General features: G+C 53.2%; 10 protein-coding genes and 1 long non-coding RNA gene across 17 annotated transcripts; 3 read left to right on the top strand and 8 right to left on the bottom strand.

Annotated features, from left to right (window-relative positions):
- The first annotated feature begins 1733 nt into the window (after window positions 1-1733).
- On the top strand, window positions 1734-7190 carry TMPRSS4 (transmembrane serine protease 4). The gene is made up of 13 exons (XM_067310009.1): window positions 1734-1817; window positions 2435-2468; window positions 2550-2663; window positions 2791-2943; window positions 3033-3162; window positions 3375-3476; window positions 3571-3611; window positions 3976-4138; window positions 4243-4409; window positions 4541-4636; window positions 4744-4883; window positions 5255-5432; window positions 7108-7190. The coding sequence occupies exons 1-13, from the start codon at window positions 1734-1736 to the stop codon at window positions 7188-7190; spliced, it is 1485 nt and encodes a 494-aa protein (XP_067166110.1).
- Window positions 7191-9546: 2356 nt separating this feature from the next.
- Window positions 9547-15223, bottom strand: SCN4B (sodium voltage-gated channel beta subunit 4). The gene is made up of 5 exons (XM_067310308.1): window positions 15169-15223; window positions 11067-11227; window positions 10180-10405; window positions 9771-9900; window positions 9547-9640 (listed from the first exon to the last, which is right to left on the bottom strand). The coding sequence occupies exons 1-5, from the start codon at window positions 15221-15223 to the stop codon at window positions 9547-9549; spliced, it is 666 nt and encodes a 221-aa protein (XP_067166409.1).
- Window positions 15224-19935: 4712 nt separating this feature from the next.
- On the bottom strand, window positions 19936-25167 carry SCN2B (sodium voltage-gated channel beta subunit 2). The gene is given in 6 exon segments (XM_013951172.2): window positions 19936-21738; window positions 21818-22028; window positions 22467-22633; window positions 24997-25079; window positions 25081-25148; window positions 25150-25167. Coding segments are annotated over 6 exon segments (747 nt in total). The 3' UTR covers window positions 19936-21538.
- A 2218-nt stretch (window positions 25168-27385) lies between these two features.
- On the bottom strand, window positions 27386-34550 carry JAML (junction adhesion molecule like). 2 transcript variants are annotated; one of them, XM_013951174.2, is made up of 8 exons: window positions 34259-34550; window positions 31764-31809; window positions 30097-30257; window positions 29503-29728; window positions 29192-29318; window positions 28665-28725; window positions 28084-28179; window positions 27386-27861 (listed from the first exon to the last, which is right to left on the bottom strand). In XM_013951174.2, exons 1-8 carry the CDS (start codon window positions 34286-34288, stop codon window positions 27682-27684), a joined length of 927 nt encoding a protein of 308 aa, XP_013806628.2. In that variant the 5' UTR covers window positions 34289-34550; the 3' UTR covers window positions 27386-27681. The 2 variants fall into 2 exon arrangements, with proteins under 2 accessions (XP_013806628.2, XP_013806627.2); XM_013951173.2 differs by having other exon boundaries at window positions 29192-29321.
- Window positions 34551-35788: 1238 nt separating this feature from the next.
- Window positions 35789-43440, bottom strand: MPZL3 (myelin protein zero like 3). The gene is given in 7 exon segments (XM_067310156.1): window positions 35789-36941; window positions 38977-39040; window positions 39925-40090; window positions 40871-41081; window positions 42111-42277; window positions 43285-43317; window positions 43320-43440. Coding segments are annotated over 7 exon segments (789 nt in total). The 3' UTR covers window positions 35789-36914.
- A 268-nt stretch (window positions 43441-43708) lies between these two features.
- On the bottom strand, window positions 43709-49839 carry MPZL2 (myelin protein zero like 2). Of its 4 annotated transcripts, none has more exons than XM_067310158.1 (6): window positions 49765-49839; window positions 47260-47426; window positions 46391-46601; window positions 45973-46117; window positions 45447-45534; window positions 43709-44855 (listed from the first exon to the last, which is right to left on the bottom strand). In XM_067310158.1, exons 1-5 carry the CDS (start codon window positions 49817-49819, stop codon window positions 45474-45476), a joined length of 639 nt encoding a protein of 212 aa, XP_067166259.1. In that variant the 5' UTR covers window positions 49820-49839; the 3' UTR covers window positions 43709-44855; window positions 45447-45473. The 4 variants fall into 4 exon arrangements, 3 of the variants coding, with proteins under 3 accessions (XP_067166259.1, XP_013806630.1, XP_067166258.1); XM_013951176.2 differs by having other exon boundaries at window positions 43709-44893; XM_067310157.1 differs by lacking the exon at window positions 43709-44855 and adding an exon at window positions 45005-45355.
- A 163-nt stretch (window positions 49840-50002) lies between these two features.
- CD3E (CD3 epsilon subunit of T-cell receptor complex) lies at window positions 50003-60900 on the top strand. 2 transcript variants are annotated; one of them, XM_013951175.2, is made up of 8 exons: window positions 50003-50083; window positions 54367-54481; window positions 55972-55992; window positions 56291-56311; window positions 56972-57187; window positions 57827-57979; window positions 59025-59071; window positions 59428-60900. In XM_013951175.2, the coding sequence occupies exons 2-8, from the start codon at window positions 54397-54399 to the stop codon at window positions 59482-59484; spliced, it is 600 nt and encodes a 199-aa protein (XP_013806629.1). In that variant the 5' UTR covers window positions 50003-50083; window positions 54367-54396; the 3' UTR covers window positions 59485-60900. The 2 variants fall into 2 exon arrangements, with proteins under 2 accessions (XP_013806629.1, XP_067166260.1); XM_067310159.1 differs by lacking the exon at window positions 50003-50083 and adding an exon at window positions 54211-54248.
- Window positions 60901-63548: 2648 nt separating this feature from the next.
- On the bottom strand, window positions 63549-65583 carry CD3D (CD3 delta subunit of T-cell receptor complex). Of its 2 annotated transcripts, XM_067310146.1 has the most exons (5): window positions 65468-65583; window positions 65150-65371; window positions 64810-64941; window positions 64197-64240; window positions 63549-63885 (listed from the first exon to the last, which is right to left on the bottom strand). In XM_067310146.1, exons 1-5 carry the CDS (start codon window positions 65544-65546, stop codon window positions 63823-63825), a joined length of 540 nt encoding a protein of 179 aa, XP_067166247.1. In that variant the 5' UTR covers window positions 65547-65583; the 3' UTR covers window positions 63549-63822. The 2 variants fall into 2 exon arrangements, with proteins under 2 accessions (XP_067166247.1, XP_067166248.1); XM_067310147.1 differs by lacking the exon at window positions 64197-64240.
- Window positions 65584-65804: 221 nt separating this feature from the next.
- Window positions 65805-81336, top strand: ZW10 (zw10 kinetochore protein). The gene is made up of 16 exons (XM_067310136.1): window positions 65805-65927; window positions 66079-66213; window positions 67415-67516; window positions 67711-67788; window positions 67928-68087; window positions 68529-68678; window positions 69354-69545; window positions 70206-70369; window positions 71198-71380; window positions 71867-72105; window positions 73561-73632; window positions 74600-74769; window positions 75408-75538; window positions 76045-76176; window positions 77499-77701; window positions 78477-81336. The coding sequence occupies exons 1-16, from the start codon at window positions 65811-65813 to the stop codon at window positions 78595-78597; spliced, it is 2349 nt and encodes a 782-aa protein (XP_067166237.1). The 5' UTR covers window positions 65805-65810; the 3' UTR covers window positions 78598-81336.
- Window positions 81337-81473: 137 nt separating this feature from the next.
- Window positions 81474-84489, bottom strand: TMPRSS5 (transmembrane serine protease 5). Its single transcript, XM_067310010.1, has 9 exons — window positions 84344-84489; window positions 84106-84219; window positions 83921-83964; window positions 83628-83790; window positions 83364-83539; window positions 83180-83278; window positions 82759-82901; window positions 82128-82280; window positions 81474-81482 (listed from the first exon to the last, which is right to left on the bottom strand). The coding sequence occupies exons 1-9, from the start codon at window positions 84487-84489 to the stop codon at window positions 81474-81476; spliced, it is 1047 nt and encodes a 348-aa protein (XP_067166111.1).
- Window positions 84490-131271: 46782 nt separating this feature from the next.
- Window positions 131272-133618, bottom strand: LOC136994042 (uncharacterized). The gene is made up of 3 exons (XR_010886272.1): window positions 132358-133618; window positions 131878-132018; window positions 131272-131555 (listed from the first exon to the last, which is right to left on the bottom strand). It is a non-coding gene; the product is annotated as an uncharacterized lncRNA (long non-coding RNA).
- Window positions 133619-136188: the final 2570 nt, after the last annotated feature.

The raw sequence follows: 136188 nt of genomic DNA on the forward strand, positions 1-136188 counted from the left end.
TGGCAGGCAGGGTGCTGCCTCCCGCGGGGCCGCGCACCAAGGGCGACGCGCCCTTCCGCAGCATCTTATCCCCCCAGAGAGGCGCGGGGGACCCGAAACTCGCCTCCTGCGTGCCCCATGGGATGAATCGCCAGGGGCCGAGGAGTTAGCCCGGGGACGGAGCGCCCCGCTGCAGCGCGGCCCGTTAGCCAGGGGCTCGCTGCACCCCGGTGAGGCCGGGCTTTGTGCAGGAACATCTCACCCACCCGCGCCCCTTGCTGCCCTGCGCCCGCTCGCGCACCGCGGGCTTGGCGTTTGCTGCGGAGGCCAGGGCTTTCGCACGGTCCGAGGGCTGGCTCACCAGGGCTCTGATCCTGCTTCCCGAGGCTCAGGCAAGAGGGCCTAATTAGTTACGGTAGCTCGGAGTTTCCAAGGAAATGGTGCTTGTGCCGGCACGGAGGTTGGCATGGCCACGGCCATGGTTGAGTTAACCTGTGCAGCCCTTGCTTTGAGAGCACGTGGGCGGTCACCAAGAGGCAGCCCCTGGGGCAGCTCCAAGCTGCGGATTCATTGCAAATCGAGGATGTTTGCAGGCAGAAGGAACGGCAAAAAAAAAAAAAAAAAATCAGCAATGACCCGTAGCTGCTGGAGGCAGGAGCTAGGGGAAGAGCCAGCCGGCAGGGCACGGCACGGCACGAGCCTGGCTGCAGCCCGTGGAGGTGCCCACCGCAGCGATGGTGGGCGGCACTGTTCCCGCAGGGAACCGTTAGGATCCCATTAGCTGTGTCATGCCCAGCCCCAGCCCGCGGTGACACGAGGTCAGCATGAGGAAGGACCAGCCCGCGCGCCCTCGGCCTGCTGCGCCGGCAGACGTGGGTGGCATTTGGGAGCGAGCGGGGCCGGCGTTGCAAAACTCCCGGGGCTCCTGCAGGCACCACGCGGCTAGATAAGCAGCTGGCTCCGGGAAGCGACTTGGGAAGGGCAGCAGAGACGAGAGGCTGTGGACCTGGAAACGTGCTCCCATCCCACCCTGCCCGCCCGTTCCCAGCACTTTCTGGCTCATCAGACCCAGGCTGTCTTTGTGCGTTAACCAATAAATAATCGCTTGGCACTTGCCCTTAAAATCCTGCGGGCTGAGCCTTCGTGCATGGCTAAACATGCCCAAACAGAGTGACCTGCGCAGGGAGGCAGGGAGGCAGGCAGGGAGGCAGGGAGGCAGGGCTGCACCGCTCCCTCCTGCCCGCCGGGGCTGGGGCACGGCCCGTGGCAGCCGCGCCGTGCTGCCAGCCCTGCCGCGCTGCTGCTCCCCTTCAAAGCCCAGCCTCCGAGCCCTGCGATCGCACACGGGGCTCGGCTCTCACTTGAAACGGCAGTGCAAACATTTCCAGCCCTCTGCTGCCAAGGGAAAAAAAACAGGCTGCTCCTAACAGCTCAGAAAGTAAAGCATAAAGAGCACAGGCTCCTTAAACCCCAAACCCTCTTGATTTTCGCTCCTGGATCTGTGGGTTTACGGTAGTGTTTTCAGTCTCCCTTACCTCTGTTCACGCGGGATAGAGGCCCTGCAAAAAAGCAAAGCCTTACCTGTCACGGTAGAGCCCAGAAACGACAGCAAAGGCAATGATCTTGCTCAGGGCTGGAGGGAGGGTTACAGCGATACGTAAACGTGCTGCTTTCCATGGCCTCAGAAGGGCAGGAGCGCGCTGCAAAGTGCAGACAGCCAGGGAGCAGCTTTCAGCAGCACGGCACAGGCAAGGATGCAAAACGGGCAGCGTCCCCCCCCCGAAACCCGAGTGAACGGCCACCAACGGCCTCGCCGTCCTGTCCCACTGCAACCTGCCGTGAGCAGAGCAGCTACAGGAAGCGTGAAGGGAGCAGGAGGGAGCAGCGCCTTGTTCCCGCTCGCTCCGGCGGCGGCGGCGGCGGCTGTCGCGGGGGCTCTGTTTGCCGCGTCTCCTAGCAGCGGCACGGCTCGGCCCTCCCTCCGCCCCGCGCTCCCCTGGGCTGGGCTGCTTTCTCCCGCGGCTCCGGCGGTGCTAGGGCGACCGCCAGCAGCGGTGCTCCCGTCGGAGCGCACCGGCTGTGCCGGGGCTGGGCCAGCCAGGGGGCACAAGCCCGGCCGTGGCGTGCCGGGGGGGACACAGCGCCGGAGGCACAAGTATTTTGACTCAGGGTTTTGTGGCACATCAGCAAGGGCCTCTTTCATAAACCCTGCGAATCTTTAAGCCTCGGTTGCATTAAAAAAGCAGTAAGTCTGTAACGCGAAGAGCCAGTTAGGTGAATGGAGCAGGCGGCGTCCTTGGGAATGGCACGGCCGGGCTCAGCCTGGGCGAGGGCCACGACGTGGTGTGGCACGGGTTGGCCACGTAGCTTGACACCCTCCCCCCCCCCCCCCCCCGCCAGCTGCTCTCTCCCTGTGGTTCCTGCTCCTTAGCCAGTTTTCCCCTCTGGTTTGCAGGACGAAGCCTCCGAGCGGCCGCTGAGCAGCGGAGGTAATGCCTGCCGGCGCCGGGGCGGGAGCGCGGCCAGGCTGAGCCCCGTGCCTCTCGGTCACGCTCTGCGCTGCGTTGCAGGTGCCAGGGCAGGTCCCAAGGCCTCCGCGGCGCTGCAGTCCTTCAAGCGCTTCGGCATCCCCATCCTGGCGGCCGCGCTCGGCCTCGCCAGCATCATAGCCATCGGGTTCTTCGGTACGGCTCCCGCTCTCCTCCCGCCGCTGCCGGGCTCGGCACAGGCAGCTGCAGAGCCAGGGCTCGGCGGGGACCGGCTCTGCTCCCTCCCTGCCGAGCCGCAGTGCTGAGCCCTGTTTCCCTCCAGTCAAGATCTACCTGGACTACTACTACTTCTTCTGCAAGCAGCCGCTGCGGCTGGTGCCGCTGCAGCAGGTGTGCGACGGCCAGGCCGACTGCGCGCAGGGCGAGGACGAGGCCAGCTGCGCCCAGCGGGTCCCCGACGGGCCGCGGGTGGGCGGTGAGTCCGGGACGCCGTGCCGCAGCGCCGCGCTGCCGCAGGGAGCCTCTGCCGGCCCCCAGCAAGGCTGAGCCCCCGTTTCTCTCTAGTCCGCCTCTCCAGGGACAGATCCACCCTGCAGGTGCTGGACACCGTCACCGGAGCCTGGTCCGGGGTCTGCCACGACCACTTCGACCTGCCGCTGGCAAAAGCAGCCTGCGAGCAAATGGGCTACAGCAGGTGCGAGGCGGCTTTCTCCTCCGCGCGTCGTTCCCCCGCGGATCTACCCTGCTCCCCCAGAAGCCCTTCGGGGCCGAGCCTCCGCTCGGCTCCCCGCGGCGCCCCCGCGCCAGAGCTGCCCCGCATCTCCCAGCGTGGCCGTGGCCAAGCTTCCCGCTGTGGGCAGGTGGGGAGCCGCGCTGAGCCCCGTGCCTCCGCTCGGTGTCTTGCAGCCTCCCCGCTTTCCGGGCGGTGAATGCGGGCGGCGGGCAGGCCCTGCCGCTGCGCGAGGTTGCGTTGCGTGACGGCGGCCTGCAGCTGCGGCAGGCGGGCAGGTGAGTGCTCCACAGCCGCCCTGCCGGCAGGACGCCGGGCCCCGTGCCCGCGGCGCCGCTCTCCTCTCACGCAGCCCCTCGCTCCCTCTCGCAGGAAGTGCCTCTCGGGCTCCGCGGTCTCGCTCATTTGCTCCCGTAAGTACGACTGCGCCTCCCGGCCACCCGCCCCGGGTGCAGCCGGCGCCGCGGCTATGACACCGCCGGCTCCGGGTGCGAGTCGCGGCGGCAGCCCCAGCCCTGGCCCTTGCACGCACGCAGCAGCCCTTTGCATGCGGAAAGTTGGATTTAACTGGTGCTCACCCCCTCGTTAAGCCGGCACGAACCGCCCAGAACCGAAACCCCTAGGAAAGGCTTCCTCTTGCTGATGAATTACCCTAACGAAGCTAACGCAGCCGGTGCTCAGGCCTCCCCCCGGGCGGCAGGGGAGGGCGGCGCGCGCGCTCGCCTCCCCTCTCCTGCCGCCGGCGCTAACGTGCTGCTCCGCGGCGTCGGGCGGCAGAGGAGTGCGGCGAGAGCACCAGGGCCCTGCGGGTGCTCGGCGGGCGCCCGGCGGCCATCGAGGCTTGGCCCTGGCAGGTGAGCCTGCAGTACAGGAAGGAGCACATCTGCGGCGGCAGCATCCTCGATGCCAGCTGGATCCTCACCGCCGCGCACTGCTTCAAGTGAGCCAGTGGGCGCCCGCGGCACCGCCGCCCCCGTGCAGCGCCCCGGCTCTTGGCCGGCGGCGGGGCGAGGCGAGGGCGGTAACGGAGGGGTCCGTGCACAGGAACAACCCCGTCGTGCAGAGCTGGCGCGTGAAGGCCGGCTCCCGCCTGCTCTCAGGCACCGCCACCCTCGCCGTGGAGAAGGTCTTCCTGGCCAAGGCGGCGCCCGCCTCTCCCAAGGACGACGACATCGCCCTGGTGAAGCTGCGCTCCCCGCTGCGCCTCTCAGGTGAGATGCGGCTCGACCCTCCCGGGGGCCGGCGTGCCTCCCGGCGGTGGCGCCGAGAAGAGGCCGGGCAGCCCGCGGGGCCCCGCGCCCCGGCCTCACCGGCAGCCCGCCGGCGCCACTCTCGCCTGCAGCCAGCAGCAAACCCATCTGCCTGCCCTACTTCGACGAGGAGCTGCACCCGGGCACCCTGCTCTGGGTGACGGGCTGGGGCTACACGCGGGAGCACGGTGAGCAACGCCGCCTGCGCGCAGCCTGGGCGCCCCTCGCAGCCCTCCTGCTCGGCGCCGCACCGCGCGGCTCGGTGCTCCCCCCTGAGCGGGCGCCTCCTGTGCAGGCAAGCTGTCGGAGACCCTGCGGGAGGCGGAGGTGAAGCTGATCGACACCCGGAGCTGCAACCTGGCTGCCTACCACGGGGACGTCACGGAGAAGATGCTGTGCGCGGGCCTGCCGCAAGGCGGGGTGGACACCTGCCAGGTGGGGGGCTGCGCTCGGCCGCCCGCCGTCCCTGCGCTGCCGCGGGGCTCGCTGCGCCCCGTGGGCTTGCTGCTGCAGGAAGGGGTGGCAGCCTGGTCCCGCGTCCCTTACCAGTGAAATGTCCCTTTAACGGGAGAGCTCCAGCCACCGCAGTCCTGGGAAACAGCTGCAGACGCGAAGCGTTTCAGGCACGGTGTAACGGTGCTGGGCTCTCCCGAGTGCTCGCCCCTCCTTGGGGCTGGACCCCGGGAGTGGTGGGTCGGGCAGCGCGTGCAGCCCCCTGCCCACGTTGGCACCCGCTCCCGGCCCCAGGGAGGCTCGAGGCCGGGCCGACAGAATGCATCCCCCTCAGGCCGGCTTGTCCTTCGCAGGGGGACAGCGGCGGGCCCCTGCTGTATTTTCACGACCGCTGGCAGGTGGTGGGCATCGTCAGCTGGGGCCAGGGCTGCGGCACCCCCAGCACCCCCGGCGTCTACACCAGCGTCCAGGCCTACCTCAACTGGATCTACACCGTCCGCAGGGTCAGTGCCCTTCCCGATGCGTGGCGCCGTGGGATGGCTGGCGGGATGGGGGGAAATGGGCGCCTCCGGGGCAGGCGCAGCTCCCCGACGGCTCTGCACGGGGAGCAGCCGCGCAGCATCCAACACGGGCATCTTCTCCTCTGCCTCTCTGCCCTTCCAGTCGGAGCTGTGAGACCTGCGGGATGGGTCCCCTCCGTCCCCGACCTCCTGTCCCTTACGCGCTTGGCTCTCCTGGCCCTGGCAGCAGATGGGAAACAGATATCGAGCCGCTGAGGGCGAGCGAAGCCTCCCGACCTCGCATGGGCAGGCCGCGGCTTAGCATGCCGGAGGGCGGCCAAGGAGATGCAGGGCAGCTCGGAGCAGCAGCCACCGACACCGCCGAGGAATTCGACCGGCTCAAGCTGCCTTCCGGAGAGAGATTAATTTATTGCCCTGTGCCGATCCTGCTGCGTCAGGCAGGTTCCCACGCGTCGAAGCTGCTGCTTGCTCAGATTAGTCCCCCTTTCTTAGCTGACAGAGAGAAACGATGTTTGTGCTGTTGAGTATTCGCCTTAAAAGAAAGGATTTGTTTTTTCACGCAGCCTGTGAAGGGTTTGTCCCTCTTATTCACGAGGCCTCTTTCTCACCAAGCCCCGTGCTAGCCTGCGTTAAGCTCCAGCCTGGCGCTGCAGCCGGGGCCCTGCCCTGCCTTCGCCCGCCGTTCGGGGCCTGCCGGGCTCCAGCAGCCCCGCGCCGCCTTACTCCTTTGCATTTTTCATTCCCTCTTAAGCAAAACAAGGGGTGAGGGCGCGTGACAGCAATGAAGGCCCCCACGCACCCAGACGCCGGTGAGCCCCACGGCCAAGCGCCGGGGAAGCAGCCTGCGGGTGCACGCTGCCGCCCTGAGCCCCGGAGCGGGAGGCTGCTGTGCCCAGCGGAGCTCCAGCGCGGCCCCAGGAGCTGCCCTCCCTTTCGGCAGCGCTGCGCCCACGAGTCACAAGGAGGAAGAGCGACTTTTCTAAGAAACAGAAGCGGGCGCAAGTGTTTCCAGGAAGACGGAGACTCTGGAACAAAGAATCACTTCTGAGATGCCCTTTTTCTTTAGAAATGCGCCAGTGGTTTCATGCCGCAATGCCAGGCCCCTCGGCGGCGATTGCGCTGGAAAGCCACGATTCTCCGTGTCTGCGGCCGTCTCCCGTGCCGTGGGAACAAGGCAGGGTTTATTTCCCGGCGCTCGGGAACAAGCCTCTATTGTGCGCGGGTAACAAAGGAAGGGCCCGGGGGGCGGAATCACCGTAAACAAACAGGGGCTTTAGGAGCTTTTTTAAATCAGCTTTTTGGACTGTAGCTTCAGCCCCAGCAGAAATTGGGGCCGTTCTTGCGCAGCGGGGCGGGGAGGGATCTTGCTTTCTAGCTAGCTGCACCCGGAGAGCCCTTGGCCGCGGGGAAGCCCGTGCAGCGCGCTGCAAACGCTCGCTCCCGCGGGCTGCGGGCAGGGGGACGGCCCCGCTCCGCCTGCGGCCCCGCTGCCGCCTCGGGGCGCCAGCAGTACCGCGAGCAGCCCCAGCCCCAGCAAGCACCCCCAAAAAGCCACGCTACAGAGAGTTTCTCTAGTAAACATAAAGTTTATTTCATTCAAGGCAAAGCTAGCTAAAACTCTACAGTGCAAAATGTGTTGCAAGTCATAACACAGCGTGTTGCACGCACCCTGTGTGTACTCGCAGGTATCTCCTACATCTATTTCCACACGCCTACACGCACCTGTGCCGGTCACACCACACCACACCACACCACACACTTCCAGTAGTGCCGTCCCCCGGCACGCCGCGGGAAGCCCCGGGGATGGCAGGGACCCCGCCGGAGCGGCACGAGCTCCCGAGCCAGCCCCTTCCCCACAGCACTGCCTGCAACACCCGCTCACACATGCCTACGGACAGTTACATTTCCAAAACTGGTTATGCTGACTTTTCTTCCTTCAAGCCAGAGGAATAACCCATGCATAGTACAGCATTGCATATCCTGTGGTAAGTGGAGCTGGGTCCAGATACCGTCTAGAAAAGGCTGGCAGGTTAGGACAGCTAAAAATAGTTCTTGGAAAAAAAAAATCCCTTCCTCCCCTCACTGCCCTCTCCCCTGGGAGGTCTTCTCCAAGGATGGGCTGGCGGTCTCACTGGGGGGGCTCGCGTCTTCCTGCCCAGACTCTCGTGAGCGATGATGGACGTTAATGATACCTGGCATTTACAGAGCGCCTTTCACCCAAGGAGCGCGGAGCACTTCGCGCAGCCATGCCGGGAGCCTCACAGCTCCTGCGAGGTAGCTCAGGTTTGCTGTCCCCATGCGACAGATGGGGAAACCAAAGCACAGAGGAGTCGAGTGATTTGCCCGAGGGTCCCACAGGTCCCTAGGGCAGAGACAAGACCGGGATCCCGGGGGCCTGACTCCCACCTTCCTGTTTACCCAGCAGCCAAGGAAACCTGCCGGGCGCCTTGCAGCCTGTCCCGTGGCGGCACTGGCACATACCCACAACACAGGCGAAACAGGGAACAAATCACCTCCTAGAGCACAGTGGCACCTTCAGCTGCAAAATCAACTCCTTCCCTTCGCGCCCCGCACAGCCCGTGGAAACAGGGTGGTTTGTGCTTTACGTCTCCAGTTCCTCAAAAGCCCCGCGAGGCTTTGCGCGGCCCTCGGCGCGGGGGCGGCACGCACACAGGCGGGCAGACACGCTTGCACGCCCGGCCTCCCGCCAGCGTGCTCCATGCCGAGCCCGCCCTTCGAAATACGGCGGCCAACTTACCCCGAGAAACCCGGCTCAGGCGGTTCCCCACACGGCTCTGGCGCTCCCGAATCCCAGCAGCGCGTGCCCTCAGTAAAGACCCTCCGGCTTTGCACCTGCAGCGCCCTCGTCCAAGGATCTCAAAGCACTGTACAAATGTTAGCCAAGGAAGCCTCACAACACCCCCTGCGAGGTAGAGCAGTATTATTATCCCCATTTTACAGGTGGGGAAACTGAGGCACAGAGAGGCAAAGCGACTTGCCCAGGGTCACCCAGCCGGTCGGTGGCAGGACCAGGAGCAGGCTGGGGCCGCCCTGACCCCGCTCCTCTCGCCGGGGCACGACTGTGCTCCCTCCCTGCCTTGTGGACGGAGTGCCGCAGTTTTCCTCGGGTGAAAGGGAAACACAATCAGCCTTCTTCCCGTGGGAGTCTAACATTTAAAAAAAATCTGCTTAACGAGTTAAAGCCTTGGCAGATCAGCTTTGAAAGCATCACTGCTTTAAGTACCTCGCTTTAAAAAGAGGGGAGCGGCAGTGAGACCAGAACCAACATAAGACCAGGGGAGCATCTCCCGAGGAGGCTGGGCCGGAGCCGGGAGAGGCAGAGGCCGGGACGGCGGCAGCGCATGGGGGATGTGGGTTCCCGCGCCCCACGCCAGCCGCCCCGGCGCCGATGAGGACCCCGCTCCCTGCCAGAGGGGTCTGCGCGGTGCAAAGCCAGTGTGAAGGGTGGCGCTTCCCCCCCCCCTCCTCCTCCCCGGCCGGGGACGGGGGAGCCGGGTCCCCAGCGGGAAGCGGCTGGGCGCGCGGGGCCAGCAGCGATGCCGGGACACGGCAAACCCCTCGCGATGGGAGGCAGCGGCCCCAGGAGCAGCTCTCCCCCCGGCCCTGCCGCGGGAGCCCCGAGCCCCGTCCCCGCGGGGCAGAGACCGCAGCCAGCGCTGGCAGTGCTTGCTCTGCTCCGGGGCAGCGGCAGGCTCCCTCCTGCGCGCCGAGGCTCAGCATCGCTGCGGCGAAACACGCCAGCCCGAGCACATCACGCCGGGACGCCCGGCCGCCGCCCCAGCCTTGCACGCCCGCGTGCCGCGCCGCCGCCCGGCGCCCCGCTTCCCTCCCTGCTCGGCACCCTCTCGCCCTCGCTCAGGGCAGGGCAGGGCGGGCGGCTGCTGCCGCCGTCCCGGCGGGTCCCAGGCCAGCTCCGCAAGAAGCTCCCAGTCCCCACAGCAGCTGAGGTTGTTTCCGAGAAGCAGCGCAGGTTGCAGGCACGTGTGTAATAGAAACATGTCTCAAGCGTCGGTAGTTTAAAAAGAAAACAAAAGGGGAAGGCTCGCCCCCCCCGCCCACCCTCCCCGCTCCGCCGTGGGCCAGGGCCGCCGGGCGCCTCGGCTTCATGCCTTTGGTGCTGCTTTTTGATCCGCTTTGGAGCCCGCCAGGCCGTTCTCGGTGTTGTCGTTCCCCGACGAGCTGACGAGGCACTCCTTCCTGGGGAGAGCGCGCAGCTGCCGAGGGCCTGCGGCATGGCCCGCTCGCCCGCAGCCGGCCGCCCCGCCGGCGGCTCCCCGCGCCCCGCCGAGCCCGGCACCCGGCGCCAGCGGCACGCGTCCATACTCACTTCCTGTCCTGCATCTTCTTGATGATGAAGAGGATAACTTTCTTGACCAGCATGAAGAAGACGAGAAAGCCGATGACGCCCCCCACGACGCTTACGATGATGAGCGTCAAGGTGTTGTCCGTCTCCACCACTGCCGGGGAAAGGGGCCGGAGAGGGCTCAGCAGGGGCGAGCGGGGGGCTCCCGGCAGGGCAGCCCCTCCGCTCCCCGCCCTCTGTATGGCTCCCGCGGCAGAGCGGCGGGATGAGAGGGACGAGGCCGGCCCTGCTCCCTAGGGATGCAACCGCCCCCGGGAAGCCAGCTGTCTCCCAGCACCCTGCCGCGACCATGCACGAGGTCAGATGCATTTGGGTTCACGTCCCCATTGCCCCGTTGCCCCTCGCGGCGTGCTGGGGCCCCGGCGGCACTTACTTTTGTGGACGACGGTGAGGAAGATGGAGGCGCTGTGCTGCGCGTTCTTCTCCTTGGGGTTCTTGACATGGCACGTGTATTTCCCGGCATCGCTGAAATCCACTTCACTCAGCACTATGGAGATGTTGTTGTCCTTCCCGGTGGTCGAGCCGACGAACTCGACCCGGGGGTTGCGTCCCACGAGGGAGGGCTCCGAGGCCTTGCTCTTGATCTTGCCGTGGTAAATCTGCAGAGGCAGGGAGGCGGCGGGGCGGCGTCAGCGCCTGGACTCCGGGCGAGGAAAGGGCTCGAGCCGCTGCCTGGTTGCCCTGCCCCACTTGTGCACGCACAGACAAGACTGGCCACATGTCCCAGCACGGAGGGGATCAGAGCCACAGCCCACCAGGCAAGTGACAGATCAGCGCAGCCATGGTGAGGACCACAGCAAAGAGCAGAGCATAGGCTGAAGAGCAGAGTATTCCCCAGGGGAAGCCAAACCATAGAGCATTTCAGAGCAAGCTCCAGAGGAGAAAATGAACCATATATTGCCCAAAGTGCAGACCTGCTCCTGAACAGCCAATTTATGAGCAAAAGGAATGAAACTGGTTCTCAAGTTGGTACCAAGGAATTTCACAGAAACGACTGAACTCATGAGCAGCAAAACATCCAGAGCAGCTTTGCGCCCCAAAGCAGAAGCGTGCGTGGGGACAGGAATCGCCCAGTTTGCGCAGCCCTGTCCCCCCAGAGCTGGACATGCCGGGAGCGAATGCAGCCCCAGCCGCTCCTGGCTGGCAGGGCTCCCGCATGCGGAGGAAGGGAACTGTGGGTGAGCCGCAGTGCTGCTCTGCGCTGGGCAAATCTGCAAGGACTTGCCAGGAAGCAGAGGCAAAGCCGGGAGAGCCACCCACCATCTCTGTCGAGTTGAAATACCATGTGAAGACCAGGTCCTGGAAGCCTATGCAGGTGGTGAAGATGCAGGGCAGCAGGACATTGGAGCCATTCAGAGCCATCACAGTGTTGGTCTTCCCCACTGATACCTCCAAGGCGAAGGCGATGGAGATGTGCAAACCTGGCGGGGAGGGGGGAGGAGAGAGTGAGGACACCGTGCTGGCAGGCGGTCCAGCTCGCTGCAACCTGTCCTTCCCCAGGCCGCGATGCAGCCAGGCCTGCTGCCTGGCTCGGGCCCATGCGAATAAGAGCACGTGCTTTGCTATCGGGGGGGACATGCGGCCAAGGACCCCAGCCTTCTCCATGCGCCCAGCCTCCTGGGAGCTGGCAGGGGAGCCGGCACAGCCTGCGCCTGGCTGCCAGGGCAGCCCAGCGGACGCAGGGGTCCCTGCTCCGAGAGAGCGCAGCGGGCTGCGTCCAGCACCCTGCAGAGGCAGAGCGGATTCAAGGGGAGCCATCCTCTCACCAAGGAGAAGGCATGCAAATGAAAGCCCGATTTGCATGTTATCCACAACGCCTTCAGCTAAACCTTAAAAGGGGGAAAAAAGCCCAAAGCAAAGCGGAGCTCTCTGTTCTTAAAGCGACGAGTTCAAACACTAATTATCATTTCCATGCTGGCTGGCTGCCACTTGGACGTTCCCCCCAGCGAAGGGCTCAGGGTGAGCCGGTGCAGCAGGCTCCTTACAGAGCCTGTGCAGCGCTCGGGAGCAGCATCCCAGCAAGTCCGCCTTGCAGAAAGCTTCGCCTCCCGCTGTAGCCGACGGATGACCTTCAAACTGCAGAAGGCAGCTCTGCTGCTCCTCTCCTCCCCGTTAGCAGAGCAGGAAGAAATACATGGAAGGAGCAGATGCAAGCCCAGCTACGAGAGCCAAGGGCACGTCTGAAAGCTGCCGGGGTCCTGCACAGGGGAACGGCACTGCCCTGCTGTGCACCAGGCTGGGGCCAGCGGCGTCTGCACGAACCCCCTCCTGCGGGCACAGAGATGCTTCGCTTTGGACCAGGGGAGCAGCCCCACACCGCGGCCCTGCCCTGCTTGCACCACGCGACACAAGCCAGCAGAGCATCATCCTCCCCCTTCCCAGACCTCAGCGGCAGCGGGGACCCCCTCGTCCTTGCAAAGCCTTGCCCCGGCGCTCTGCCTTCCCAGGGCAGCCGGGGCTGCACCTCCGGAGAAGGCAGAAGACAGCCCACCTCCCTGCCTCCCCCGTCGGCTGGGGGGCACCCGGGCTGGCTTCGCCTGGGGCTGCCTGCCCCTTTGGCCAGAGAGGTCTTCCTCGGGGCTGTCCCTGAGCTGTGCCCCGGGACGGCACTCGCAGAGACCCGTGGCTGTCCCTGCCGTGGGAGCAGAGCCTCATGCCCGCGGTCAGGGCAAGGGCGCGGGGCTCGGACTGCTCTGCCCTGCCTGGCGCACGGCGCGAGTCGCTCTCCTCGCCCTCCCCACCCTAGCTCCAGGCTACCAAAGAGAAGGCTGTAAGCCTGTTTTCCGAGGGAAAACCTTAGACAGCCAAAAACACAGGGGTCACAGCTCCTGCCGTGCCTTCAAGCCAGTCCGCAGCTCCACTGACACCTGCACTTAGAGGAACTGCCCTCAGCTTCAGAACAGGTCATCTCCGCAAGCGCTTCAGCTGCTTAGTTATTCTCCTGCACGTGCAGCGCTAACGCCTCCCCGGGCACGGCTCGCCCCGGCTGAGCCTGGCGGCCTCGCGCGCCGGCCTTCCGCCCCTGCTGCAGTGCTGCATTCAAGCACTGCAGCGAAACAGTTATTTAACTTTACAAAGAAGCAGCTTGCGTTCTGCTTGAGAGGCTCGATCTGACGTGGGGGAGCCATCCCCACCGCACGGAGGTTTCTCGCAGCGGCCAGGCTCCCACGCCGTGACCGTGCTGTGGAGGGGACTTCGGGGCCCGGAGGGTCCCAGGGCAATCAGAGCTGCTCCCTGGGGGACGCCTGGCTTTGCAGGTATGTCTGAGCAGGAAGGTCCCTCCAAGGGGACAGTTACTTACAGGAAAGATGACTCCTTGCAGCTTGTAACATTTTTAATCCTGTCTGCCACCATTATAACATCATGAGCGTAATCTGAATTGAATGTGTGGGGCAAATGGAGGCTGATCTTGTTCCTGTCATGCTGTGGTCTCAGGAAGACAGAAGCGATATGTTACCACTAAATAAAGCACAGAGGAAAACACGTCGGGAGGCTGGTGGATTACTTACTGAACCTGCTACCTCAGCCGCCCCCCTTGCTTTGCCTTACACCCATAGCTGCTGCACTTTGCACCCCCAGCGCCCCGCTTGGAGCTTCTCCATGCCAACGTTCGCTTCAAAGGAAAAGTCCTGCCCCGGGGGGGCTCCAGGCTACCGCCCACGCCTGCAGGCACAGTTCTCCCCCAAAAGGCAGAGGAAGGAGACCCGGGGAGCAGCCGCTCCTGCTAACGCTGGAGCGCTGGCTGCCTGCTCTTTGCTCCTGCAGGGAGGGCGAGTGCGCGGGGCAAGTCCCCCCACGCGGGGTCCCAGAGCCACCGAGCTGCACGCACTAGTGCTGGGCACGGGACGCAGCCTCCGAGAGAGCAGCAGCAGCCCTCCAACCCGGGCCAGGGCCCAGAGCAGGAATTTCACTTCAGGGCTGCTGCCGACCCTCCGGTTTTCCTGTAGCCCACCAGGGACCTTGTCTGGGAAGCACTGGCCTCACGGGAAGAGGATGCGGGATTCGTCTGAACAGCCACTGGCTGTGGAAACGGTGCCCCATAAAAACTTCTGCTGCCTGTAAAAACCAGCATGAGCTCCTGGCACAGAGAGCAAGCAGCGCTGGTGGGCTGGCCGGGCTCCTCTCCACCGAGGCCCCCGAGCCTGCTCGCGGCAGGACACCCAGGTCTCTTCCCACGAGTGCCAGCGGGGAAAGCCGTGCTGCCCACCACTACTCCCTGGAGAGCAAAGGCATCTCCGAAACACTCGGCCACAGAGATCTGCACAGAAACTCTCCCCTCCCACCTCCAGGCTCCCAGCCCACAAGAGCAACCAGTGTGACAAAGTTCCCATTTCCACCCCCAGCATCCTGCTGTCCAGTGTCTCCGAGTCTCTCCTAGCACCACATTCTCAGCCCCCCTGCTGAAAGCAGCTTGCACTGCATTTATCCGAGCAGGGACTTTCAAAAGAGAGCAGGGAATAGAATCCAGATGCTGCAGGGAGTCAGGTACTTACCTGCCTTTGGTGTCTCCAGCTCATTTAAAATACACTTAAGAACCATGCCCTGCAAAATGCCTCTCAAGGGAGTTTCCCAGCAGTGAGGGCTGCAAATGCAGCCCTTGCTTTTAGGCCCTCTACACCCATTAGCAAGAGGATGACCTACAGGAGCAGGAGTGCGGCCGGCGGGTGCTGGCAGATGCAGGTGGCTTGGAAGCAGCCCCAGCGGGGCCTGCGGCAGGGAGGGGAACGGCTGCAAACCTCCTTCCTTCTCCAGGCAGCCGGGGGATTTCGGGTGTCCCCAGGCACGGGTCTGGGTGTCATGCTCCAAGCGGCGGCCCTGCGGTATGGGTTCGTCCCCGAGCTGGGGAGAAGCGCATGCAAATGGTTGTTTCCCAAATAGACTGTAAAAAGAACGACCTGTCGGCGGGCGTGCTGGCGGCTGTGTTCAAGCAGCGCATTGCTTCCCTACGGCTATTCCCCCGGTTCACGTTAGCAGGCAGGTAGCAGCGGTCCCTGCTCGCAGAGCAGCCGAGCGGAGCAGGGCAAAGCGCGATGCAGCCGCAGCGCTCGCAGGAGGAAGCTCTGGTGATGTTAGCGACCGATGCAGGCAGGGCAGGGGGCTGGAGGCAGGACTTCAGAGTCCTCTCCCGGACTCGGCTGCGAAGTCACCTTGGACAAGTCACTTATCCTCAGTGCTTCGGACTCTCCGTCTGCAGAGCAGAGATAACCGTATCAGCGCTCACGGGTGGGAAATTCATCCGAGCAGCGGCGTCCGATCCCCGCGCCGCGGGCGGGCCGGATGCAAAGCAGCGGCGAGCAAAGCGGGGGCGATGCCGATGCCCCCCGCGGCGGGGGAGGCTGCGGCGGGGGGCGCCCGGCCTTACCGAGGAGCGCGGCGAGCGCGGCGCGGCGGCGGGCGGCGGGCGAGCGCGGGGCCATGGCTGCGGGCGGCGCGGTCCGTGCTGGCCCCCGGCGGCCCGGCTCTGGCCGCCCCCTCCCTCCCCTGCCCTCCCCTGCCCTCCCCGCCGCACCGCACCGCGCCGCGCCGGGCGGAGCCGCGCCGGGAGGAGGCGGCACCGCGCCGCCCCCGAGCCCCGCGGTTCCCTGCGCCGAGCGGGCTGCCGGCACCGCGCTCCGCGCCCCGCCGCCCCCTCCATTAGGCGGCACCTTTGGCAGACCGCACGCAGAGGGGCGGGGGGGGAGGGACCCTCCTAATGCACTTCGCCTCGTCTCCCAGGCCCATTAGCGGGCAGGACCCCTGTGCAGCCGCCGCCGCCTTGCTGGAGGCGAGGCGTCTGGAGCACGGGCACGGCGGGGGGGGGACGCTCCCAGCCCCGTTCCCGCTCCCAGCCCCGTTCCCGCTCCCGGGGTGGGCGTCTCTGCTGGCGCAGGGGCACGCACTGGCCCCCCGAACCGGGCGAGGCTGCGGCTCCCTGCCTGGGCGCAGCACCGCGGCGCGGTGCACCTGCAAGGGATCGCACCTTTCCTGGCAGGCCCGTGCAAGAGCAGCTCGCCCTGGGATGCTGCCCAGGGCCCTGCCTGCGTGGCCGGGCTGCCGTTGCCGGCTGCATGCATGCGCAGGTGAGGAAAAGCCGCAGGCTTTGCCGGGCACTGGGGCATCCCGGGGGACTCAGGGAGGATCGCTGGCAAGTTGAAGAGCTGGAGCTGCAGAGCTGGCAAGCGAGACAGGAAAAGTACAGGCAGCGGGAGCCAGGCAGCGCTGGCAGCCGGCGCTGCAGGAGCAGCAAGGAGCGCACTGCTGATGCAGCAAAGGCAGCTCGCAGGGAGCCTGAGCGATGGCTACGGCTAGGTGAGGGGAGCCGCAGGCCCTGGGAGCGAGGCAGGAGATGTGCCGAGACGGGAGGGGGAGCCCTGGATCTGCTGGAGCCTTGCTAATTGGGCTGGGGGGGACACCCTGGCGCAGCAGCTAGGCAGAGAGGCGCGCAGGGGTGGAGGGAGGCCTGTCACCATTGCAGCGGTGCGTGAGGGCTGCCCAGGGCGAAGAGCCTGTGCGGGGGCTCTGCGGGGCACGGTCCCAGGTGCCGAAGCCAGAGTGGCAGGTAAGGCCGAGGCCAGAGCCTCCGGGATGCAGCGAGCAGGAGCACAGGGACGTGTACTGCTAGAGAGCTGCAACGGTAGCAGCCATACCCTGGTGCAGGGAAGGGCCGTGGTATGAGGAAGAGTCATTCCTGGGATGCTCAGGAGTCTGTGAAGTTTGCTTCCAAAAAGATGGGGAAAATTGGGACGAGTTTGTCCAAAGTGCCATGGTGAATCACACCAGCAGAGCCCCAAATAGTTATGGGCGGGGGGAGGCTGTGACTAGCAGCACCACCCAGCTGGGAGGGCCTGCCGGTAAGTGCAGAGGCGTTGCTGCCGGCACAGGCACGGGCACGGGCATGGGCATGGACAGAAAGTGCTCTGCGAGCTCACACCCACCTTGTCCTGCGGCGACGCGCCCGGGCAGCCGAGCCCCAGGCAGCGCCGGCGGGAAGCAGCGTGCCAGACCGCAGGGAGATGTGCTGCACTGACGCAGCAGGCCCCTGCGAAGGGACGGCAGCTCCCGCGCTGGCTGGAGAGGGGACGAGGGCTTCGTGCTGCCCAAGGTGCCGCCTGCGCCCTCCATCAGCCCCCCAGCCACAGCCCAAAGACCGGGGGCAGCCTCTCCGGGCCGAATACCTGCGGAGGGGCTGGGCTCCTTGCAGGCTGCCAGCCTGGTGTCCTGCTTGCAGCTCCCACCACAGTGCCCGGGGTGAGCCGTGCCCTCCGGACTCGGAGCCGCAGGTCGCCGGCCATGGCAGCCTAATAGAGCTGTCACACTCGGCGGCCCGCGCTGGTCCTCGGCAGGCTGCTCTCGGGAGACATCTGCTGCTGCCGCGGGCCTGGAAAGGCTGCGCTCTCCCGCGGCCTGGCTGCCGCGAGCGCCACGCCGGGGTCCCCCCTCCCCTCCCTCAGCCGTGTGCCAAGGGCATCCCGCAGCAGCTGGCCCTGGCATCTTGGCAAGACGGCTGAGCCGTCTGGCCCCGGGAGGGGCGCGGGGCCCGGGATGCTGTGGCTCGGCGGGGCGCCTTTTGCTGAGACCAGCACGAAACCGCTGTGTCCAATTTCAAGCACCCTCTGCTCGGCCGGTGTCACCTCCCAGTGTGACGGGAAGCAAGGGCTCAAGGACTCCATCGGGCTGGCCGGCTGTCACCGGAGCTATTTTCAGGGAGACAGGAACCACCGCATGTCCCCCCATGCCCCTTGCTCCCTGCTCTCTGTGTGGGCACAGGCCCCCCCGTTGCATCCCTGGGAATGACTGACCTGTGAAACACCAGCGGTCTCCGGCGTGCTCGGGCAGCCTTGCACCCTCCCGGGGTGTCCCGGGGCCGGCGCACCCCCAGCTCCCACGTTCCCCTGCCGGGTGAGCACCCTGCCTGAGCGGAGCTCGGAGGGTTAAGCTGCTGCTCCCCGCGGTGGGCTCCCGCTTGCCTCCACGTGGATGCGGAGCGGGGCAGGGCTGAGCGGAGCCCGCAGGGCTGCAGCGCCCGGCACAGCGCTGCTGGCACTGCTCCGGCCCGGCTGCCCCGCAGCGCCCACGGGAGCAGCCCCGTCCTGGCTCTGCGCCCTGTCCCAGCTCTGCGCCGGGGCAGACCTGTCCCCTCCCCAGCCCCTTCCTGGCCCCCTCCCAAGCCGCCCGGAGCCAGGTGGTGCCGGGAAGCAGGGGAAGGCAGAGCCTCCTGCTGATGGAGGAGGTGGTGACGCTGGAGCAGAGCTTCCCATCAGCACCTTAGATTTACTGCAAGGTCCTCTGGCTGTGACCTTTAAAAGACAAGGCGGCCCGGCAGCCCGGGAGCTGGCAGTGGGCAGGAGGCGGCGGAAGCGATCCGACACTCTGCAGGACAGCCCGGGCCGGGCGCCCCGTGCCGGGCTGGGAGCTGAGCGAGGTGCCGGGCACGCGGTCTGCGGGTGAGTGCATGGCTGCCTTTACCATTCTGCAGCACCCTTGCCTGCACCGCTGTCCCTCGGAGCGATGCTTTCCCGCCCGCCTGCCCCCCTCTCCCTGCGCGGAGCCGTGCTCCCGCTCCCTCAGCCGGCAGGGCTGCGGCACCCGCCGGCAGAGCGGGCTGCTCTCCGGGCAGCCGGGCTCCTCGCCCCCCTCGCGGCCCGGTAGAGCAGGCAGGAGAGGAGGAGCAGCCTGCGGAGGCAGCCGCTGCGGAGGCAGCCGCGAGAAGCTCAGAGCAGCGCCGGTGTGTCCCAGCAGAAAGTTTCTTCCCGAGCCAGCACAGCCTGAGGCAGGCTCCGCCGGGCCCTCCGCCGCTCCCCCGGGGTTCAGCGCCCCGCGCTCTGCCCTTTCCCACCGCCTGCCTCTTCCCAGCTTCCTCTCTCTGCCCTCACCGGCCGGGTGGCCAGGCCGTACGCAGGCTCCCGCAGAGCGCGCCTCGGGGCGCCCTGCAGCCTCCTTCGCTCCCACCGAGCCGAGGTGTGCCCGGCGCTGGGCCTGCCCGCGGCCACTTGCTGAGCTGCTCTCTTGCTCAGCAGAGTCTCCAGTCCCACCTAGCCTGAGCACGTTCACGTAATCCGTGGAAGCGGCTGCTCCGCTGCTCCCGGCTCCTGTGCTAGAAGCTGCGTTACGCCCCGGACTGCTCAGGCCGTCCCGCGGGGAGCTGCTCGCTCCCGGTGTAGCGCCGGCATGGGATACAGCCTCGCCAGCTGCGCGCCGCCGGGCCCCTCCGGAGCTGGGAGGGCTGCGCGTGCGGCGTCACCCCGCTGTTAGAGATGATTCGCACCCGCTCCGTCCCGAGGAAGAGGTGCCTGCGAGAAGTGGTGGTTTTTGGCTGAGTTAGCCCTGCTGGCACACGGCGAGGTGTGCGGGGAGCCAGGGAGCCTGGGCTAGGCCAGGAGGAGCTGGAAGAGCGAGCCTGTATGCCGTTGTTAATTACTATTACCGGGGTGCTCCGGGCGGCTGTAGCACGTGTGAAGCAGGGGCTCTAGGGAGCAGGTGAAGTGGGGCACGTGCTCAGTTTTACCCAGGAAAAGGGGAGTTTCAGCGGGTGCAGGGGGATGCAACCGGTGGACCCACTTGTGCGCACATTTGGGATGCAAATCCAGAGGCGTCTGCCAGCCCCCGCTGATGGGCAGCTGGCGGGGGCACCCTGGAGGCAGCTGCCTGAGCTCCCGCACCGCTGCGTTTCCACTCCAGGCAGATTGACGGATGCGCTCGTTAGCGGCGCCCCAGCTGTGCCGCGCTGCTCTGGCACAGTCGCGGGCCATGGCTGGGTGCTGGGTCACACAGCAGCCCGGTGATGGGTGCCAAGCGCCCTGCCTGCGCACTGGGCGAGCTCCCGGGACAGGGCCGCGGGAACATGGACAGCACGGCACGGCACGGCACACTCCCATCACGCAAAGCCGGCCCAAAGCGGGGTTGAGCCCCGGGCTCCCAGGGGCATCGGCCTTTCATTCCTCTGGACAGGCGCAAAGGCAGAGCGGGGATGTGGTAGCCCGTCCTGTCCCCCCCAGCACAAAAGCATCACAGGCAAAGTCAGTGTTTTGTTGTTCTTTGCTTTGTTTGTTTTTAACTGTACAAAGAGCAATAAAAACATCCTACACTGAGGCTTTGGTGAAAACAATACTAGCAGTGTTTAGCAAACAAAACTCACCAGAAGGCGCCAGCCCAAAACTGCAGTCGTGCCCAGCAACAGCGCCTCCTGTCAATACATACGTGTATATGCAGAGATTCTCTCTGCTGTGTACAGCTATGTACATACGGCTGCATTGGCAACTTGCAATCCAAGGATAGTGCATGACAGCAATGAAAGGCAGATGCAGGACTGGTCACGGGTGCAACAGTCAGAGACCTTTGGCCACAAAATTGTCACGCTCGGGCCCATGTAGAGCCGCTCGCGACCCAGCTACGAGCAGGAGACGATCGCGGAAAACCGGCCGTGCAGCTGGATCTCCACCGGCGCTGTTGGGGGGAAGCGGTCGGACGTGTGCGTGCGGGTGCAGACGACGGGGTGAGAGGGAGCCGGCAGCCCCCGTGGGGCAGACAGGGCGCTCCCACCGCGGGCGCGGGTGGCAGCAGGGCGGCGAGCCCCAGCGGGGCAGGGGCGCGTGCAGGGCCCCGTCGGGGAGCGATGGGGGCAGAGCCCGGGGCTTGCCCGGGACCAGGCGGCAAGCCCGAGGCAGGCCAGCAGGCTGATTCCCGGCCCTTGGGATCGCGAGGAGCACCGCTCCCTTCCCACGCTGCCCCTCCAACCCGGGGCCATGCTCGCACCTAACTGCGGAGCACGCGGGCAGCTCCCGCGGCGGCACTGGGGAGCTGCCGCGAGCAGGGCGGGAGCGAGACCCGGGCTTGAGGGGCCCGAGGCGGCCGGCACCCAGCACTGCGGCCGGGCTGGCTGGCAGTGCGTTGCCATGGCAGTTAGGAATCGGACTGGGTGTGCTCCGAAGAGAGGTCGGGAGAGGCAGTTTGGGCATCATGGGGGTTGCTTGGGGGTGCAGGGAGCCCAAGCCCTGTGGCTGCGCCCCGGCCTTCCCAGCAGGCGCCCTGAAGCTCCTCTTCCTCCCAGCGCCCTCCCCTCTCCACTCCCCACCAGCGTGCCTTGGCGCATCAGCAAAACACTTGGCATTAGAATTACCCACCCCAAAGAGCAAACAAGCACAAAAAGTCGACCCAGCACCTTTGGCTGAGACACTCAGGCCCAAACATAGCCCGAGACGCAGAAGGATACACCCGCCACGCGCTGGGAGCCATTAGTGGCTCCAGAAAGCAGCCGAGTTCAGGAGCGACGCGGGGGCTAATGGTCATTTCTGGCCCCCGGCTGCTGAGCGGGCTGGGACAGCCCCAAGGAGCACGGGCTGCTTGTTGCAGCACCCTCAGTGCACGGAGGAGCCAGGCAGCCAGCGTCCGTGCCGGGGCGCAGCGGGAGCGCCGTGGGATCGAGGAGCAGCGCGGAGGGCAAGCGGCTGCAGGCTGCAGAGCCCCGCTCTCTCTTGCTAGCGGGGCACCTAGACGCGGGGCGCCCACTGCTCCAGCCCCTCCACGCGCGGGGACGCCGCCTCCCTCCCTGCCCCGTGCCACCCTCGCCAGCCCTGTGCATCGCCCGCTGCCGCGGCCCGGCTCGGGGGACCTGCTCTCCGCGCCCTGCTCCAGGCGGGGTTGGTTACTTAGATGGAGGGAGGGATGCTCTGGGGAGACGGCAATCCTTGCTCTGGGAAGCACATCGAGGGGGACACGCTGTACAGGGGTGGAGAGGGAAGGGCAGCCCGGGGGGGTTACTTGGTGCCCTCGTCTGGGTTGCCTTCGCCGTCCGTCTTCCCCTCCTCCTCCGTCTTCTGGTCGTCGGTGTTCAGCCTCTGCTGCTTTTTCCGGCGCACGCATTTCACCACCATCAGCACCAGGATCACCACGGCCAGGAAGCCGCCGACGGAGGCGCCCACGATGACGGCCACTGTCGAGTCGCGCTTGGGGGGCTCTGGGGAGACAGGGCACAGGGTCAGGGCAGGCGGTCCCTGGCCGTGGCAGCGGGGGACAGGGGACCGCTCCGCACTGACCTTCAGTGAGCACCTTGAGGCTGATGCTGGCGTGGCCCCGCTGCCGGTCCGGGGGGTTCAGGACGTAGCAGTTGTAGGTGCCCTCATCTTCCAGCTGCACATTGTTGAGGGTGAAGGACACGTCGTACTTGGTGGGGTTCCCGGTGAACTCCACCCGGTTCCCAAAGCGGTCCAGCTGCTTGTTCATGATCTTCATCCGGAACTGCAGGAACTGGGCAGTCCAGGCGGGAGAGGAGGTGGAACAGCGTTCGGCACCCAGAGCGCTCGCCTTCCCCAGCCAGGCACCCGTCCTGTCCTGTGCGGACCGAACTGCGCCTCGCCCCAGGGCAGCGTGGCTCCCCGTCTATCGCCGGGGCCAGGGTCCTGCTCACCCCTGCCCGTGCCGGGGACAGGGTCTCCTCGTGGCACAGCACTGCTGGGCGCCTCTCCCCATTCAGGCCTGTCCGTCCTGCCCTGCTGCTGCGGCCACCTTGGCCGCTAGCTCTTTACACAGCTGGTTGCTAATTTTCCTCGTGGCAGAGGAGGGCCGGGTAACAGGACCATGCGTAAGGAGAGGGCTCAGGACCCAGAGGAACCCACGCGACTGTTTCAAGCCAGTTAAGGTGGTCCCGTAACCTCCCAACAGTGCCCCAGGCCCGGAGAGACTCACCAGCTCCTCCGAGCAGTTCTTGCACTCCTGGTACGTCCAGTTCAGGGAGAACTGCTTGTTCTCCACTTTGTAGCAGGAGTTGAAGGTGCAGGAGAGCTTCACGGAGGTGCCGTTCAAGGCGTTGATGGTGGTGGGAGCCATGACCTCCATGCCCAGCCCTGTGGGCGCTGCCGCAAGCGTGGAGAGCAAGAGCAGAGATGCGGAGAAGTTAGAAAGGGAGCACCTGCGGCCATCCCGCAGGCTGAGCTGGTCTCTCGCTCTCGTCCTGCACCCAGACGGCTGAGCAGAGCTCCCACCGGGGCCTGGGATCGCCCTTCAGGCACGTCCACGCACAGACCATGCTGGCCGCCTGGCCACAACGGCACGACGGCAGCAAGGCCACGGCCCGGCCAGGACCGTGGATCCCCTGCACGGCAGCAACTGGAGACACGTGGGGAGCAGCCCCAGCGCTGGCACTGTCCCTGCGCCGGACAGAGAGCCCGGGCAGAGAGCCCAGCTGCTCCTCAAGGGCTGGTGACCCCTCTCTGCCCGGCCTGGCCTGATCTTGCCCGGTGCTAAATTCTGCTGACTCCAGGCACAGCCTGCTCCTTGCCACTTAAACCAGGCTTTCCTGATGCAGAATCAATACCACTATGCGAAGGGCTGAATGCAGCATCAGCGTGCAGGGCTCAGCGCCACGTCCGCCAGGAAATTTATGGCTGCGTTCATCAGATTTCATTCCAGGCAGGATGCGCTACAGCAGCAAGGGATGGGTCCTGCCAGGCCAGCCTCTGGGGGCTGCGGGGGGACTGCAGATGCACCCTCCCCCCCACACACACCCCTGCTCCAAAATGGGACTCAAGCAAAAATCAAGGGGGCTTGGAGCCCGCAGCCGGGCTTGCCATCTGCTGGGAACAGCCCCGAGAGCACCTAACCCAGCGCCCACGCGCAGCCGGTCCTCCCCAGCCGGCGGAGGGGAGAGCACACGCCAGAGACGGGTCTCCTGTGCAAGCAGCTGGCTGCAAACCCACGCCTGCAGGATAACCCGGAGGCGCGCAGGGACCGAGCGCCCTGGCGGCACTGCTGGGAAGGGCAGCCCTGCAAAGGTGGACTGTGGGACCCGCGGGGACATGGACAGGGACACCGGGAGCAGGTGCTTTTCAGGCCACCTCTCCTCTCCTGCTTGGCTGCTGCTCCTTCCTCTCATCCCTTCTCCCTGACATGCTCCTGACTCCAGCCCTGTGGCCAGGTTTGATGCCTGTGAAGGCAGGGGCTGCCCTGCTGGCCAATTTGCTCAGGTGCAAACACGGTAGGAATGGGGCCAAGCTCTGCAGCCAGGGAAAAGAGTCTTTTCCCAGGGGCAGAACTGGCTGGTTGGAGCCGCAGGTCTTGCAGCAAGGTGAGAAGCAGCAGCACCCCTGCGCTGCCTCTCTGGGAGAGGAGAGTGGTGCCCTCCAGGCGCGTCCAAGCCTCTGGAGACAGCTTCCCACTCATGCACGCAGCTGGGTGCCCACAGGGAGCAGCAGTGTGGCCTTGCGCAGTGTCCCCTGCGTGCCCAGGGGCTCTGCAGAGGGCTGAGAGGCCACCAGGTGCTCTCTGGGCGTCCCCAGCTCTGCAGTGGCAGGCCAGCCCTGGCCGGGGTTTGCAGACACCTGGTACCATGGGACCACACCGCAGCAGAGGGTCCAGCACACATGACGGGCACATGCCCTGGGAGCATCCGCGGCCCTGGGCATTGCCCCCAGGTGCCTCAAGAGCAGTGGGCAAAGCCGTGGCGAAAGAAACCCTTGGAGTCCCTGGGACCGGCTGTCCCCGGCTGTGCCGTTGGTCTCTCTGCATGCTCCCAAATGCTCTGTCACACTACACCCTGCAGCCGAGGGCTCGGGAGGTAAAATTACAGGCAGTCTCTGAAAGAAACCATGCTGGGCTTTTCCTCCTCCACTGTGCGACCTCTCGCCAAAGCACCAGCAGCCCACCAGGAGCTCCGGCACCGTGTGAGCAGCGCTTCAGCACGGCAACACAGACCCAAACCTGCTGACACACGCTCCCCGCTACAGGGCAGGGCAGAAACGCAGGCACCGCGGCTCCCGCACACCCCATGCACCGCCGCCAGCCCGAGCTCCCCCTGCCCCAGCAGCAAGCCCGGGAGAGCCGCAGCCCAGCCGGGCGCCGCGGCGCAGCAACCCAGCAGCAGAGCTGCCCGGTCCCCGCTGCAGCCACCTCACCTGCCCGGCACGCAGGCGGCCCCGCGCTCGGGGACAGCCCAGCGAGCGGGATGCGCAGCCTGCCTTAAGGGAAGATGCAGGTGCACCGGATCCCCGTCCCATCTCAGAGCAGGTCGCCCCGGCTGGCAGAGCGCGGCCAGCGCACCGCGGACCACCGCCATCCCCCATCCCTGCAGCACAGCGTCGCTCGCCCCTGCCCCCGGGGACAGGAGGGGCTTCGCGGGCCGGGGTGGGCAGGGGGCTCCTGGCCCGAGAGGCGGCTGCTCCCCAGCCGGGCGCTCTCCCCTGGCAGCCGTGTGCATGCAAGGGGGCGAGTCGGCACTTACCCAGCGAGAGGAGCAAGCTGAGGCCAGTGAGGCACAAGGTGGGCTGCGGGAGCCAAGCTTCCGGGCTCATTTTCAAGGACTTTTGTGTGTGGAGAGGACTTGGTGTTGGTGTGGATTTTGGTGGTGGTGGTTTGCTTTTTTCGAACGCCCGGGGTTATTTCCAGGTGACATATAACATTAGAGCTGCCTTATTTCCACAGCCCAATATGGCCGGCTGGAGCGGTGCTGGATTAAAAAAATCAGTAAATGCTATGGTTGGTGGATTTCATCAGAGGAAGTGGGAGGGCAGAAAAATTTCCCTTGAACAGAAGGCAAACACTCCTGGCTTCATCCTGCTCTGGGGGCTGGTTGCGGGCCGGGGCAGAGTGCGGTGCCACACCGCTCACTGGGGCTGAGCAGCTCCTGCAACACTCAGGCAAGCTGAGGAGCACCTTCCTGCCAGGATTTGCTCCAGGAGGCCAAACTTGCTTCTGGACCAAGCAGCGTGCCAGGCTCCACTTGGCCCTGGCAGCCTAGGGCCCCGTCACACACCTGCAGCACGTGCCCAGCCACGACGGCTCGCCCGCGCCCCTGCAGCCTCCTTATGTCATTGGGGCTGCGCTGATGTGACAGCTCTGCACTGCCGGAGGCTGGCGAGCATTGGGTCGAGAGCCTGGTTGAGCGCAAGGACCCCGGACACGCTCTCCCAGCAGCCTGGCAGACTGATGGGGCCTGCAAAGAGCGCAGGGTCCTGGCCCTGTCCCCAGGCTGCATCACGGTTCCCGGCAGCAGCATGGCCAACCAGGCCCGCAGGGTTTCTGCAAGTCTCCGATGCCGTTAGACCTGTGGGGGACCCTGGTCTCCTGCCCGCAGCAAAGGGGCGGCCCGGGAGCACTGCTCGGGGCAGGGAGCCGACTGCGCAGCACGGTGCGGCAACAGCGAGGAGCCTGGGGCAGGGAGAAGCACTCCCAGCAAGCCTGCCTGCCCGCCGGCGCAAGGGCAGCCAGCCCCGTTGCTGGGGCGCCAGACTCCACCGGCACCGCCAACCCTTCCCCAGCAGCACGTTGTCCAAAGAACCAACCAGCCCTGCTCTTCATCTGGCCCGCGGGAAGCGGAGGCTCTGTCTGACCCTAACAGAGTTGGGGAGGTCTTTGGTCCCCTTCACACCTTGGGTGTCTTACACCAGCCAAGGAAAGCTTGGGGCCACAGTCCCCAAACTTGGACCCAGGCTGCAGAGGCTAGAGCAGGAAGGACATTACGTGCAACCCCATGCAGATGAGAAAGCTGTTGACTTCAGCCACTTGGCCAGCTAGTTCCAGTCCCATGAACCACAGGCAGCAGGGTGGCACAGTTCTCCTCGGCAGCATCAGCAAGGGGCATCCTGGAGCCAGAGCACATTCAGGTCCCCGTGCAAAAGAGTCCTGGGGAGCAAGCGACAGGGCGAGGGGGAGGCAGGAGGAGTGCAGAAGTGCTCCACTCCCTGAGCCGCTCCAGGAGGTGAAGCCACGCAGCTGCGAGCAAAGGCATCAGGGAGGTGCCAGGGCATGCCGGGGTGCAATGAGCACAGGCAACCCCCCCAGCGGATGCACTAAGCGCACAGCATGGGGGCTCCCAGCTGCCCCGGGCAGGCAGAGCCCGGTCTGCTCTGCTGGGGCGGCCCCCCGTCACTGCTAAGGCACCAGCAGTCGCACGCAATCCCCCTGCAGCCCTCGGACGGCTCCGTTTGCTGCATCCCCCTGTAATCCCTGTATTTCACCTCGCTGAGGAAAAGGGAGTGGGGTGTCAACGTGAAACCAAGGACTGCAGCCCGGAGCCGCCTGTGCTGCAGTCTCCCACGAGCAGAGGCAGCCGGTGGGAGGTGGTCCCTGGCGGCTCCGCTCTCTGCACCTGCAAGTGTCAAACATCTATATATAGTGCCAGAAGGGGGGCCAGCACATGCCAAGGCGGCAGCGCCGGAGGCCCGGCGGGGTGCTGGGCTCCCCCAGCCACGGCGGCGAGTCCCAGGTAGGGGCTGCAGGCAGGGGCGAGCGCCCACCCAGGGCAGCTGGTGCAGGAGACACGTGTGAGCCTGCACACATGCAGGGACCCAGCAGGTGGGCTCGGTGCAGCCCAGGGGGCCCGTTCTTGCTGCAGAGGGACCCCCATCACGGCCCGTTTGGCTTGGCTGCTTGCTGGAGCCAGTAGGGCAGGCAGGGGCTGTGTGCAAGGGTGGCACATGGGTGCAGGTGCTCCCAGGCCCTGGGCCAGGCAGTTTTTGGCACACTTGAGCTTCACATATTTAAGCAGCAAGTAAAAGGAAGGCAGGAACAGGGCAGGCTCCCTGGGCCTCACGGGAGTTTTATTATCGTCAGAAGATACCTCTGGCACATCTGCATTGCTCCCACAGCATCTCCCCCTCCCTCCCCTCCCAGGCTCTCCTTGGAGATGGTTTTCACAGGACCCGGAGCTGCATGGACCAGGGTCAAAGCTAAAGAGCAGAGGCTGTGCCCTGCTGTGTCACCGCTCCAGGGACCAGGAGAGGAAAGCCAGAGACATCTCCCTTGGTCCCCCTGCAGATAACTGGGATGGGACATGCCCCAGCAGCAGCTCTGGCATGGAGCAAACAGCGAAGTGACACCAGTTCTTAGGGGAAGGGCTGGCTGCAGCATGGTGCTGGCCTGCCCATAGGAACAAGGATGTCTTGCATACACCTACTGGTTAAAGGGTTTACACGCTGCGGCAGGGCTGGTTGCCCCCTCCTGGAGCACAGGGGGGTTCCTCTGGTGGTCTGTCATCAGGCTGCTTGCTTTCCCCACCATCCTGTCTCTTCCCTTCCATCCATTCTGCCGGGATCCCCCTCCTCATCAGCTCCACATAAATGCCGTTCTCACGGAAGAAAGAGGGGTGCTGCAAGGAGCAAGGGACAGGCTGTGATGCTCGCGGCAGGCAGCAGGGCCCGGCTGGAGCGGGCAGGCCTGAGGGTGCTGCCGTCTGGCCTGGGAAGTGAGGGGTCAGGCCCTGCACGCCAGCACCCTGGGGGAGGCGATGCAGGGGGGTTGCAGCAGCCCTACAGTTGCAGGCAGCCTGCCCACGCCTGCCCCAGCTTGGGGCGGCTGCTCGGCTCCTCACCATGGTTATGTAGGTCTCCTCAGCTCTACTCTTCTTCCCTGTGTCCTGCTCGGCCTTGGGTGCTCCAGCTCCAGGGATTGAGGAGTAAAATCCTTCCTGTCAGGGGGAGATCAGGACGCTTGGGACCAAGCAGTTGCCAAACGCACAGGGGCCTTCCCGTCCAGTCGCAGTCCTGCCTGCAGCCCCAGGACCCCACCTCCCTCCGGCAGGTCTCTCGGCTCCTGGGCACTCGGCAGCGGCGGGTGCGTTAGCTCACTGCTCCATCAATATCTCCTATTAACTGTGAGCCAAGTGCGACAGCAGGACTGGGGCTCATTCCAACCACCACCTACGCACAGCCGGCAGCGCGGCGAGAAGCCCGCAGCTCTGCTGCATGCGCCAGGGCCCTTGCTGGGGTGGCTGGCCACACACAGGCATGGCCCGGTGCACGCACAGGTGTGCGCACTCAGTGCCTGCCTTGTGCTCCAGCGCTTCCCATCCCTCCCTTTCTCCTGCCCCCCCTCCCGCCCTTCGTTCCTGGCTGCCACGGAGGTGCCCCGGGCACCTCCACTCGGCTCAGCCTGCTCTGCCTGAGCTCTTACCTCCGCTTTGCTCTTGCTGCCACCATCTCTAGTCCTCTCTAGGGCAGTGTGGGCTGCAGACCTGGAGGGAAGGCAGCAGTGGTGTCAGCTCCAGCAAGAGGTGTCACCTGCTCCTCCTGTCCCTGACTCCCTCTCCTGGGACACCAGAGTGCCTTCACACGCACGCCAGCCAGGCCGTCCCCGCTTTGCCTCTGTCCTGCAGGCCTGCAACACCCAGAGCAGGCCCCCTGGCTTCCCCCAAGCAGGGTGCAGGTCTCCAAAAGCAGCAGGAAGCCCAGGAGATTTGGGAGCAAAGGGGAGACAGGCCAGGCCAGCGTGACACTAGAGGGCAGCAGGAGCCTGAGCCCTGCTTTGCAGAAGCGGGATGAGCTGGCAGAGATGAAGCCTCTGGTTCCCACAGCTCCAGCCCTGACGTGGGGCAGCCAGTGAGGTCAGGGTGACGCTAAGTCAGGGAGAATGGGAGCAGGAGGGACGCAGGGAGATGCTCTGCTCAGCCCTGTAAACTCATTGCTAGCTAGCAGGGGTACCTCTTCCTCAGGCCGAGTCCTGCCAGGAAAGACAGCACAACGGCCACACAGCAACAGCCCACAATCATGCTCCAAAATCCAGTGTTCCCCGGGGCCGCTGAGTCCTGGGCACCCGCTGCTCCTCGTCCTGCTGGGGAGACACAAGGCAGGGAAACACATGGACCGCAGCCCCGCCGTGAGGGAACTGCGGTGGCAGGGCTGAAAGCCTTCCCGAGCCCCTGCAGACACGGCCCCATCCCTCCCCTGCATCGCAGGGCCCGTGGGGGGCTGAGCAGGGAGATGCAAGAGGGGAGCAGTCGCAGGGCACGTACCTCTCTGTGCCACAGGGCTGACGTGCAGGACCGTGTGGTTCTTGAAGATGCTGCTCTGCTGCTCCAGCCGGATCTCACACACGTACGTGCCGCTGTCATTCACCTGTATGTCTCGCAGCTGGATGGAGCCATCCCAGTGGGAGATGTCCCCCTGCCACTGCACCCGGCCCCGGAAATGGCCCACAGGGATGCTACGGTTGCTGTAGTAATAAAACACCATCTCCTCCTGCCAGGAGACAGATGGCATCAGGTGAAAAGAGCCTGGGGGACAGGGTACTGCCAGTGCGTGTTCCTTGCGCAAGAGCCCTCCGATCTGCTCTCACTCCCTCTGCCCTCAGCAAGTGCTCCCCATGCGTGAGAGAGCCCAGATCATTCCCGCATGGTCTGTGGAAAGCCCCAACACACCATGCCAGGTGCTTTAGGGTCATGGAGAGCGTGTGGAAGTACACAGCCACCAGACAGGGGTCTTCTCTGTCTCATGGCCAGGCCAAACGGGCTTCCCCACAGCCTCTCGAGAGCAGCCACGCTGGCTTGCTCACTCGCCCTACCTTGCCACCTGCCCCTGCGTCTGTCCCGCCACTGCTCCTGACTCACCTGCTTGCCAGCTCCTGGCGTGTGCAGCCAGTCCACTTTCACCATGGTCCAGCTCTCGGCCATCGAGTCTAGGAAGCGGCACTCCAGCAGAACAGAGTCCCCAGAGCAGGCTTGGAGCTGAGGCTGCGTGAACACCCAGCCAGCCGACCCGCTGCATCTCTCTGCTAGGGACAAGGAGAGCAGGATGAGCCCAGGGAGGACAACTGGATGCAGCCTGCCCGTCCTCATAGATATCTCTTCTCCAGAAGAGCCTGGGGGTAAGGGGGCTGTCCAGTCCGGAGCACAACGGGGAGGCCCTGCTCCCTGTACGGGCAAAGCCTCTCCCCAAGCCCTGCTCTTGGTGCGTCTGGGATGCGAGGCAGCACATCCTCCCACCGCCTGAGCGCAGCGACTGGGGCTGCTGCGGTCACTGAACAAGCTACGCAGAAGAGAAGCGGAGAAGCCACCTCAGGACTCGTAGCACAGCTCCAGCCCTTTGCGTCTTGGAGCCAAAGGCTGTGGCTCCTACAGGGTTATTCTTGTGAGTCACTGGCTGGGAGAACCAGCGCTGCTGTCATCTCACGAGGCCAGAGGCAATTCAACATGAATTTCAGTTCCTCCTTTCATAACCTGTCCATTTGGCTTCCTTACCTCTTGCTCACAGTCTGCTGACCTGGGCCTGAGACTTGTCTGGCCACATAACTACAGCTGAGGGTTTCTGGAGAAGCCAGTCAGGGGAAACAAACAGAGGAACATCAAAGAGCACGGAGCTGACACAGCCTGTATGAAGCGGCTGCCAAGACGGGGGGCCAGAAAGCACACGGCAGGAAGGGGAAGCAGTGGGGCCAGAAAGGCCCCTGTGGTTCACCAGCACAAACCCTCCATGCCCCAAAGTCTGTGCAGTTAAAATGGCAACAGAGAGATGCAGCTGCTTGCCTGGAAAAGCAGGGCAGAGCAGAGCCCTTGAGAGGAGGAAAACGCTGCAGACTGCAGGGAGGCAGAGAAAGCACTGGCAAAATCTAGCAGGAAGAGCAGTGGCATCTCTGGCGCTTGTTTGTCAAGACTCAGTGAGCTGATTCGGGGGGAGCTGCTCGGGTGGGTAGATGCTTCCTGGTGTCTTAGCCACTCTGTTCAGTTCTTCCACAAGCCACTGAGGCCTGGGCCCTGACAAAGCACCCAGTACTTGTCTGGTGCCCTGTAAATAATAAATGCAAATTGCTACAGCTTCCCAAACTGGTTTCTTTATGCTTGACCATCTGTGGAGCCAAACTGAAGAACATGCCAACGGAGGAGCCTAAGGGAGCCAGCTGCCTTGAGCAGAGCCAAAATCAATACCTTGGAAGTCTTTCCCTGCATTTAGACTTGGCAAAGCAGTTCTAGTCCTTCCTGAGCCTTGGAGCCTGGCAGACCAAGGTCAGGTCTCCACGCAGGGACACTCTTGCAGTTCAAGGCCTACTATGTGAGCTGGGCAGGAAGGGAACACACAGCACACACAGATCAGAGGAGTTGTTGGTCCCCAGGAGCAGGCTTAATGCTCCCAGGCCTGTGTGACTGCAAATCCCCAGTAGTAACTTTTCCACCAGAGAGACTCTCACAGCAGAAAGAGAGGGACTGGACAGGTCTTTCAGCAAAAGCAGGGGGGAAAGCAGGCAAGGTGGATAAAACCACCAGGGTGACTTACAGCTTACCCAGCAACATCAGCAGAGGCAGGGTCAGCAACACCTTCATCTTACTCTAAAAAGAAGAGCAGAGGGGACACATGCATTAGCACTCCCTGGGGAAGGACACCAGCTGCTTGCAACTGAATTGAACCCCAAAGTCAATAATAGACTTTCTTCAGTTCTTTGGAGAGGGATGCAACTGGTGCTTCTCTGGATGTTCGGGCTCTTGAAGTTAGCCCACAAAGCACTGTTCACAGCTGGGAGCCTGAAACCCAGTGAAGCACAAATGTCAGGTACTTCTTTGGTTTGAGAGTGCTCTGAGCCCTAGAAAGGAAGAGAGAGAGGGGAGGGCTCAGCCTGAAACACCTTTGCATTTCCCCCAAGTAATGAAACTTTCCGGTGGTTTGAGGGTCAAGTCTCTGGCTGCTGAACCGAGACATGTAGAGATGTTAATTCTGCTCAGATAGTAATGCAGTGTTTTTTTCTATCACACACTCAGAGAAGTTTGGATACAGACCCTAAAATCACAGACCCCTCCTCCTGGACATAAATTCCCTGCTTCAGGGTGCTGCACATGGTGGAAACTTCTGCTTGAACCCTCCAGGGTCTGTTCAGACAGGGCCATCTTTGGTCACTGTATGCAGTTTGACCTGCTGCACTTTTCTGTGAAAATAAAAGCTGGCATCTTCTTTCTACATATGGTAGAAATGTCCTGAAGCCCAAGGAAGAACTGTCATTACCAGAAATCGGCTAGCCAGTGTTCATGCCTGGATTACAGGAAATGAAAAGCCAGTGCCCTGCTTGCTGGGTCTGTGCTCCATGACTCAAAGCTATGCCTGTTCTAAATTGGTAAACACATTTAAGGACAAAAAGTTATTGAAAGAAATTGTCCAGCTTGGAGAACCTGCACATATTACTGTTGAATCTGAGGCTGGCATTACCAGCACGTATTTTCCAGTACAGGCTTGCCTGCTGCAAGAATAGAAAGACGACAAGAGAAGAATGATTTTTTGGAAACCTTGTTACCTTCTATCATTCTCCTTCCACTATGCAAGCCACAAGCCCTTTAGATCAGCTTCAGTAAAAGCTTGGGATGGAAAAGGTCACAGACATTAATCCCCAAGAAACAGCCATTAAAGAAAAGGAGTTCAGGCAAATATGGAAGGTAAACATTTGACATTTATTCCTACCATTCTCAGAGATCCACTATTCCCTTCAGTGCTGTGCAGCAGAAAGCCACAGTGACAAACCTGTAGCCTTGGGACACCAAGTTTCCCAAAGCAGCACTTGCACCCTTTGTGCTCCATACAGAACGGATGGTGAAAACACCACTGCGTGCAAATGGACAACACGGGCAACAGGGTGTGAGAGGGGACACGCCAGCTCGGTGCACGTGCAATGCAAAAGCTAACGTGGATCAGCCCAGAGCCAGCAGGGAGCGGGGAATGCCTCCTCCCCACCACTGGTGGTGGTGCTTCCATCTCTTTTTGTGGCCAGAGGTGTTTGCTAATTCCTTTTTCTTTCCAGATGCATTTTTCTCAGTGGGGCAAGCTCAGAAACACCCTTGGAGGCTCAAGCAGGGATTCCAGGCCCAGCAGCAGCTGCTGGGGGATGCACAAGTCTGTTCCAGGCTGAGAAACAGTCACAAAGCCTTTCCAGTAAGCACATGGCTTTCTTGCCTACAGTCAATGAAATAAAACCACCTCTACCTTTCATCCTCCTCCCCTTTTCATAAACAAAATCCTGAAAAGTGGCACCAAGCCTGCTGCGACTCTCTCAAATCTGCCTTTCAAAAACAAGAACTGGTTGGGTTTTTTGGAGGTGGAGGGGAAAGAGGCATGTGGTTTGAACATGCTGTTTGCATTTCTGCCATGACACAGTTTACTGTACAAGTGTGCACATGAACTACAAACACAGCAGAATTCATGCTCAGCTCCAAAGCTCTCAGCTGGTGCAGCGTATTGCAGAGCCGTAGCTTTCCAGGAGCACCTCCATTCCAGGTTCAAAATAGGAGCCAACTTAAAAAACAAAAAACCTTCAGTACACAGAAGCCCCCTGGGATGTTTATGCTCAGAACTTGCAAAGCTCTCTACACTCAAGCTATGGAGCTATACAGAGGCTCTGACCCTTACTTCTCATCAAATCCTTTCCGGACTTATTGCCCTATTTCTCAGAATAAATCCTCATTCTGCCTTGGAACACGTTTGCAGCGGCTCCTTTTGCAGCGTGTGCCAGTAAATGAGTGCACTATGTGCATCAGCTGAAGGCAGCACCCACTCACCAAGGCGGTTACGGTTAATACAATACTGACATATCCAAATCCCTCCACAGGATAATTACCTTTACTAAATGGATTGAAAATGAAATATGCAGACATACTGCCCTTGCATTTTCCTACTTTTGCACACAGGATCTGAACTCTGAGCAACTTCTATGTCTCCCTCATTCTCCCTCTATGTCTCCCTCATTCTCTTTTCAGGAAAAGAAAAAAAAAAGTAAACATTATAGCACACAATACTCACCCTGTGCGGCTTGGGGCAGACAGCCTGCATCTTGCATGAAAGGCTCTTCAGTGACTAATTCAGAGACTCTTAATGAAGCAGATACTAAATCTTCTTGAGGTTGTGCGTGCAAGTCATAGCAGCCTTTGGTTTCAGGGCTCTTCTTTCAGGTTCAGTTTGGTGGCCACTTAACTTGGAAGAGGAAGTTGAGAGCTAGATCGGGGTACTGACAAATCAGGAGGCAGAAAGGACTAGTACAGAGAGGTGAGGAGAATTACAGATGCGCACGTATGCCTGAGCACAGATAATAAGTATGCAGCTTCATAACGAGAAGACATTCTTCACAGATGCAAGATGTGGCTCAGTCCCAGTTCACTGATTGCAGCAGACAGATCTTTCAGATCTTTCTTATCAGTCATTATGTAACAACTCACGAATGGAGAGATTCTTGGCAAGCAACCTGTGCTCCCTCCTGGTTTGCTTTTTGGGATCAGAGCAGGTTAAAGAACAACCAGTGCAGGGTCTTGTCAGTCCTGTTGACTGGATCTTCTCCTGACGAGGTACGACCAGCAAGCAATACTGACCAACTTCGCTGAGTGTTACTATTAGTACTATCAGGAGCCACAGCTTAGCAGGCATCTTATGGCCAAAAAGCCCCTGTCAACATCTTTTACACAGAGTAATCTGCTTCTCTATTTTCAAACACAAAGACAGGATACACAGCATAGGTTGTTTTCTGCTGGTACCGCCACCCCCAATCCCCAGTCATTTTGAAAGCATATTTTCATCTTCCCTCTTCCTATGGGGTACCTTCCTGCGGGGTACCACAGCAATCGCTGCACTCTATCCCAGCAAACTGGTTTTAATAGTACACAGAACAACTTCCATGCAGCTAGCAAAGGAAGAGAAAGCTAAGCTTTGCTCATGCTCAAAACCATTCACAAGCCCAAATGCTATTAGCTTCCAGGTGGCAATTTAGCTTTGCACCATAAAAAGATGCGCCCAGGATTTAGCCCACTATTTGCAAAGTGGTCTCAGTTAAAGGCAAACATTTTGTAGACAAGAGCAGTTACTCATTTCCACAAAGAACTGAATGATGTACTGTTTCTGAAAGTTGAACAACAAAGTCACTTCCCTCTGGGCTGCAAATCAGTCCCACCAACATCCTTTCTCAGGATAGTTTTGGTTGGGAGAAGTATTTTGTCATCAGGAAGCACCAACTTTTTAAATATGATTTTATTGCAGGCAGGAGAAAAATATATTTCTTTATCTGGAGGCACAGAACCACAGTTAGCCTGCTTTGCACAGTCAGGAACACAGAAGCAGTTACAACGACTCCAGCACGCGTCAATATTGGCAGCCATCGCAGAGCTGCCAAATGGGGCCAGAATACACGTTCCCTTTCGAATCAAGTCTGTTTCATAAACACCAGTTCCATCACCACAGGACAATTTCTACAGATAAGCAACTGGTCAGAATGGCAGGTTTATGAGTTCCTGTAACTCAACAACATTTATCTATATTAACCCAAATAAAAAAATTTGCAGCCTAGAAGGAAACAAAGCAGTTTATTGGTAATGGCACATCAAAGTTGGCAGTAAACTTGTGACACATAGGTAAAATGAGACTATTTGATCAATGCCACATACAGAAAACAAGCAGATAGGAGCTCTTTAGGTACACAGAGAGGAATTTTACTGCTCATCTCTGACATACATTATTGAATAAGGTTAATGAAAGAGAAAGTACTCTTCTTCTTACAGGGCAGTACCGACACGTTTAGCCATTTCTTTAAAATTGTACCTAGAAGAGATGAACAACATGATTGTTCTCCTGAACATGGAACCTTGCTTTGAACACTGCCTTAAGTCAACAGCTGAGGTAGATGGGGTTTTATGTTATCCCAGGTCCACAGTCCCCACTTCCATTTCTGATTTAAAAAAAAAAAAAAGTTGTATATGAATTGTGCTTCACTTCTACATGCAGTAGGAGGTGCAGCTACTGATGCAGTTATTGGACAAAAAATATTAAATGCAACAATGTAAGATAACAGTACTGTGGCAGATAGCAACTTAAACAAATAAAAATAAAATCAGAAAACAGTAGGAACAAAGTGGTGATCCTGTAATTAAATGGCAGATCACCCCAAGAAACAATTAAAAAGCAGTTGGTTCCCCTTGCTCCAAGACCAAGCATGCCAAATACCAACCTAGTCAGGTTAGTTCAAGTCTTAGGCAAATATGTTCCAAAAGAATTGAGAAGAAAATGTTGCCAATGCACAGTGATCATCACCTTAGAGAGGTGCAGGGCACAGGAAAAGAAGGATATCACCATGACAATAAAGAAAATAGATCAGCATGTAAACGAAGAAATGTGTGTTGTCAGATTGTTGGTAAGCAACAAGCTGTACAGCTGTAGGCACTGAGGTTGCTGTAGGCACTGGAGAAGTGAGGTTTTAAGGAGTTTTCTTTTTTTTTCCAATAAATTAGAAAGATTTCAAAAATCATCATTTCTGTGCTTAAATAAAAATGAATTATCCCATCAGCATTATATTTCCAATCCACCAATATTAGAGCAGCTCCTTCAATCTGTTCTGGTTATCCAGCAGCCTTTGAACCTATCTAGTCAAGATTTTCACTGTTGTAATTTTGCTCTTATCCATAGCTTTGGTCACTCATCAGTATGGGTCTTCCTCATCCATGTCCTAAACAGAGAGTATGGAGAGAGAAATTGAGTCCATGCATGAAGACATGAAGAGATTCATGACTTCAACAAAATTCTGGATCTGCTAGGCTTCTGACAAAAGCTTAAGTGTTTTCCAAAATGTTGGTGTGCTTGAAAAAGCCTTATGTCTTGTAGTTATATAACCACTTGCAGCTAAATCTGCTTGACTTGTCACAGACAAACACAGATGAATTGCCACTGCATAATTAACGTGAAGCGTGTTTTAAGAGAAGCAGCAGCTAAACCTTAAGCACGACACAAACCATACCAAGGGCAGATATCAGTCTTCCTGAAAAGCACCACCAGTCCCTACAGAGTAGGTCCAGAGCAGCCCAAGTTGTTGTGTTTTTCAGCTATGACCAACCAGACTTTCAGATCCCCATCATCTGTTCTTTTAACCACAATAGGCATTTTATGGCATCCTCACGTTCTAGCACTGCAGCTCTCAACTTGAAAGAAGTTCAAATGTAACAGCTCTACCTAGGAAATCTCACCAACTTCGCAGTCCATTTTAAGTCTGAACAGTTTCACTATTTTATAACATATTAAGCACGAAAAAGGTGTGTGACAGGCGCCTCAAGAAGCAGAAATATTAAAATGAGTAAGGCAGGGTGTCCAGAGACTTGCTATGCTAAATATTTTGATATCAGAGAGCAAAGTATCAAACAACTGACAAAATACTCAATAGGAAAGCAACAGAATTATAGCATTCAAATTTGCCTCCACTCAAAGAATGAGGACGATCATCTTTTCCATTTTTTAGATCTCCGACCATCTGACGGCACTTCTTTCACTGAATCTGGGCTCCCAACCTTTCCCATCTCTCCACTTCCAGGGAGGCATGGTGCTTCCCTGCTCCCCAGCATGTGTCACTTGCAACAGCCTTTCCATCTCCCATGGCAACTCTCCCTTTTGCATACAGCATTTTCTGCTTTTTATACCTCTAAAAACTCTCATTCCTGATACTGCTGCTTTGCAACCATTGCATCTGGTGTAGAACTTTAAATATTTCATAGGTAATAGGTAACTTGTATAAATTGCTCATTTTTCATTCTGTATCTATTAAAGCATAGAAACCGTCAGCACACACCAGTCTGAAAGCTCATGCATTTAATACATTTTAAATCACTGGCATTAGAACAGTGAATCAAGCAACATGTATTTAATTCCTCCTTAACATACTCCCTGACTGTGTATTACAAAGGTGCGTCTGTGGTAAGCTTGCTCTGCATGACATAAACAAAAATGAAAACACTCTCAAATTAGGCATATTAGGGAGCTTGCTTACTGCTGGAGTGTGACACACTTTTGGCTGTGGCGGTTAATGCCAGCATGCAGAACTTGGATGCAATTTTTACAAAACAAGTACAGCAAGTGGGAAAAACATTCAGCAATTCCAGTACAACACATACCCAGTAACAGAAGTTAGACGCTATGGTAGCAGGTGAACAGAATTAGAAGACAACCCCCACCTCACAAAAAACAACCCAAACAAACAAAAAACCCTGAGAGTTCAGCAGGATTGTTGTGACCAAAACAGTGCAAGTAAGGAGATCCCCAAGAAAGACGCAAGGTTGCACGCTCCCATCTTTGCAAAAACAAAGCAGATTTAAATATTCCTGCCTCCATTCCCCACCATAGCACTGTCAAACCCAGAACATAACAGTCCAAACCTGGTTTTGCAGAGCCTTTATGGAAACTACACAGCACAACAGCTATCACTTAAAACTCTGAATTTTCATTTCAAGATGTGAGCTTTGATTGCAATACAGTCAAATGACAAATCAATTTGGTGGATCTGAAGATAATTTGCCTCCCCACTAATGCAGTATGACTAGCAGTTCTCACTCCCAACAGCCCGCCTGTGGAAAATACTGAGGACCATAAGCCTAGCCATTTGGGATGCCTCTCTGCGGTCCAGAGGCATTACGACAAGCTCTACCTGCTGCTCTTTGCACCTCCTCTGAGTACTGAGGTTGACAAAACCACTTATGAAAACATCAGCTTTCACTTACCACACACTTCCAACACCAGACTCTGAGCCTCCCCAAGCAGTGGTCTGTCTCTGTATGTTCAGGCCTGCAGAACAAGCACAGGATTAGGTTGGACTCTCCCCTCAACATAGGCACTAGTATCTCATACAGACTGACTTCTAGTTCTGCCACACTGAACTGAAGGCCTTTCATCATCCCTTTGATTCTGCATAGCAAATCCAAAAGGAATAAAAAGGGTTAGATCCCTTATTTCAAAGGCAGGCATTTCATTTAACAAGTGCTGTGAAAGAGAATACCACAAACGTTGCTGTTTGGCTGGAAAAATTTACAATACTAATCAAAACACTGTATTAAACCCCCACTCTGAACTAAATTTTAGTAATGAATTCATTGCAAAAACGGGTACAACTCCAGTAGTAGCAGTGTTGTCTTACTATTCTCACTACAACCACCATGCTGAACCCTGCCAGCAGAGAATCTTCTCCAGTTCAGAAGGGAATTCAGTCTCCTGAGTCCATTCCATCCTTGGCATTTCTGCTCAGGCCATTATCAAAGGAAGCAGTTAACATTATTCAGTCCGCTTTGTTGTTATGGATACTCGATATCGAAACCCAACACATGAGCTACGTGCTATACATCCTATTTTTCTGTTAATGGCATGAGGCGGTGGAACTGAAGCAGGTTATGGTTAGAGAATTTTTCACTTCTGCGTTCAGATTTATTTCAGCCTACATCAGCAAGATATTTTGCTTATGTGGGTTTATGTTCCAGCACAGGGATTTTCCAAAGGCTTTCTGACCACTAGCTAAAGTAGGCTCATGGGAAAGTAGATTTCAGTGGCTGAACTGCAAGCGCTGAGGGTTATGAAACAAAGGACAGCAAAGAAACACTGTCCTGTGCCTACAGGCCAAAGTGGAAATCTACAGGCCAAAGTGGAAATATAGGCTTTAGGTTCCAGCCAGAACTTACTCATCAGACACTTCAATGGAGGATTTCTTACAGCCAGGTTTTTTTTTTTCCTTCAGCACTCCAAATTTCCTTCCCATCCTCACCAACAGCAGAATGACCACAACGATGGAGGGGAGAAATACTAATATGGACAACAGCATTGCTGAAGTTAGCTGGAAGGAAAGACCTGCGAGAGAGAAAGAACAGTCCAGCTGTACCAATAGTAAAATATGGCTTTCTTTAGTCTCTGTGACAAATATCCACCCAGGACACTGGCTGCTAGCCTTGTCATATAAAACACAGAGCTGGCAGAGTTGAAACAGCTTGTGACCAAGTCTGCAGGACTCCTATCCCACATCCTGTCCAGCACAGTGCTTTGTATACAAAATCTGCCATGGAAGGCAGTCACAACACATTTTTATCAGCATGTCCAAATTTGGGGCAGTTCTCACATGCAGGACAGACAAGGAAATGAAGCAATACTAAGATAAGTATTTGTGGTGTGAGAGTATTTTTAGACCAATATTTCTCATACAGTGCAACTTATTCTACTGCTGCTAGATTGGGAAACTGGAATTCCTGAACTATGTACTGAGCATCCACGAAAGCAACTGGTCACCTTTGATCACCTCTGCACACGTGCTAAGCCCTCATGAGGTTCAGGGTGATCCGTGCTTCTATCGTTTATAGGGAGAGTATCCTGATCGTGCTCAGGCTAAACAAATGCACATTTTGTTTTCTGCGTCTTCACCGCAGCTTCCTCCATCACTTCCTCTTCATAGTAAATTAAATGGTTCTCAGTGTATTTAGCTAAGAAAGAAGGGCTGAGGTAACTCTTGCTGAAATTCTTATGTGGAACTCCAGGGAACCAATTTCACGTGTGATGCTCAGACTTTTAAGGTTCTGACAAAGCTGAAATGCAGCTCTATCACACAGATGAGGGCATACTGTTGAAATGGAGGCTTACCCCTCTCCGTAACTATCAGTACTGTCTGGGGAATGTTGTGGTACACGTCCGGAGGATTCTTCACACTGCAGATGAACGTCCCATTATCACTCATCACTAGGCTTTGGATAGCAATGGAAGCATCACCCTTGGCAACATTCCCAATCCAGGATATTCTGTCTTTGAACTTTCCCACCGTTGTTGGGTAGGCAACAGACTGATAATGAAAAATCTAAAAGGAGGTAAAGACAATAATCGCTCCAATAAAACACTCTCCTAAGAAATCAAAGTAAACTCCTCTTTGGGCTTTTAATATAAAGGAACATACATCAAAAAGTCAGAAAGAATACTTCTTATAGAATACTTCTTATACAGGAGACCTCTCTGAGTTCCTATGTGGCAATTCTGAATCAGTTCCATTTTATCAAGTCTCCAGAACTTCTATCTACTGGCCTCAGCCCTCGCATCCATCACTGTCCCCCCTCTGACCAGCTTGTTCCCTTCTGCAGATCTTCAGCTGAGAAACAGAAGCAGGTTCCTTGTCTCGTGCAAGACAAAGTATTGCAGTTCCAGCTTCTGCTTCCTGCAGTTTTCACTTGCTGTCCTGTCAGGGGAGACTTAGCAGACCTCAGGTCATACAAGCAGAAGTTGTTCTAGATACAAGGACACTACTGAGAACTCAAACTCTTCAGGCAGCAGCCATCACTAATAATCCATACAAAGATGCGCATTTTACGTTTCTGCCTTGAATGAGAGATTTCCACTGGGCTTTCAGATTTACATAACAACACTTAGCTTTCACAATGCTGCCAACAAGACAAGGTAACAGTCCATAAACCTTAGAGGCTGTCATCATCACTGCCTTCAGACTGTCACTGCACACATGTTCTTATCACTCCAAGACAAGATATACAACAGCAGACTGCATGACAGGACCGCAAGGGTACAGCTTCCTTCAAGAAAACTCTCAGTCAGTTGCTTTACAGTCATTCTATACATATCTGCAGGATACAATAAAGCACTTGTGTCAAAAGCCAAAGATCTAGTTTATCATCATTATGCTATTATGCATTAACATGGAGTATTTTTTGCCCAAGGGATGCCAAAGCAATTCTGGATGACAGAAGGTAACAATGAGAGTCCCAAATCCCAAAGCGACGGAGAGGCACACCAAGGCAAACAGAAAAAATTACTGTAAGATTTTCAGCATGCCTAGAGGCCTGGTCAGTCTCCCCTAGAAAAGGCTCCCTGCTGTACTTACTGTCTCCATATGACCACTCGTGAGGGGCCGGTACGTCCAGTCTACTGTCAGACTCTCAGTGATGGGAGAACTGGATGTGAATGAGCATTTCAGCGATACTTGTTCACCAATGAAAGCTCGCACTTTAGAACTGGCTTTAATTTCCAGGGAAAGAGCATTGCAGACACCTGATGGAGGAACAAGCCCAAAAACCAAAGATTAGATTCTTCTTGTTTGCAAGGTACAGGAGTGATGGTGTCCCAGAAGTACTGATGCACGCGCAGCGCAGCCTCAGTCTGGAGACAGAAGCACAGTAGTGGCTACCTCCCCATCACAAAATCTACCAAAAAAACAGACAACTCCCCTAACCTGTTTTCTGCAGGATCGAGATTAGCCCCAGTAAAAGCATTTATCTGGAAAATACCACCAAAAGCCTACAGATACTAGGATATGGAGATACACGTTGTTACCAAAAGGTTACAGAGCTGAGAAACTGAATCAGGGGACTCTCCGAGGAGCTCCCAAGTGCCAGCTTTAGACTACTTCAAGGCAGTTGTGGCCCTGTGTGGCTTGCCCCAAACTGACACAGCCCCCCGACTTGCACACGCCCCGGGGTCAAGACCATTTGGCAGCGGCAAGCGCTCTTACTGCTTGCTTTCGCGCTGTGCAACGACTTCTGCTTCTTTCCTCTCCTAGGGGGAATGCCGCGGCCCAGGAAGGCGGCCTCCTGCATCGTTCACATTTCCCTGCCACCCGCCTCCCGCTCTCGTCTGCGAGGATTTATCCCGGGATACGCTGCTCTCCCTGCAGTTCTGCTCCGGCACAGCTGGCGCCGGCGCCGGGCAGGCTCGGCAGCAGCAGGTTTCTGCGCAGACCTGCCGACTCCTGTGCAAGTCTGGGCAGCTATCGATGTAAAACAGAGGGGCTCGGCACCAAATCCCTTCTCTACCCACTGGGCGCCCCGAGGGCCTCGGGGCGGGCAGCCGAGCCGCAGCAAGGCGGCAGAGGCAGGCTGCGGACACCGGGCGCGCCCGCAGGACGGGCCCGGGACGCCGCGGCCCGCAGCAGCGGCGGCCCCGCGGAGGGCCGGCAGGGGGGGCTCCCGCCGCGACCCCAGCCACGGGCCGCCGGAGCCCACGGACCGCCCTCGGGCCGCGCCGCGCCGGGCCCCCGCCACCCGCAGCGCCCCTCTTACCGAGCAGGAGCAGGACTCCCCGCGGGACGAGGCGGCCGCCGCCGCCGCGCCGCATCCCGGCCGCCGCCTCCGCTCAGCGCCGCAACATGGCGGCTCACCTGCGGGCGCGCAGGTGAGGGCGGGGGCAGGCCCAAGATGGCCGCCGCCGGTCGCCATGGCGACGGGGCCTCGCCTCACACCTGGGGCCGCCGGGCCGGGCCCGGCCTGTGGCTGTGGGGCGCGGGCGGGGGGAAAGGCCGGCCGGCGGGGCACGGGGGACGCCGGCCGGCGGGGGACAGGGGGCACCGGCCCGCCCGGGGGCAGGGACACCGGCCCGCCCGGGGGTGGGGGACGGCGGCCCCGCGCAGCCCGGCTGGCCCGTGCAGACCGGACAAAACGATCGTTTCAAAGGCCGAGGAGGCAGCGGCAGCGCGGCTTCCCCCAGTGCTGCAGCAGTTATGCCATGCTGTCACTGCTATCCGCAAACCAAGTTTATTTATAACACGCATGATAGAAAAAGAAAACATACAAACAGATAATGTGGCCAGCACATCACAGGTAAAGTCGTAAAGTCATAAAGACACTCTTTACACAAACAGGCCGATATTTTGATTTAGTGCTGGTCAAATACAGTAAAAGCTCGGTTGGTTTTAATGACTTGGGGCTTCGTCTCAGTCTGATGAAGTCTGCTGAAGTAGCGAGGATGTGGTAAATGCATCAAAGGCAGCAGTAAGCGGCGCTTTTATGTTATTAGCGTGCGACGCTAAGTAGCACCCGGAGAAAGCGAGATAAGAGTGCCGCTTCGGGAAGCCTGAAGCCGTGCTGCCGGCTGCTGCCTGCTGATCCCCGATTAAACTCCGGCGTGTCGGTGCGCCCAGGGCAGTCTGTGCTCGGACAGCGGCAGCTGCCGACGACTGCCGGCATGGGGCGGCTGCAGTCGTGCACGTGCGCCCGCTCACTAGCGAAAAGCGGCGTTACGTTGCGCCTCCGAGCTCGGCGATTCACGCGAAACGCCTTGGGGAGCAGCGGCGTGAAAAGGAGGTCAGGGGAGAAGGGGAGCGGGAATGAGAGGCAAGCTGCCAAAGCCACGTGCTGCTCCGTAGAAATGCAGTGTTTTCAGCTATCATATTTTACAAAGCTGAGCGGATTAAAAAAAGATCAATATGAAAAATACATCCATTGCGAAACCCTGTTAAACTGCACACATTCCCAAACTGTAGCACTTTCCATTTAAAGCAGCAAAGGAATTTAAAATGCTTTATAGCAACTAGCTGCTCCTCTGATCCCTCATCTACAGTCTTCTTTTTTAGTGACATTAAAGAAGTTTTTGAGGGAGGAACAACAGGGCAACCCAATTGTACCTTTTAATTTTTAAGGTGCAAGAGTGTGTGTTTGCTTGGATACTTTGCAAATCTCCAGCTAGCTATCTTGGCATTTTGTTCAAATCTTTGGGGATTTTTCTTCTTCTTCAGAGCAGATAACACCTTGCAACTTATGTTAATGTCACCCTCTTTTCCTGCAAGAATTTCAGGTTGAGCAGGGATACCACACTTGCAGCATCAGTTGTCTGTAATTCAGCTTTGTCTTAACATCTGAAATTACAAGCATTCACCATCTGCTTTAGAAGTACCTAAGAAGAAAGATTATAAGAAAAACAAAACAGAGGTACATTACTATGGTTTACTGTTGAAAATAAAAATAGCAGATGCAACTGGTGACCTCAGAAATTGAGTGGTAAAAATTATGCTGAAATGTTTCAGCAAAGCCAGCAAATCTGCAAACAGGTTTCAGTCTTCCTGTAGCAATTTAGAACAGTGAAGATTAAATGAAACAAGAAGCCGATTCAAAACTGGTGAAAGGAAATTAGTTCATTCCTCTTTATCCACAAAACAGATAAGCAGTGGAAAGCAGCAATGAAAGCTTTCCTACCAATGATCCTCAACACTAAGGTGGAGAAACTTCTTCCAGGGTTAAGAGGAAGTTCTGTCTCCACTGCCCGTTCAGTTGGCATTCTGTCTCTGAAGGCTCCTCCATGAGCAAAGTTCAACTATGGTCTCAGTAGTTTGTGTTTATGGCCACCATGACCTGTTGACTGTGAACAGAGGTGAAATACCTAAGTAAAACCTTCTTTGGAAGCCTGCAGTAACCCCGGGACATTAATTAGAGAATGTTTGAATAGATACCTGCATTGTATATACTGTTAAAGACCTCTAGTCTTCTAATGGAGTGGCTTCCTTTTCTTCTCTAATCTTCAGCTTCTCCTTTTCGGTACTGTTAATAAAAAAATTTAAAAAGCCAAAATCAGCATCCGATATGCTGAGCAGCAGCATCAGATTCTGAGTTACATATAGCATATATAACATAAGAAGTTATACGATATGGTAATAGGCATTTTACAGGGATGGTGACCACAGTGTCAGGTTTATGGATGAAAGAACAGAGTGATCTTCTGCCAACCACCACTGCCACAGCTGGCTCCTGCTCTGAGTGGGAAGCCACCTTGAAGGGCAAGAGCAAAATGAGGAATCCAAAGACCATTCATCCTGGGGCTCTGTTCTGACTGCAAGCAATCAGCCAATTATTGCTAATTGTGTTAGCAGTTTTGCACTGTAGATGCTTAGTGTAGGATCCAAGCCAATGATTCAGAATGATCATGAAGATATATTTGACCAGGTTTCCCAGCAGCCTTTCTCTTTCCTCTGTCCTTACAGTTCTGTGTCTGCCACCTCAGTCCTCTTCTCTTGCTGTTTCTTCCGATGATGTCGACAGAAAATCACAACTATCACCACAATGATCATCAGAACACAAGCAGACCCAATGGCCACCGCCAGGAAGTGGATTTCTGAGAAATGCACTGCATGGAGAGAAACAGGTAAATGAGCAAGAGAGAAACAGGTCAATGAGCAAGAGGGACAAACTGAGGGGACCGGTTATGAGGCTGGAAACCTGTATCCTCTGAATAACCTTTCCTCACGCGCCTCTCTCCTTGTATCCATTAACTATCCTCCCACGTTCTCTTTGTAATCCCTTTTCTTCCATACATTTTCACAGATGAGGAGGAAGACCTGACAATGCTTTGCAGTGGCTAACTTCACATGACCTCTGGGGGCGGTTCTTGGCCTCTCACCTTTCTGCACAACTTTGAGTCGCACTTCACCTATTGTGCCATCAACGTCTGGTGGGTTCTTCACCTGGCATGTGAATGTCCCGTTGTCAGAGGGCTGCAAATTCCAGATAACGATGGAAACATCGTTACGCTGAATATTCCCATCCCAGGTGACTCGCTCTTTAAACCGCCCAGTGGTCATCTTGTAGGGCTCCTTGAGGTAATAGAATACCTATATGAAAGGAAGGAAACTATCACTCCTATGCAGTGTGCAGCACGTGTGATGGAAGCAATGCATGAAAGTTGAGTGGCACAGGCAGAGGCACATGGCCCAAGCAGAGGAGAGCTGTGACGACTTGGCCCTCTCAATGAGCTCTGAGACCGTTTCGCTCCTCAGAGTGATAGTACCTTTGCTCTGGCAGCCGTGCTACCTCTGTCCTGCTCAGGCCTAAGGCTGTGTTAGGCTGTGTTCAGCTGTTTTTCACTTATCTTACAGTACTCGTTGACCTGCTTACACTGCCACGTTAGCCAACGCAAGCCATTCTGTAAGTCAAGTCAGTGCAGGACCTTAGCTTGGACATAAGGTTCAACTGTGGCATAAGCAGGTATGGTTTCATCAGGCCCAGGATATTTTAACCCTGATTACCCAAAACTAAACATAAAAATTGTTTCTTTAATCAGGGTCTGTAAACAAACTTTTTGCTTAGATTAATTATTTTGAATAGCAGAGAGACGGTCCAAGACGTACATACTTGCGCACAGCTGCTGTGCTTGCCCATACCTACACCTGGAATTGTTACAGTCACTGGGCTTACCCAGTGCTGTGCCTTGGGAGAGATTTGTCTGAGCAAGTCTGCATCAGTGAAATGAAGCATAAAGGTCTCACTCACTGGCTCATGAGAGCTCTGGTCCTCGGGCTGGAAGTTCCAGGTCACTGACAGTCGCTGGCTAATAGGGCTGCTGCTAGAAAAGGTGCATTTTAAGCGTAGGTTAGTTCCATTCACAGCATCCACCTCCTTGGAAGTGTGAACTTCCACAGCTGCCACAGGCCACAGTGCTGCGGGGAAAACAGCAAGGGGTTAGAGCTAAAGAAAACTACTGTCTGGGAGTAAACTCAGTGCTTTTCCTTATCTACTCTCAAGCTATGATGGAGCCTGCCTTATTTGTCCCTGTTAATGTTTAACCTGATGATCACAAGGATACAGATTTAATTACTGAGGGTGCAATCTTACATATGCAAATACCAAGAGATCCCATGTACTTCCTGGCTTTTGTTAATTGATACGCAAGCCATGCAGTGCTGGTTTCAGGGGAAGTTTGCATTCATCTGAGCTGATGGTACAGAGCTTTCTTGGGAGTGTTGTGGCTGTACAGTTAAACATTTACAGATCTGACAACTGTTTGAGTGGAGACCACTGAGAAAGGCTTGCCTGTAGGGGCAATAGATATCATATTGTTTTGGGGGGGAAATGTTTCTCTTCTGCCTTTTTCAGGGATAAACAAGCTTGACACCTAGGAGGTGCAATAAACACTTGGCAATATACACTTGCTGCTGATGGGCGCTAAGGATGCCTCCTAACTTTTCGGGCGCTTGTCCTGGTCACCTTCTTACAGGTGATTACATTCTACTGCGCTCTGTTCCCCAGGCAGTTCCCTTTAGAAAAGCAGTCCTGTCCTTTCAGGTACACTGCTGAGCACCTATAAACAATTGCCAATTCCCATCCCACAGAGGCTAGACAGACTTTCTTTTATACACTTCGTATTATCAGTTTGAGTATCCTGCCCGTCATGGTGAAAGCTGCTCTTACTAATGCAAGAAGTGCCTGTTGAGAAGGTTAACAGCACTGCTGGACAATTACAGTCAAAGCAGGTTGGGGAACTTTGTGCAGGAAATCCTCATGGTAAATCTGTAAGCATTTGTTAAAGAAACATCCTCTGTTAACCAAACCACCACAGCTGCTGCTTTAAAAATAAGTTAGTATCAAGTTAGGCTACCCAGAAAGATAGACAAGCAGTAAAAGAGAGAGCATAAAGACAGAGAAAGAAGAAAAATGGAAAATAAGAAAGCAAAAGGGTTGTTTGTGAAGATGCTGCTCAGGTTCAAGCCCCAGTTGTCCTCTGGCTCGCCCTGCTGTTCCATAAATGGTCCAACCAGTCTAGCAGATTGCTGCTACAAAAACAGTGATGCTGTAGGTTCCCATTTTTTTCCCCATGATCACTGTGTTGCTTGCCTGACTGCCTCAACTCTCTGAACTGGCAAAACCTCGTCCCTCTGGGTTAGTTTCCACAAAACAGCAGAGCTGATCTAATAATCATGCTGCTACTGCATGCAGCAGTCCCCCCTGTTCCTGATCACGTACTCCCATAACTTTCCTTTTACTCACTGGTAGAACTAACCTAGCAAAAGAAGAATCTAGCAATAATTTCTGGTCACTGCAGGAAGATAAATTAACTCACCACAGTGTTGACTCAAGTGAAAAATAGCTTATCTGGGCTAGTAGGGTGTAGTTTTATAACAGAGACAACTAATACATTTTCCTGTATTACCTATATGTTTTCATTTACTAATTCTCAGTAGCTGGATAGGCAGTCCAATCTTTAAATCTGTGGTCTAGTCAGTGTACTTCATAATCTGAAAATGCAATGGATTAATCTTTTTGAAAATAATTTCTTGCCAAAACTTTCTTGCCAAATAATTTCTTTTCTCAAAGAAGAAAATACTTGAAATGCCAAAACATTGAAGGTGTTCACATTTGAACACTTCACTGGCAGAGATCATGTTTCACAACCAAAGATTCAGTGTCAAATCTTCTTTTCATTTTAAACTTCTTAAAAAGAGCAAATGTAGGAATTGAGCATAAAGTATTTTTTCACAACAGAATGCCAAAAGTATCTGTGTGCTGATGTGTTTGGAAAAGGAGGATATGGTGTTCTTAGACCAAATTTTGTTTCCAGTTATATTGATGTAAACCACTGAAAATTCAAGTAAGTTTATTATTGCTCTGGATTCATTGCAGCGTAAAGGATCTAAACCCAGCCCCGTTTAACAAGCTCTGATTGTCAAGTAACAAAGATAGTGAAACAAACATCTAAGAGTAAAGTCCAGAGTCCTGGCGGGAGCAGCGATTGAGGCAGGGGCCAAAAAGAGGTGTAACTGGAGCTCAGAATGAGCTCAGTGTTCTTCTTCCACGTGAACACACCTAAACCTGTTTGTCCAAGAAACTCAATCACTTCATGTCACTCACAGCGAACCCAAGACCGAAAGAATCATAGTGATCGTCCACAACACGTCTGAGACTTCTGCAAAGTCACTGCCTCAATGAGGTTGGTAATTTACTGATCAGAAGAGGAAAGTCAAGATGCAGCTGAGGCCAGACAAAACCAGGTTTCCTTACCTCGGAGCTGTACCCCAAGGAAGAGCACAGCACCCAGCCAGTTGGGGCCATGCATCAGGAAGACAAGTTCGTACTCCAGAGGCTGAGCAGTGCAGGTAAAAAGAACTTCGTTTGGGGCTCCCGATGACCGATTAAAAGATGAATTCCTGAAAGCCTTCCTGGGACACTAGAGCAAATTCCTTCCTTTCAGCTTGGCCTGCAAGGCAATGTGAGCGTTTCCTCCTGCTTGAGTCACAGAGCACTCCCCTGCCCCGGCACTGAAAGGCAAGGTGCGGCCAGCACAGCTCACCTCTGTGGGTAAAACAGGGAGATTTTCAAGGTAAGATTAATTTCTTCTGCTCCCATATTCCTTTGCTCTTTTGTGTTGCAATCATCCCTCCTCCCAGTTTCCACTTGAAACCACTCCCCTCTTGTGGGAGGTAATTTTGGTCCTAAAAGCAAATTTGCCTTAAGGTGTTTATAGCCTAAAGGGATGAGGGCTATTTGTTTGACAGAAACCTGCAAACAATAGAAAAAAAGCAAGCCAAAACAGGTCTGCGGCAGCAATGTGCACACACATCCAGAGGATGGAAATGTCATACTGAAACGCAGATACCGGCAGTAAAATGAAGTCATCATCATCCTGTAAGGTTACTTAGTTGCAGCCATCCCACAGAAGAATTGTGAGACTGAATTAACTGACACTTGAAAACTGCTCGGAAAAGTCAAAAGACAATTACATTGGACATGAGTCCAGCCCAGTGGTAGTCCAGGCACAGCAGGGGAATCCCACTGCTTAACAAGCAGCACAAGGAACTAGAGAAACTCAGTGGGACACAGAACGTTTTGCTGGTGGAGTGTGGCAATTGTCAGAGTGTGGAACCGAGTTGTGCGTGTGTGTTAGCAAGATAAGGATGTTTGCAGGAGAGAACCATAAATCACTTTCCAGCAGAATTTGCTACTGGCTGTGGGTCTGTTTGTGTCTGGTCCTTGGACTGTTTCCAAACAGTCATGCCAGGTTAGAAGCTTGGATTCTCACTGGTGCTAATTGTCCTTGCAGTGGTGCCAAGGCAGGGATGGGGAGGATGGCACTAACTTCTGGGCATTTTGAAAGGTCCCCTTTAGCCGAGGACCAAGGTGCAGAGTGAGGGCGGTCTCGCTGTTCAGCTGCGCGTGCTCCAGTCGGGATGTTTTGGGTTAGCTGGGGCACACTGAGAGGATGTCACAACTGGCCAGAACAAGGCTTTGATGGAAAGAGGACAGCAGCAGGACTCTCAGACTTCCTGGTAATGAGCAACCATGTGGGCATCTCTCTTCCCATTCGCTGTCATAACATCCTTGCAGCAGTTTCCTCGGAAAGTACTGAAGGTATTTTTAACTTTAAAATTTCAAGTTAAAAATTTGGCCATAGGAGAAAGCGCTGAGGCCCTCAGCCACAGAAGCTGTCCACAGAGCAGTACAGGGAACCCTGTCTCTGCTAGCATGTCACTGCTAACTGTTCTAAGACACCATGACCTCTATTTCCATGAAAATAGTTTGGCTGTGTATTAGCCCTTCATCACGGCATCTCCCCAGATTTCCTCTCAGTTACTATTCCAAAACATCATTTCGATTTCTTCCACTGCCACCATAAAAATTTATTATGCTGGGGAGGTTGCAAATGGAGGATATTTTTGCCTTTGGGGGTTTTGTTGGAAATATCTGTAAGGCAGTGCTTCGCAGGCAGTTTGCTGGAGTTGGTTTGTTGTGGAAAAAAAGCATCATTCACACTGAGGGTTAAAAGTTAACTGCTGGAGTAAGGTGGTGAGAGGTTTTTGTGCAAAACTGAGCTGGGAAAACAAGGTTAACGTGAATGATTGTTCTGTGCATGCTCTGGGAAGTATAGAAGGGGACTTCCCAATGTTCCCGTATGACTGAAAAAGTGCTGATTTTTATGATGACCTAAAAAACTTGGGGGAAGAATTGAAGTTACAGAAATGAAAAGGAGTGGGGGAAAAAACATTCCAGAAGAGGAAAAAAGGCAAGAGGAAGGGAAAACAGGGGTCTTCCTCTGGCTTAAGACCATTATGCACACGTGTAAGATTGACACATCTCAGATACGTTGAGCTCTCTGTGCATGCACCATGTATGATCGGAGCATACACACTATATTCAGTGCACGCAGGTGGGACCTGGAAGGGCTAAGTCCTCATTACGACCATTCTGCAGAATCCCACAGCTTGCAGATTCCTAACAGTGCTAGGAATTGCTCTGTAATTGCTACTCAGCAACCTCAGCTCAGGTCTGAACTTGCAGCACTTCAGCACAGGCTCTGATTTTTAGCCATTGTATCCTTTTTCAGGTGAAGGAGACTGGTTCAGTCTTTCCAAGCAACACTTTCTTGTCTTGGGAGAAGCTGATCTGTTGTAATTGCAGTGGTTTTAGAGTGAACATTTGGTCTTGACTGGCTCTCCTCAGAGGAAAGAGGGCTTATTCAGTGCATTGTGCACTGCAGCGAAGCAAGGAAACGTGATCCCAGATAGGGCTCCTAGAGTCTGTTCTTTGGGAAATTGAAGCTGTTGAAATTCTCAGATTTTTCACTCTGAAACAGGATTAAGTAAAAGAAATGTCTGTCAGCTAAAGAGAGCCCCACAACACTGTGATTAGCGATGCCATTAAATGGTGAGCTCTTGGGAAGCAGCAAGAAGCCAGCTCCATCCTCCCAGGCATCTGGAAAGGAATTCAGACATCCATGGAGGAGCAGAACCAGAGCACTCTTGTGGAAGGAGGGAGCCTTGGCTGGCTTTGCAATGGCTCCTTTTGACACATTTCCTAAAATCCCTGCTATTCTCACAGCCACCTGAGCAGCTCTGCCGGCAGAAGTACCTCTGTAGGCTTCAAGCGCAGGGAGACAAAATGACAGTGAGTGTGTTCCCACTTTGTCCATGGCAGCATCCCTGCTGGAAGCGAAGTTTGGAAAGGCCCCTGCCTTAGGTAGAGGTCTGGGAAGAGAAGGTTCCCTTTGCTCCGCTTTACCAAGGCAGGCAGGAGTGACCCATGTGAGAGCAGAGCGCGTTGGAAGGGGTGGGAGCCCCCTCTAGTGGAGTCAGGCCACTTTTACCAGGGTTATTAGACCCAAGGAAACTCAGTGCATAGAAAACTTTCAAAAAAGACAGTGCAAACTCTCCACGTAGGCACAGTGGCAGCGATGTCTGAGCACAAGGTCTGGACTCCTCCTAGCTTTGCATGGAAGGATGTCTCGGCCTTTCGGGTGGGATTTTCCACTCCATGTTCCCTACTGCTTTTGGCAGCTGATAAGGCAAAGGCTTTTTCCAAATGGTCTTAGCCTTTCCTCTTTGCATTTCCCTCTTGTGGGGACTACTTGACCAATGAGTTGACAGAAATAAATGTGAATTAATGGAATAAAGCAGATTTTATTATAAGTGCAATTCATAACATGAGTGTAAGTGCTGCATGAAAATGTGTAATTGTTTTTGCAGTCTCATACTGAAGTTGAAGAGACACAGAGAACAGAACAGTTAAATACATTCCCTCACAAAAGGAAAAAATGTCGTGAAATATCTGTTTGGAGCAGAACTTTAGCTCCAGTTCAGAGGCTTGCAGCACGTGTTGCTGTGCTTAGTCACCCTTCCTTTCACTGTGCTCCTCACTGTCGTGCGTACGCAGAGGAGAGTTTGGGTGAGGAGCAGGCAAGTGGGAGAGCAATGCTGCTCCTGAAGAGGCAGCAGGAACAGATGGGATGTGTTATAGTGAAAGAACAAAGTTAAAATCCAGGTCATGTCATCAGTGACTAAAAACCCCCATTGGGGTCTTGTGTGAACCGAGAAAAAGACAGCAGCAATTGCAAGACAGCATTTGACATAGTGCTGAACCAGTCACACAAGCCCCGTCCCAGCTGGCACTAGGCTTGGCAGCATAAAAACCCAGCTAGTTAACTCAATTATAAATATGATCTGCATCTCTTCCTTACTGGGTTTTCTCTCTCCCTTTTTTGGGTCTTTTTACCCTGTTTTTGTCCATGTCATTACTACTATTAATGTCCTGTGTTCCTGTAGCATCCAGAGAAGGAGTGGCATGGTAGGAGTCAAGCAAATACAATCACTGAAGCTGGTGCTACTTCAAGGAACTTAAAGGCTCATTTCTGCTGGCCGTAGAGTGTTTCTAGCTGTTGAGCTTCTTGTAGCATTTGGGGTTCCTTTGTTTATTCCCTCGCTAGGCTAAGTTGCTTGCAACAGTTCAACTTTCAAAAGTGCTCACTTTAAAAAGTTGTTAGGATGGTTCTGAAGGCTCATCTAATGTGGGCTTGTTCATCTCTCCTACTGCTCCTGAGGCAGTTACAGCAGTTCTCCTGAGTCTTGAACTGGGCTGGTGCAGAGCAGCCAACCCTTGCTGTCAATGACGTTCAAAAGTGAAGACATTTTGAGCCTCCGCACTTCCTGGCATGCGTTTTTTTATCATACGTGTTCTGTGTCTTTCTTGGCTGCCTGCAGGTTTCACTGGAAACAGTGAGTCTCCTCGGCGCTGCTCAGTTCATCGCCGTACACAATTCTGGGAAAAAAATCTTGGGCCTCTTTCTTGTAAGCCAGAACTTGAAAAGCCAATGTGTTCTTTCTTCCTTCACAGCCAGACTCAGTGATGCCAATTTGATCAGGAATGGCAGAGAAGAGCAGGAGAATGAGGAACGCAAGGATGAGGTTTGAGCTTTCCTTGCTCCTTCTGGGACTCCTGCTGTGTGTGGGTGAGTACAGCCGGCCAGCAGCCCATGGGGATCAGAAGAGCGGCTGCCCAAGTCGGCAGAGGAGAAAGCAGGGGAGTGTGCGGCTGGTTTTGCAAAGTACCTGCAGCCCCATCTTCTGTTGTGCACAGTGCTTGTGGAGCCGCTGCTCTCCAGACTGAGTATTCCCTTCAAAGTGCAGGTGCAGGGACAGGGAAATGGGAATCCAGCCCTCTCAGGCTAGAGGAAAGAACCTAAGGTCCCTACTGGATTTTTGCTTACTAGCTAATTCACTAAAACACCTGGTCTTCAAAATTTATGCAGTGCTGTGGGTGAAGTGTAAGAGTTGGAGCTTGAAGGCAGTACTTTTTGCAGCAGCATGTACTGTAAGAACCCGAGGCTTTACTTTTCATTCTATTTCTAATATTTATTTATGCACTTTTCTTAAACTGGTTCGTGGTCTTGGGTAGATCACTTCCATTTTGTGTTCAGATTCACCATGATAACATGGGAGTGGCAGCATTCTTCTGTGTTGCCAGGGTGAATTGACCAGTATTTGGAAAGCTTTTTTAAGATGAAGTGCAGAGTATCTGCAAAGATTATAAAGAAGCTGGTAACTATGAGAGGTAAGTCTGAAAGATAATTAAAAGATACTTAAATAAGACTATAGCAACTCTGCCAAATGTGTGGCAAATACCAACTGCTATTCTTTGAGAAGATAGAAAACATTTGGTTTGGCAATGCCCTGTTCTTTTTCATATTTAAATTCATCTTATATAAAGAATAAAGCATCAGATCACCTTCTCTCCAGCCAAGTCCTATACCTGTGGAATTTCAGATCTACAGTTTTGTTACAAGTCACTCTGTAAAGCAAGCGTTAACCGGGATGAGACAACAGAACTGAGCACATGAACGCAGCTCATTCTTCCATTTACTTGTGTTACTTTCTATCAACAAATAGAAAATCTTTAAAGCAAATCACGGGTCTGATTCAGACCTCCCGATAATTGGTTTTATAATGCTCCAGCTCTAGAGACCTCACTGGAGCAACTCATTTCCTACCCAGAGAGAATGATCATGTAGGTAAACCACTTCATAAAGTTAAATCAAGTGTTAGTGTCCAATCCTCCACTGGGTACACTCTTGCAGAAGACAGTGGTTCTCACTGCAGAAGCAAGGCATGATTTTCCAGTAGTCTTTGATCCATGGTAACAAAGCAAAGTTGTTGAGTCTACACCTTGCAATAAACCTTTTTTCTTAAACAGGCTTGGAAAACCAGTCAAATTTCCATTCTGCTTTAATCTGTTTTAAAAATGGCTTCCAAAGGAAAAGACTTCATTTCAAAACAACATCCTGTCTCAGCTAACTTAGTGTTTCTAATGCATGTAACACAAACAGAGGAGTATAGCCATCTCTTTCAAGCAGCTGAATTCAGGAAAGATTTCATTGAGGTAGGAAAAATATAAGATATCAGTAGCTAAATTTGTTAACACTTGTTATTCTTTCTTTTGTAGTTGGCACTGCTGCACAGGAGGGTAAGTGTATTTTACCAGAGTTCTTAACTATTTAGTATGATAAAAAGACCACAGATGCCTCACAAGTGAGGACTAAAAGTCAAACAGAAATATTTGAATTCTGCAAATATTGTAGGATAGTAAAAATTCCCTGTTCATTAATTGTTGCTGTTCTCACTGATTTGAAAAATTGGCTCTCATGAATTGTCCCTAATTATTGCTAGTAATCTCCAAGCAGGGTTGGATATTTGCAGAGATCAGCAAGCAATAAGATAACAGCAGGCAGATGTGTTAACACTTGTTATTCTTTCCTTTGCAGAGGGTGCTGAAGCAGGGGAAGGTAAGTATACTTTACCAGCATTCTTAACTATTTAGTATAATATAAAGACTACAGATGCCTCACAAGTGAGGACTGAGAGGCAGGTAGAAATATTTGAATTCAAGCAGTATTTTAGGAGGGGACAATTCCCTGTTCATTAGTTGCTACTGTTATCACTGATTAAAAAAATCAGCTATTATGAGTTGCCCCTAATTATTGTTAGGGGTCTCCAAAGAGGGTATGGCATTTGCAGAGGCTAGCAAGCATATGATCAGTGGCATGTGGCCAAACTCTCTGACAGAAAATTGAATGTTCTGTGATGGTGTTTTGATACTGCTTAGTGTTGCAAAGAGATCTGTGTAAAAACTAAATAAAACGATCTACGCAGAAGACACATGCACAGGGAATTTACATTTTTACTATAAAATCAAAGATTGGGCAAAACAAACTACCATGGTAGAGGCAGGGTGCAGAATTTTTAAATGGTTCTGCAAGTTTGAAAGTTATTTCCTCCCCAGTCTGCCTGTCTCTTCTCTGTCACTCCCAACATCAGTACACTTCAGAAACTTCCAAGAAGCTGGATGGACAAGGAGGGCTCAGATGGCTCTTCTCCAGCTGGACTTCTGGGATGAGGGTGGCCTGTCCAAAAGCCCATTGTAATGTTGGTTTCCCTTCCTGTAGGCTCAACTTCCCCTCCAAAATTCCTGGTGGATATTTCTGGAACTACAGTGACCATCACGTGTCCCGTGACTGAGGGCGACATAGTCTGGAAGTCAACTCTGACAAAACCAACTGACAATGTGAATAAATACGTCATAGAGAATTATGACAACTCTCCTGGCAATGTGAGTTGTTCATCAGGTCAACAGAAGTATAATATGTACCTGAAGGCCAGAGGTGAGTGAAAGCGCGCTCTGTCTATGAGAAATTCTGCTTGGGCTAAAGATAGATGGGTAATGTCCATCACAAAGGCTAGAGGCACTTCTTGTCTCACAGACTGGAAGGCTCACATCAGGAGCATGCAGCCTGGTTTCTGTGATCCGACATGCAACCAGGGAGAGTTTCCCTCCCTCCTCACGCAGTGATTTAAACCTCTGAGACACTGGAAATTTGAGCAGCTGCTCTGCATTCAGGTCTAGGAATCCAGCAGAGATAGACTGGGCTCAAAGTTAGATAGGCATGAGCAGAGGACTGATATTCTAGGAGATGTTTTGCATCCTCCTGCTAAGGCCATGCAGAATAGAAGAGGGTAGTGAGGTTGTTGCACATATCGGCCCCCGGAATTGTTGGCAGATGGAAATGCATGGGGTGACAGAAGAGCCTATCCACCCCCCCTTCGTTTCTGTTTGCTCTTTTCTCCTTCCCACCCAGAGCTGCATCTTTTCTGCTAACACTAAGCAGATGAGTGAGGCCTAGACACTGTGAGCAGAAAGCTCACTATGATTATGATGTCTCGGACCTGTAGCTCCTCCCTTTACCCTGTGCTGAAGAGTCAGGGTGTCTGTCTCTGAACACCTTCACCTCCCCTTCTGGCAGTGTGCGCAAACTGTGAGGAGCTGGATGCCCTAGCTGTGACGGGGATCATCACTGCAGACCTTCTCATCACCCTTGGGGTGCTGATTCTGGTCTATTACTTCAGCAAGGACAGGAAGGGGAAAGCAAGCAGTGGTGCCGGCAGCCGACCACGAGGTAAGAGCCGTGTCAGATGCGTCTGCCATCCATGACCTCCCTGGGATGCTAAGAACTCGCCCCCAGTGGTGACGGAGCAGCCTGTGTTCCCCCTGGGCCTCCAAGGCCTTGTCAGACTCCTCCGCTCCTGCTTGCCACATCTGTTGCTGTGGGCTGTCTCCTCTACGGGATGGGTGCGGCTGCCATTTTGTGTCAAAGGTTTCCTGCCCACAGGAAACCATTTCACAGGCTGTTGTGTAGCGGCAGTGAGTCTGTGCTGAAGCAAGCACTGTATAGCAGATGCTCAGCTTACGAGTGTAGCCAGCAAGCCCAGCCTGGCCCCGGCTCACTCTGCTGCCATCTCAGGCATTCAAGACCAAGAGTCAGGCCTGCACACAGAAGATGGGATTAGAAATCACAATGTTTTTGAAACTACAATTTTGACTTTATGGCTTCTGAAGTCATGGTTGGTGGCACAGTGAGTTCAGCAGTGGAGCGCACGGATTATGAACGCTGGGGTAAAGTCATGCAAGGTGCTGACCTCATGCTGCTGGTTCAGATTTGTTCCAGAAATGTTGACAGGGACATTTGTGCCGGGGGCTTCCTGTCAGAAAAGTATCATGGGTGCTCACTGCTCAAGGCTTTGTGAGGATCAGGCATTGCCACTTCTCCCTTGCCTTCACAAAGCTGATATGAAGCTTTCAGCAAGTCTAATTCCATATTGTGTGCTCAGGACAGCACACAAGAGAAATGTGATACTGTGCCCATGACTGTGCAGTTTGCTGAGGCAGGGGAGTGTAGAGCCAGTGTATGTATTGTGGAGCTGTAGCCTGGGCCTCTGATCATGATGGCTTCATGTTTTCAAATTTTTCTTCACAATTTCCTGATAAATGATCATGCAGCCTCCTGACTGCATCAGTTGGGTCTTTAAAAATTCTAAGCTCATGATAAAGCCATGCGAGTGGGCCTATGGTAAGCACTACCCTGGGGTCATCTCCATGAAAGTCCCTTGCACTCTGGGATAAGAATCATTACCAAGGATGACCTCTCTCTTCCTCTGTTGCAGGTCAGAAGATGCAGCATCCTCCTCCTGTTCCTAACCCAGACTATGAGGTATGGAGAACCTGCAGTTTTTCCATCTGTTTTTGCTGGTCGGGGAGGGATAGCCAGAGCTGGCAATCTGTAGCATTTGTCCTTTTTGCTCCTTTGGAGAAGCATCCAGTAAATCTCCAAGCTTTCCCAGGGGCAGGGGAAGGAGGTGCTGAGAGTGGAGCCCCTTCTCTTAGCAGTGACACTGGAAGTCAGGAGCAGAACTGCAGCTTCTGGTGCACTGTACATATTACCAGAGCAGCACTACAGTTGTTCTGTCTGTTGTGGTTTGCTCTGAGTGTTGTGTGGACCAAGACCTGGGAGTGTTTGAGCGTGTGTTAACAAGGGTTCCCAAACTAACATCTCTGCTGTTCCCACAGCCCATCCGGAAGGGGCAGCGGGAAGTGTATGCAGGCCTGGAACCCAGGGGCTTCTGAAATTCCCATGGATGACAGGCTGGAAAACAGTGGCAGAGGGGCCAAGTGCTTCCACCCAGCTTGATACCGGATCTCTGCTGTCCTCCTGAGGCCCAGGCATTTTGCGATAAGCTAGATGGCTACACAGGACAGGCACCCTGCTGCCATCAGTTGCCCCACCTTGACATGCTCCATCTGCCTTCAGTCTGACATTAGGGAAAAGGAACAGGTGAACATACTGGCAAGAGAAGTTTTCCTTCTCATTAAAGGACTGCAGCCTTACTTGTGGTTCCTGGCCTCCTTTTCCCTCACACTTCTTTCTCTCTGCTCCAGGATTTTCTCCTCTATTTCGTTTCTGCTGTGGATGCCTCCACTTGCTCCTCATGCCTCCCTGGGTAGCTGGCAGCTGCAGGGTGATGGTTCTCGGAGCAACTGGCCTCTCACCCTATCCTGCTCTCATATTCATAGCTTGTCTTGGCTCTTGCTGCCCAGGATTGTAACAGAAGGAACTGAGGCAGCCAGTATATTAAACACAAAATAGAAAAGCCACTGCTTTGAATACAGATATTTTAGTCAAAAAATGATTTTGCCTTAAAAAAAAAAGAGAAACCTTTCTACCAGTACACGGAGCCTGGCCCAGTCATCCCCAGCCTGGTCCAGCCACCCCCAGCCCTTCTTCTGTGGGAAGTGAGTGGGACTGAGTACCACTTTGCATCCAGGGTCCTTTATGTTTCAGAGCCTCAGCAGAACATCCTGACAGCCATTAGGAAGCTTAAGTGTTTGGCTGAGCATTAGATCTTTGTTACTATTAAATTACAGGGCTCCTAACTATTTCAGCTGAGATTGGACCCCCACCTAGCAATGAGTATCAGCTTTGCAGTCTGACTGGGACAGCACAAGGGGGATTTTCCTGTTTCCCAGATTGGAACTGAGCCCCTTTGGCTCAGCCCCAGGACCAGCACTCTGCCCTGAAAACAGCCTGTTTAGTGGAATGACAAGACTGCGTTGGGGCCACGCAGGTAATGCCCAGGACCTACGAGATCCAAGAGAGCATCAAACCCTTTTGCTAGGTTATCCTTCTCATCCCAGAGACTTTTGGGGCAGAGACTCCATTCCTACTGCTGTTCTATAACACAGTCCAGGATAAAACCATTTTGTGGAGCATGCTGTACCCTAGGGGCTGTACAAGAATGTTTGCTGGAGGAGTTTCATTTTCCTGAGTGGAAAATTTGTTTTATTTATTTCTCCATTTATAGATATCTGTGATCTGTCCTTTATTGCTGCCCTTTCTCCTGTTTCAGCTCTGCCGGGTTCTCTCTGTTAGTAAGATGACAGGCTTCTTTGCCATTGATAAAGACCTGTTTTAACTTTTATCATGTACATTAAAAAACTTGTGATAAATTAATAAAATGGGAGACAGCTCCCCAAGATATGCACTGGAAAAGGTTTCCTGCTTGTTTTTCTTCTTTTAAAGAAAAACAGTTTCTGCTAAAAAGAGAGTTCCCAGCTCGGTAGTCTGAGAGATTGAGAGCTTCTGTGGGGCCATGCTGACTCACCTTGCAGTAGCACACGAAGGGCTTGGGAGCAGACTGTGCCAGGATGGGGCAGACAGTTAGGCATGCAAAATTGCACCGCCAAACCCAGCCTAGGAAGGCAGGTCTGAGAGCAGGGCGGGGGTGAACAGGAGCCGCAGTTTCCAAAGTAGCAGCAGTGGGGTAGGTGCACGGGCTGAGCGAGCCAGATTTCTGTTGCTCTGCAGAGAGACAGCTCAGAAGAGAGGAAATGGCTGCAGTAAGGGGGGTGGGGGAGGCTAGTTTAACCCTGAAGTTTCAGCACGGGGGGGACCAACACACAGCAAGGTTCATGCCTCAGATCGCTGTGCTTACCCTGGAGGATGTGGTTTTAGAGACAGCACAGCTGGGTTCATCATGCAAAGCGCTATACAGCTAGGAGGGAGATTGCAAGATATGAAGAGCAGCAGCTCTAAAAACACTGGGCCAGGTTCTCAGCTTCTGCAAATCATCAGTGCTCCTCTGAAATCACTGCTCTGAAGCAGCTTACTCAGCCCAGTCATACAGCCCATTGCCACAAACGGGATATGAGGAGCTTGGACTGCTCTGGGTCTTCAAGGGCTAGATTTTGCCCCAAGCTACATCCACTGCTTCTGACACCATTTATGGGACTGCATGTTTGCTAGGGTTTGCCGCAAACTGTGTCATCCCACGCTCTCCTTATCTCGGTGGGATCGACGCAATGCCGTGACAACATCTCTCTGCCTCTGTGCTTAGCAGCACTACAGACAGAGTTCTGTGTCCCCCCCAGGGGTGAAGTGTTGAGACAAACCTCTCAAAAATAGACTAGCTATAAATGTTCCCCTGCTTTCTGACCTGAGCACTGCATACTCGCTCTGCCTTGGCTTTCCCCTACTGAAGGTAGTCTGAGTGTGGTTAGCCACATTGCTAAGTATTTTGAGATCTGCTGGTGAGAAGAGTAAAGCAGTCCTCTGGTCACTTGTTTTCTAAAGCCCTACTCAGAAGCCCATGCAGATGGAAGGAGGATATTGGCATATCTTAGCTGCAACAATCATACCAGGCTCACGTGTCACTGGAGTGGGTTAGATGGGAAGAGTCACCAAGGCATTATTCTGCCCCAGCGAAGAGCAAAATATCGTTGCCTAAAGAGCTGACACCATAGAAAAACAACTCCTTGTCTTGTTCACTGTGCACAAGGCTGATCACACAGGGATTCCTGTAAGGGCATGTGGGGTGCACCCACAGCTTCGCATGGCCTGCGGGTTTTTTTTCTATGTGAGACCTTGTGTCACGCATTTGTGGCCAGTTTTCACTGAGTGTTAACTCTTTTGGAGCTTACGCTACATGACTAAGTCCTAGGTCAATGCACAGCCTGGTCTTCTTTAAAGCCCATCACCCAGATTCTTAGAAAAGCAAGAAAATACAACTTATAGGTGCGTACAACTCGCACATGGAGAGTAACCTTGTTTCTGAGGTTTCTAACTGCTAGCTAATCCTGTCTGGTATCTGCCCCCCGTTTTGGTCAGGCTGCGCTAGCTATTTGTGCTCAGAGCTGGGCAGCAGCGACTTTGCCAGGGAAAGCTGGGTCGGCGTGGGGAGACTCAGCGCTGCTCAGTTTCTGGAAAGGTGGCTGAGAGAGGAAGGGTTCTGAACATTTGCTCGACTGCATCCTGTAGTCAGCGCACTGGAATGGCTAGTGGGCCCGAAAGAGTGGTTGCCAAATGCCTCACAAAAGATCCCTGTGGCCTGGTCACGGAAGTGGGTCTCTCTCCTGTGGGCTGGGGAGGCAGAGGTGGGTGGGGACCCTCCAGAGCCCATCAGAAGTGAGGGGAGCGTGGGCTGACCCTGGCCTTCGCTGCCTGCCCAGCTCTGCTGCCAAGTGTTTTGCAGTCTCCACCGCAGGTTTTGCCCCCTCTGCGTTTCCATTTCCGCTTTGGGCTCAGCCCACACAAGCTGATCTGGGGAGCCAGCATGGCTGCTTCTTTGCTCGTGCCTCCCTCCCCAAAGCACTGGGGCAACCTGCAGGCTGGCTGGGTGCCAGAGACCTGGCAGGCCTCTGCAGTTTGGAGACTGCAATTAGACACCAAGGCTTGCATGTGCAGCGGGTAGGTCCTCCTGTCCTCCCCCCGCCAGCCCCCCAGCTCTGTGCAGGGGACTGAGGCACACAGACGCTTTGCAGGCCTGACGCAGACCCTGCCGAGTGCTGCTGTGCTCCTCGTGTCCCCGCTCCCCATTCTGGAAGGGGAGCTTAATGAGACAAGGCCTCTCCTGGTGGCAGGAGCAGCAGCCCTCTCCCTTCACAGGGTCTCCCACCCCTTGCCCATCAGCTTCATTGACAGCCCAGATGTCAGTTGGATCCAGGCACAAAGAGGTGGTATAGCCATGGGCACCTGTCTGCGCTGGCAGTTCCGTGCCAGCTCCACTCTCTCTCCCAGGACAGGCAGGAGCCCTAGGGCTCTGCAGGGATCCAGGCAGACCACGTCGCACACATGCCTCCCCCAGCAGCACCGCACAGCTCCCCTGGCCTCAACACAACTGATGTAGCCAGGAGGCTATGAAAGAGGCTCATCTTTAATGACAGAGAAATACAAAAATGCAGCAGGTCAGGGAAAGAGCAGAGAGCTACAAGCAGCCCAGCCTGGGAGGCCTCCAGGGAGCTGGAGGGCTCTCTGGGCAAAAACTCACACTGTCTTCTGCCAGCAGCGAGTTTACTAAGGCGGTGCTGGGGTCCTACCCTGGCTGCTTGTGCTCTTGGGCGCTGGCGCTGGCTTTGCTGTAACGTTACTCCTGGTGTGAAGGGGTCATCAGCTCCACACGTCTTTCCTCTTCACTTGCGGGCCTTGACAGGTGCCAGTCGGCTGTATTGTCCATCGTCCCGATCACCGAGGGGCTAGGAGGAGAAAAAGGTGAGGTGAGCCACAACAGTGGCTGGCTTTTGGCCAGCTTTTTGCTCCTACACATGGAGTTTAAGCCCAGAGAGTAAGAGGGGAGTAAGCCTGCCCCATCCTCTGGGTCATGCTAGGAGAGGCAGCTGTGGACTCCGCAGCAGAAAGTGATCACCAACACCATGATACCATCCCTGCGGCTCAGCGTCTTGAGGCCTTATGTGTCCCTCAGCAGCTGGGCCATCGCGGCTGTCCAGCCATGCACCCCTACACCGTGCAGAGGTGCCAGAGCCCACACGCGCACACGCAAACTCACCTGATAGAGCTGCTCGTTGGCAATGAGGTTCTGCCTGTCAGAAGCTATACAAAGAAAGATTGTGGTCAAGGATCAGGGGGAGTTGTGTGGGGAGCATTTGTAAGCCAACCCAAGCAGCCGGCTGCTTTCAGTCCTGTGCTTTTACCTCCTGTGGGAGGAATGATGGAAAGCCCCAGCCCTGAACACCACATCACCCGTGCATAAAGAGAGACTGCAGGCCCAGGCTGGGGACTCAACTTCTGCCTTGTGTAGCCCTCAAGGAGCTCCAGCATCTTGCAAGGCCTCAGATGTTCCTGTGTCACCATTGCTCACCCAGCCACTGCCCCCAGGTTGACATTTGGGTGAATACTGTGTATTTGACTGCTTCTTCTGGGAAGCTGAGCTGGGGGGAGCAAGGGTACGTGCTGTGCTCGCACAGATCCCTCCCGGCGCTACCCTAGGCACGCTGCGTGCTGGCTGCTGCGTGGGGCTCGCAGCGACTGGGCTCTGTAGGGCGGTGGCGGAAAGCACCTAGGTCCCACGCAGTGGGGTGAGCTCCCCTCCCAGCTCCCAGAGGTGCCCAAGCGCCCCACGTCCCCACGCACCCGGGCGACCAGCGGGGCTCACCCCTCACCTCGCGACATGCGTCCCTTGTCGTGGCCCGTGATGCAATACACCGCGATCGCCAGGAAGACGGTGGCGATGACGTCGGCGACCACAATCCCTGAGATGGTGGCGGCATCCACCTCGATGCAGTTCTGGCACACTGGAAAGGCAAAGAGGGGCACGGAGGCTGAGAGAGGGGCCCCGGCCCCCGGCCCCGACCGGCCCAGGCAGCTGGGCCAGCTCTGCCCCCAAACCTGGGGCGCCGTCCCGCAGCATGGCGGGACCAACGCCAACCGTCGGCAGGCCGGCGCTGCCCTCGAGCGAACGCGTCGGCGCGCGCCGCAGGCTGCTGGGCGGGCGGCACTCACTTCGGTAGTGCACCTGGAGCATCAGCTCTTGCGACGAGCCGCCGCGTTGCAGCCTGCAGGCGTAGTGGCCCCGCGGGTCGTCGTACATGGCGCCCAGGTCCAGCTGCGTGTCGTTTCTGATCCTGCGGCCGTCCTTCCACCACATAACGCTGTCGGCCTCGCCGCTGCCGCACCGCAGGAACACCCTGCCGTTGGCCTCCTTCACCACCACCTCCTCCTCCCCTGCGGAGACAGGCGACAGCGGCGCGGCTCAGCGGGCTTCGCCCGGCGGCAGGCGGCAGGGCGCCGCCGCGGCCCCCGGGCGCCCCCCGCGCTCACCTCGGGCGAACGGCCGCCGCAGCAGCAGCAGCAGCAGCAGCAGGCCGGCCAGCAGCGCCCAGGCGCCCCTCGGCCGCATGCCGCCTAGCCCGTCCGCCCGCCCGCCGCCCCGCGCCCCAAGCCCCGAGCTGCCGGCCGCGCCGCCGGCCGAGCGCTCACAGCGCCGCCCCGCCCGGCGGGAGGAGCCGCCGCGGGGGGCGGGGGCGGGGCGTCCCCTTCCCGCCCAGGGGAAGCATGTCCCAGGCCGGCGCCCGTAGCGGCGCGGGGCACCCTGGGAGCCGTAGTCCCGCCCGCCGCTGTCCGCCTTCCCGTGGTGCTGCGCGGTGGCGGGAGGGCGGCGGCCATGGCGGCGCCGGCGGGCTCGCTGGTGGCGGCCGTGCTGGCGCACTCGGGCCGCCTCGACAAGGAGGACCTGGGCACCCGCATCGGGCGGCTCTCCCGCCGCGTGGAGGAGCTGAAGGCAGGGCCGCGCCGGCGCCGGGGCCTAGCGGCGGGCCGAGGGCGGCGGCGGCGGGCCGGGCCGGGCGGGGGGCGCGGGGCCGGGGCGGCGGCGGCGACGGGGGGGGCCCGGGCGGAGGGTGACCGTGTGCCCGCGCCCCGCTTTCGCGCAGGGAGAGGTCTGCAACATGATCAACAAGAAGTACAACGAGTTCCTGCCCAGCATGCAGAGCGCCGAGGAGCTGGTGTCCCAGGTGGACGGGCTGTCCAGCAACATCGACCTGCTGAGAGCGGGCATTGAGAACGAGGTGACGCAGCCCTGCTCCCCCGTGGCGGCCCCTGCGGGCTTATTCCGCGCCATCCCGCACCGGCAGAGCCCCCTTCTCTTGCTGTGCTGCGGAGGCGCTGCGGGGGGAGAAGGCCTCGCGACTAGGAGCTCGCGGTGGCGTCGCCCCTCGTAAATGCCTTGAGATGACACATGCTGCATAGGTGTGCGTCAGGCCTGAGGTGTACACAAAGAGTTGTAATCAAGGGATAGCTCATTGCTTGTTCGTTGTTATTCAGTGGAAAAGCATCCCATGTCTCTTCAGGAGAGGGAGAAGGATCAGCCTTGTGATATTGCAGTAGGAGATCTGAAGCACACGGAGGTGGACTGGCCCGGCGTTGGTCCCACAGTGATTTTGTGCAGAATGGGAACCAAGCGTGCGCCACCTAAATCATAGCTGTGCATGTCCACTGAAGTCTCTGTGGAGAATGTGGGCAGGTCCCACAGGCAGGATTACAGAGTCATTCTCTCCATTGTCCCTTCTCCTTTGATTGACTTTAAAATGAGTTTAAGGAGTGGCATGTGGCATTCTTCTTTCCAGAAGAGCATGATGCAGTGAACAGCAAACAAATAGGAACCCCCCCCCCCCCCCCCCGCCATTAGGGGGTAAATTAGGGTAAAACACAAAGTTTAGATACCCAGCTTGTGGGCCTTGCCTTATTCCGTGCTATATTTGGGGCTCTGCTGTCAGCCAGGTCAGGTTCACTTTCTTGGAGTTAATTTCGCCTTTGGGGATCCTAAAGCCAAGTATTTTCTATGGTCTCTGTAACTTTGTTAAGTAACTTGATAATTAACTTTTGGCTCAGTTCAAATGTTCTTGCACTTTAAATGGATAACTTAAAGAAACACTAGAGCTGTTTTGGCTGCCTTTTGAAAGTAATTTTTCTTACAGTGCCTTTAAAAAACCTGTAATGTATTAAAAGAGAAAACAGTTCATAAGAGTGTCCCATGCCGATAAGGATCTTTCTAGCAAGAAGTAAAGTAGGTGACCCTATAAGTTGAAGACATGGTTGTTATCGGATGCCAAAGCAGATAAACTGTTAAAATTGAGTCTTTTTCACCTTCTCCCCAAATTATTCTAATAATAGAAATACTTTAAATCTTATGTTTGTATTATTTTTAAGAGGAAATGTGTCAGATAACATCTGGATGCTGTAAATGAACTGATATGTCTGTTACCTTAGGTTCAGCGAGATCTAAATGTTGCTGTTGCTGAATTTACTGAATTGAAGCAGCAGCTGGAGCGAGACACGCTGGTTCTGAGTATTCTGAAAAAGCTACAAGAGGTGAGGAGGGGAGGTGGAGAGCGGCTTAAAGTCATTAAATGGTAGTCTTCCTCCCTGCTGCTCAGCCTACAGCAGTATTCTGGGCTCCTCTTTTGAGTAAACAACTATATCTCCTGTCTCTAGCCATGTTGTTTAACAAATTGTAGTCTTATAGCAGATGTACAGTTACCTATGATTATATTTGTTTGTTGCAGTTTGATACAGCTATTAAAGAGTATAACACTGCATTGCTGGAAAAGAAGTATGTTGTAGCAGCTCAACAACTGGAAAAGGTAATAATGACTTCTCAAGCATATGACAATATTGTTCATAAATACTTTCAATAAATTTCTCAAGATTCTTTTATTAGTAGGCCACGGGGGCAGCAGTTACCCATGTTTTATGTATGGCTGTTTCCACCTTTACCATTAGGCACGAAGCAGCCTGAAAATGCTGGAATCCCGTAAGGGCTTTGAGCTAAAGATCCTGAAAGCACTCGGCACAGAGCTCACAGTGCAGACGCAGAATATGCTCTATCATCTAGGAGAGGAGTGGCAGAAGTTGGCCGTGTGGAAGCTTCCTCCTTCAAAAGGTATGCACAGCTCTAGTTGGTTTCACTATTTCTGTTTCACTATTTGAATAAGCATGGTTGCAAGTACCTACACAACTAGGACTTTAATCTAAGGTTGGTTTAGTGAGTTCTTTACGCCTTTTGCATAATCATATTGAGGGGGATCGGTGAGTGGCAGTGCTCTTTGGATTTCACTCCACTTCGGAGTATTTAGGTCCCACCACAAACGGTCTGATGCAGTTGGTAGCTTTTAAACTGAGTTTGAATGTTCATCTGACTCCTCAGTGATATTTCTTAGAAACTGATGAAACAGATACCAGAAGGGTTACCAGGAGTTCTAGGAACCCTATTTAGTGGAAATGGAGAGTTAGCTTTATCTGCTACCCAAGCAATGCAGTAGCTTCTCAGATCTGCTATAGCTCAGACCTCACTCTGACAGAGATGTTTCTTCTCTTTCTGTAGAAAGCAGCAGCCTGGAGACAGTGATGCACTCAGAATTGCACTTATGCACAGTGCCATCAAAAGAGGAGGGGATTGCTGGCCCGCCTGTTGCCTCTGTGCTGCAGGCATTTGCTGTCTTAGGAGAACTGCACACCAAGCTTAAAACTTTTGGTAAGACAGACCTTGGTTCCGGTTAAACATAGCTGTAGTAGCCTGGGTGGATGTGAGCTCAGATTTGTTTCAAGATGGATATTGAGATCCAGTTCCACGTGAGCGGTACACTGGAAGACATCTTCTTACTCTGTTGGCATGCGTTTTCCAGCAAGCATGAAGTAAAACCTCTGGTTTTTATTAATATGAAATTGCCCTGAATTATTTATCCTTTCCTGTCAGGTTATTCTAGTAAACTGTTTTAGTAATTTGTGGTTATGTGGTTTCATGGTCTCATATTCAAACTGTTTTTCCAGTTACAGCCTCTTTCTCTGTAAAGAGCATGACTGTTAGTTTTATGCAGTCTCAGGGTTTCAGCCTTCCCAGGTGTTTATAAATCAGGAAGCATGCCAGATGCTAAGATAGAATTTAATGCTGCTGGCTGTTTAGATTGTTTCTCACTTTGATTAAATATGCTACTCTTTGCTAGGCCTCCGTGTGTGTTTTACCGTGTGTGTTAAAATGGGCTTGAATGAAACCAAACTCAATGTTTTGCCACATACAAGTTCCCTGATATAGGTACTCAAGAGAGCATTTCCTCTGCCTTATCTGAAGAATCCCTAAATCCAAAATAGTCTCTAGTGGGCCCCACAGCCTTCCTTCTGCTGCTGAAAACATATTTTTTTCCTTTCTCAGGCCAGCTGTTACTGAAACACATCCTCAAGCCACTGATTTCTTACTCCTCTCTTCGGCCATTGGTAGAGGAACAGTCAGATGTGGTCATCCTGCGTTTTAAGTCTGAGGAACCTAACTTGGATAATACTTCTCCTGTGGAGGTTTTTGACAAGATTAAGCTGATTCTAGAAGTTCTTCACAAATATCTGCTGAGTAGGTAGTTTCTCCCTTTTGGAATTGGAGTGAGTTGCTGATCAGCACCCAGTTCATGTAATTGTAGCAGAAGCTTTTTGGAACATCTGGTTGTTAAGCAATATTGATTTATGTGTAAGGTCTAAGCAGCTTTTAACTTGGGCAGCTTGGCATCTTGTCAAACTGAACTTGGCTGTGACCAAGCTCTCACAATACATTCATACTGTGAAAATGAAAGAGAAATGTGTTTTGGCTCAAAAGAATCAAGGAATTGTTTTTTTGGTGAATGATCTTTCTTTTGAGACAAGTCACAGCACCGATAACCTTCGCATGCTGTAGGTCCAAAAGGTGGAAGTCATGTTGCAGTCTGTGGAGCTCCTTGGTCAGGCTGGTTCCATTCAGGAGCTTCCCTTGGCTAGAAACTGGTCTGCGCTTTGCTAGCATTTCACAAAATAAACATGCTGGGAAAATGGCTCAGTTTACACATAAATTCAGTTGTCTTTTGGTCGGGTGGGCGATTCCACATGCCCAGTAAGGCCTAGATATGAAGAATACCTCCATAATAATGATTATAGAACAGCTGAGAGATGCTGTTCTGACAGGAGGGACTGAATGAACTGGTGGAGGGTCTGGTCCAGGAGGAAGGTGTGTTAAAATCCATTTGTGTTCTCTTCAATCCAGATGTTCCTCTTGAGGAGTGTGTGGAAGACAAAAAGGAGTCCAAGGTTACACTGTCAGAACTGCTGGGTGATATGATATGGGAAGAGTTGTCTGACTGCCTCATTCAGAACTGTCTGGTGAATTCAATTCCAACCAATAGCAGCAAGCTAGAGCAATATGTAGAGGTAGGACTCAAAACCTTTCAAAACTGCCTAGTAGAAATCCCAGATGGGCAGTTTCAACAGAAAGTGTCTCTTCTCTGTCTTTTGCTGATCTAGAATCACATGAAATACTTCTCTCAGTTAAGCTGTGGCTTGTTTTTCTTGTCATGTAAAGTGTGAGGTCTGCGATCCACAGCTATTGAGCCATGTTTAGCTGAGATCTGGGGACTTTAAGGGTGCATGATGTTAAGACACCTGTCTGAGCCTCTGGGAGAGCTGAAGGTGTCTTCATACATGGTGATGTGGCAGTGCTGTTTGCCTGGCCAGCTTCCTGAGAATTTACTGCAATGTTTGACTTTGTATTTGTTTTTAATGATCACAGGGGCTTCTTGTGTAGGCAACATAATTTTTTAAAATCTAAAAAAATAAAATAGAACTTGCTGCTAGTGAGGTGTGCCAAAACAACTTTCCTTGAAGAGGGGGCTGTTTCAAACACAAGCAGTGACAGGACAAACACTCCTGTCCTTTTGCTCCAGGTAGGCCTGTGCAATGAAATTTGGCTAGATTACTCCTTTGGTTTTTGAATTAGGTTGCCTGCAAAGTCAAGGGGGACAAACTTGCAGTTCAAAGAAAGTACTAATGTGTTTTCAGGGCCTCAAACCAAGCCAGCTATTTCCAAAACACTGTTGAAGAACTGTTAGATGGTTAGAGCCCTTTGAAACTTAGTTTCCTGCTTTGCTTTCAGCTGAGTGGAAGAGTTTATACCCAACTTTATTTTCGCTCTTTGATTTTAGAAAACTATAACTTGGAATCCACAAGTATTAATGTAGCACCTATGTCTGCTTTTCTCAGGTGATTAAATCCACAGAGGAATTTGAAAAAGCCTTGAAGAACATGCAGTTTTTGAAAGGAGACACAACTGACTTACTGAAGTATGCCCGTAACGTCAATTCCCACTTTGCTAACAAGAAGTGCCAGGATGTTATTGTGGCAGCCAGAAAGCTGATGACCTCAGAAATACACAATACTGTAAAGGTGCTTGTTGTTGCAATATGCCATTTTTTTAATGTGGAAAAACAGTTTAGCTAATGAAGGCTTGCCTATAAGAGTTGAGTCCTTTTTTATGGGGGACTGATTTTTTCTGATTATTTTGGGGATCTTGGCAAACAATGGTTTCAAAGGTTTTTTTTTAATGGTGCTCAACTGGGTTATTCCACTAACATGATGTTTCTTAAAATATTTGAAGTTAATTTTGTAGGGTTTTTTGACCATTGTCATAAGTAGAAGAAAAATTAGAGTATCACTTACAGAGCTTGCTTCTAGGCATGAAGCACTGTATAGTCTGTGTTTCATGGACTGCCTTATCATTCATAAACTGGGTGACCTCTAGCAGAGACTTCTGCAGCCTTGCAGCCTATCTAGAGTCTCAAATCTCTGTCATTCAGTGTTTCATTGTCTTGTGCAGGCTCCTTTCTGTGGGCTCTAAATTATATTATACCTCTCTTGTGTTCCCCCCCGTAGATCACACCTGATTCCTCTGTAGCCCTACCAAGACTTCCTGATCCTGGGGCAGGAGATGATTTAAAAATGCAAAAAACTGCAAAACTTCTGCATAATGAGATGGTGAATTTGGAGAATGAATCTAAACTGAGCCAGTACACATTTTCTCTGCCCACATGCCGCATCAGTTCCTCAGTGGAGAAACTAATGGAGCTGGCTTATCAGACACTGTTGGAGGCTACAACCAGCACAGATCAGTGGTAGGAATTCTGTAACAGCAGGTAGCTCTTGGGTGTGAGATACTTGCTGCCTTTGGCAATGCTAAGCATCTGTTAGTAGATTAAAATGAATTTAGAAGAGCAGAAAATGTTGTTTAAAAATTAGAATGGATCATTAAAGGTGGTGGGTGTTTTGACTGGAGGCTGAATCCCTGGATGTGTGCAGTGGAGTGGTACACCAGGAATAGCTGTGGAGTATGTTCCCTGCAGTGCTCTGGTTAAGCAGCCTTTGGGGCCTGTGTTATCAGGGATTATTCAGGTAGGTTTTTATTGTATTTTCACTATTATAGCAGTGAAAACGTGGTGACTCCATAGTGTGCACAAGGCAGTTCATGGCTCCAGTCTCTTAGGTGGGAGAAATGCTGCTGTTCTATTCACGTCAAGATTTTACCATGTGTTAGATATCACTTGTTTAGAAAAATAAAAACCATCTCTCCTTTTTCAAACCAAATGCTAAGTGCTGGAACCCATTCTTAGGCGAGTTCCTCTTTGCTTTCTGCATGTGCACAGGGTAAAAGCAAAGAACTCCAGTTCTGCATCTGATGGGGCTCTTCAGAGAAAACACTCAGACATTCTGAGGAACCACGTCCACAAGGCTTTGCTCTCTGTTTTATAAACTGGAGACCACAGTCTGCAGAGGGAGAGTTTCCTAGGTACTGAGCACCTTTCAGTGTGCCGTGGCAGAGAGAGGGCTCACTATTGCACGCACCTATTGGAAGAAGGGACACTGTCCCCTTTGTCTGTGGGGTTTCATATATCTCCCTCTGACATGTGGTCTGAAGCTCCTCTCTGCCTTAGGAGCTGAGCTTAGGAGTGTGGGCATTGCCAGCTGCTTGTCCTCTGTGGGACAAGGTCGTCACAGCTTTTGTGAGCAGCCTTTGTGAGTTTTCCAGAATGCTGCCTTTATTGACATTGCTGTAATTGATCCTGACAATTCATCCTTTGTGTCCCTAAGGAAAATGTGCTTCACCACTAATAAAACCAGGTTGTTTTGGAGAAGAAGTTTCTGAAGAAAAACTGAAAACAAACAGTGCAGGCACTTTCATTAGTTTCTGTGCTCTGTGATTTGTTGGTGAGAAAGGGACATTTATTTGCAATTTGTCCTTGCTGATTATTCTTTAGGGGCAAAGGACAGTGAGAAAAGGAAAGTTCTGGAAGGTGTTTTGGAAGCTGCTGAGGCTCATAGTCAAAGTAGGTTTCTGAGTGAAAATTAGAGCCAGCAAGAGTTGTCATCTTTGTCTCTCCCTCTTTTTTTGGTTTTAGTTTAAAGACAGCTTTTCAAAAATGGCTAAATAACTTTCCATGAACCTTTTGAAAATCCTATCTTTGATTTCCAGTAGTTAATTTTGTTTTTTATTGCATTCTTCTCTTTCAGGATTCAAGAATATATATGTTAATTTTACTAACAAACTAACATGAACCTTATTTCTGTTGTAGCTGTATACAGCTCTTCTACTCCGTGAGGAATATATTCCAGCTGTTTTATGATGTAGTGCCAACATACCACAAGTAAGTGTGTGTGTGTATTACCTGGGCTTGCTTTGCAGAGAGAACAGTGCTATTGTATCAGCCCCACTTACTCTCTGTTTGTCCACCACAGCCAAAGATTACTAAGAGTCTTCCTCTAGTGAGAAAAAGCTAGTACTCCTAATCCGTTATTAAATCATACCTGCAGAGTATTTGCTTGAGAGTTTCTGGAGTTTCTGGTTTGCATTCTTATGACCCAGGAGATTATTGTTTTTAATATGTCTTGGACATGAATCACATTAATTCTATGTCTTATAATCCTTGTGTACATGAAGCTTATCAACATGAGCTAAAGTTTTGTCTCCAGAACTGAACAGAGTCTTGCAGATCAACTTTATCATACCCCTCCATTGGGTTACTAGAATAGAGTCATGCTTTGACATGGACATGGGTTAGCTTTTAAGATATTCCGAACTGTAATGTGGCTGTAAATAGTTTGTAAGTAGCTCTTACTACAGTTGTCTTTGAATCCAGGCACAAGACTTTGACCTCAGGTCTGATTCGGAGATTTTCATGATGTTTTCCCTGCAAAAAAAAAAAAAAAGGCAGTGATAAAAAATTAAAAATACAGGATTGTGTCTGAGAACACTGGTGTATTATTGGAAAGGACCTCTCTCTCCTTTCCTAACCATTGTGCTATAACAAAGTGCCTTCCTGCTTGGAATTCCATTGTTAAAAATGGTGTGGGTATAGCACACACTTGGGATGCCGGGGTACCATTTCTCTAGCCTTGAAACGCCTTTTCTGTATCTAAGTTCTTCTGTGCAGCTGACAGGAGGTTGAATGCTTTTATTCTGACTGATGTCTTTATCAAGCACTGTTTGCAGTTAGATACTTGCAACATCTGTCTGAGACAGTCCATGTGTTTCTCAGGGGTGGGTATGACAGTTTTTTAACAGAGCCAGGTCTAAATAAGTACATTCTTTTCTCCTCCTCCTTCCTGGGACAGAGAGAACCTTCAGAAACTGCCCCAGCTGGCAGCCATTCATCACAACAACTGCATGTACATTGCTCACCACTTGCTCACCCTGGGACACCAGTTCCGGTACCGCCTGACAAGCATCCTGTGTGATGGAACAGCTACTTTTGTAGATATGGTACCTGGTTTTAGGAGACTTGGTAATTTTACCTTTCAGTATTGAAATATTTTGATGAGTGCAATGGTAGTTCATCCTGGCATTTGTTGATGAATAATTTAAAATGTAAGTGGGGCTGCTGGCTAGAGCAGTGGATTGTTTTTTAAGAATTTTCATACTTTCTATGTAATGGGGTCTGACAGAGCTTTATGAGTCTAGGCAAGATGGTCTTTAGGGCTTGACTCTTTTAAGCCTGGCTCTCCTTGTCCAGTGCATAATTTCAAGAGCAGTTTCTTATCCAGTGAGATGTTGTGGCACTCACAGGTATTTTGAGATCTGCTGTTCTGTCTTTTGATGCCTTCTTTAGGTCACTCTATGGAAACAAAATCTGAGATATACTTGCATCAGCCTCACAGGAGCCTGTCATCCATAGTTACTCCTGCTACTCAGCTCTTTCTCCTAAGTGTTGTGGCAATCAAAGCTCTGCAAGAAATTACTGAATCTGTAACTGACAGTGCAGGCCTGGTTAAATTGGCTCCATGAGACTGATTAGAGACTGGAAATTGCTTTAAAAACAAAACATTGTGGCAAGTTTATGATTCAGCAGTTACAGTCTCCAAATAGGCAAGGCAAATTATTAATTGTTTAATAGCTTCCCTCTGCTCTTGTTTGCTCCTGAAGGGATGGAGTGTTTTCTGGCCCAGATGCGAGTGCAGAAAGGAGAAATACTGGAGAGGCTGTCAAGTGCCAGGAATTTTTCCAATATGGATGATGAGGAAAATTACTGTGCAGCAAACAAAGCAATAAGGCAGGTAAGCAATGCAAATTGAAGCCAAACACACTGTTGTTTGTAGATGTTGTCCATGAGTAGGTACAGTACACAATCTCAGTCCTGAGAACTGTGTGGTGTTTCAGCAGAGTGGAATTTGCAAACAGCTGTCCTTGCTGGCATAGGTTGTCTTTCCCTGGGCTATGTCTCCTTTTATAAAATTGGAACATGCTGAGTTCAATTCTTCTTGCTCCAAGGTGAAATAAAAAGTTTCTTAACCTTGGAACTTTTGTTCCCAAATGACTATATTTCTAATGTATTTCATTTTCAAGGAAAAGATCTATCACACTTCTGATAAAACTTAATGCAAACTGAATATACTGCTTTTTTTCCCCAGGAATGTCTGCTGTGTGTGATAGCTTGATACTTCATTGCCTTACTTTTCTTTAAAACTGGTTTCTGTCCATCTGTAGTCATCTTAGCATGTGGTATCTCTCTTGTATGTTCTGTTGGATAACACATAGGTAACCTGTAGCTGTTATCTTCCAGGTATTGCATCAGTTGAAAAGACTGGGAAAAGTCTGGCAAGATGTCCTTCCCGTGAATGTATACTGCAAGGCTATGGGGACTTTGCTGAACACAGCCCTCACAGAGATTGTCACTAGGATCGCTGCCCTAGAGGTAACTGCGTGAGACGGACATACCAAATACAGTGTGTTGTTAACAGCTAGGATTCATGGCCTCTGGAAGTTCGTTCCAAAATCAGGTTTCAGGGGAACCATTATCTTTCACTGAAATGATAATTAGGTTCCTGTCTATGAGAAATGTTCAAGATACCCATAACTTGCATCTGCTTGAGACCATATATACTCTTACAGTGATAGTATGACTGTATAGTCAGGGGGGAGGTCAGGGAAGTGGCCATGATTGCATCTCAGTTTGGATTTAGGTATGCCACTCCTACTATATAAAAAACTCCATGAATCGGTCTCTTCTTCTTTGTTCAGGGTATGTAAGTTAACTGGTGTCCTGAGGCTGAAGGGCCCCAGGGCTCGGATTCCCGTGTAGGCTTTGGGAATGTCATTGTGCTTTCCACTGTCTTATGAGAATTTAAGTTGAAGTAGCTTCTGCTGCTCTGGGACTATTTCAGATGCATATTAAAGAAGGTCTGCTGTCACTTCTAGAAGCGCACAGAGCTTCAGTGTCCTGCTCAACGTTTCTATCCTCTCATTAAAGCAGGTTCTAGTGTCACAGACTTTGCAAAAAATTTCTGCTCAGCTCTTGTCTCAAATGTCATCTGTTCTGATGCAGTTGCAGACTGTGCATCTCTGATAAACCTCTCTAGGCACCAGATGCTGGTAAACCTGTGATACTTCAAACTGAAATTTTCATTGCTTAAATCACGGTGGTAGTTTCCACTTTCATCTCCATTTGATTCCCAGTACTGTGCTTAAGCAATTGTCAGGTTATGCTGGGACAAACACAATTATCCTAATAAGTTTCTTAATGAAAATACCTTTTCATGGCAAATGATAGAAACATGTTTGTGCATCTGTTGTAGTTGTAATCTACACCCAAAGAGCCTCCCCACTGTGAATTAAGCTAATAATGCCTCTCTTCATGTAACAGCTAGTTTACAGGACACTTGCTCAGACTGTGCCTGCCAGTAAACTTTGCTTTCATTATTGGCCTGGCATAACCTGAGCAATTTCCTTATATAAATTGTTCAGGACTTCATCATAACAAGTCTGCTTCACCGTGAAATGCTTGCTGTTGCATTAAGATAATCCTGTTCAAAAGCACAACCGTTATTCTGAGGGGACTGCAGAGAACTTGCTGAAACTAGCCATTCATGAAATAAGTTATGTTGGCTTGAGAATGTTAAGCGTGGTCCAAACCACTGCTTTTCATCTTCACATAGCTGCTGTCTTTCCTTTCACTTCCTGCTCTGTTCTCCAAAAATATATCTGACTGCTCCTGTGCTAACATCTGTTCCATTCCAGGATATCTCTGCTGAGGATGCGGATAGGTTGTACTCCCTCTGCAGGACCATGGTAGAAGAAGGGCCCCAAGTTTTCACCCCACTACCTGAAGAGGACAAAAATAAGAAATATCAAGAGGAGGTTCCAGTCTATGTGCAGAAATGGATGACATTCAAAGAGCTGATGATCATCCTGCAAGCCAACCTCCAGGAAATAGTAGATCAGTAGGTGTCTAACCTTTCACTGCACCTGGCAGTTCTTCACCTCAGTAACAAGGAGCTGGGAAGTGCTCTGACACCAGCAGGGCACCGCATTCAGGGGACCTGTTCTCATGGAGGCAATTAATTACCTTTATAAAAGGGGTTCAGAGCAGGTTGAGACTCAGGTATCTGCTCCTAGGTGAATTTCTTGGGTGTGTGTTTGTAGTCCCTTTCATGTTTGCCATCTGAACGGCAAGGAAACATTGTCCTCGGCAGCCTAAACCAAAAGGCACAAGCCATGGAGAAAGCAGATGGGAAGAGCTGTTCCTCTCTTGTGCCCAGCTCATTGCTGCTGTTGGAATGATGTTAGAGGCTAAAACTTCCCAACTCTACTTCCATCTGGGCATAAAACACTTTTTTTTTTTTTTTTGGCTTGGGAGATGAATGGGAACTTTGCAGGCAGAACAGGCTTTAGCCTTAATTTCAAAAAGAAAAGGTACAGTTTGTAATAAGCACAAAAAGCACCTCATGTTCTGTTGCTGGACTCAAGTGGCATGTGGGACACAATTTGTGGCGTGCAGCTAATATGCTGCTAACTGGACTTTTCTGTCTCCAGACTTACCACTCTGACAAGTCTATAACTTCTCTACACTTTTAAGTGAACTTTAACCAGTCAGCATCTTTGGGCTGTAAGAATGGGAGAACTGCAGTGGTTTAAAGTGAGTGCTCAGAAGGATTGTTTTAACAAGAAGTTGCCGTGCAGTTTGGTGAAATAACGATGTTTTTTTCTCGCATTTAGGTGGGCGGATGGGAAAGGACCTCTTGCAGCTGAATTTTCCCCAGCCGAAGTGAAGAGTCTTATCCGAGCCTTGTTCCAGAACACCGAAAGGAGAGCAGCAGCACTGGCCAAAATTAAATAACTGTGTTTCCTCCTACGTGTTCCATCTTCTGATAAAGCAAGAGTGAACTGAGTCTTTCAACTATTGTTTGGATTCGACCCTTTTGTACTGGTCTATAATAAGCTTAGTGTTAGGCAAAGTGCTTCCTGGAGGCTTGACTAGAGAAGAAACATTTCCTAGCTCAATGTCCTTAGGGCAAATAGGGTGGTTTTGTGGGTCTCGGACTGGGAAATCAAAGGTGGGTAACACATAGACACTAACTGCTTCTGCTCCATCTGCCAGGTGGATGGAGTTAGGGCTTGAAAATTCAACCTCCTGCCAGACTCTCCAGAGATATCCTGCCCAGAGCCAAGTTTTCTTTCGTGAGCTGGTGGGCATGCAATCCTGGTGAAGAGATGCTTTTGGTGATGTTTGCTAAATTCCATCCTCCTGGATTTCATCTTCCTCTAAGCCCAGCATAGGGAAATTAAGTAAATCTTTTATCCAACATCTCTTTACAAGAATAGGCACTGCAGTCAGGTGGGCCTCTCATGCAAGAGATGTGGTGCTCAACTGTGTCATCTCAAGATTGCTTGATTAGGGTCTTCTAGAGGGGTTTTTATTTCTCACTAGTGAATCTTATCTATGCAGTTTTACACCGGGGCATGTAAGCCCACTGTATCTTACCTCATCAGTCCTTGCAAATTGCATATTAAACCCACAGACTTTGATAGCTTTTGGTGTTCTAAGACTGCTGAAGTGCCAAAATTTGCTCTTTCCTGCCTGTTTGCTCAGGTTTCCCTGAAAGCAGACCTCAAAAGAGTGAAAATTTAAGGGGGAGGAGGCGGGGGGCGGGAAGCATGTTCCATGTCTGTAAGTAAATTGTTTACTGGTTCACAATGTTTTGCACAAGTGACAAAATTACTCGTGGCTTTATTTCTCATGGAAAATACCTTAAAACAGACTTGGAAGTTTTTAGTCTCACTTTGCCAGCTATGGAAGTGAGTTCAGCTCCTTCCTTTACTTTTTCTTTGTGTAAGATCTAGGTAGCTCTGGCATCTACTGTCTTTCTGCCAGTATCTTTTTCTGTGCTTTTAGAAGTAGGAGAGAACTGTAAATAAATATAACAAGGGAATGAAGCAAGCAGCCAGAGCATTATCTATCTTTCAAGTTAGTAACAGAAGGCTGTGTTAGATTGTTTTGGTTTATGATTTAACCTCTATCAATCCTTTTTACAGCAATGCATTTGTCATATATAGATTTCCAGACGAAGCAGACCCCTTTCTCCTGAATATACCTATTCTAGATGAACAAAGGTTTCCTTTGACATTCTTTGAATGAACTTTACCACCACTGATGTGTCAACATATGGCCTTTTCAGGAGCGTAGTGAGAAAATCAAGTGTAGTGGTGGTCCAGGGGCTGCTCTGCTCTTATCACCATTACTTTACCTGGCCTCTATCAAATTCATAGCGCCTCATAAAAATGGATTTTGAAAAGGTTCATTTGTTACTAAGAGAAATGGCTAAAGAATATTAGGAAAGGGGTTGAAAAATTGTCTTGATGTCCTATTTCCCTATTGTGCAGCTCCAAAAATTAAATCGGGCAAACAAGAATTTATCCATACCAAGGCTGCAAATGAATAAGTGAGTCCGTGGGAGTAAGTGGGGATGTTTACCTGTAGACTTGGCTCCAGACCTGGGCTCCTAAGACCGTGCAAAGCAGAGGAAGCCAGTGTTCTTACTGTATAAAGGGCCTTTTTGTTTGATGAGAAATCTTTAGTTTCACTGGCTTCTGGGAGCACTTGTAAAAGGCCTGAAAGAAATGCTGTGTAAGGGATTTTTTTTTTGAGTTGTTTTTTTTTTTTTTAAAGCAAAGCATTAGTCATCATTACATCAGAAGAAGTTCAGCTACTGAAAGTTCTTTAATGCTATTAGAAAAAGTAAATGAAGTATATTTTTAGTATGTATTTTTATTGTTAATGCCATCTAGTAAGCTATTTCTGTCACTGTTCCTCTGGTCTGCCAACAGAAATAGGCAGCTAGCTGTCCCTTCCAGATTCTCTTGCATTAGCAAACTGTTTTGCTGTTTTGATTTTGAGAAATGTATAGGTTTTATTTTAATTAATTGACAGTTTCACCAGTAGCATGTGTTAAAACAAAGCCCAGAGGCCAAGATGTGCCAGGTGCTACATGCGTGGAACAAAGTGTTTCCTACCCCATAGTGCTTACAACCTGCTTATGAAAGTTTTGCTCCCCAAGAGCTTAGCATTCTGATCTATGTTATCTACCAGCGTAGCCTTTTCATTTGCACTTTTGTTTGACTTCTGTTTGCATTCCCGAGCATTTCTCTAGTACCTGGATCACAGCTGACTTTTGCATCGCACCCGAGTCGTTGCAGAGCTGAGCAGCGGCTCTGCCTGCTGGGCCGGCCGAGCGCGCCCGCGGCGGGGCTGGGGAGACCCCTCCGTTCCTGGCTGTAACCAGCGCAGGCCCCTGGCCCGTTAGGCTTAGTCCAGCGTATGGGAGTGCAGCAAGGAATGGAGATGCGAAATCTGCCTGCCACTTAAAACTCGAGCTCTTTTTTTTTTTTTTTTTCCCCCTCCTCCATGTAATTTATCTGAGGGCTGAGAATGTTCCCATAACACTTGGATTTCATGGGATCCCTTTCCCTTTACATATCACTATCCAAGAAATGTGTATTTTGAAAAACACCACTTCTCCCATGTGGATTGTTCACAGAAATGTAATGTGCTATTTTCTTTAATAAACTATTTATACTAGCCATGTTTCCTACTGTCATCTGAGGACTCTGTTGGGGGTATGGTTACGGACAGTACGAATTACTCCTGGACCGTTCTTCACTTACTACGTGGACTGGGCAAAGTTTTGCTCTTCAAAGTCTCTCCTTGCTTTGCTTCTAGTAGATCTGGTCAAGAAAAAAAAGAAAAAGAATTAGTACCATGTAGTGGGCTGGGAGGTTGTTGCAGAGGTTCTTGTGTCAAGGGCGAGTGTAGGGCAGTGACTGAAAGAGAAAAAACAGGATGGGATTTGTCTAAGCCACGCGTATGGCTGTAGGGCAGGCACAGGTCAGAACTCCTGCATTGTATTTGAAGCTCAGTCTAAACTTGGATCACTAGGAGTGCTTCCACTGGAATAATAAAAAATGTGCTGTTTCCATAGTAACTACAATTACAAACAGCACAGCAGGGTTTTGGAGCAGTTCGTATGTAGATGTATGATGGCTTTGACTAGAAATCAACCATATTAAAAATTAAAAACAACTACCTTTCCCTACAGTGAAAATAAAGAGTGGGACTCATTTTCCACCCAGTCTTGCAGAAGATGTGTGCAGGTGACAGATACCCCCAATTCTGCAGTAGGGTCTTAAAATGTTAGTCCTAAAACCAGGCAGTGAGATTCAAGTAAGGTCCTCTGCAACTGCTGCTCCTTTTCTATGCTTTCCACTCGTAACTACTGTGGCGAGGGGATGCTGATGTGACAGGGACGCGCTTGGCTGTGTTTTGCAGCTTCTGAGGGCTGCGCACACCTTTGCCTGTTTGCTCCAAGTTACCTCAGTGACGTGGTAAATCCAGGGCAGCAGCTGAGCCACGTTGGTGTAGACCCCCGGGTGGTTGGGCTCCCCGCAGCCCTGGCCCCAGCTCACGATGCCAACTAAGCGCCACGTGGCTCCATCCTGGCAAACCAGGGGGCCCCCGCTGTCGCCCTGCAAGGCAGAGCAAGGCTCAGCGCTGCTCGGGCGGCAGCTCGGCTCCGTTTGGGCTGGCTTCTGCCACGAACCCGAAACATAGGCTTGCAAAGTAGTGCATGCCTCCCTTCGGAGAAGATAGCTAAACCAAAGCCGTTAGTGTTCATAGCTTCTCCCTTCTCCGTTATCGGGGAGATGATTGAAAACATTTTGCTGCCCAGATCAGTGCATCCTAGTCTTATAGCTAAACATCTTTATGGACCCCAAAACTTCCTGCTAAATGCTGAGAACAATTTCCATTGCTAACATAATACACATGTTCCGGGGGCTCAGGGGTGCAACAGGGGCCCAAACTGGGAGTTACTGGGGAGTTAATGGGGGCTAGGCTCCTGGGCCGGGGGCCGGGCTGTGTTCCCCCTGAGCTGTGTACCCCGTTGCAGTAATTCCCACGCCCGCTACGCACCGCCCGGCGTCCCCCGTCGCTCCCGGCTGTTACCTGGCAGGCGTCGACCTTCCCGTGCGGGTAGCCGGCACACAGCATCCTGGCAGTGAGCTCACCCGCGTACATGCACGAGCTGTTGCACCTCTTGGTGCTGATCAAGGGGACGAGAGCTTCCTTCAGCGTCTCCGTAACCTGCGCTGGGAAGGGAGGAAGAGCAGCCACGAGGGAACGTGATCTTCGGCAAGCAGAAGGGGACGAGCGGGGCGCCGCGGCTGGAGGGGTCGGGAGAGGGGAAGCTTGGGGATACGGGAGCAAAGCAGCGAGGGAGGGCCGGGTGCAGCCCACTGGCCCGTGGCTGGGGCGCGTGGGCAATTCACAAGGCAGCGTGAACCCTCCTGCACGCTGCACAGCCCCAGCGCTTGCTCTCGTGTGCCCCGGGGGGGAAGCGGAGGCAGGAGCCGCGGAGGGAGCTTACCTTGGTCCGGTCTGGTGTAGCCCCAGCCGGAGACCCAGCACTGGGTGCCCTGGAGGAGGTCGTGGCGGGAGGGCGGCAGGCACACCGCACGGACGGCGTCTGCCGAGAGGGCGACGGGGTGAGCTGCAGCCTGGCGGGCAGCTGCGCCGCGCCGAGCGCCGCCAGCCGGGCAACATCCGCTCACCCGAGAAATTCAAGGGGACTTTGAGCTTCATCAGGGCAATGTCGTAGTCAAGGCTTTTGTCGTCGTAAAGCGAGTGGTAGATGATTTTCTCCACCGGCGCTCCGGCCTCCTGCCCGACCGAGCCGTGGGCGATCACGCCTGCAAACACCAGCCAGCCGGAGGCCGCTCGCCGCCGCCTGTAACTGAGCAGAAACGCAGGCAGCCTCCCACTGCGGGGCACCGGGGCCGGGAGCAGGACGCAGGATGCGGGAGAGCCGGCGCTACCTGTGCACGCAGTGAGCCGCCGTGACGATCCAGTCGGGGGCCAGCACGGAGCCGCCGCAGCGGTGCTGGGAGCCGTGCTGCACGCTGACCTGCCAGGGCCAGCGCCCGCGGGGCACGTCGGCGCCGCCGAGCACGCGGGCGGCCCCGGGGCGCAGCCCGCACTCTGCAACGCAGCCCCGCGGGCGCGTGAGCCCCGAGCCCCCGCCGGCGCCCGAGCACCGGGCGGCGAGGCAGCGCGGCGGCCGCTCGGCCCGGGTGCAGAGCCGGGGATGGGCGAGGAGAGCAGCGTTTACCTGAGCATTTCAGAGCCACGATCCGACCCGACTCGCAGCGGCTCCTGCGCGGGAGTAAAACCCCGCTCAGAAAGCGCACAAACCCCTGGGCAGTGCCAGCACCATCCTCCTGCCCCAGTGCCTGGGGCGAGGGTCTCCGTCGCTCCCCGCCGGAGCAAGCGCCGCTTCCCCGGACCTGCCCTTACCTGACCTGCCACACGTCTTGCAGGCGGCCTCCCCGCTCGGCTCTAATCTGGGCGAACTGCTGCGCGCCGTCCGCCCTGACGTCCGTCAGGTTCACTGCTTTCTGGTGGGTCGCTCTGCAGAGGCGACAGCAGAGCTCCCAGGCTCCGGCCACCCCGCGGCCGCCCAGACCCCCGGCAGCACCGTGCCCTGCGGGACGCGGCGAGCGCGGGCGACGGGGGCCGGCGCGGCGGTGCCCACCTGAGATAGCCCAGCTGCCGGCAGAGCAGCGTCCCCAGGGAGAGGTCCCACCGCTCGTGACATGCCAGGAGCCAGCCAGGCCTGCCTTCCACCTGCACTTCCAGCAGGGAGTTTTCCGAGTTTATTCTGAAAGACACTAAAGGCATTTTATTAAAGACAACCTGTGAGTTCCCCTCCTTGAAGGGTTTTGCGCAGGGCCGGCACAGGGGAGGGCCTGGCACCCCCAAAGCAACATCTCAGAAGAAACATTTGAAGCAACTAAAAACTACGCGTGAACCCGTTCACCTATCATCAGTGCCCAAGCGGCAGCTTTGCTGGGTAACGACGTGCAAAGAGCCCGGCCAGAGTCTCCCTTGCTTTAGGATCACTCCATGCAGCGAGACAGCAAAGCTGGGAATGGGGCGGGATTGAAAAGCAATAAGAAAACAATTGCAAAACGCAGCTGGGAGAAGCCAGTGGTTCAGTGAGAGGGGCTACTAAAGAGCATCCTCTGCCCCAAGCAGAGGGACGCTCCTGCTGCGCTCGGCCGGCACTTTCCTACGCGCTGCTGCTCCCCGTCCCCTCTGCGGCTGCTGCGCGGCAGGCAGGGAAGGCGCCAACCTGTGCCGGGAGCTCGGGGGACCACGGGCTCCTCCTCGTCACCGTCGCTGCACGCTGCGACGGCTCCCGGTTCCTGTGATGGGGCAAAGCCCGGGTCTGCCAGAGGCTGCTTCAGGTATTTCACTGAGGGGAGAAGAGGGTGGAGGTGGGATTGCACGGCCCGGGCAGCCTGGCAAGGTGCGAGCAGCAGAGCCTGTGCCGTCCCCGTGTGCCCGTGCACGCTGCAGCGCCGGGCACATTGCAAGCAGCCCTGCCGCCGGCGCCCGCGCTTGCTCAGGGCTCGGCTCTGGCCCTGCCATGCCAGCGGGACCGTCGTGGCGAAGACACTGACCTAGGAACCATGCCCCAGCCGCTGTCCCCGCCAGCAGGCCGACCACCCCGAGCAGCGGGAGCAGCCTCCGGGCAGCGCAGAGGTTTTTGAGAGCCGTGTTGGAAGAATCTTTAAGAAACAGAGAGGGAGAAAGGACAAACGTGGTCTCGCCTTCCCTTCTCAGCACTGCCCAGCCCCTGGCGAGCCCCTCGGGTCGCTGCGGCCCCGTCACGAGGACTCGCCGCCTCTGCCCCGCAGGGCGGCCAGCTACGGCCACGGGCTGTGCAGGAGGCCAAGACTGGGGGCCCTTCGCTCCCAAAGCCCCTCAACAGCTCACCACGTCCCGCGGAGCCCCGTGTCCTCCTTGCTTCTCTCCCTGGCTCCGCTGGCCGGCTCCTGCGGCTCTGCACGGCGTCCGTGCCGTGCGCCAGGCTGTCGGGAAGCTCTCCAGCTGGGGCCAGGCTCTAGGGGAAGGAAGGAAGGAGATCAGGGGAAAACCAAAGCTCCTGCAAGGGGACAACCTGCGTGCAGCCCGGGAGGCCCGCGGCGGCGGCGGGCGAAGGCGCTGCTCACCATGCTGGCCGTGGGGACAGCCGGGGCGATCCAGCAGTGCGGGTGCTGCCGTGCAGGGCTCCGGTGGGACCGCGGGCGCCGGCCTCCTACAAACAGCTCAAGTTTCCCCGTGCGCGCCGGCGGCACGGCACCATGCACGCGCACCGCGCAGAGCCGCCACGCTGAAGGGCGCCTTTGTCTGGGGCCGGCCCGCTCCCGGGAGCACGCCGCGCCGGCCGGGAGCCCCTCGGGAAGCGCGCCCATCCCGCCGGAGCAGCAGCTGGCGCGCCGCCTCCGCTCTCCAACCCATCTTCCACCTGCCAGCCCGCCTTCCCCCTCCGCGTCTTGTGTGTCCGTGCCATATGCGAAGCGGCAGCTCCGGCGGAGGAGCAGCGGCCGGAGAGGGGAGCGCCCGCGCGGCTGGATGAGCAGGGCACGGCTCGGACGAGGCAGCCGTCGGGCTGCTCTCCGTCACCCCGCACCCGCGAGCTGCCAGGGCGACGCGTGCAGGATGATGCCTCCGCGGCGAGCCGCTCGGCCGCCCCTGCTCCGCGGAGCGGCCAGGCCCCCGGCGAGCGTGCACGGGGAGACTGCGGGAAACAGCCCCCGTGCCCCCCGCGCTGGGTCTCCCTTGGGGCTGTCGGCTGCTGGATGCAAAGAGCAGCAAAGGCCAAACAGCAGGTCGCAGGCTGCCTTCTGGTTTCCCGTGTAATTTCTTGCTGCTGAAAGACGCTTGGCTGATAGGAAAGGAGGCCTTTTCAGCGCTTCTCGTGCTAGAGCGGCAGCCGCGGCCCCTGCTAAAAACCCCTGTAGCAGAGAGGCTGCACCCCGTCCACAAACACCGCCATGGCCTTCAGCGACCTAAAGAAGCCTAACCAGCCTTCCAAGGCAGACGAGCCCGGGTATCGACTCCAGCACGTCTCAAAAACAAAAGGTAACTGAAGCAAGCTTAAATGTCTCGTGAGAGAAGGAGATCTTTCTTCTCACACACTTCTCCAGCCACAAGAACACAGCCGACTACATGTTACGCAAAAGGTCAATGGATTTTGAGTGGTGTTTACTCAGGGAAACTCCTGCGAAACGCACCCCGAACTGCTGTCCTGCCTCGGGGCTGGCCCTTTCCGCGGAGCTACTACGGGGTGGGCTGCACCCGGTGGCACCGGAGCATCTCCTCCCCACCGCCGGCGACTGTAGGTGGTGCTGGAGGACTGGGAAGCGCCAGCGGAGACGCCAGGCGACCGCCCAGGGGTGCAGAAAGGGGGCTGAGGCCCCTCGCTGCGGGCGCCCCGTCCCTCGGCCCGGAGGAGAGGCAGGAGGCGCGCAGCCCGCTGCCGAGCGCCCGGTCCAAGGTCCTCTTCCCTCCGAGCTTCGCGCGCTCCGGGGCCGCGGCAGGCGAACGCGCGCGCTCCCCGCGAGCGACAGCACAGGGCGAGAGAAGCAGAGTGACCGCTTCTGCCAGGTGTGTGTAGGGAGGGGGCGATAAAGGGGCCAAACTGCGCAAAGATACACGGGCAGCAGTTATAAGAAACACGGCACATCAGTCTCTCCATGCTGCCTCACGGCTCTGTGCCGTTCCCATTCTCCCTCTCTTAAAACTCGTTAAAAAAAGATCGATATTTCTATCAATTCTGCTTGATTGCAGGAGGAAAGTAGTGACTAAAATGAGAGAGCTTTCAAAATTAATTGCTTTTACACACACTTCACACACCGAAGCCAACTTGTCCCCACCTGAGAGCAGCAAGCAGAGCACAGCTGCAGAGCACCGAGCCAGATGTTAGCTCCTGTTGCTTAACACCGTCAAAGCTGATAAGGTCGCGGCTACATACGTCAATGTGAAGATCTGACCTACAGTTTGTCAAATGACACACTTAAATTTTTGCAATAACAAGCAAAAAAAATCTCTCCATCAGTCAGTTTGGCCAAGATTAGCGAGAAAGGGTTGTTTGTTGGCACGTGAAACTGCTTTCTCAGCACCGAACCTGCTGCATTCCTCCCCAAACTCGACTCGCGCAGGCTGCTGGGCATTTCTGAGCACGGACCCGAATCCGTAGTGAGCCCAGCGCTCGGCCCTGCCCGAGGCAGCCCCTGCCCTTGTCCTGTGGGTCTCGCGGGTCCTGGGGTCGCTCCAGGGGCCCGCAGAGCGGCGCAGGAGACGGGGACGCCCAGCGTGGCCGCGCTTGGGCTCTGCATTGCCCAGGCACTCGCGGACACGCAGCGCTGCTGCTGCCACGTGCTTCGTGCTAGCGTTGTAAACCAAGCCCTCTTGTACGGCAGGGGCCGTACGAATGAGCCAAGAGCTATTCCCTGCCCAGCAAGCTTTCCCCCGGGGTGAATTTGCACCCATATTTCCAGTACATGGAGTTTTCAAAGCAGCACTGACCGCCACTTGCTGCATGTACTCCATCTGTAGAGACGGGCAAAGCTAGGAGGGAAGAACCAGGAACGCTTCCGCTTTCAGAGCTCTGAAGCAACCTTGCTCTGCGCAGTGTTGGAGTCTGGGAAGATTAAAGCAGAAATCAGCTTTATGTCGGCTCTGGGACAGACACAGCCAGAGCCAGGGGACTGTAGCCAGTACCTGGAGTCACAAACCGAGCCACGAGGCAGACAGGAGACCTTTGCTGTTCCCACGCGCTGCCCCAAGCACCGCAGCCACCGTCCCGGCCAAACCTGCCTCACAGCAGACCTCGGCCTTGCAGCGGGAAGCGAAGGGGCTTGGTTCCTCCTTTTAGCCTGTGCCCAGGTTGCTTCATCCTTTCCAGTACAGAAGCTAAGTTCTTCCTGTGGGACTAAGCCAGAGAGACCCAAGCCTTCAAAACAGTCAGTGCTAAAAAAGATTAGTCCTGCTCATCACGATTTAAAGCATTTCTCCCTTGTTGAAACAGGTTCTGCCGCTTGTCTCAGGGAGACGTTTTTAAAGTCTTCCCCATAGTCTCTGAGCTCCCCCATCCAGACTGTCGCAGCTGGACAGCCCTGGTAGGAGCAAAACTTTTTTTTTTTTCAGCTTTAATGAGCCCTGGGAGCTCCCAGCAGCGTTTGCTGCATTCAGAGCCTCGGACGGCATCCAAGCCGAGGTGCCTGACGCTCGCCAGCCGCCAGCCGCGCTTGCCTCCCGAAAGGCAACGTGTGAGCTGCTGTTCTGCGCTCGGAGGGAGAGCCAGGGTTTGAGTCTTATATACGAAGCACTGAGGTGTGAAGCTGCAGACGACCAAAGCAAAACCCTGGAAGCCCCCAAATCTCTGCCAGCGAGGTGTGCTCACCCCAGAGGAGCTCAGGAAGAGAAGACCTAATAGGAGCGGCCAAGCCAACATCAAGCAAGGCAGGACCCGTCTGATCTGGGATGAAAGCGCATGCAGCCTCCCGCACCGCGACAGCTCAGGCACCGAGCCCTGCAGTAGCGAGGGGCAGCGGGCAGTAAATGAGGAGCAGTCGTGTGTCTAATTCAGCGGGTGGAGTTCGCAGGGCTTCGTGCAAAGTTTGCTCTCTTTCAGTTTCGAGGTGACCGACCCATCCGGGCAGTGGGAACGAGGGCGGACACGCGGCAGGCGAAGGGGCGGTAGCGCGGCGGCCGGCAGGCGAGGGGAGCAGGCGGCCGCGGGGCCAAGTGGGGAGCGGCGGTGGCAGCGGGCATCCTCGGTTTTCCCTTGCCAGCAAGCTGACAAAATCCTGAATTGCTGCCACCCCCGCCATCGCGTCTAACTTCACCTAAACAACGCTGGCCTAAACGCGGCTGCGTTCGACGCTCCCCAGGCCTCTCTGGAGACGGGGAACGAGTCTTTGGGAAGCCCTGGCCACTGCGTCAGGACCTCAGCCTGTCCCCTGCCTCTTGCCTCGCTGCTGGATCGTTTCCCTCCTCACCTCGTTTCCTCTCTTGCTCCCTTTGGTCTCCTCTCTAATAAAAGTGCTTCTTAGTGAGATAAGGCAGCTTCTGTTAGCCTGTAATCAGAGAAATGGCCAAAAGCAACAGCCTAAAACCTGTCTAATCCTGGTAGCCGTCTGCCAAATCTCATAATGGCTAATGAGTCCTGGATGTTCGGACTGTGGTTTCCCAGAATTGATGCTGCGGTCAAAAAAAAAAAATCAATAAAAACAACCCCCCAAACGACCTGGGGGCTGCGCAGCCAACACGGGGTGCGCGGAGGCGTGATTGAACCCTGAGATCGTAACGGCCAGCAGCTGAGATCTGCTGCGCTCTCTTTTTCCGCCTTTAACTCCCCGGGAAGAGGGCAGGACAGCTTGCCCTACACTCACCATTGCCCTCATGGCAGAGTTTAATCTCTGACTTGCAAAACATAGCACGCATGTCACCATAAGAAATAAGGCCTGCCAGACCAGATCTGACAAATCATCCGTCTCATCCAGCATCTTGTCTCCAAGAGAGGCCCATATTCCAAACCTCATAACGGGAAATTATTCAGTAAGGCTCTTTTTAACCTCGGGCAATGGGATGCACTGACAGAAAGGAAGATAGTTTATATCCTGTATGCATTTACCCTGTCTAATAGAACCACGCGTCTCTCCATATTTCATATAAACGTCCTGTCCTATTTAGATATTTCCAAAGAGTAGAAAGTTGCTAGTCTAAACTTGACATGTTGTCACTATATTGTTCATTCCGATGATTTATTTCATATTCTTCATTGCTGAAGTCATCATCCCAAAGACAGTGAATAAAATCCAGCGTACAATAAATTGTTAAGAAGGCATTACGTTTCACATGCCCGCTGGTGCCCGGAAAGCGAGAGCACCACGTCCGCGCCGGAGCCGCTGGCTCCCAGTCCCGCTCGGGGCCGACGTGCCTAGCTTTGAAACTTGGCCGCGCAGCCTGGTGCTCCCTGCAGGCCTAAAGCCTTGCACGAACGCCAGCTTCCCCGCTTCTTCCCCCCCCCTCCCGCAGTCCGGCAGGCAGCCCCTGCTCAGGAAGAGGCAGATTGCCAGCCTCGCACGTTCGCTCGGGCTGAAGCAGCCTGTACTTCATTAACATCCATTAACGAGCGAGTACTCACCCGCTTCCCAGGCTTGCTCCCGTGCACCAGTATCAAGTGGGTAAGATTCAGCTTTTGTGCAGGGCCAGGTAGCACGGGCACTTTCACCCACGAAAAGAGGGAGAGGAATTATTTGGGGGAATAGCCAGTCATGCCTACTGACCATCACAGCAGCGAGGGGCGCCTGCTCTTTTTTTTTTTTTCCTTTCTTTTTTAGATGCTTTTGACACTCTTCCCCTGGGACCCGTTACTTTTGTCTCCAAGGCAAGGGTGTCCTCTTTCTTGATGCTTTTCCTTCTGCCTCCTGCTGCGGCATGGAGGTTCATGCAAAGCAGAAAACATCCTCTGCCTCATTCCAGCCTCTTTCCCAAGGCAATTTGCTGTGTAACGATTATAGAGCAGAGTGAAGGCAATTTCAGGAAAACGAGTTTCTCGGTAGAAAGAATTGAGGAGAGGAACTACCATAAGAACCTGATACAATCATTTATTTAAAGAGCAGCTGGCACTGCATGAAGCAAATGGGGAAACAATTTAGCGGCAGTTCTCTGCAAAGTCTGTACCACCTTCCCTAGGTCTGGGGAAGGGGCAGAAACCATGCCTTGCGAGCTGCCGAAGCAAAGGCTGAGAATTCCAGGAGAACGGGTGACAACTCATGGGGTCTGTGGACCCCCGTCTACCCTTGCCGCCCTCCTGTGCCTTAGGGAACGTGCGCACTAGTGCCTGCCATCTCCTTCAGGGCTTCCTACACAAGAGCAGACATCCTGCTGGATGTAAAGCACAAGGCCAGAGATAAAGCTAAACTTAACCCTAGAAAGAAAAGTACTACAGCAAGGAAACGCAATTAGCCAGTGTCAGCTCTGCAGCCTGATTTCCCGTATCTAGCGCCAGAGGTGCTGGAGCAAAGATAAACGCGTCCCGACTCCACTGGGTACCGTAACTACGAGAAGTGATGGCAAACTCTCAATGCTACTATTGAACAGGGTATTTTCACTTCCTAAAAGCCCTGGTTGGGTGAAATGCTCCGTACTTACCGGTTCATGACTGGCATCATCACAGGCGACTCGTGAAATGCGTTGTTCTTCGATACTCGCTCTTTGGTGCCTCTTTGGGGGAGAGACGGTCAGCAGGGGATGGGCCCCGGAGCCTCATCAATCACCTAATAAGCCTAGAACTTACAGATGTCAGGGATAAAATGGTTTCATTAGCTTTATCATATTCTAGTGCAAAGATACCCTGAGGGATTTCTTCTCAGAGATGAGTCAAAGGAGAGTAATTGTTAGGAGCAATTAATATTACGCTCATTCTTTTTAATTTCCAAACATAGTTCACCTTGTCGCTTTGCAGTCTGACTCTTTGCCCTTACGTGTTGCTGAGAACATCTAAATTCCACGAAAGGAAAAGACGCTTTCAGACAATTCAACAGCATTTCTCCCGCAGTTATAGCCATGTACCCTGCAGTAAACTGCAGCCCTGGAGCCGGATTCTGAGCTACCCTGTCCATAGCAGCCAGCGTGGGGAGCAGAGTCCTGGGCGCGGGACACACACCAGGGAATTGCAGTCGCTGCCCAGGCCGGCGCAGAGCCTGAAGCACGGGATGCATCCCCGCGCCCCCGCAGGGATGACGCAGCGACCGGGGCTGGCCTGGTGTCCCAGCCAGCGGCTGCAGCCTGCCCCCCATGCCATTAAATATGACGCCCGTTCGCTCCCCGCTAGCAGCCCAGGTGAAGTCACTAGCTGAGGCAATGCGTCTAAAGGGCTGCTGGGTCTCGCCTGCAGCAGCGCACAGTCCCTGGGCTGCTTGCGGCGGGGGAGCTGAGCCTGCGCCAGCCCACCCCTCTCCCAACCAAAATAACAGAAAATCCCACCCCAACTCTGAATTTTTCAGCAACTCCTTCGAGAAGGCAGGGATTTTTAGAAACCTCTTGAAATTAAAAGCCATGAGGGATATGAAGCAGAAGGAGTGAGCAGTAAGCAGCCCCTTGGGGACTTTGCTTCTCCAGTTATTGTTAGGCCAGCTGCAGGACTGGAGAGCAAGCACATCTGTCTGAGACAGAGGTGCTCGTGCACTGCTAAAACAGTGATGCAGAGACCTCACCACCTTAGCAATGATATGTGCTTGGGGAAGCGAGACCTGCCCTCGAATTGCTCACAAGGCTTGCAGGCTTGCTTTTTGGGGAGAGGACATTCAGTAAATCCCGCACACCGAGACTTCAGCCAGTCGCTTGTGCACAGATGCAGCTCAGCGGGAGCTAGAAAGGGGAGAGAGGTCCGGCAGTGACCTGCTCACCAGATCATCTGCCTCATTTCTTGAGCTCGTATTTGTATGCACATTTCCTTACACAGAAGTTACCCAGACACAGGAAGAATGGCTAGAAAAGAGATTGCCTTTTAATCTGCAAAACCAAACTCCAAAGGACTGAACGTGCTGTCACTTGCAAGCAAAGGAGCTGGCCCCAAGCCATGCTTCTCCAGTCCCTCTTTGCTCCATCTCTTGCTCTGAGCTCAGGGGGATTTTGGTCAGGAAACAGGCCTCCTCTTGGAGAAATGCAAGTAGACTTTCAACCCCCCACAGCAAACAAACCAGGGAGAAGTTAACCAGTATCACCGCATTTTCAGCTTTACTGAGAATGACACTGGTGGCAAAATGTCATTCCCAGTCACGGTCCTTTTAGCCAACAGAGAGCACTTGGAAAGCCTCTGGACACCCTTAGAGTTCAATGGATTGAGGAGTGTGAAATACATCAGCCTCACGTTCTCGTGCCTTCTGCAGGAGTTATGAAACAGCTCTTACAGGATGGATATGGCACCAAGCCCCACTGCACCAAGGGACCCGGAGCTGCAGTAACCGAGTCTGGCTGATGTCAGGCAGTGCAGTGCTGTGCTGTGCTAAGGGACCGAGGACAGCCAGAGAGAGCCAAGCTCTCTTGTAGGAGCCTGGTAATGAGACAAGGTGATCAAGTGCAAGACAGACAGGACCTGCAGAAAGGTCTGGGATTTGTGGCTGGTGAAGCTTTGTGTAGTGACTTCAGCTGGCTTTGATACACACCAGGAAAAGTGCAGGTAATCGTCACACTCTGCCCTGACAAGATTTACAGAAGATTGAAGAGGAAACCCAGGTGTGTGATAGTTTTCCCACAGAGCAGTTACCTAAGAGTCACTGAGAACATTACAGTAGGATTAAGGTTTAGCTAATAGAGCCTATCCTAGATGCCATTAGGACCCACGAGAGAGGAGGATGATGGGGCTGTGCAGTTGGACATATCTTTTCATCCCATGAGAAGACAGCTAAACAATCAGATATACTCATCCAGATCCAAAAAGTGTCCCTAAACTTACTGTCTGTGGGTACTAGGATTGCATAAATGCATATTTTCCGCCTGTGCTGTAATTTATGCACTTGGGATTCTGCAGAACCAAAAGTAGTATTGGTTTAAATTTTAGTGTCTGTCATGGGGACTTGCCTGCATTTTGCTGCCTGGTTTGAGGAAGCTGAGAACACCCTTCCCTCCGGGTGCTTGCCGGCATGTGACACTGCACAGCTCATTTGCGCTGACAGGAGGTAAGGCTTGTAATAGGTTGCCTCTTGGGTTGCAGACATGACTGGCTTAGGGATTGAAAAAATAGATATTAGAGAAGCAAAAATGTTCTTAAAGCACCTTGCTAATACCCTGGGGAACACAAGATGGCATTTCAGAAACATTTGACTGAAAAGCACCTTCTCCGCAGGCTCAAGCGCAGTCCAGCCTTGTCTCTGCTAAGCACCATATCCTCCTAATGCCTTTATCAAAGGCCGTCTTAAAATTGTTAGATTTCTTGCTCCCACAACTCCTGTTAGCAAGCTGTTCCAGAGCCTTATAGCTCTCATGGTTCAAAACATCCCAATTTCCTTCTCACATTTTATACCAGAGTTTACTTGTGTCAGCCTAACTTTTTCCCTTTAAGGAGTTTTGCTTCCCTCCCTTGAGTTTACACTCCCTCCTCCCTCTATTCCCAAGCACATTTATAGTCTGCAATCATTTCTCCTCTCAGCCTTCATTTTACTAGGCTAAACAAAATGTGCCTAGCTTCTGGGAGACTGCTCGCCCTCCCACGCACACCCCTGTTCCAGGTTGAATTCACTGTCCGGAATATGAATGACCCATTATTCCAATGAGGTTTCAAGTCTAACAACTTCTGTCTCTCCTGGGAGCATCTTACTTCATATAACTTTTCACAGCCTGCTGCACTTCTATTCTAACCCACTGAGAGTCCCTCATTTACTGCAAACATTACAATTAGTCACTAAATACATGATGTTTTCTCCAGCCAAAATAATCTACTGAATTTGATCAGAATTTGTAAATAGCTTAATTTCCTCCTGAAGCTCAATTGTTTGGGGAGGTGAGGGAACATTTAGTGTTCATTTACCCTGGCTCTATTTTCTCTGCTTTTATTTAAGCAATAAAAGAAATGCCCTTCACAATCTATGGAAGTGCAGTAATCTGATAAATTACATCCCTGGACTAACACCATATGTTAAATCTGCTTTGAAAAATCCTCCTTTTGGACCAAATTTATTCAGTGCAATTACACAAGTACTAATTGCATTCCTTCAGAGTCCGGGCTTCTCCAGCACATGGATTTTTCCACACTGATTCTCCAGAGGGTGGGTTTCAGCTCTCCTCTTTCCACATCAAGCTCATCCTGAGCAAAAAGGTCATGATTCAAAGCAACTTTGAAGAAACAAATCCTACAGCAGCAGGAGCTGCAAGCTTCCACTTCTAGTTTGTTCAGTGTCATTACACAATTCTTTACTGTTTTGGGACACCCTAAATCCCACCCTTGTGTATAAGGCACAATTTTCAATGCTCCAAGATAGACACAAGCACTTCAAAGTCTGCATAGTGAGAAAGCCCACCTAAACTGGATGCCTCAAAGTCATTGATTAGGAAATACCCCCTACACACACGCACCAGGGGGCTCAGCTGCACTCCAAGGTTGCTACTTGCTCAAGCAATGGACAAACTTTCTCGAGTTCAGTAAAACCCTGCTGAAGCATCATTCCAGAAAGCAAAGCAGCAGATTTTCAAGCATGCTTGGCATCCAGCATCCCTTCATGAGAAGCATATTCAAATGCTTAGAAAAAGTCAAAAGGTTGAATCAAAATACCTTTTGAATAGTGATCCTAAGAATGGTCAGGCTTCCTCTGTGCTTGTGGGCTTCGGGACCGGGGGGAACTGCAGGTGTGCAGAGGAAGGCACCCGGCCCAGCAGGATTAGATGCCTCTTTACAGGCTGCTGCTTTTGCACAGTGCCAAGGTGCAGGTAAGGAGCAGAGACTTGTGAATCTTTGTTCAGTGCTGCCCTTCTCAGGCTGAGGACGGCCACCATGGCAACTCAGCTCACCTGTGCTGCGCATTTCTAGGCTGCAACTGGCTAAGTGTCTTGCCCAGTGTGAGGTGCTGCTGTTCAGTGTCATTAGGTTAAAGTTCCCTTTGCCAATTAACTGGATTTTAATTAACACAGCCCATTGCTTCTCCAGTCAATAGGAGTCAGAGGTTTAGATTCTAATAAGCATATTTTAGTCTTTCCAAGTAACTGCACCCTGAATGACTGTTTTCATTCTCTCTCCCTCTTGCTTTGCTGTGTTTTTTGCTCTGCAGAGCCTACGAAGGAGCCGGGGCTGGCAGAGATGCCCTCCCAGCAGCGAGCGGGGTCTGCTGTTGCAGGGCTGATCTCATGTCTCATGTGCAGACAGCTCCACAGCACTGGGGCAGACTGTGTTTCCCTGTGCAATCTCTGGGGTAGCTCTGCTAACAGCTTTTGTTCCCTCCAAAGCTATTACCTACCTCCCCTCTGCACACCCTGCCAAGAGCATGTTTACTTTTGCTGTTATTACTTGCAGGCTGAGCACGAGTTTGGGTATTCACTGCATGTGCCACGTGGTGCCGGCCACCAGCTCACCTAGCTGCGGTGGGTCCAAAGCATTACAGGTTGCCTTCTCTCTCAGGGGACAGACGCTGGGGTGCTGCAAGGCACACATCTGAGGCGTCCCACTGAGCTGTGGGAGCAGGAACAGCAGCTAAAGCGCACAAGTGAGACCTACTCAAAGTGAAGGAGGGAAAGGTGAAGGGGATATTTGCAATAACAGACCACCACGCATTTTGTGGCACAAAACGCTCATTCCCACAGCCCGCAGGTGCTCCCACAGCGGGGTGCCGGGGAGTCCTCGCTCGGCTGGCTCAGGCCAGGGAGAGCGGCTGTGCTCGCGCCGCCGCTCGCCTGCTCTGCGGGGCAGACAGCTCTTCATCTCCACAGCCCACGCGCTTCCCCCGGCGGCGAACGCTCCCTGCAGCCTGCCCAGCTCCAGCAGCAGGACATCCAGCCGAGCCCGCAGCCTCCTTCCAGCCCATTAGCTCCTCTTCTCCCCTAGGAGCACGGAGAGGCACAGGTCAGCGAGACCTTCGTTAGCTGCCAGATCCCGCAGCTCCAGCAGATGCTTCTCCCCAGCCTCCGGCCCTGCTCCTTCCTGGTTTCATTCTGCTCTGCAGGGACTGAGCAGGGGAAGTTTCGCCCAGTGTTTCATCCCAGCTGCTTTACAGTCCACAGTATGTCAATGGGTGCCATTTCCCCATTTCCCCTAGAAATCATTCCCCTCTAACGTGGGCTTGCTTGCAACACAAGCGCTTCCAAGGAAGACGGTTCGCCTTGCCTGTTTGCCCGTGGCAGGGCAGAGCTCCCCGAAGCCAGGCTGCCTGCCTGACCCTGCCCTCCCTCCAGGGCAGGCACCTCCCCTGGGGGAAGACTTGGCAATCGCATCATTGCACTCCATGGAAGAATACACCTGGTCTGAGCAGATCATGAAATGAGCTATTACTTTTCCTCCTTCACTTCCCTCCCCTCCCCAGTTCAATCTCAGGATCTGAGTCTACAACACAAATACAGAAATGTCCAAATGATTTCCATTTATCATCTTCCCTGACATTTGTGAAAGTGTCAGCCAAGGCAGAGGAGAAATATTTTCCCTATAGAGTCAGCCAGCTCCCCAGGTATCATTAGAGATAGAAATTAAGGCCCATTATTACATATTACATTATTCACAAAATAAACTGCATATTTAACAAATACAGTCATTCTTCACTAAAAGTCTCCAAGTTCAGTTCTCCAAAACCATCCCAAAGCCTGCAGCTGTCAAAGAGAAGATATCCTTAACCTAGAAGAGCATGCAAGATGATGCTGCAGGAACCACGCTGCTAAGCCTGCAGGCTAACAGCTATGATTAAAGACATTACAGAAGTGGGTCTTGCATGTGAATATTTTTACAAGAAGGGAAGAACAGGAGCACATAGCCGACCTGTGTGAATTAGATATCCGTATCCAGTATGATGAGGATGACCCTAAGCACAACTGCTTCTGCCTGCATGACTTCAAGGTTTACCTGCTGAGAAGAGGACTGAGAATAAAAACAACAGCTTATTCACATGTGCACACAAAGTTTTTTTGTTTGTTTGGTTTTTTTTTTTTAAGGCCTGCAAAGCTCCTGACAGTCCCTTGTCTAGGGCAACAGCCACCTGCCCTTGAAATGCCACCACAAGGTGAGCACAGTCGCTCGAACGTGCTGGGGTGGTGCATCATTTCAGCCAGCACCGAGTCGGTGGCCCCGCAAGAAGGAAGAGCGAAAGGCACAGGTCAGACTCATGGATGAAGCGACCACTGAGCCATACCAGCTGGAGGGCGAGGGAAGGAGTCCACAGCACCGGCCTGCCAGTAGCTCAGAAATCATTGCTTGTAATGCTGCGGGCACCCATGCATACGGACAAGCTCCTAAATATGGTTTTGTATCCACCAAATGCTAAAAGCAGCTCAGGTCCCTCATTTCTATCTTTTTTAAGCACGGGGAGAGTCCCAGCACAAACATTTCTGAGCATCCTCAGGGCTCTGCAAACTTCCGTCCCTATTTTCCCCTTGCACGGAGTGCACCTTCAAATACAGGTTTGTGGCCATTTTCTGGTTTTCCCACTCCTTCCTGTGCATGCTGGAAACAGTATTTCATCCACATTTTGGCATGTGATGGTCTGCATGGAGGTAACAACTACATTTGGTCATCTCTTCTCCATAGTGAAAGACAGGGTAGAAGTAGACAATGCCTGAGGTTACTCAGGAATATTTTGTGCTTGGAGATTTCGTGTTTTCTGGCTTTGCTACAGCTTCACTCCCACACACTTGAGGGAAAGGAAGATGTGTTTTCTCTCAGTAGGCCCGTGCAGTGCTCCAGATTTTGTTTCCATCCTTTCATTTTGATGGAAGTGTTTGTTTACTCATTTTCTCTCTGTATATTTTTCAGCAAGACACTTCGTTAAAGGACTTCCACAGAGCTGTGCCTTTTTCCATACAACTCCTCCTCTCCTTCCATTATTATTCCAGTCAGTAGAAGGGGAAAAAAAGGTGTTTTCCACCTGATCCAGGGCTCCTTTTTTGTATTTGCCTTTTGCAAATACATGATTAGGAGAACAGATGCTGAGCAGGTCTAACCACCCTCTCTGTTCCTCCAGCAGCACCTGCTGCACAGGTCTGCATGCAGCTTCTCTGGGAGTAACAGAAAACCCTGCATAATCACCATGTGACAGCATGAGCCAGATGAATCTGCCTGTCAAACCAGCTCATACGGGGGCGATGATGGGAAACGCCTCTGGAACAAATTAAGTACCTGCTCTCCTGACCCAGAGAGCCCCAAGACAGGGCTCTTCTAGATGCACCGCTATGGTGCTGCAAGCACAGGGCGCAGGAGAGGAACGTGCCCGCGAGGGACTGCGGCAGCAAAGTGATCCTCAGGCTCCCCAGGGCCTCGGGCACCAGAGGGACCAAGCTCTGCAGCAAGGGGTGCGTGCTGGAGGCCACCCAAAGGCATCAGTAAGGGCCAGCAGAGACTTCCAGCCACCTTAGCCACTGGACTGGCTAACAAGCAGGCAACAAACCAGGCTTAAAGCAAGGTCTGAGACTATGTGAAGCATTACAAATTCAAGTTGGGAGTGGATTGCATTGCCATGGCAAGCCCCCAGAGAGCAGGCAGGGCTGCAGACAACTCTGCAGGTCTCAACTCCGTGCACCTCTGGACCACCCTGCAGCAGGCTCACAGCACCAAGGCTGCAGCAGCCTCATTTGCGCAGTCCGTTTGCACCCGGACCTGAGCACCAGGGATCACTCGCCCACAGGCAGCAAGTCTGCACGGCCCCAGGCTGCAAAGCGAAAAGCCCCAATGCACCTCAGCAAGGAAGGAAACCCCCCTTACACCTGCACACACCAGTGTTGGGGCCAGCAGCAATGCTCCTGGGCATGATATTCAGGCAAGTAAAGCAGCCTTCCTTCACCTTTCTTGTTTCTTTCCTCCCCAAATTTCCCCTCAGGTAGTTACTAAGCGCTTGGCTCTAAAGCAGTGGCCTTGGTTCCTTCCCCCAGGGAGGATCACCCAAAAGACTGAAAATTTACCTGTCTCTTGCTGTCTCCTTTCCGCCCACAGGCAGCGTGTCCCTCCGGGCAAGCAGGCTTTCTGCAGCTCCGGCACTAATGGCTTTACTGAACGGTGGGTGCCAACTGGGAGAGAAGAGAAGAGGGGTTTTGTGCCATCAATTAGCAACTGCTACAGTAATTATTAAATGAGATGTTATCCCAATTTGCTCTCCTCAAACAAGAGGCTCAGCTGCTTTCCAGAAGTAAGTACTCTTCAGAAGACACTATTCTCACCGAGTCAAAGACCCAAAGGAAACAGACATTTATTTACACACAGAAACACCCCAGCACAGACTATTTCCCTGTGCCTTAGCCGTTGCCATTGCTACTTTTTGCTCCTCAGACAAGCGTTTCCCACCGCGGTGGCTTCCGGGACCAGGGACTCGCTCCGAGTCGCCCGTTTCCCTGCGCAAGATCTCCAGGCTAACAGAGGCGCTAGCGGCACCTGCCTGCACTTGAAACCCAGCTAAGGCAAAGCATTTGGCACACGGCAGGCAGCTGCAGACTTTCAAAGCTAGAAGCAATCAATCAGTTGTCAGGTCTGGCTTCCCAAACAACACGGAGTTTAATGCAGCTACTCCTGTGCAGAGCTGAATAACCCACGCTTAGCTCTAGCCTATCTTCCAGAACAACATGCAGTCTGGATCTGAAGATTTCAAAAGAAGGAATATTAATCCCCTGGGTAGTTTGTTCCAGTAGTTAAACACCCTCAGAATTAAAAGTTTGTACTTCATCTCTAATTGCCATTTGTCTGACTTTCCCATCTAGTCATTTCTGCTCACTCTGCCTTTCCCTGCTAGATTAAAAGCCTGCTAGTAGGCAGGACGCCCTCCCCGCGAACATGTGCGTAGACAGCCAGCTCACTTCTTGACCTTCCTTTTCATAAGCAAAATAGATTGAGCTGTTTAAGGCTCCTGCTTCACAGCATTTTTCCAGAGCTGACTGCATTTATTCTTTTGACTCTCCTATCTTACCCAGAGAGGCATAAGCGACTTTCACAGCACAAGATTTCCCTGGGCCGGCGTCACACCAAGAGCACCTATACCTGAGCCGGCAGGCACTCCCAAGTGTCTAGCTAAGACATTACTGTACCCAGAGGCCAAACATTACCAATAAAGCATTTTCTTCCTGTTAAAAAGCAACAGACACCACCCACTTAGCTATGGGCATTTTGCAAGTGATCAAGGAGCAGAGCCCGAGCCCTTTGCACATCAATTAGCAGCAGCCACTGCCCAGGATCTGGTCGTGCGCCTTGCTGGGCTCAGCCCCAGGTCTCCCCAAGACTGCTGCTGCCACAGAAGCTGTTTGCAGGTACCAGAGGCAGGACTCCCAAGAGCACATAGGTACTTTCATGCTCAGTAACTTCCAAGAGCACTTGGGACCGGGCTGAAAACGCTGATCAGCCCCAGAGCTGCTGGGCACATGCAAAGGCGGTCTGCTTCATGAGGAATCCCGTACAGCAATTTAGGAGGCCTAAAGGTCCGAGCCCCAATTCAGGAGATGGTCCTTTGAGCAAAGCATTCAGAAACACTTGGGAAAAAGAGGAAAAACCCCACACAGTGCAGGATCCAGATTTTTGCTAGGATCGACCCTATTTCAAGTAACAATAACAAAAGCACCTCATAATCCTGCAGTGATAGTCACAGCCTGAGTTTATAAGTCTTCAGGAGACAGAATTACTTTTTGTAACCCAGTTAAGAAGGAAAACTGAAACAGCAGCACACAACTTAGTTTAATGTGGTTTTAAGGCCCTTAGCCCATTTTTTTTGGTCTCATCCACTCAAAGGCTGCTGTTATCTTATAAACTGCCTTCTGTTTGGTCACAGGCAGCAGCTGGTGCACAGCACCCACAGCAGAACCTGGGCACAGGTAATACCCCCCTTTCATCCCCTACACGCGCTGACAGCCTGGGTGTCTAACCCCGGGGGCTCAGCGTGCTCCCTGCAAAGCGCCCAGGCAGCGGGAGCAGCCAGAGCCCTCCAGGATAAATCACACTTCACTCTAGGAAAGGATGATGAGCCGAACTCTGTCAGCTGGAAACTGTTCACCCAACAAATTGGTCCAGGGTTGAAATATGTAACATGGGGAACATGACTAATCACTCACCTCCAAACGCTCTACCTTAGAGGTCTCGCTGCGTCTGTCTGCAGCCGAGCTCCTTCTGCCCATGCTGCAAGGCAGCTCAGGCTATTAAGCAATACATCTAGGTGAGATAGGAGTCGTCAAGATGCAGACAGTAAATATTAGCAATAAAGCACAGCCCTGGACAAACACTGAGCAGCTTGCTCCCCTTCTCCATTTCCCTTGGTAATGAACATGTTCCTCACTGTCAGAGGAGTCACAGGGGAAAAAAAAACCCTCCCACCACTTCAGTCTGCATCTCACCTTCATCACCACAAGCCACCGTTCGTCTTCATAAACATCTTTTCCCATTACCACAGCACTAAGCCCCAGGCCACACAACAGCATGCCCTCAGCATTTCTCCCAGCAAGAGTTGCTTATTGTTGTGGCATAAATAGCACAATTTTAGGCTCTCTGATAAGAAGCTATTATTTCCTTCCTATTTCCAATGTGGCTAATTACCACGGGTTTGTTTCACCAGGCATAGTCTGATAACAAAGCTTTGTAAATGGAGCAAAGTTAGAGCCGTATTTGTAATTAGATTTTAAGTGCTGAATAGCTTGTCAGCAAATGCCTCCTCTGCAGTGAGGTTCTTGCACTGCTCAGCCCAAAGCTGGAACCGGCAGAGAGTGCGTGCGTGGAGGAGGGCAGGGGAGGTGGGGAGGAGATGGGGGATCCATCTCATGAACGCGTTACCCTAGGTGACTCCAGCAGACTTGCTGGGGGAGTTTTCAGTTAGGAATCGCAGTCCCAGGGGATGGGAAGGAGGGAGCTAGGCAGCGCTTCCCCCAGCAAGTACGTGCTAACCAAAGGGTCGCTGCTGTCAGTACACAGCCAACCCAGCAGGCCCTGGAAAAACTTGTTTAAGAAAATCTCTCCTCTGCCTCCTGTCCCCACTCCCACCAGGGGAGAGCGGGCAGAGGGCTGCACCCAGCACCAGCTTCTGCCCAGAGCATCCACAAGATGCTGCACGTGCACATGCATCAGGCTGCTCCCTTGCTCGCCTCCCAACACCCCACCAAAACTGTGCTGGGAGGGAGAGACTTGGGAGACGACGAGAAAGGAAAATCCCACCCAACAGCCAGCTCTTCCCTTCTAGCTTGTGTGCTGGATTGCCGCAGAGAAGGCTGGAGCTTTGCACGAGCACCCTGGGACACAGTTTGAGACAGCCTCGCTCCGCAGGCGGCAGTCACCCCCCAGCCCCCCGTGCGTGGCTGTAAGCTGCCAGGGAAGCACAGCCGCTCCTCTGCATAGCTGCTTTCCCCGTTTGCTGAGCACCTTTCACTTGCACTCGGCTTCTGTGCACCCCCTCCCTCAGCTCAGACTTATTGGCACTCTCCCATTAGAGGGCAGGACAGGATAAGTAACCTGGGACCCGGGACACACCTGTTCGGGGAGCAGAGCTGCACACAGAAATGCTGCTTCTGCAGAAGTTCATGTTTTCCACTTGAAGATGCGATTTCTATAGCCACCTGAGAGATTTAGAAAGCTTCCAGATACAAAGCACTGCCGGATCCTGAAAGTGCTTTCCTTGGATATCCTGCTGCTACAGCATCTGCTTAAGCAGCTCATCTTGAGAAGTGTTCTCCTAACCCGAGCTACTGCATGACACAAGTGTAGCTTATAACCTCTTCCAAGCCAGAGGCAACCATCCTTTGGGACAGCGCACAAATCTCCTCAGCGCCTTGTCTCACTTCGCTACAAAACCGCGGATCAGCAGGCTCCACCTCACCCCAGCACACAGGGGCCGATGCCATCCGAGCTCTGCTTTCCTCCGCAGCCCGCCGCTCCCCACGGAGCAGCGGGAGAGACAGATTTGAGTGACTGGTGACAGCTAATGCTTTCACCAGCTCAAACCTTCAGCTCCTCTACCAGCGCGAGCTCCGCAGCAGCTCGGGGATGCGGCTCAGTAAAACGCAGTTAAGCGTTGCGCCGCACCAGCGGAGCCCAGGGAAGCGCTAATGAACCAGGGCAAAGCGTTCAAAAGCCGCTGCCGGGCGCCAGAGCAGGAGCTTCCTGGCCTGCTGCAAATAACACGCAGCAGCCGAAGCGCGGCGTCCTTCCTCACCACAGCATTTGGTTATTTCGGCTGAAGCAAGTACAAAGCTCTGTGCAGAGTGTTAAATAGCCTGACTACTTGAACAGGGCAGCTGCTGCTTTTTCTGCAAAGGACACCAACTGTGCAAGGAGAGGAGAGACTCACAAGACTGCTGTTACACAGCACACTTTGCTAGCGTACTTAATCCACTTGAGAGTGGATTAAAGAGTTTTGAAAAGCAGCCTGCTAATAAGACATCCCCAACAGGACACCAATACAGATTGCTGTTAATTCAGCCTAAGGATTATTTTTCTTACCAGCCCCCCAGAACTTTAAAGACATGGTTTGCACTTGCAAAAAAACAGTTCCCCAAAGCCAGAGAAAATACTGCTCTTTTGATCAGTGAGAACACAAGTCAGACTCAAGTTCACAGGCAAGGGGGAGAGAAATGAAAGAAAAAAGTTCTTTATCCGCCCTTGGGAACGCCGGTCTCCTCTGCAGCAGTGTGCAGCAGAGCGGCAGCTGCAGAGACGCGTTCGGGTGCCGTCGTCCCTTGGCCACCCGAGGTGGAGCGGTGCCACGAACACAAGCGCTCCCGGATCAGGTCTCACTTCCGATTCTGAACTCAGTAACGTTCGAGTGAAACACCCCAGGGCTGTGTTTACAAGTAAACAGATTTGTCACTTGGTGAAATGAAGGGAAGCAATGAAAAGAGAATTTTGACATTTGTCACGTTTCCCACAGACCAGAACTGGTTATTGTCCCAAGCACCCCGGGGAAAGGGGAAGCAGATGGCGTTACAGGAACGCTATTATTTTTACTCTTTGAAGGAGACATTTCTATAAGGCCAGAAACCAGAACGTATGACTACATATTTCTGCAGAGTCAGTTCGCCTCAGGCATGGAAGTATGTGCCTGGCAGTAAGATGTCCAAGACTTTCTTTTAGCACTGATTAAAGCTTTCGAGCACCTTTTCCCAACTCCGGAGGCTGCTCCCAAGTCTGCATGAAGCACAGCTGATGGCCACTCTTCGCTGGCAGGTGCTAGGCAGCACAGGACCTTGCTAGGGCCCATCCAGCCCCCTCGGAGGGGTCACACCTCCGGCCCCAGGGTGGGAAGGAGCTCAAGGGCAGCAGTGGCAGGAAGGGATGGGAAGCACTGAAGCGCTGCCTGGAGTATTAAAAAGCCCCTGTGCTTCCCTCTCAAGCTACCACGGTGCTATTTCTAGCTGAGGACCAGCAATAGGGATTTGCCCGGTTCTGGGTGGTTCAAGCGGGTTTCCAGAAACCTTTCACACTGCCTTCGGCACACAACCAGCCCCAATGGGGCAGCCTCACCGCAGCCACCCCGTTCTGCTCCCCAGGCGTGCCCTCGCACGTGCTTGCTCACCAGCCCCATACCTCTGCTCCTAACACGGTACTTGCTTCCTCCGCTACTTCTTCCCGAGACGCAGAAGCCCCCATGTCTTGGGCGGTCCCTCCGGAAAAGTCCACCCTCACACAAGAGCGAGCCATTTCCAGAGAGGACCATCCAATTTGGGCAGAAGTCTGTATAATGCAGCTGCCAAAGCCATGCTTGAAAAGGGAAGCAGCAAGCAGCAGAGGTGGCAGCAGCCCTGCAGCACCACTGGCAGCTACCTGCGAGTGGAGGTCACCTCCCAGGGCTGGGCTAGGAGCTTTGAAGACCAAAGCAAGGTCTCTTGGACACGTATGTTTCCTCCTTATCCTCACATGAAAGCAAAGATTTCAAGACCCTTGCTAGCATTAAAACACCCCCCTAAAGATGCATAGATCAAAAACATGAGATAAAATATCACTGGGGTTTCCAAAGCCACTCGAGTAGTGACTGGCTAGGACCACACAGACCAGCTCAGGCACTGCAGGACATCACAGAAAGCCCCTGGCTCATTCAGTAAGTACAGAGAGGATGCCCTTGGCCAGCCCCCTCCCCAGCAGGCAGGGTCCCAGGTCACGGGGAGATACGTTTTGCCCAAGCCAGAGCTGAGGCACTGCCCAGCCAGCACCCTCCCAGCTCACCTGGCCTCCAGCCCAGGGCACCGTCCTGGCCACCAGACTCACCTGCTGCTGCCTCCATGCCGGGCTCAGCCTGCTCCCGAAGGAGGGCAGCCCTCCGCTCCGGCGCTTTATGGGCTGCTGCTGCCCTGCCCCGCGGCCGGCCGGCCCCAGGCCCCCCACCCCGCTCCCAGCTGAGGGCCCTCAGCGTCCCCAGCTGGTCCCGCCACCGCCGGCACCTGCGCCGGCTGCTGCGGGGCCCGTTCTGGCGGCGGCCTCGTGGCTTCCTGCTGGCGACTTCGAAGGCGCTAATCTAGTGAGTCGCTAGAGGCGAATGAAAAACGGGAGAAAGGAATTGGCTTGGCACTTCTTGCCAAAAAACACGGTAACTGGAGAATTTGGATTTCAGCAGAGCTAATCAGAGCAACTTTAATAATATCAAGGTTAAATCGACAGCGGAATGAATGAATGCAAAAAAGCAGCAAATATATATAAACAACAAAAGCTTCGTGAAAAGAATATTATTAGGCTTGCGCAGTTATATGTTCAAAATTTAAACAGTGCTGGGAATGAGGTCTTTTTCTTCCGAGGTTAAGAAATACCCTAACATATAATCACATAACAAAGACTATATAATAATTCATGCAAAGGGAGCTGATGCTTGCAGCCTTCGTGCTGGCTTTCCTTAACTCCTCGGTGCCCGGCTCGGCAGCACCAGTGACAGGCTTTCCCTGCCGCTTTGGTGCGCTCCGCGCGTTTCTGTGCGCACATCATCGCGCTGGCAGGGCGGCTGGCGACTGGGGGGTGCAAGAACTCCACACTCCGCTGCTGGCGGCACGACTCAGGCATCTCCTGAATATTGCAAAAAAGCCCAAAATGATGTGAGCCAGCCTCTGTGTGTCTTGCCTGCTGCTTCTCAGCCTCAGGTAGAAATCACAGGTTTTACTGTAAAAAAAAAAGCAAAAATTCCTACATTCATTTTCATTGTTATAGCAATGAAAATAGCAGCAAGCATGCACAACTGTCAGATGCTGATTAAACATCTTAGTGGCTTGCTGGAGCATCAGAGAGATGCTACGGAAGAGTAGCTGGCTGTAGGTCAGACACGGACCAGCAGCTCCCCAAACTGCCCCGGGAATCAGGCTGTGCCGGTCCTCACTGCGCAGCATTAACGCTGCCCTTGTGGGAACGTCTGCTCATAACTCATCTGAAAGAGGATGGCGGAGCAAGAAGAGGGAGGGGGTCTGCGACAAACAGCTGTGCCTCGCGCAGCGGGGGCTAAGTCGTAAAGCAAGGTCAGTCGTGAAGAGGACTCTTCGCTCCCGGTGCTTGGCGCTTACATTTTAGAGGCCACAGTGCTTCTCATCTCCACTGAATGTCTCTGGAGAAGGGAGGACTCTACTGATGCTACCATTAAAAAGCAGTACCAGGTCAATACACATAAAGAACCAGGAGTTAGTCCAGGCTGTAGAGCCGGAGGACTTAGTTTGCATGAGATACACTATGCTTATGGTGACTCCTTTTCTTTTTCATGCTGAAGTTCTGGAGCAAAAACAGGAAATACTTTCAGTCAAAACTGTCCAGCACAACAATCTTTGCACTTCTGAAAGGTGGACACAACACCAGACAACATTTTCAGAGCATCATTGCATTAAAAGGACTTTTCCCCCCCCTCTCATTTTAGGGCAAATCACAGCATTTTGCATGTACAAATGCAGCCTGCACTAGGTACTCAATACCAGCTCCCTCACCTGTTATTATGGGATTCTTAAGTGTCATTTGTAAAATAGCTCTATTGATCACAGCAGATAATTGCTTGTTAATAATGGCATTCCCGATAAATTGTGCCTACCATGAAATTTTCTGCAGTGGCTTTGTCACTCTTCTGCTGGTGAGGTTTGCAGAGCCTGATAAATTGCTGCTTTATGTTTGAAAACTTAAGAGTTGTTCTGGTGTGGGGCTTTTTTTGGAAAGGATATATAGAGAGAAGGCAACAACCACAGTGCATTTGCAGAGAGATTTTCATGCAGACCATGACTGCAGATATTAAATCAATGTTCAGCTCTGAGTGTTTAGATGATGGTTTAGCAAACACCAGCCTGTGACGTACCGGCTCCGAGCTTCGTGGCTATGGGCTTCACCTCCTCGGCTGGCTCTGGCTCCCGGCCCGTTTATCGTGCCCTCCTGCCCCCGTGAAGGAGAGGGAACTGCTCGGAGCTGCTCGGTGCAAGGAGGACGGCGAGGCTGGGACGCGTGTTTTGCTCCCACTGGCCCCAGGCACGCCGTGCCACGGAGCGGGGACACGGGCTGGCACCTTCGTCTGCGCTCCAGCCTTCCCGCAAAGCCCCTTCCCCGGAAACGTCACTTTGTCCCTCAGCCCCAGCGTCCTCCGCTCTTCCATGTTCACGGGATGCTCTTTAAGGCACCGTGCTGAGGATCTTGTGGCACACGGTGGCAAGAGAGGGATGGAGACGCATGGAAGGATAAATAAATCAGGCTATGATTACTAAAGTGCTATTTTTGCACCATCACGTATAAATAACAACTAATATAAACAATGATAATAGCACAATATTGCCAGGTACCAGGGCAATTTGATTAAGTATCAAATTAATATTTAACAAGGTTTGGATTAAGCAGAAACAACAGCTTTATAATTAGAATCTGAAATTGCTGCTAATAATGACTGATTAATTCCGCTGCAGACAGAGAATTGTAAGTGTTTAAGGACAAATAACCTTCCCAAAGTTGTCAGCAGCGCAAAGCAGAAAAGTACAGAGAAGGCCGATTAATGGGCTTCGAAAACAGGGCTGCACGTTCAGCGGACGGAGGCGCGAGCTGAGAGGGGACGTGGCGGCAGCGCCGGCAGACCGAACGCAGAGGGAGAGGGACCTGCCCTTTCCCCCCCCCGCGAAGGAGAGGGCCACAAGCTCTGCGGTAAAGCTCTGGCTAAGGCAGGCGGCTAGATACTGTGAAGCACTGGAGCTGCCTTGCAGGGTCTAGACCAAGCAGTCACTAACAGCTTTTTAGGCACTTGGTCCAGCTCACCTCCATGCCCACAGTCGCTCAAGCTTCAGGGAAAAGTTAAGCTACTGAGCAAAAAGGGAAAAAACATCCCTCCGAGGCCCCTGCTGCTTAATGCAACGCTGCAGACTGCTCTCTCGACGTGGGACTTTTGTCCCTCGCATGCAGAGCCCTTGTTTATTTGAAATGATTTCACTGTAACTTGGCAAAGTCTTGCCTCTCCGCCAGCTTCCAGCTCATTAGGTTTGTCTTTACGAAGATTACCACCTCCTCTGGGCTCCTCTCAACAGCCCTTTTTTTTTTTTATATGTTTATTTCCCCCACAGCTGCTATCGCTTGGCAACACGCAGCAAGGCAGAGGCAGCAAATTTGTTCTGCCATGTAAAGCTGGAAGCGGAAGAGAGAAAATCCTGGAGGGAATCCCCCTCGGCTGCTTGCTGCAAGATTAGAGGCACGGAGCGAGCGCCGGCTGCTGCGAAACACCAACAGCATCCGTAAGGGTCTCCGGGGGGGCGTCTTCTCTGCCGCCCGAGAGCCCCCGCGCGGCCGGTCACGGCAGACGGCGAGGAGTCGTGCTGCCCCACGCCTGGCCCTGAGCCCCCGCGCGCCACGGGCTCGCCCTCCGCTCCATCCCGTCCCTCCCGCCGCCCCGCGGGCAGCTGCGATGCCCTCTGCTCCCCGGCACGTAAATGCAATTAAAAAGCATCGTCCTCCATCCTTTCAGGCTGAACCGTCTTCTCTGTGTTGGAGCAAGGGAATCTCGGGCAGCCGCTGCCGCCGGGCGTTTCAGCACCCTTCGCCAAGTTCCCGCAAATCCAAGTCCCTTGCGTTGGCTTATGGAGGGCTTGTTTGTTCCCGTTCCCCGTGAGCTTCCCCCTCACGTAACCGAACTCCCTGACCTACGTCGGCAGCCGCCCCAGAGCCACTTCGCTGAAACAGGCTGAGTTACAAATTGAAATCCTAATAGCTCTGGCTAAGCAGACATCTGCTAATGCTGCAGCGTATGCTCAGCATTAAAATGCTTAGACCATTGCTGGGAGGGGAAAGCAAAGCTTCAGTGTGTTTAACTGATTCTGAAATCGGCAGACAAGCAATGAATAATCTCGGCGTGGCTTTCGTGCCACGTTCAAAATAAGATTTGACATTGCTCAATCCTCCAGAGGCTTCCCAGAGCTCTGCCGCTACCAAACCCCCTCGCCAGTCGTGGGAAGTCGGTGTCAGCTCTGCTGCTGTCCTCCTCCATCCCTGGAGCAGTCTTTAGCAGTGGGAACTACTGTTTGCACGGAGTCGGAAGTGGAGGGGGGCGCGAGGATGGGCTGGGGGTCAGGAGGAGCGAGGACGAGGTGATTTCGCAGGCAAGCTCCTGTGACAGGAGCTGGGAGAGACCAGCTCTCCTCATCCACGCGCTGCCTTACGCTCTTCCGTACGACAGGGAAAGCTCTTTATTCCTGCTTCCTGCTGTATTCCTGCGTATCCCTTCCTGGCTTGTCTCTCTCCTGTCTTTCAGGCTGTCTCAAAACATATGTTGGCAGTATTTGCCAAAACAGGGCTCTTTCTTGACAAGCTGTTCTTATGCTACCATCAGGCAATTGCACACCTCCTGTTTAATTTTGGGAGACCCAGCTGTGGCAGCGGAAGCTACGGACAGAAGCGCACAGACCCGGAGCTGGGTCGGCCCCGTGGCACCGCCTTGATGCCACCCCTCAGCCCCGGGGTTTCTCCCCTTCCCTGCCCAGGCTCTCGGCAGCGACCTTCACCAGCGACTGGCTGCTCTGGTCTTCGCAGCCTTGCGCTCCCGGGGGCTGCGCAGGTGCAACGACACAACGCGGAGGCACCAGAAAAGTGCCTGCGGAGGACGCTTGCAGCTGGAAGAGAAGCAACAGGCGCCCAGGTCCTGCCGCAGCATCGAAAGAGAAATGCTCGTTTAGACACTGCTTCCGCGGGCCCAGGTGGGGCGCAGGAGAACAGAGAAACTGCCCCAAACTCTGCCCTGTTCAAGCTACTGTTTGCTTAACCGGAGATTTAGTTAGCTTATCACACAGCCCTAAAGAAAGGGGAGCGCATCGCTTATTTTTTCAGCTGAATAAACTCTATTTCCAGGAATCCTTCTTAAGTGCTCAACTGCTAATAAAAATTTAAAAAAGACATCCCTCTGGAAATGTGGTAAATAGCTTTATAACCTGATGCATGTTTGTTACTGGAGCAATTAATGTTCTCCTTTTTATTTGACTACTATAAACTAGCCAGTCAATAATGTGAGTAATGAGGTTGTTATCACTATAATGCAATTTTTTCTGGTCTCTTTGCCTAGGCTTTGGCTTATAATGATCAAAATAAGCATAATTCATCAGCCAGCTCAAGAACAGGGCAAACCCATAACTACAAGGGGAGAAGGTGTGTAAAGAGGGTTGGAGGCAACCTCAGCGGGAGCGGGGTGAGCACGTACCCGGGCTACGGCCGAGGAGCCCCAGGAAGGGAGAGGTGCGTACGCCTGGGGATGCCTCATACCTGCAGGGATGCCAGCGCTTTCCTCACCTCTGCGCAGATCCCGGACTTCCAGCCTGGGCTGGAGCTCGGCCAGGGAGACGCAGCCCCCCAGGTCCCTCGGCTTCGAATGCCCAGGCTGGAGCAGGCGCGCAGCCAAGCCTGCCGCTGTGCACCCTGAGCAAGCGACTGTTGCACCTGGTAAATGTCCCTCCGGGTTTTGAGAGACCTTCAGCTGCTCAGGCTGCTGCACCGAGTGTTTGCAGAATTGGCCCGTTTCAGTTGTCGTTGCAGACAGCCCAAATATAGCAGAAACGGTGTGCATGGGGGGAAGCGTGTGTAGGCTTTTGTAAACTTCGTGGAGTCACTTGGTAACATCACGGAGGTTACGTGTGCAAAAAAGCAGCATTTTAACCCAGTAGCTGCCCTCCATGAGCTAGTTTTATTTAGTGAGAACCTGACGAGGAGGGAAGAAATGTGGGCAGGAAGAGCCCAGCTTCGCACGGCCCCTGAGTCCTGCACAGGTTATTGATTCTTGCAGACATCAGGAGACGTTCAGACCCTAACCACGACTGATTGGATTTACGTGGCTGTTGTTTTGAAACGTAAGATGCATAGGTCCATTTTCACAAACAGATTGGGATGTCTTTGCATTAGCCTCAGGAGAAACCACAAATTAAAGGCATTTTCATTGAGGAGAAGGCAAGGGTTCAACAAGCTCCCTGTGCAGGACGTGGGTTGCATGTAAGAGTCCCGTCCTTCCCAGCCTGCCAGTCAGCCACGGGAGCAGTCTGGCCATGCGTTTTGGCTCCCCTGTACAAAAGGGGGGCTGAGCACTGGCCCAAACTTCATTCACGGGACTTAGCGGGAACCGGATGTCGGTGGAGCTGCTAAAGTCCTGGTGTCGCTCACATCTGCTAGCACAGACATGGTAGCTCTCAGTGTGCAGAAAGAGCCATCACAGGCAGGGGAATTAATCTCCCGTGACTACCCCCTGCAACTGGACTTGACTGCCAAGCAGTGAAGCTCGTTGTGATTCCGCATTTTTCTCCTGCCTGACACCCTGTCAGGGTTATAATAAGCACTAGACCATTTCATACATTTCCAGGTGATCTTTCAAACAGAATGGCTCTGAGAAGCATTGCGATATATTCATCTGCTGTCACTCACGCCTAATCTGCCAGCAAAGCCTTCTGCATTGCCCTTCCCCGCTCGGTTTCATGGCCAGCCTGGTAGCTGCGGCTTCATCCCAGCATGAAGAAGAGACAACACCCAGCCTCTTTGTAGTCCACACGTATGGTGGGTACAGCATATTCAGTTTTGCTTAGTATCTCAAACACAGTTCACCATTGCCTTGACCCACAAGTTCCTGACCGAGGAGGGAAGCAGAGCACTTGAGTCTTTTGCTCTTTTTTGGGGTGGGACGACGCTTCGGGCCAGTGGGGTCAGGCTGCAGGCGGGCATCCCAGCGCGCGCACCGCCGTGCCCCTGCACGCGGCATTCCTCCTTTTTATTGCTGCATCTTCTTTCATTTCCTCTCAGCTGGGAAGGATTTCAGATAAACGCTGCCTGACATTTTAAAGTATGAAGTTTTTTGTTCCCTGTAATTACTCCAAATCTCCAAGAAAGCCTTCGGCAGCTTTCAGTGTGGATGCCTCTTGCCAGCTGCTGTCCCTGCCTTTTCCGCAGGGACGGAGGCCGTGTGTGCTCCTTCCCTCCCCGCAGGGTCTGACCTCAAGTGGAGCCTGCAAAGGTCTTCCCGCGAAGCAGCCGCTTGCTGACGGGCAAATGAGCAAAGGGAAGAAAGAAGAGGCAAGAGGGAGCTCCAGGGGGAAAAATTTTACCAGACAGAGTCTCTCGGGGGGCAAATTTAGGATAAATCACTGGGAAATTGTTTTCACAGGATGCCTGTTCCGTTCAGGGAAGCCACAGCACAGAAGGGCACAGGGCTGAGGAGAGCAACAGGAGCCGGCGTTTTAAAAGGGTTGTATAGGGGATGGGTGATATTAAGAGCACACAACACATGTATGTTTGCAGTCAACAGACCAGGCTAAACAACACCGGCCTGCGCCCCTTCACGGGCCCCAAATACATGTTCAGCTCTCACCGGGTGCATACACATCCTTTCAGAGCTGGGGTCCCCCTCTAGGGACGTGGGCAGAAGGTGGAAGTGGCCATTAAGTAAAGAGCGCTCCAAGCACGCCGGCCCCCGGGCATGAGGCACAGCGGAGGAGACTCAGCGCCGAGGGAAGTTTGTCAAATGTTAGCAACACGCTAGCGACTAATTGATTCAGTCACAAGGTTTAATAACGAAAGAAAAGCTGACTGGATCTTCTCACGGCATCTTCTCTTCGCCCCTCCATCTGTCTTTGAGTAAATACCAAGAAGATATTTTGGGGGATGTATCAGGCTCTAAAATTAAGAAAAGGACAATGAAAGGCAAAAAGACAGCACCACTGGCTTGCTAACGAAGAGAACGACTGGCCTGCAGCGCGAGGGGGAAGTGGAAATCTAAGGGCTTGTGGTGTTCACGTTGCACTGAGTAAGGCCCCGGTTTTCGAAGGCTGTGGGCACACTCTCGGGGTGTTTATGGCCCTGCTCGGCTCTCTGATGCTCCAGGCGGAAACCGATAAGGCCGATAGTAGTTCAAAGCCCCTGTGGGATAGTACCAAGTCACAAAGAGGAACTCTGATCAGCCACAGCCTGGCAGGGCAAGAGCTGGACGGTGTTATGGTGCACAAGCAATAAGAAAAACTTGACATTAGGCTGTCAAGAGTGAGGACAAGGAAAATGCTCTTTTTGGTTTGCTGGTCCCTCACAGGTTTAGGATTATTTAACTTTCCTCTAAGACTTTGTGCAAGTACATTTCGGTTTATCAGTTGCTTGCTAACTTTGATTTATTTACTGTACCCAAGAGAGTCTGTTGGTGCCACCTGGCTGCCTTGCACAGACAGTCTGACCCTTCGGACCCATTCCTGTCTCCCGGCCCTCCTCCCGGAGACATTCCCAGCCCCATGACCCATGCCCACTTTTATCTGAGCTCTGTTTTCTCATCTTTGTCCCTTCTTGGGTGAGCGATGGCAAGCGAGTCATGCAGCTTGCAGGCGGCGTGCTCTAATTGATGGGCTCTGCTTGTAAGAATATTTACTACAACATCGTAATTAACTTGACATGCAACCAGAGTGCGGCAGCTGGGAGCCGTGATTCATGGCCAACGCAAGGCCTCCAGTAACACGCAAGCAGGGACTCATGCCTCTTCCTCTTAGCTAATCAAATGAAAATAGAAGAAATTAAGTCTTTAATTCATCTTCCCCTCACCCTGAGGCTTGCCCCTGGTGCCGAACAGGATCACATCCATTTGCCAGAAGCCGGCAGTAAGCATATCACACAGCAAGCAGGAGAGCAAGGTCCAGGTTGTGGCCCATGCTGTGACTAATAGGTCAATTTTCAGGCGCTCACTGTAACGTTACCAGCTATTGTGGAGCCATTTCGTAAGAACAAAGTTCAGCAAAATCTCTAGCACATTCACAAATGCAAATGTGCGCGCTGAAAATTAAACGCTCGCCTTGCAGCTTGGCCAGGGCAAGCGTGGGGCGAGAGGAGCCGAGGGCAGGGGGAGCGAAGCTCGGCGCCGCCGGAGAAAGCCCCAGCGCAGGCGCGCTCCTGCCCCAGGGGCTGCCCAGCGCAACCGCAAGCTCCTGGCCGCAGGCTGGCAAAAAGGCAAACACTGCTGACGGTGCAGACTTGTGTAAAAAAGGCATTTTTCCATCCTAATCTAAAATCCATGAGAAATTTTATTCCACCTGCTTTGAGAAGCCTGCCCTGTGTGTCTGTGAGAGCACACAAGTGTGATGTATATCTCCTTTACCTCTAGGTGGCTTCACAGTTCATGGCGCTAAACGGCACTTAGTCAGGGACAGAATAATAGGTTTATTCTCAGAAAATCAATCAGAGGACATTTCATTTGCTTTGCTCATTGACCGCCAGCGGCAGCAAAAAAAGAAGTTATAGGAAATGTGAAATGAGCTTCCATCAGATGAAGCCGAGAAGTTACATAACCAGAGATGGGTTTAGCCAGCATTGTTTTCCATGTGGATGGGACCCTACTGCTGGCTTCCAGGGGAATTAGGTGAGTGGAGTTATTCGGAGCAAACAAGACTCGTAGTGTCTCCCCAACCACATTCGATGGCTCTGATCTTTGCCGAGAAGGAGGATCGATGTTACCAGACATGGTGCAGAGCAAAAGCCTTTTCTCTCCTTTCCTGAAGGTGCATCCAGCCAGGCTCTGTACGAAAACAACCCCCAGGCTCTGGAAAATGCCCTGCTCTTCTCCATGCTTTGCCTGGAAGTTTGCTTGTGGTATTAAAACATGGATGGTTGTTTCCTCTCCCCACTCCTGGATTATTCATCAAAAAGGACAGGAAATTTGTTGAGCTGAAAAAAATTAAACTATAGTGATAAAACTCCTTCTGCAAGGCTGAAATAGGAGATGGGGCGCCTGAATGACTGCTGTCTCACTCCTCTGTAGATTTAAAAATTCTTCTGTTTAACCATGCAACACAGAGACTGGTCAGTATATCGATACAAGGCTCCCCTGCTCAGTTTAGGAGAGCTTCTAACTTTCCGCCGGTAAATCACAGTCGTGGTCTAACTGGCAGGACTGCTCCGTGTCGAGGCTCTCCTGCCCTTCCCATGCTGCCAGGGCTGCAAGCTGACCTGACGATGCACTTCCAGTTTGACTTGAAGCGGAAAAGAACGAAGGGAGGGCATCTCCGTTCGTTATGAAGCCGTATCGCAGAGATCACCCGCCTTTCATTTCTGCGGCACGCAGCAATGCTGAACTTCACCCAGATAGAGGATTTTAATATATGTTTTTAATGTCATTCTGATTTTTCTTTTCAGTATCTGCAATGCCAAGTAAGCAGAAGGAGAGTCTCTTATTTATTACGCTTTTGAGTTGGAAATGAAAAGGAACCTTCACGAAGAGCTTTGCTGTTGTGCAGAAAAGAAAAGGCTGAAATCTCCAGGGCTGCCTGGTAGGACTGCACTAATCCAGCCGGAAGACTGTCACTCAGTCGTGTCTCAGCTCTTCGGAGAAAAAGGCCTGTAATGGCCAAGCCGTGTTGCAGGAGAGAGATTCCCTCTGCTCTCCCTGGCGTTAACATCTGATTATTAGGACGTTAGGACGACTAGTCCAAGCTGCATCGCTCTGGAAGCACTTCTGCATCTGCTTGCACTCTGACCTAGCTGTCCATGTCTTGGGTGCCCGCACGCCTCTGTGGAGGCTCTTCCTCTTGCTGATCCAGTGCAATTCCCAGGCAAGTCCGTGAACTCCCTGCAGCCCTGCAGCCTGCAGTTCTGCTAATCCAGTGAAACACTGACCAAACGCACTGAAAATGCATCCATCGCTTGCTATCAGATTGAAGGCCAGGTGACCCTCACGGCAGAACGAACCTCTTCTCGCACTAACAACGCGCACGCTGTTCTGCGTGGCCCCGTGTCTCTTCCTTTCCTAGTAATCCGTCTTTGATGAGGTCTCCTCCCAAGCTGTCGCAGTTTTCTGCCATCTCCACTTCTTCCCTTTACGGGAAATCTTTCATGCTCAGTCTCTCCCTTGCACTCAGTGTCTCCCAATTCTCCCTCATGGTACTGCCACCTGTGATTTACTCTGATTTCAGACCAGCACGGGACTATGCAACATGACAGTGATGTGGTGGCATGCAGGTCCTCGCAGAGCTGCTTCATGAACCCGTCTTTGTCCACGTAGCAGAGCGAGGCGTACATCTCTGAGGCAGGAATAAACGTGTGTGTGTGTGTGGATTGCAAAGCTGAATATAAAACTGTAAGATAAGGGAGGCTGGGGTGGTGAAAAGAGTGACAAAGGCCAGTGAATCTGTGTGCCAAACTCGAGGCATTTTTGCCCAAGGCAGCCTGCTCTGAGCTTCAGCATTGGAGGGAGGCAACTCTTAGCAATTCTTTCTCCCCCAAAAGCTGGCATCCAATTGCAGCTGGGTGAAGCGTGCTCCCGTCTGCCTACACACACAGATAGACGTGGGCTTGCAATTAAAGTCCGGATTTTAAAATATAAATGAGTTTGTGTTTGATTGCTGTGCGTCAGTGGCAGAGCAAATCATGTATATGCATGACTCTGCCTCCAATCCATCCCAATTCACATGAAGCACAGACCGATCCTCTTCGTTCGGATCCAGAGAGACACATCCCGGTGCCCTCTCAGCATCCTGATACTCATTTTGCTTGCATGCCTTGCAACAGTGAGAAACAACCCGTCTCAGTCCTGCATTTACCAAGCAGTCTGAGAGCGGCAGAGCTGACAGAGCACATTTCCATGAGTGCCGCTGCTTCGTGCCCCTCGCTGCCGAAGCTCCCCCGGCTGCAGATTGTGAAACCTATGGAAAAGCAGCCATAGCTTCCTGGGTGTTCATATGGAGCACCCGGCAAAGCGGAGTGTGGCCCATACTTGGAAGCTTTGGGCTTTATCACAGCCAGAGAAATAATAATGATTTTTCATTTCCCACCTTGGGGAAACCTCAGGCAGCTTATTCCCTAGCACCCACTCCAAAGTGCAGGGACTTAACCCCACAGGAACTGGTTTCTGTACCAGCAATGCATGCTCAGTCGCATGCCAGCTGTGTTTCTAACTTGGCGGCTCGGGCTCTGGGGGCACTCGGACAAGGAGGGCTGGCTCTGCCCGCACAAGAAGAAAGCGGTGAGCGAAGGGTGTCCGAGCAGGAAGAGTTGCTCGTGAAGTGCCAGCCCTTATTAGCGTCCCTGAGTGCTGAGAGCGCAGTGATACTGAATAATTTAGGGTCAGCTCCAAAGAAAGGCTATCATCTAAAAATAAAATATGCATGAGCTTAATAAAGCTGCAGAATAATAATGGACCTCCAAAGCTTGTTTACATTTGCAAATTAATCATTAAGTATAATTAAACATTCAGGCTGTTGCTCTGGTTGTTAAATCAGTCTTACAGCAGTTTACAGTGAGTGTCTGTAACATCAGGAGCTGCTTTCGCTGCCAGAATTTGGGATGGAAACTTGCCACCTGCGGGCTTCTCTGGAGGATTTCCCAGCCTGCGTGGCTCCGAGCACAGAGCTGCTGCTCGGCGGCGGTGGGGCAGGCTGGGTGCCCCGGGACCTGCCTCCAAAACCCGACACTTGCCACCAACTCACTTCCTCTTGCAGCCCTGAGGAAAGGGGCGCTGGGACCAACTTCTCCCTGCTCTTCTTCCATTGCACGAGCTCACCCTCATCCTGCTTTTGCAGGGAAGCGTTTCTGAAGGGGGCGACTGCTATGAGCTCAGCAAAAGGTTTCTGCGAAGCAAAGTTCAGTAAACATCAACATTTCCTCCTGATTATCAACACCTGGTAAAACAGAAACGTGTTTAGTCAGGCATGGACAGTCCCAGAAAGTTCTCTAAAAACTTCCCATGCCTTGTTTTAATGGCACAAAAATAGTTATAACTTCTGTCATTTGAATGTCAAATCCAACAGAAAGATCTACCTGATGCTTCTATTTTAAAGTGTGATTCTTTCTTCTCTTTTTTTTTTCCCAACTCATTTTCAGAACCAAACATCATGTTTCATTTCCAAGCACTGAGATTAAAAAAAGCCAAAACAATTAGTGGGGAGCTGATGAAGGTGACAGGGTCATAATTAGCACCGTTCCTCTGCAGCAGGTGTTTATCATGCTAACAGAAGAAGTTGCTCACAGAGGCAGAGGCAGGAGCTGCAGGAGCACACAGGCCTTTTGCAGCTGTAACTCTCTGCGTTTGTTTTGCAGGAAGTAGCAACACAAACACAAATATTTTTAAGGTGAGATATCCTGTTGCCACAGTAATCAAACAAGCGGGAATGGTTTGGCTGCTGCCAGCGGCTCTGTTGTGCCGGACACTGCGCAGCCCTGCAATTCCCGCTCTGTGGTTGGTGTTTTGAGGGGGGTGCATGCGAGGACAGGAGCAGCCTTGGTGCTAATTCAATTCAGACCATGAGATTTCAAAAGAAAATGGTTTTGTGTTGGAGCACCAGAGACGCTGTTGGATACAACAGTGTCTGGCACCTGCATGATGAGCACAGACAGCAGGAGATGCTGAAGGCAAATCCTTCAGCAGCCCTTGCCTGGCACCCCAAAATAGTCTTTTCGGTGTGCAAAGGCCAAAAAAGTTGACGGGATACTCAGAGACCTGGGGTCAGAGCAGACGAAACCCAGCTTCAACAGCCTTGTGCATGGCTCCTGCATCCTTTATGCTCCGGGTGCAATGCATACTTTTATTTCTAACACAGGGCAGCAGCACAGGCTCCTGCCGCTTGGCCCGGCGCTGCACCGTGCTCAGGACGACCAGCTGCAGGAGGAGACTAGAGGCTGCTCCCCAGGACTCCCGCCTGCAGCCCTGAAGCTTCCTCTGATGGGGTTTTCCATCCAGATGGATCCTCCCCAGCCACTGCATGGAGAAGAAAAAAGTATGTCCAAAAACGCAACTGCTGAAACTGCTCAGCTGGTTTTTGAATGTTTACAAAAGGACCAGAGAATAGGTCTTGGGAGAGCTGCTGGTGGAAATCTAATTAGCTACCTAGTGAGCTTTTCAAGGACTCTTGGTAGATACCTTCTCCTCTCTCTCCCCACTCAAGCCCTGATCAAACAGGGTTCAGCTACTGGGTGCTACCAGTATTTTGCATCTTGATTAAGCTTCTTAAAACTATTTTGTCTTCCTGTACTCACAGCTCATAATGAGTGGCAATTACCCTGGGAAGGCTTTCCTGTGAGAATCCCTCAAAATTAGGTCTTGTTAAGTGATTAGTTTGCTTTCCATCCTGCCTGTAGATTTTCATATTTTTCCCTGGTGTTGAAAACCAATTGGAGAAAAAGAGATATCTGGCAACTTTTATCTGACCGTATGCAAAAACATGGCAAGGAAGAGTAGAACAAGTGGAAAGTAGGAACTACCAGAGCTGTGGAATAACCCTGCCATGATATGTCCAGATGAGCACCATTTCTTACTCCCAGAACTCATTCCAAAATGGGATGCTTTGGAAGGGATAACAGCTCTCTGCTTCAGGAGATGTCAGTCCTGCACTGGCAGGGCAAGAAGAAACTTGCGCTGGTTAAATAATCCCGTAATTAAAGCCTGTAAGGCTTTGCACTTTCCTCTGAAACCGCTGGACCTATGTGAAGACATCCAAGTCAGTAGATTCAAAGTTAAATTTTCATGGGGAAATCTGACAGCTTTCCTGTTTTGTTGCTGGACGTGTCAGCTGGCCAGACTACTGCGCCAAGCAGGAGGCTGCAGCAAGCTGCAGTGCCATATTCCAGCAATAAAAACAGGAGCCACTTACTAAACAGCAGCTCCACGACTAATTCTTTGCTTTCACCGTGGTTTGGCATGTGTCTGCAGCAAAGTGCCCTGAGCAGTCAGTAATGACTTTAAATCATACTAACTATGTATGCCCTGCTGCATGATGACTTCACACTTCAGCAATTATAATTAGAGCTGGTTACACTGTGGGTTTAACAAGCTGGTATTTTTTCATTGATGGCCTGCTCAGTATGCTGAGCAGAGATGGACTGCTCTGGGGTTAATAAAACTCCCTAATTTAGTCCTAATCTTAGAGGAAAGTACCTTTCTAATTAAGCTCATTGACACCCACTACCAATATTCATGCAGCCTGTTATGTGCATTCTTTAATCTTAATGAGATTTCTTCTTGTGTACTGCGATATATGGGCAAAACTTAATGCAAGGGACACCTGGGCACAGGAAATAGGACATCTCATCTACCAACAAATAATGGCAGTGATAAAGCAATTTTCATTCATCTATGATACTTACACAGCTCCTGTTACCATAGCATCCGAATGCCTCCCAGCCTTGTGTGCTATCCGCGCAGCACTCCTGTGCGACGGGGACAAACTCACCACTGCTTCACCTGTGCTGAACCGAGGCGCCGAGGGGCTAAGGGACACGTCAGAGAACGCAAAGAGCAGGGACTCAAACCCACTTGACGCAAATCGTGGCCTAATGTGGGCTCCTTCTTGCCCAGCAAGTCACGAAGGCAGCATTGCTAGTCCCGTTTTAGACGAGGAAGAAGCTCAGGGCTAAGGCCAGTGTTTCAGAAATGAACTCTGACAGCGGATGCCTGCCTAAGGACTACGTGGACCTGCATCTGACAGTGCTGGCCACTTGCAGCTCGTATTTACCTGTCTAGGGTCACCCAGCAAAGTCGGGGGATAGGGACGGGTCTCCCGACTGCCGTGCAATGGATGGTATTGCCCCGTCTGTGGGACGGCGGGCCTGACTGATGCACTAGGGCAGCTTTACGGGGGAAGCTACAGGAGCTTCGGTCCTTGCTCCTGTTCCAGGAGCTCAGGTAGGGCAGGCAAAACGAACCCTGTGCATTTGCCTGTCTTTCTGTTCCTCTTTCTCTGCGTTCAAAAGTAACTTCAAAAGTTACCATTAATGCCAACAAGGGAAAAAAATCCTTGAGCATTTGGGGATGCCGAAAAGGGGTTAATGTTGCACTGACCTTGCGCTAAAGAAAAGCTGGAATTTGATGATTCGGTAGTTGCGATGCTGGGCACATACAGACTCTGGGCGGTGAGTCACAGATGGAAGGACACTGTTTGTGTGTACGGTGTCACGGTATTTCAGATCTGCCTAAATCCTGGCCAGGATCGGGCATTCAGGGAGCACCTGCTGGCTTCCACGGCAATGCACTCTCCGGTTTCCACGCTCACCAGAGTTTGTTTATTTGTTCCCCTTTACTTGCCTCCTCACAGAATAATCCGTCTCACAGGCTGGACACACTTTCTGGGGACAGAGCGGAGACAGAAGAAAGCAGGGAAGGATTTTTCTTTTTTTTTAGACGAGTGAACTGGACAAAAAGCCCTAGAGGTCACAGACCACAGAAATGCATGGAGATAGCCAGGGTGCTGCAAAATGAGCTGGCAGAAACCTGTGCGTCCCGTGTCACACCCAGCAGCCAGGCGGGAGCCCTGCTTCGGGAGAGGTACCCGGACGGTGATGATGGTGAACAAACTGAGCACCAGGGACAGTTTAATAGAGGAACAGGATACAAATAAAGGTATCAGCTTCTCTTGCAGATGGAAGATGATTTCCCTGCAAAGACAGCAGTTGTCTCCCCTACTTAGGCTGTGCACAGCAGCAACACCCAGGCTCCCGACCTGTCCAAAGTAACAAGTGATAGCACTGTATCTCATGTAGAGTTTCTGCTGACTTGCCTAAAATTTTCAGTCACGGCAGGTGAATGTTTGCCCAGTCAGTGCTGACTGCTCACACAGCTTTGCTGCCAGCTCCTGAAGACAGAGCTTTCTTGTTTGCTGGCTCAATAAAAAGCAGCCTGTTATCATATTTATCTGCTGATTTAATCTAAATTGCATGTGAGATGCACATTGCAGAAGTTCTCTGTGTGTGCAATTAGCAGTTAACCCCCTCTCTTTTTTAGTAACATAAATGTTCTGATTGCAGCAGTGGTATGTTCTGCAGAATAGATGCTAAAACCTGAAATAAATGCAGACTGAAAGGAAAAAAATGTGCAGATAATCTCCAAGCACCTATTAAAACTGATTTACTAACTCTTAAAACACTCTTTATCTGGTAATGGAGAATCAGGGGAACCCAGCAAATGGAGACAGTTGGAACATTTTTGAGCAGATAATTTTTTCCTAACTGTGCTGTTTTATACAGCTGATTTATGAGTTTCAACAAAACTTAAGGGAGAGAACAAAAGAAAAAGCCTGGTCTCTGGGATGCTGGCCTCAAATGCAGGAGACCTAAAGTCAGCGCCTGCCTCTTGGTCAAAATCCTGCAAGTTCCAGCCTAAATAATCTGGCATGCAGCATTGACCTTTACTGGCTTTTACTTAACGGGAATGGGAGTCTCCTAAGGGCTGGAAGCTTGGGCACATTATGGCAGGCGAGCTCTGTGTAAACAGAGGCAAGTCTGTTCCTGAACTTTGCAGAGGCTCCCACTGGAGAGACAAATGCGCACGCTAGTGCTGAGCATCCCAGCTCTGTAACCCCTTCTTGCAGGCTCTGAAGCAAGCAAAGGCTGCAGCTTCAGCCCTCACGTGCCTCCCGAAGGCAAAGGCTGATTGCGAGGGAAGAGACTTCCCTGGCAGCCCTGCCCAGGGAGGCGCAAGCCACGCATCTCGGCAGGCTACCTGTCGCTCTGGGAAAGGTGCCAAGGAAAAGCTTCCCGCAGCCCTGCCACTTTGAGGTGTGTATAAAAGATCCATTTGCACCTGGCCATCTGTCACTCATTCTTCAAACCACGAATGGAGATGCAAGGGTGAAAAGCTCTGTAGACTCTAGGAAAATAGCCAGACTGTCTTTAAGCTTAACTGTTAGGTCTTTAACTTGCTGTAAAGTTAAACAGCAGGTTTAACTTTCAGGTCCCTTAAACTCTTAAAGAAAAGGTCTTGGATCTACACTGCAGATGCTATCTCTGGAATTTTTCTTCCCAAATGTGAGGTTTGGTTTGAGGAAGGGGCTACTTAGGCCTGGGTAAAATCTAAATAATAGGATCTAAAATGCTAAAACCAAGGGCTCCTGTAGCGCATGCCTAACCTACAGACAAATCATTGCTCTCAGAATCCCTATAGCCCATCTGAGTTTTCTGCTACGGCACGCTGGCATCACACACAACTGCCTCTCTCTTTGCAGAATGACATTTCTGAAGCAGCAAAATTGTTCTTGCTGGGTTTGGCCATGCGCCTTCTTTGCCTGGGAAGTTAGTGGGTAGCTGACATGAACAGCATTAAACTACAATGACAATTAAATCCGTATGGATCAGCTACACAATTTCAACCATATCCCAAATAAAGATCTTCACACAGAAAATCTATTATAGGAAACATTTTTTTCCTCATTTAAATGGGCCAGAAGGTTTAAGAGACACCCTGCAGTTAATCCGGGCAGTATCCCACAGAGAGACCGGAGAGCTGTGATCCCCTGCTCCGAGGTCTGCAGAAGCACACCAGCAACTCCCCTCGCTGCAGCAGCTGCTTGAGTGGAGAAGCGGCACTTAGAGAGTCGCGGAGTCGCATTCAGTTCGGTGTCCAAAGAGGTCTGACCTAGTTGCTGAATGCTAAAAACCAACCCCTTTCCTTTTGCTTTTACAAAGCCTCTGAGAGAGGAGCCAAGCGAGGGGACAGTGAGAACAAGAGCTCTCTGCAGGCCAGGTGCTCTCTGGAGCGGGTTCATAAGTAAAACTGAAATCCAGCCTGAGCTGCATTTACAACAGGTTTTTCTTCCACTGACAAAGGCCCTTCAAATACAGACACAGACACAATAAGTGGCTTTTTTCTCCTCAGTGATGGAACAGGCTGGGTGGAAAGAAGGCACAGGTTTTGTCTCCTCTGCTTTGAATTTCTCTTGCTCTGAGCTTCTCCAGATCCTGATCACAGATATTTTGCATTTCACAGGCTGCATTAGCACAACAAAATGCTCAATATATAAGAGCTATCCAAATTGTAAGGCAAAGGCAATAACAATAGGAACATGAACTTGGCACTTGGTTTTCTTTTTGTGACAATTCAAAGGCATAATTTCTGTGACAGTTTTTTCCCTAATCAGATGTGTAATTAAAAATTACACTTGAAAAAAGAGTGTGTTTTTTTTTTCTATTTTCACATTTAAGGGAACAAAATCCTTTGAAGATCAGTTTAAAAGCAAGACTGCATGAGAGGGAATACATTTGTAAGTCCCTTGGAAACAGATCCAGCTAAATTAATGCCATCTTGAACAATCTAAGTAAACTGATCCTCAAGGTTAAGTTATATGTGTCCATCTCCCAGTTCATAGAGAAATCATTTGAGGACTGTTCTCAGATGTTTGCATTTATACATCTTCAGGAGGACTCCAAAAGTCACTGCAAATTAGCACAGGGCAGGAAGCAACGCATTTAGGGATAAATAAGTGAGGCATAAGCTGTAAGGTCACATTCGAGGAGTGAGTTTGTCTAACCAAGACTGCAGGTGGGTCAGCTTTGACAACGCTGCTTTATTGGGATGTAAACAGGGACAGTGAAAATGACCTTTGGTTCTGTACGAACTAATGCGTTCTCACATCACCCTCGGAAACGTAACAAATATTATTCTGCCCACTTCTGCAATTTGGATACCACGAGGCTGATGTAACTCCATTTTTTACAAGGTACTTCATGAATTCAACTTTACTACTGGACCTGAGAGCACCACTTAGGAGGGGTCAGCAGGAAACTCTCAGTCACAGGGAAATCTCCTCTCAGAGCTCAAGCCTTATTAGACAGCCAAGAGTCCAACCAGGAGGCACAAATCTGCAGGGAATGAGACTTGTGATTTCTGCTGCTCGTCGTTCAGCTCGTCCTCTAGTTTCAGGAGCCTGAAACTGGCAGCTCAGGCTGGTGCTGGTGCTAGATGCAGGAGGATCCTGGGAGGAAATACACAGAGGGTATCTGAAGCTGGGCTGAAAAATGTCACCTGCACTGCAGATAGAAATGTATAGTTTAGGAATCCAAGTTTTCATACCTGTTTTTCCTTCACTCCATCCTCTGTAAAAACATAGTAATAAAAACATAATAATAAAATATCCTTGAATGAGTAAAACAAGAATTATGGCTCAGATTGCGATGCCTGGGAAGATTTTGGTGATTGCTGCTTCGTCTGCTATGGACCTAGCAACATACGTTTGAATCAAGAAAGGAAAACTCAGGGACTTCAGGCAAAGAAGAACACACGAGCACTCACACTTATATGGGAACGACCCAATCTATGCGATGACAGGCAGAGAGAGATTCAGAACACTCAGCTAATTACAAGGTGGTGGTAATTATTGGTATAAAACCAGTGTTAAAGGCAGATGAAAAGTGCTGGTGTCATTTTTTCTGCACAGAGTTACAAGGCTCAGAAATGTCAAGTCAAAATTTCATTTTGAAATACAATTCCAAACCTTTTTTTAAGTATTTTTTAAATCTAATGACAAGCTGGAATCCTGCACTGAGAAAAATAGGTTTCTTTTATAAAATATATCGGGTTTCTTGTATCTTCTTTCTCCCCTGCAGGCGTAAAACCAGACCACCAATGTGACATAAATCCTCTGTTTTAAACAGGATTTTTAATTACATCAATATTAAAGAGGAAACTTTATATAAAAAATGGGTTGCAGTCATCATCAGTTCTGTCTAAAAGTGAGAGACAAAAAGACACAAAATCAAACAACAGCTCGGTGAAGCAGCAGGGAATGCAGCCAAACCTCCTGGCTCAAGGGTAATTTATGAAGATGCTTAGACACCATCAGAGCTTCCCGGGAAAAATTCAGAGCTAATGTGAGGGCTAAAATACTGACAGAGGAAAATATTTTAGGAAGCATATGTAATGGAGAGGCAACCTGAACGTTCAGGGAGATTTAATTCTGATTGTTGGCCTATTTCTCATCCTCAGCATATCATCGGGGGGCCGTGGGTTGTGTCTGCAAGGACCCAGAACTTCAGAAGCCATCACGCCGCTGAATCACTAAGGGTCCGATGCAGAGGGCATTTCCACGGTTTGAGAGGACAGCGTTCTGGCTACTCCAGCAGCAGTTCTGCAGGGCTCTGGTGACACCAGGCCGTGAACCACAGGCTGCATAGCTTTCCTGCTATTTTCTCCCCTTTATCTTACAGGCAAACTTCCCCCTGTGTCTCATGCATTGAGGAAGGCCGATGTGGGGAGCAGCTGCCAGTCTGTTGGCATCTCTTTCTGCGGAGAAGTTCACATGCTGTGCCACTGGGGTTGCTGATTCCCTGCTAACTGGAGCAGCGTAAAAATTGACTTTCATGCAATTAGCTCCCAAACCGCTCTGTTGGATTAAAAATGCTTCAAGTCAAAGGCTGTCTCCTATTCTTTGCCCACACAGTGCTAAATACAATGGGCTACGATCCCACACTTCTGTGTGTGGAATTCAAAGACAAATATTAAGAATTAAAAGCATCAGTTTTGCTGCTGCAGAACTATTTTCCCCTTGAGTACTTGCTGCAGTACTAGGATAAATAAGATAGAACTTGTTTTTCATGCCTAGCAATTAGATTTTTGGTAAGACACCAGAGCCTCAACTTGACCCCAAAGAGACAACAGGAATGCTGGCAGCTATGTGAGTTCATGAGAGGTTGTGTCTTCAACCAAGCGGGACAAGATGCACCTAGGAGTGTCCCAGAAAGAAGGTGCTCTTTCATACGAATGGATTTGCGTTCTTCCTCTTCACCCTCTTCCTTTCCCTGACGTAGTTGAGAAAGCGGCCCTGCACCAAACCTGAAAGATGATATAAACAGAATGAACAAATGCCAATAGCCAAGGGAAAGCTTCCTGAATACGAGGTTTCCTAAAAAACTCGGACTTCCACTAACAGAGTAATTATATGTCTGTCTTTCCCCCCGCAACACACCTTTACCCCTGTGCAATTTCAGCCAAAACTGGCAAAGACCTAACAAAACAGGAGACAGTAAGTTTGTTGTTGGACTTAGGCAAATCAACAGACGGGTAGAGGAGTGGACAGCCCAGCTCCTCGCTCTTGCTGGGACAAAACTGGTGGTGTGAGTTCACCCGCATTATGAGACACCAACAAACCTGCACTGGAGAGAGCTGCAAATTAAAGCTGCAGGAATTCAGGCCTTGGCTGTTCCGCTTCTCACAAAACTACGTGTTATTAAATGAAATGGAGTTTGCTTTGAAATTTCTGGTGGATAGGAAATACTGCAGGTATCTTCTCACCCAAGCATTGCAGATGCCGATCTGCATGAGCTGTAAATATAATTGCTTTCTAAAATAGATATATATTGCTCTAGCTCTATAATGTGGGGGCACATGTTCCCCTTCTTTTTACTCAGCTTACCATAAAAACGGCAATAAAACGCATCAATGATCCTAGCTAATTAGCAGAGAGGTTTCGGTAATGCTGCTCACTACTGCCAGGCACGAAAAATGCTACAGGGCACCTCTCTGCCGCTTCCCCCACTTGGATCAGGAGCCACCCCATACCACCTACAACATAAACCCAAATGACAGGCAAATTTTTTGAGAAACGCTAAGAAGCCTTCAGTTGCCTGCTGCAAACATGAACCTGTCTGTGTAAGCTCTCATGGCTAGTGGCCACCAGGAAACATGAGAGTTTTTGCCCCACTTCTTGCTGTTACGAAGTGGGAGGGGGTTTGTCATCAGCCCGTGCAAAAAGAAGAACAGGATGGCCTCGAAGCGATGATCTCCCAGGAGGGAGGGCTGGAGAGCAGCTCTTCCCTGTGGAGTGCCCAGAAAATTGCTGGCGGCGCCATACACATCTTCCTGGCCCCAAGCTAGCGGCAGCTCAACTCTGGGGAGAGATTCAGAAACCTCTGTCCTTCCCTGCGCTGGGCTTCACCCTGCTGAAGTCAGTGGAGGTCCTGAGAGCACAGGGAGTTACAAGCAGCTCTGCGCTGCAGGACTGCAAGGGGGTGTTTAGCAAAGGGCTCCTCAGCCTGTCCTTTTGCATCCCGGCCTGCTGCTTCACTGGGACACGTTGCTGGAAGCTCGTCCTCCTCTGAGAGTCAAAGGGAGCCCTGGAGGACCCACGGAGCCCTGTGGAGCCCCAACTGTAGGGCAGGGGCTATTTTTATCAGTTATTATTGCCTGGGTATTCTGACTTAATAAGACATAGCAAGACAAACTAATTGAACAGACTGTCAAAAAAACACGTTAGTTCAGTTTAACCTGCTTCAGTATCAGCATAGTTTGAAAGAAGGAAAGCATCCTTTCCGCAAAGGAAACCTCCACAAGTTCATTAATGCTTTCATTTTTAAAACTGATTTGCCCCTCTCCCAGCGCTTTCGGGGTCCTGGGGATCTGCCTGCAGACTTTGCAAACAGATCGGATGCACTGCCGCTGGCCGTGCGAAGCAGGCGTGCGGCAGAGAGCGCGGCCGTGCTGCGGGACAGAGCCGCACCGCACCGCGCTGCCGCCGCTCCGGGCCGCTCGGGCCCGGCACCGCCGCCGTCTCCCCGCGGTGCGGGGAGCCGAGCCGAGCCGAGCCCGGCACGTCCCGGGGGCAGCCGCCGCATCGCCGTTTATCTTCTGGGCCGCCTTTTGCACCGGGCTTCCCAGGCGGGCCCGTCCCGCCGGGGCGCGGCCCCGGCCCGGGACCCCTCCCCACTGTCCCGGGATGCTCCCGAGGGCCCCGCCCCCGGGCCCCGCCCCACCCAAGCCCCTCCCATCACCCCATGACCACACCCCCAGACCACCACCCAGCCCCAAGACCCCTCCCCACTGTCCTGGGACACTCTCAAGGGCCCCGCCCCCAGGCTCTGCCCTGCCCCCAAACCCCTCCCATCACCCCATGACCACACCCCCAGAACTCCTCCCAGCCCCAGGACCCCTCCCCACTGTCCCAGGATGCTCCCAAAGACCCCACGCCCAGGCTCCACCCCACCCCAAACCCCTCCCCACTGCCCCTTGACCCCACCCCCAGGACAGCCCCAAGGGCACCGCCCTCAAGCCCCCACCCATCACCCACAGCCCCAGCACCACCACCCATGCACCACAGGGCCCTGCCCCATCCCCAACGCCCCCCCCATAACCCCACACAGTACTAGCTCCTGCTGCTGCCACCAGGGCCCCACCCCCCTCAAAGAGCCCCACCCCCAGAGCCACCCCCCTCCCAGTCATCTGCCCCCAAGGAAACACAACCGCAGCAGAAGAAGCAAAGTGAACACACAGGTTTTTTGATTTGTTGCAGTTCAGTCAGACACAACAGAAACAACACAACTGGGGTAAAAGGGGCCCAGGGGCAGGGCGGAAGGAGCCAGGGAGGGGGCTTGGGGCCGGGCCCCTTTCAAAACCCAACTCAGACCAACTCCGCACCCCTGTCCAATTGCACCACACAGGCGACCTCCCCTCTGGCCCCAACTCTACACCCAACAGGCGGCTACAGCTCTCGCCTTTTCATCCCCTCACACCAAACACCGCGTCCTGCGGCAGGTGCTACAGGCCATCGACAAGCCAAAATAAATCCTCCTACAGCACTGCAGTACCACCGCACTCCTACCACAACAGCTCCACAACACCCCTGCAGTGCCACCGCACTCCTACCACAACACCTCCACAACACCCCTGCACTACCACCACACTCCTACCACAACACCCTTGCAGTGCCACCACACTCCTACCACAACACCTCCACATCAACCCTGCACTACCACCGCACTCCTACCACAACACCCTTGCAGTGCCACCGCACTCCTACCACAACACCTCCACAACAACCCTGCACTATCACCACACTCCTACCTGGAAGCGGCAACAGTCACTGAGGTCTGCCCCTTGCAACCACCGAGGACAAGCACACACTAGCCTCACAACAGCAAAACCTCCAACAGCCGGGGCAAAGTGAAGACCGCCTGTGCAGTGCAATTTTCCTGGCACGAGTTAAAGCAGAGTTGGGGGTGACAGGGGCCCCGGGGGTAACCTACAGTTTGACAAAGCATTTTATTCAGTAACTGGGGAAAAGGGAGATCCAGAAGCTGCTCCAGGACAAGAGGAGACTGCGACGCCCCAGGCTCAGGTCCTCCTGCTGCCTCCTCCGTGCACACGCTGAAAGAGAAAGACACACTGAGAACTGAGGAAAACACCTCAAAACCCCTGCGGCGCCCGAGGACTCCTCCCAACGCCTGCAGGCAGCCACACAGTCCGCTTCTGACACCCACAAAACTCCCCCCAGCTGCAGGGATACCCTGTTCCCCACAGCCTCTGCAGCAACAGAACGGCACAGCAAGAACTTCTTAAGAGCAAAAGGGGAAGTGATGCCTTCTTGCCACAAGACTGGCAGGATTAACAAAACCCAGGAGAACTGGATTCACCAAGTACCTCCTCCAAAGTAACAAAAACGTCCTGACAAAAGCAGGAATGCTCTTACGTGACCGCAGCCCTGCTTCCAGGGTGGTCCCTTTGCCCAGAGTGCCTTTCTCCTCCCTCCTCTTCCGTCTTCCTCCTCTTCTCTTCGTGCTCACTCTTGACTCGCAGCTCCTCACGACTCCTCTTCTTTCTTCCCCGGGAGCTGGTGGAAAGCAAACCAGACACACGCTCAGGACACAGAAGGACCAGCTCTGCCTGCCTGCCTGCCTGCAGGACAGAGGCACAGGGGGGAGCTCTCCACAGCTCCACCCAACAGGGCCCTCCCTCACCCTGACACCCAACACTACCCCTACCCCCCTACCCCCCCCCCAGCTAAAACATCACAGATGAGCTCCTCTCGCCAAAGCCACGCTCGCTTGCCCACTCGCCGCACTGCCCTGAGCTCCCAGCTCCTCCCAAACGCCCGGGACGACCCTCCCTTCAGGAAGGTGCTGCGCCCAAGCCCCCAAGCCCTCCCGGGGGAAACCCCGGCTAAACTCACCAGCAGCCGCTGCCCCCTCGACGGCCTCCAGCGGTCTTGATTGAAGCTGCCGCTGGGGTCAGAGGCGGGCACCCTGGGCAAATGGAGCTGGGCATGGAGAGCAGCGGCCCAGGACGCTTCACCCCTGCTTACAGGGGGCTGGGGCCACTGCCGGAACTGCTTAAGGCCAGGGGCCCCAGGGCACCAGCCACTCCCCGAGTTACGGGGCGGCCCGGGGCCCCGCGGCAAAGGGAGGCTCCTTTTCTCCCATTCAGGGGCACTCTGACCTGCGCCCCGCTAAGCGGGTGCTCGCCCCAAACCAGCTGCCACCTGAGCACAAAGGCTCCAGACCCGGGCCCCGATTACAGGGAGGTCCACGACACCCCGGCGGACAGAGAGCTCAGCCTTCCCCCACAGCCACAGGAATGACTCGCAGCAGCCAGGCAGCGGAGCATGCCGGCAAAGGCGGGGGCCGCCACCCTAGCCCTGACTACAGGGAGGGACGCCCTGCCCCACACAGCCCGGCCCCACGCCTCTGAAAGGCAGGGGCCCCAGACACCCGCCTCCTTACAGGCGGTCGCTCCAGCACCTCCCGCAGAGCGCGGGGGACGCGCACAGCCCTGCTTACAGGGCGCTCCCCGCAACGCTCAGCACTAGCCACGAGCCCCACGGAGCAGGAGCCTCTGACCTACGCCCCGGTTACGGGCTGGCCATCCTGGCTGCAGCACAACACCATGTCTTCAGGAGCCCGGGGGGCACCTCAAGCCCAGCTGCGGCGAGGTCGCCCCCAGAAAAAGCAGCCCCGGAGGCCGCACAGCGCCCTGCGGCACGACGCTTCCTCAACCTGCCCCCTTAGCGGGCCGGGGAGGGGTCATTCCTGGTGGCTGGCTAAAGCAGCAGGCCGCAGGAGGGCAGGCCCCTCCGCCCTGCTTACAGGGGGGCCAAGCTGCTCCTGGGGACAAAGGGCTCCACAGCTCGTGACGCACACCCTCGCTACAGGGCCGTCACGCTGGCCACGTAGCCAGCAGGACAGGCAGCCACGCGGGCAGAGACCTGGGCCCCGACTACAGGCACGTCCCATTGCCCACACCGTTACCGAGTGGCTTGGCTCTGCCCGTGGAAGGAAGGGGCAAGCCCGAGCTCTCCCCCTCCTCAAATCTGGGCCTGAGAGAGGACCCCTCTGTTGCTGCACAGAGCTCTTCTTTCAGTCCTGGGAAGCTGAAGCTAATACGCTGCAGCGCTTTTTACAGAGGCCTAAAGGACAAGCTCGCTCACGGGTTCACTCACTCCGACAAGGACAAGACACAAGGACAAAGACAAGAGGAAGGAGACATGGACAACAGACAGGGACAAACATGACTTTCCAGGAGAGAAAGAGAGCCCAGGGCAGCCAGTGCCAGGGGACCAATCCGTACCCAGGAGCGGGAGGAGAGCCTCAGGCCTGCCCCCGCGCTGCATGGAGGCCAGAGCCCTCAACATGCCAAGGGGCTTCACGTGTTGCCAAAGGGCAAATGCTGTGACACACCCCGAGTACAGGGGGTCACGCTGGCCAGGCTGCCAGCGGGTGGAAAGCCGCGGGGGGCAAAGAGCCCTGCCCTGCTTACAGGGCGGGCACGGGGTCCGGTGAGCTCCCTCTCCCCCTCAGGTGCGGAGAAAGGGACTCGCACCCTCCTTACAGGGTTGTCCCTCTCTCCAGGCAGCCAAGGAGCAACACGGCAAAAGGCCAACTAAAGCAAAGACCCGAGCCCTGCTTACAGGGAGGTCGCCCAGCGCAAAGTGAGCAAGGGCACCATGGTGCCAGCCATGCTCTTACGTGACCGCAGCCCTGCTTCCAGGGTGGTCCCTTTGCCCAGAGTGCCTTTCTCCTCCCTCCTCTTCCGTCTTCCTCCTCTTCTCTTCGTGCTCACTCTTGACTCGCAGTTCTTCATGAAGTTCTTCAAGAAGTCTTTCCTCTCCGGGAGCTGGTGGAAAGCAAACCAGACATGCTTAGGACCAAGAGGGGTCAGCTCCAAACTCCTACACCCAGGCAAGCACTGACTCTTCAAGCACCACTCCTGCAGCTCACAACAGGGACAAATGTGCTGCTGGCCACTGCCTCCTCTTCCTTCTTCTCTGGCCTCCCTCCCCCATCCCATCCCCTTCACAGCAGAAAAAAACCTTGCTTAACTCACCAGCAGCAACTGCTTCTCATCTGCCTTCCTCCAGGAGAGATGGTGTCCAGGAATTTTGGTTTTTGAAGCTTCGGCTGCCAAGCTCTAAAGAAAGGAAAACACCATGACTCAGCTTTTATAATATATCCATCCCTATGAGGATGAGGATGCCTTTTTTGTGCGTGTGATCATTTGGAAATCCTGCTCCATGACCCTCCCTTCATCCCTATTGTATCTTAGTACCAGAAAAAGCACCACAGAAACCAACAGTGCTCACTCAACCTGTCCTGATAAAACTTGTATCCTTTCTGCTACTTTCAATATCTTGAAACATCATTTTGTCCCTCATGGGATACCATGTTTCTTCTCTTCTCTTTCTACCCTCTCCCCTCCAAGTTACCTCAGATTTTCCCCCCAAAACACCTACCCTCTCCCCTCCGAGCTACCCCATCTTTTCCTGACAAAATCCTCGCCTGTCTCAATGTTACCTCAGCTTTCCCTCCAAGAAGATCATCCTGTCCCCGCTGAGTTACCTCACTAACTCCCTGCAGAATTCTTGCCATGTTGCCTCGATTTTACCTCAGCTTTTCCCTCAAAAATGTTCCTCCTCTCACCTCCAAGTTACCTCAGATTTTCCCGCCCAAATCCTCACCATCTGCCCTCCAAATTACCTCAGCTTTTCCCTCAAAAATGCTCCTCCTCTCCCCTCCAAGTTACCTCAGCTTTTCCCCCCCAAATCCTCGCCATCTGCCCTACAAGTTACCTCAGCTTTTCCCTCAAATATGCGCCTCCTCTCCCCTCCAAGTTACCTCAGCTTTCCCTGCCAAAATTCTCACCCTCTGCCCTCCAAGTCACCTCAGATTTTCTCTACAGAATGCTCACCCTGTCCCCTCTCAGGTACCTCAGCTTTTCTCCACTAATTCCTCACTCTCTCCTCTCCAAGTTACCTCAGATTTTTCCACCCAAATTCCTGTCCTCTCTCCTCTGAGCTACCCCATCTTTTCCCAACAAAATCCTCACCTCGCCATCTCAATGTTAGCTCAGCTTTCCCTCCAAGAAGATCATCCTGTCCCCCCTGAGTTACCTCACTACCTCCCTGCAAAATACTTGCCATGTCACCGCAATTTTACCTCAGATTTTCCCTCAAAAATGCTCCTCCTCTCCCCTCCGAGTTACCTCAGCTTTTCCCGCCCAAATCCTCGCCATCTGCCCTCCAAATTACCTCAGATTTTCCCTCAAAAATGCTCCTCCTCTCCCCTCCAAGTTACCTCAGCTTTCCCCCCCCAAATCCTCACCATCTGCCCTACAAGTTACCTCAGATTTTCCCTCAAATATGCGCCTCCTCTCCCCTCCAAGTTACCTCAGCTTTCCCCCCCCCAAATCCTCGCCATCTGCCCTCCAAGTTACCTCAGATTTTCCCTCAAAAATGTTCCTCCTCTCCCCTCCAAGTTACCTCAGATTTTCCCCTCAAAAGGCTCCTCCTCTCCCCTCCAAGTTACCTCAGCTTTTCCCCCCCAAATCCTCGCCATCTGCCCTACAAGTTACCTCAGCTTTTCCCTCAAAAATGTTCCTCCTCTCCCCTCCAAGTTACCTCAGATTTTCCCGCCCAAATCCTCACCATCTGCCCTACAAGTTACCTCAGATTTTCCCTCAAAAATGCTCCTCCTCTCCCCTCCAAGTTACCTCAGCTTTTCCCCCCCAA

Source organism: Apteryx mantelli, chromosome 23 (assembly GCF_036417845.1).
Source record: "Apteryx mantelli isolate bAptMan1 chromosome 23, bAptMan1.hap1, whole genome shotgun sequence".
NCBI lineage: Eukaryota > Metazoa > Chordata > Aves > Apterygiformes > Apterygidae > Apteryx > Apteryx mantelli.

Bases quoted from the DNA above. Each gene is read 5' to 3' on its own strand.
- TMPRSS4 (XM_067310009.1), top strand. From the start codon at position 1,734: ATGCAAAACGGGCAGCGTCCCCCCCCCGAAACCCGAGTGAACGGCCAC. The intron at 3,163-3,374 runs GTGCGAGGCGGC...GGTGTCTTGCAG, and splicing joins GAGCAAATGGGCTACAGCAG to CCTCCCCGCTTTCCGGGCGG. The intron at 3,477-3,570 runs GTGAGTGCTCCA...TCCCTCTCGCAG, and splicing joins CAGCTGCGGCAGGCGGGCAG to GAAGTGCCTCTCGGGCTCCG.
- CD3E (XM_013951175.2), top strand. From the start codon at position 54,397: ATGGCAGAGAAGAGCAGGAGAATGAGGAACGCAAGGATGAGGTTTGAG. The intron at 57,188-57,826 runs GTGAGTGAAAGC...CCCTTCTGGCAG, and splicing joins TATGTACCTGAAGGCCAGAG to TGTGCGCAAACTGTGAGGAG. The intron at 57,980-59,024 runs GTAAGAGCCGTG...CCTCTGTTGCAG, and splicing joins TGCCGGCAGCCGACCACGAG to GTCAGAAGATGCAGCATCCT.
- ZW10 (XM_067310136.1), top strand. From the start codon at position 65,811: ATGGCGGCGCCGGCGGGCTCGCTGGTGGCGGCCGTGCTGGCGCACTCG. The intron at 65,928-66,078 runs GCAGGGCCGCGC...GCTTTCGCGCAG, and splicing joins GCCGCGTGGAGGAGCTGAAG to GGAGAGGTCTGCAACATGAT. The intron at 77,702-78,476 runs GTAGGTGTCTAA...TCTCGCATTTAG, and splicing joins CTCCAGGAAATAGTAGATCA to GTGGGCGGATGGGAAAGGAC.
- TMPRSS5 (XM_067310010.1), bottom strand. From the start codon at position 84,489: ATGCCTTTAGTGTCTTTCAGAATAAACTCGGAAAACTCCCTGCTGGAA. The intron at 84,220-84,343 runs GTGGGCACCGCC...TCGCCTCTGCAG, and splicing joins CGGCAGCTGGGCTATCTCAG to AGCGACCCACCAGAAAGCAG. The intron at 82,902-83,179 runs GTAAGCTCCCTC...CTCCCTTCCCAG, and splicing joins CTACACCAGACCGGACCAAG to CGCAGGTTACGGAGACGCTG.
- SCN4B (XM_067310308.1), bottom strand. From the start codon at position 15,223: ATGGCCCCGCGCTCGCCCGCCGCCCGCCGCCGCGCCGCGCTCGCCGCG. The intron at 11,228-15,168 runs GTAAGGCCGGGC...CCTCCCCGCCAG, and splicing joins CGCGCTCGCCGCGCTCCTCG to GTTTGCACATCTCCATCGCC. The intron at 10,406-11,066 runs GTGGGTGGCTCT...CTGCCTCTGCAG, and splicing joins ATTTCAACTCGACAGAGATG to ATTTACCACGGCAAGATCAA.
- JAML (XM_013951173.2), bottom strand. From the start codon at position 34,288: ATGCAGGCTGTCTGCCCCAAGCCGCACAGG. The intron at 30,258-31,763 runs GTAAGCTGTAAG...TGTCCCTAGCAG, and splicing joins GCCTCTGCTGATGTTGCTGG to AGAGATGCAGCGGGTCGGCT. The intron at 27,862-28,083 runs GTGAGGAGCCGA...TGCTCCTTGCAG, and splicing joins AGGAGACCTACATAACCATG to CACCCCTCTTTCTTCCGTGA.
- CD3D (XM_067310146.1), bottom strand. From the start codon at position 65,546: ATGCGGCCGAGGGGCGCCTGGGCGCTGCTGGCCGGCCTGCTGCTGCTG. The intron at 65,372-65,467 runs GTGAGCGCGGGG...CTGTCTCCGCAG, and splicing joins GCGGCGGCCGTTCGCCCGAG to GGGAGGAGGAGGTGGTGGTG. The intron at 64,241-64,809 runs GTGAGGGGTGAG...TTCTTTGTATAG, and splicing joins CAAGGGACGCATGTCGCGAG to CTTCTGACAGGCAGAACCTC.
- MPZL2 (XM_067310158.1), bottom strand. From the start codon at position 49,819: ATGCATGGCCCCAACTGGCTGGGTGCTGTGCTCTTCCTTGGGGTACAG. The intron at 46,602-47,259 runs GTGAGTGAGACC...CCTTTCATATAG, and splicing joins ACCAGAGCTCTCATGAGCCA to GTATTCTATTACCTCAAGGA. The intron at 46,118-46,390 runs GTGAGAGGCCAA...CTCTCCATGCAG, and splicing joins ACTCAAAGTTGTGCAGAAAG to TGCATTTCTCAGAAATCCAC.